Source organism: Haemorhous mexicanus, chromosome 2 (assembly GCF_027477595.1).
Source record: "Haemorhous mexicanus isolate bHaeMex1 chromosome 2, bHaeMex1.pri, whole genome shotgun sequence".
In the NCBI taxonomy this organism is placed as follows: Eukaryota; Metazoa; Chordata; class Aves; order Passeriformes; family Fringillidae; genus Haemorhous; species Haemorhous mexicanus.
The window spans coordinates 50,837,706-50,981,884 of record NC_082342.1 but is presented as its reverse complement, the minus strand read 5'-3'; the positions used below and the strand labels follow the sequence as shown (position 1 = coordinate 50,981,884).

Below are 144,179 nucleotides of genomic sequence, written 5' to 3'. Positions count from 1 at the left end.
CACCAAGAAATGTGGAATAGCAAGCTCCCTGTACTGAAGAGTTTGCTCCCTTTCTGATAGCTGGGTGTTTAAAAAGCTCTACCAACCAATCCTAAACAAATTGCCTGATCTATTAAAAAGTCACATTTTCTCCACATTCAGTTTTCCCATGAAGCCAGGGTGTTGGTGCCTGTACTATTAAGGGAAGACAGGTCTTGCCAGGAGCCTGTCTGATTACCTCCCAGAGTCACGAGAACACTGCCAGCTCTACTAGAAGCCTTTAAAAAGGTACAAAACATTGTGAAAACAGCTGTTGTGTAGGTAAAATCTGGTTTTTACGTGTGCCTGGTGATACTTAGAATAGATCTTTGCCATGCTAACAGAAGCTTTGAAAAGAATGAAAATATAATTTTCTTTCATATCTCATAACAGAAATTGTTAAAATTCATGGCCTTTACAGTCTCCAGCACTGCAAACAACACTTTTACACACCAGACCAGCTGGTAACCTGTGTGTCTTGTGAGATAATGCCTGTGACTGATACTCATAAAATCTGCAAGGGGAGGCTGTAGGTCCCAGGAGAGCCACAGACTGTCTATAGCTTTTACAAGTTCTACTGTAGCAGGAGGCCAAATTTGCAATTGCCAGGAGAGAAATATTTATGGGTCATGAACCTTCAGGCTGAGCCAGGAGAGTCTTCAGCTATTGTCAGGAGCATATATAAACCCTGCTTTTATGTTACTCAGTTGTCCAGACATGGGGAAATTGGATTCATGCCAGTACTGCCAATATCTGCTGAACTGCTTGTAATTTTTTTTTTTTTTTTTCATTTCTTTATGATGTACTGGGCAGAGTATGACAGATTTATTATTAAAGTCATATGGGAGGCAAAATGCTTTTGCTCACTTTTCCTAGGATCATCGAAGTCTTGCAAAATCTGGAAAGCTCCATGAACAAGTGAGAAAAAGAAGGGGCCAAGAAAGTGAAAAGTTGTGAGGCTAAGTGTATTTCTTACCAAACTAATTTATTTTTTAACTTCTTTGAAATTTGTGCTTGCAGAGTGAAGAGAAGGTGGGCTCTCTCTTTTCTCCTAAGCATTTAGGATTGCATCTTTCCCATTGCTGGGAAGGTAAGATGACACCCAATATTCATTAGTTCACTATTCATTAGTTCCTTGCAATAAACAAAGAAACAAAAAGTTTTGATATTCCTCATAATTTCAAGAACAGAAATTAAATAATTTAAAAGTGCTTTCTAAAATAAGTCACAAAAACAGGCTTCCTACATAAGACTTTTAAAACACCTTGTTCCTCCTGTAAATCTTTCAGTAATTTATGAAGCCTTTTGAGATAATTTGTATTATATTGCAATAAAAATGGAAGCTATTATGACAGCAGGTGTCATTTGGTGCAAAGGAACATGTATAATCAGTCATGAAACACTTTTCTACTGGAAGAAGTCAGTCCACAATTAAGGAGCAGGGTTAATCTCATTCCTGATTGTATTTATAAGCAACAACCATCACGACAAGTAATGGCACAATTCAAATAAATTTCCAGATGTCCTTGAAGGGAGCTCCTTCAAATTGTAAGAATATATTTATTAATAACTGAATCTTACAGCAGCAAAGTAGCTGTCAGAAAATCTTGGATATTTTTTCTAGTGATAGCTGTTTCTCTCTAATAAAAGTTATTACCTCTTGCTCCAAACTTCTGCATTTTTGAAATCATTCCTAGAACCCATATTACTTTTTTTTTTTTTTTTGTAGGGACCAGCAAACACACTGCAAACCTTCTCCCAGTTGTTTTTTGTGGGATTTTTTTGCTGTTTTTCTCAGGCACTGTAATTTGGCATTCAGCATCTGCTGTGTCGGATAAAACACCAGGATAAAATTCAAGCCTGCCTTGTCCACAGCCCCAGCCTGATGTGTATAAAACATTATTTTCCCTCCAGCAGCAACCTCTGCAGACCATTCCCTACCCCAGTGCCTTTCTGCAAAGCCATCTGTTAGTCTTGCAAAAAGATGGAGATCCTGACACTGCTGCAGGAGGGATTGGAGCCTGAATGCAATTATGTGCCATTGCCACAACAACCCTGTGCTTCAGCTGTTCCCACTGACAGAAAATACTCCAGAAACATGAAAAAGCATGTTTCATGTTTCACCTCATAGGGAACCAAGCAAATACCAAGGAGACACAAGAGGAAGTTACTCCATTCAATATGCACAGGCAGGGGAATTCTGCTGCCTCTTTGGTCTGCAGGTAGTCTGTGAGTCATACGGCAACTCCAGCACAGCAAGATGGAGAGGGGAGCAAGGGGCTCCCAGCAGTTTTCCTTTCCTGGTCTTGCTGCTGCTGAGGAGCCCTCCTGAGTTCTCCATCACAGAATCACAGAATAAGCTGAGATGAAAGGGACCCAAAAGGAAGGGAGGCAGGTCATGAGAGAGGTGATGAAGAGACTGCACTAACATGAAATCAGTGTCTCCTGAAGGAGTCAAATACACTTTTTTCTATGCCTTTGGTGATCCATGAACAGCACATTCTCAATTCTATCCAATCTGTCAACAGAATTAGCATGATGGAATGTGAAACTCCTGTTGTTGTTGTTGTTGTTATTTATTTTAAATAGAGGGTTTATGCCAAACATCAGAATCCCCCCATCCTTGTCCAAGGAAGTGTTTTAAGAGCCATCTCCTCTGCCTGCCATTTGCCTTATCCCTCCATGATGGGGCTTTCCCATGTGCTCCCTCTCCTTGCCCTCAGCAGCTCAGGCAGGAGATGCTCTGGCTGCTTCCCTCCCTTTCCAGGAGCTGCTTTTCACAATGTCCATTGCAGCTCTCTCTGAGCAGACCTCTTGTGCAGGAAGAGAGGTCCCCTGGCAAGTGTCAGTGCTGAGTCTTATTTGCATTGAATCCACCTGAAAAATCCCTCACGCTTCGTCCAGCAAGAACAGGGTTGCTTTAAGCACTTCAGAAAGCCCTCTCTTTGTAGGCATAATATTAAAAGCAAGCATGATAGTGGGCACTGTTCCAATCCAGCTTGTTCAGCTGCTGCTGATGGGGCTGACTCCTCACACACAAACCCTCCTGGCTGTGCCTCTCCATCATGTGGGACGGCACAGAGAGGGACAGCATAGCATGAACCGTGGGGACAGCACCCAGACAGCCTCAAATTACATTAAAAACTTGCAGTCCTGAAAAGATACAGATAAGCAACCCACCTCTCTCTCCTGCCAAGGTCTTTTTAAATATATATGTATTGTTGTATATGTGTGTAATTTTTTGTGGCAGGAAAATAAAGTGTTTTCAAATTCCACACCCTCTCCTGTGGAAATTATTTCTTTTGCCTTCTCTTATTCAGTATTAGTAGCAATAAAATACAGCCCACCTCATGAGCAACAGCTGAACAAGGCAGGTCTTCTTTGCTTCAGACCTGCCACTCACACATAATTCAAGCTGCAAGTTTCCAATCCAGGAATATAAAAAAGCTGTTTCCACCCACCATATCCACCTGCTGTGCAGAAAGTCACATGCAAAAAATTCACTTTAGATCTCTTAAGTATGTGGCCAACACCCAAGCTGTGAAAATAATCTTATTTTCCCTTATTCCAGGCTGCAGAAAAAAACCAAACGTCAGTCTGTATCAGTAATCACAAGTATTGGCAGAGACAAAAGCTAAAGGTGAGAAGTGAGAATTCTCTTGCCTGAAGCAGGGACAGGCAACACAGTGGGAAGAAGCCAAGGAAATCCCTGGTGGAGATCTGGGAGATGTGATCCTATAGCAGAGTCAACTTGGAATTGAAAACTAATATGCACAGAAACAACCAGGAAAGATAGAGAAGCATTCAGGACTGAGGATGTGCCAAGGAGTGCTTTGCAGAATGCCACTAGTCTGGGACAGAGGTGTCAGGGAGCAGAGGAAGGGAGGTGGCAGAGGGCTCTGCAGCCCTGGCAGGAGATGGCTGCAGTCACATGCCACACCAGGATATCATAAACCATTTGTGACATGGAATTCTCCGTATAGTGACCCCTCCAGGCTTATTATTGAGGCAAGTGCTAGACCAGTATTAGAAGGAGAAGCTGAGAAGCTCAGCCTCTGCAGTATTCCTTGAGAAGGTACAAACCCATAGTATATGTGAAACCAACATGACATAAAAGGAAATCCTAATTTTGTTACAAAGAAATTCCCACAAATAATCCCAAATTAGAACCTTGGTGTGAAGTTGAAGGTCAGGTGCTTCTCAGATAGGGCTGATGAACACAGCTTAGATGACAGCAATCAGTGCTGGGGGGGAGTTTGTACTTCAGCTTGCTGCCAAATTTTGCAGGGTAGCTGCTGAGTGAACATGGTCACTGCCTTCTCCTGTGACTAGTAATGTGACCAAAAAATGGGTTTTCTAGGGTCACATCTCATAACATGCCAAGAAAACCACATGCAGTAGAAAAGACAGTACTAGAAGCTTCCTTAATGGAAAATCCCCTATTTACCAGTGATTTAAATCAGATATCTGTGCAGGTACCTCCTGGTATTTCCTGTAAAGTGTATTTTTTTCAGTAATGTGACAGATAAAATTGAAAAGCACTGGGACTGTCAATTCACTCTGCTCCTTTTTCCCCAGCTTGGCTTTTCTGGGCTATTGCTCAACAGCGCAGTAATGAATGCAGTAAATCTGTTTAACTTGACAGGTAAGGTATAAATGAAAAAGTGCCACCCCCTCCAAACACACACATGATAATTTTCTAAACTGTGGAATCATTTAGGTTGATGGGGCTCGTGGAGGTCCTCTGACCCACCTCCTACTCGAGCATGGACTCAAATACTTCATCAATTTTCTGACTTTGCATCCTGATAGGAGAGAGAACTCTCTCATAACCCAAACCCCGGAGGGGTGAGGTTTAAAACATCTGTCAGTACTCAGCGGTTCCCCTGTTGTCTGACTTAGGCAAAGTCAACGCTTCCTAGCTCAGGCAGTCCCAGAAAGCTTACAGGGAGGATGTTTCCTAAACTATTCAGAAAAGGGGCTGAAATTTCCCAGTGATCTTTGGCGTAGTACATGGTGAAGGATAATAAAATGGAAGATGCAAATTGATGTAGATAGGCAGAAAGTAATGCACATGGGGAAAAAGTGCTGCTGCTTCAGACAGAGTGAAAAACTCTGAACTAGCTGTTCAGGAAAGGTCTTGGAGCAAGACAGTTTTTGAAAATGACAGCTCAGTGCTCAGGAGAGGTCAAATGGGAAATGCAGCTGGGAAAGGCACAGCAAGGGACATTGTGCGGGCTGTCAGCATACCATGCATGGTACAGCTCTCTTCATTTCAGAAATTAACAAGAACTGAGAAAGAGACAAAAATAAGGGAGAAGGATGGCCAAAGGCTTCTTTGCAAAGAGAGACTGAGCAGACCAGGACCCTTCAGTTGGGAGAAGGCATTGCTGAGAAAGCAGATGAGAGACCTCCTCAAAATCATGAAAGGTGATTTTATGTTCACTGCCTCCCTGATACAGAAATTACAAAACACCTAGTAAGTTTACCAGGTGGCAGACTCAAAACAATGGGGGGAGGTTCCTTCATGCAGTGCATGATCAGCTGTGGAGCTATTTGCTGCAGGACACTGCTGGTGACACCGTAAGTTTTAGCTCTTATATTTTTCTGATTCTGTGCTGCTTTAGTGTGTAGTTCTGAGCTTCATATTAAGCATTGGTAAGCTCTCTTGACAGAGTAGGTAGACAAAACAATTCGTCTTCTAGCTTGGGACCAAAGACAACTGATCCAAATCTCAGGCCCAAGAGCATAAACAATGGTGGACTGAAGAGAGAAAAACAAGAAGGATGGGATTTAATAATCTGAAGTTGTAATTGGACAATTAACTCCAATATGCAAATAGACCAAAACTTATAAAAGTGAGACCTTGTTACTGGTTGTCCATTTTTGTGATCATTTTGGGTTTCATCTTGGGTGTAGCCCTGGCCAGGCTTTTGTACTGCCCAAGGTGTATCCATTGAGGCCTTTTAATAGATATCTATTTTATTCCTTAACTCTGTCTAGCCTCTGTTCTAGGTCAGCCTTCACAAGGCATCACAGGCAGTGAGATTTTTCATAGCTCCAAGGAAGATCAAAGCCAAAGAGACATTTCTTCAAGGATTAGCAAATACAAAGGCATCACTCCTGGCAATGAGCTGGTCAATGCAGGTCTGACTTCCTGCTGTCCACATCACCACACCTCTGGTTTGGCCTGTGAATGCTGCAATTACATATTCATGGCTGTGCCTCAGAGCCCTAGGTTCCAAAGGAGATAAGAGATGCCAGAGAAGATGAGTTGCAGGGCCCAGCATCTGGTTCCACACTATCAGCCCTGACAGATAAGTAAATCTTCAGGCTGGCACAAAAGTGGTGGGTGCAAATTGACCAGTTCCAGACCTCTGAAGAAGCAGAGTGCTTCAGGGGAGCACCTGACACCATGATGACCTAGTTTTAGTCTGAGCTAGGATCACTCAAGCAGGATTTACTGTATCCTTGAACTACCGACTCAACTGTGCTGGTCAAACAAGATCTGTGAAGTCACCTGGCTGAACAAAACATGTGTAAAGTCAAAATTTCTTTCTGTCAAAAGAAACAAACAGTTTTATTAAAAATGCATCTTGTCATGTATCTTTCCAAGCCACAGAAGCCAAAAACAAGGCAACCAGCCCACCCTGGAGAGATGAAATTCCTCCAGGTGCAGGAGGCCCCTATCTGCCCTGCTGCCAAGGGATGTGTGATGAGGAACAGCCCCCTCCTTGCATTACAACTCCTTACTCCTTTCTGGTCTGCACTGCTGTATTTTCCACACTGCTTTCTAGATCCTTAATGCCCAGGAACGCATCTGCTGGTTTTGTTATTCAAAACCAGATCTGGGAAAAAAGCAAAAACCTCTTTTATTGAACTGCCTGCTATTTGATTGAGAAACATAACACCGCAGGATGAGATATTGGCTCTGCTGTCCCTCAGGAAATGTGTGCTCTTGGTGCCAGACTGAGTGTGCATTTGAGTGTGCATAGCACATTTGCACAGCTTTCTCAACACCTGGAGCCTGATTTTTTGCAGGTCCTCCAGCTTGCCTTCCACATGTGGTACAGATGCCCTCCAACTTCCTGCTCCCTACAGCCTGCAGAACACCAGAAAATGCAGTCTGACATGGTTTAAATTTTCATCTCTGTGGTTTGGATTTCTTAATTATGTAATGGATGGGTTTAAGAGCCCTGGTGCTGTGAATATGAAGCAAACCTTTGAGGCAGCCCCCACAGTTCGTGGCATAGCTGCTGTAACACCGTGTCAATCACTCCAGCTCTGAGCACAGAAGGCTGCAGTGGCACTGTTAGATTTCAAATAAAGATCATTCATGGGGGAACTGGGTAATTTCTCTGCATGGAGCTGTCTATTTCAGATGCCTGGAAGAGAAAATGGAACTAAATATCCTTCATTATGTTTAACTCATCTGATTTTTAAAAGAAGAAATTTGCTTCAAAATGGCTTTAAAGCTCTCACCTCTGGAGCTCTGGATATTTCAGTCACCTGAGGCTGAGAGGGAAGGGTGCACCATTTGCTTTCCTGTCTTCAATTTCAATTGCTAAATGGTGAAATGCAATTAAAACTGCCTCCATGTGAAGACACTGCCATAGCTGTGAACATGCCTGTGTCACACACAGGTTCAGCACAAATGAGCACAGACCATCTTGCCTCATCCAGGCAAGCTCTGTAGAAGCTCTCTGCTGAGCCAAGAAGATACCTTGTCTGCAAAGGCTGGATTTTCCCCTAAGAATCTGTCTCCTGGCATCACATTAAGTATTCAGGATTTTTCTGAAAGGTTTGGTTTACTATATATGCTGCATTTGTAATGACCTCCCTGGGAATTGTGTCTGATATCAGATAGATATCTCAAATACCTGGCTGTGCAATAATTTTGCAATAATGCAATTAATTACACCTTCCAAGGCAGGGAACCCAAGTGGCTATTGAGAACTTTAGGTTATATTAAATCAATAAAGTTAATTGTCTGTCCATAACAAATGAAAAAGAAATTCATACTTTGGAAGATGGCCACAGGTCTCCAGTTGATATTAATTGAATGTGTTTGTACACATTTCAGAGTAAAATTTTATTTTAGTACTTTATTGAGTATTCTAGGAATTCCTTGACAACATACCACTGAGAAATTGGGTTAACCACATGTTCCTACAGAAGGCACAGGAAGGCCAAGTTTAGAGTCAGAAGGGTGCACATCACCATCCCACAGCAAAGGCACTATTTACTTCTTGGGTTTATAAAAAATAACATAATATAGAAAAAAACCCATAAATCGTATTACATATTTAATTAGTAAGTAAGAATTACTAGTATAACTTTTATAACCCAGCTATGTGCAGAGAAAAATAGATACCAGTTTTTAATTCCCTACCATTCCTCACAGTACTGAGACTTTTTGCAGGGGAAAAAACCAAAATCCCGCTCAGCTGAGTATGAACTAGAAGGTCAGGTCAAATTAAAGTGTTACAAGGTAGTGGATCTCCTGTCACTTTCACTCACTAAAAAATGTTATCTCTGATTTTGTGTGGTTGCAGGAGAACAGCCTTACACTCAGGAAATGAACTTGTCCAAACCTTTTTTGGCTTGAGAGTATCATGAATCTTGGCTTTTGACCGGATTTTTACTACCCTTTGGGTTTAGCTTAAATTATTTAGCTGAAAATATTCTTAGAAAAGGAAATAATCTGAATCTCTGCAATCACAGACTCAAGCAAAGCCAGAGCATTCAGAGGGAGGTTGAGCCAAGATGAGAGAGCAGAGGGCTTTGATTTGAGTAAAAATGCATTTAACTCAAAAATGCATTTAACTCATATTCACATTTGAGAAAAAAATTAATTGTATTATAAAACAGCTTCACTACTTGGGAAGGTACACACACTCAGGTAGTACAAAACTGCATCACAGAACTTTTGTGACTGCGGAAGAGCACACATGGAAGCCATGAGGAAGGTGACGCGGGCTTGCACCCGTGTTTTTGGTAGAACCTGTCTTCTCTGTGTCACCTGGATGCTCAAGCTGTGAAAGCCTGCTTGAAGCAACTTATTAAATTCTGCCTTCAAATGAGCACACACAAAATAGAACAGCCAAAGACCAGGAAATATTCTGGGACTTGGAATCTGCTTTCCATCCCTGGGGAAGTGTTTTTCCTGCCCTTTGTTTCAGTGCTTCCTTTATGGAATATAAATCTTGCTCCTTCAACCAGTTAGTGAGTAAGCCCCCAGATATATGCATCCCATCCAACAGGACATGGCACATCTTTGCATGTGTCCACCTCCTCTCAGGATGAAGCACTGCAAGAATTAAGTCCTCAGAAGATCATGCTAATATGTAATTGAGTCATGGAGATAGATGAATCACACAAGCTGCATGCACAAAATGATCACTTCTCATCATGTGATCTCATAAAGGGGAGCTTGGTTGTAACAGAGGGAAAGAGTTATTCCTGATTCTGAATTGTGTTACCCCAGTCCAGCCTATTGAAATTGCATGGGTGAAAACAGAAGGAGGAAAGATTATCCAGCTGAAACCAATTCTCTCCATTCTGCAATGAACAGTCTCTGATTATAGCACTGGTGTCCATAATTAATTATAATCCACCAAGCTAGACCATTTCAATATTTCTAATTTTATCATTTGGCAATTAATCTACTTTTGGTGATAAAGTGTTTACTGTAAAAAAAAACACTACTGCCTGCTGTCAAGCCTTGCTAAATGGAGAAGGACCTCAAAAATAGATGAGAAAAAGTGCACTGTATATGTATTTTTCAGCAGCTGTGAACGCTGCAAAGAAGAACAGGTGTGCAGCACAAGTTAGTCTTCACAGTCACCTGAAATGTCTGGTTATTCATTTATAATAATGTCATTTATAATCAATGACACTCATAATCTCTGGAAGGTTTTGCATATCATGAATGGTTACTTAGGTTCTCTTTTGCACAGTACCTATCAAAGGGCTCCATTTATGGGTTTTTGAAGAAGAACTATTACACCAATAGAAATAATAGTAATTGTTATTAGTGGCAGAAGGAAGGGATGACACTCAGAGATTGGATAGCAGTGAAGCAAAAATGAGTTCATCCACCATGACAATCTCTCAGATACAAGACTGTCCCTAGAAGATTGTATCATCATCCCTTCAGAATCAGGGGCTCTAAGTCCATTCACTATGCCCACTGCAGTAGCTTCTCCCGAGCTTGCCAAAGATCACAGTTGTGGTTGCAGAGTGCACAGATGGTGTTGGTACTTGACAAAGAGGGTTTGATTATTCAACAATGTTCAACAATGTATGGAGAAGATGGGAAAGATGCAGTCTAGCCAAGACTGGGCAATACCGACTCCACCCCAGCTCACAATCCCAGCTCAGCCAAGCCTGACCCACACATCCCTGACAGGCATGTGGAGCTCAGTCCCAGTACTGGGAGTTGTGCATAGGAAGAAAACATCTCAATGGCTGTCCTGTAACTGGAATTCAGGCACAGAAAGGTTTTTCAACTCACCATTGTTCAACAATAACCTCAGAGATCTAAAGGTAAGGCTTTAAATGACTAGTTTTCTTCATGTCACAAGCAATCCCCATAGACAGTTTCCATATAACCATCCTGTTTTGGAGGCTAAAAGAATTTATTGGGATAATTTCCAAGTTGACTTAAGTTCCAGAGGACCATCTTCAACCTGTTTAATTTTGGAGCGTAGATGAAGCTAAAATGTCCTGCTGTATTCTCACTTCCAAAAACCATGGCCATACAAAGGAAAAAAATTTCTCTTTTTCAGTTCAACAGTTCTTTTATTACAATATATTTTAAATATACCTTTGAGCCAGCAGGTTTTCTAAGACTGTAATTTTTTTCTTTTTTCCTTCTGCTTTTAGATCTCGGATTCCTTTTCCATAGAAGCTATTAGCTTTGCACTGAGAAATAAAAGGGGGAATGTTTCAATGACAGCAAGACGCAGCACTAGGTGCAATGTTATATTCTGAGTAAATGATACCATTCAAAGGGCAAGTGGAGCATGAATAGCATTGATTTCCAGAAGAGCTATTTCAGTACTTAGCAAAGTTGGATAAGACTGCTCTCCTTCACTGCCTGAATTGTTAAGAGGCTGTGTCCCACACCAGCAGGCAGCAATATGGTCTGAGCTAAATGTAACTCATCATCTCCTGGGGGGTTGTCAGCATTAGATTATGCCTGGGCTCACCACCCCAGCCTCGTGGAAAACTCAAGAGCATCCCACATTACCACTGTGTGCTAAGGCAGGAGTGCCCAAACTGCACTTTGCACTCTGGAAAGGCTCACAAAGCAGCTTTGTATCATCAAAGCACTCAGTGACCTACTCCAAGGGTATCTGAAATCACCTGGCATCCAAGGGTGAAGGCCTGTCTGGTGGCTGAGAGCCCCCAAGGGTGAAGTTGAGCAGGAGGAGACCCTTTGGAGGCAGTCCAAGCCAATGCAATGCTCTTTCAAAACTTCAAAACCAAGAACAGCAGCATCACTTCAGAGAACCATTAGAGTCCCTAATGGGTTTCTTCTACCTCGAGGGGAGCTACAACTTGAGAGTGCTGCCTTCTTTGCTTTAAGTGGGATCTGGAAAACCAGCTCAAGTGCAAAAAAAGTACATCCACAGTTTTGAATACATTAAGCCATCTCCAAGCTAGGAGTTGCACTTTGCACAGCCATACAAATAGCTGTAATAAAACCAAAAGGTTTGCTGCCAAAATACATAAATTGATATAACTTTTCAGGGCAAGTTATATGAAATTGAAGTAAAAAAGTTCTGCAGATGATGTGAAAAGAGAAAATAACCCAACTTTTGTTCAAACAACCTAGTTGTTACTGCATAAGATCTATTTTTTACCAAATTTTGAAGAACCATATAGTATCTTACTTCTGCTAAAATACCACATTTTAAAACTACTTCTGGTTTTGAAAGCTTTCTGAAAATAACTTTCAGCTACTTTACAAGCATAAATGTGTCAATATGATGTTGTCTCGTTAGAATGCCCTTCAACCACTTGAATAACAGTAAACTTGAATAACTTGGCAGCAGTTCAGACCACACATCTTGGCAGGAAAACAACCTGGCTATATATCCAAAACTATCACTGAGCACACTTTCTGTGGCATGCCAACCTTGAGTACCTTGAAAGTGTACGAGCATTTTAAGGAGGTTAAAATGTTGTTGTCAGTTTGTCAATAATATAATTTCGCCAATTACCACAGCTTCAACAAATCCTTAGATGTCACAGGTCTCCTGAAGCTGCTTCCACATTAGAAAAGGGAGAGGGATAGATCAGCAGAGGCATTGAGGGAGTGAGAGTCCCTGTGCCACCATGTCTGGAGGCTAGAGGCTTGTTTACTTCAGTTTTAGCCTGTTTACTGAACATTGAACTGGGAATCTTCCTTGTTCCTGAGGAAATAAATAGAAATTGTTGTATTTTTGAAGTTCCAAATTCTTCATGCAGTGCTGTGGAAAGTGACATTGTGGGCAGGAGAGGATTATGATGGGATTCATCTTCCCAAAGATAAATTGGTTGAAAAGTCATGTTCCTAATCTTCTTGTTGCTCCTCCATCTCTCCTTCTTCATGGCCCACCTTATACACCCACAGCCCGCACTGTGGACCTGTCAGGTCCTGGGAAGGTGTTTACAATCACAGCAGTTACCAAAGCAGCTCTGCTATCAGGATCTGGCTCATGCCTCCCACCATTTCCAATCCATCCCCCCTTCTTCCATGCTCTCCCACTGTTCCTCTCAGCTAACCCTCAGACATGCACAAGGTCATTGCTCCAGAGCAGGATCCCCCCCACCCAGAGAAAACCTTTCCCTTACACATCACCCCTTCTGTTAGTGTTTCACCTGCATCTTTACTGTCCTGCTCACCGCCCAGCACTCCCCCTGCACTGCCCCTGGCTGTTCACCTCCTCCCTGCCTCTCTGATAACTGGGCAGCCAGCAAAAGCAGCAGCAGGCCAGTAGAGTTTATGTTGTCCAGTCAAATCTCAAATCATCTACTTCCAATCCCCGCTAGGTCCTTCAAGGAGAAACAAAACAAAACAAACTAGAACACAGAAGCATGAAAATGCCTTTGCAAAGTTTGAATGCTGATGTTTAGTTTCTTGACATGATGAATTTACCCAGAAAAGCTGTATCTCAAGCATGCAGGAATCTGTTAAGAAAAAGGCACTGCAAGTAGCAGCAAGACATTGTGTCAATGACCATTACCCTTCTCGGGTAATATCCTTGTCAAAGACAATAGGACTGTACTGCACACATTGGATGCAGAAGCAGCCACTGAGCAGGCGAATTCCAACTCATTTCACCAGCCATAAAATAAATCCTGAGTGCATCAGTGCTTGTGTAGAAATGAAAGCAGTTTTATGACCAAAGCATAAGAAGAAAGCCCTTCAAATGCCCACTTCAAAGTCTAAAGCTTTCTTACACTTCTGACACTTTCAATCCCTTTAGCTTTTTGCTAGGAGTGCAGTTTTAGCAACAACAGGAACAAGGAAATAACACCACCAAATTGGCTCAGCACCACGTGTGAATTCTTATTTACAAGCGACCAATAGCAGCATTTTTATCCCTGGCTCAGCTCTAGCTGCAGCAAGCGAGTCTGAAAGCAGCTGCACAGCTCAGGCTGACAGCAAGAAGGGCACTGCCCCAGCCCAAGCCCTGCTGCTCTCTCCTGAGGTCCCACGCCCCTGAGGTGATTGGGTATTGCCATCGAAGTGCCCCTGTGTCACTGAGGGATCAGGGACTCACTATGCACCAGTATGACCTACTGCTGCTCAGCCCCCTTCTTTTCTATTTCTGACCTTCTCATTTTCTCACCTCATAAAAAAGGGCTGCTCTTATTGAACTTCCCATTGTTTGGGGTTTTTTTTTCTGTTCCATGGGGTGGCAAAACATTCAATGGTGCCTGAAAGGAGAGCAGCCATTAATAAAGACTGAGCATGAGCCTGTGCCCAGGAGTCAAGGTACCCACACAGGAAGGAGTTAGACCTCCTAGTTCCCCCTCCTCAGAGCACATTGTTGCACCAAGAACAGGGGCAGGAGCTCTGGACTCATCTTTGCCCCTGTATTACTCACATCTCCTGGGCCTCTTTATCTATTGCATTTATACACAGCTGGTTATAAATATTGCCACATGAAATAAAGTGGTTTGGGGCTTTTTATCTAGCTGACATTCCTCATATTTTCCCACGTTTCTTATGGCATGAGGTAGGGGAGGACATCCCACAAAATCCATCAACCTTTTTCATGGATTTTCAGCAAGATATGCAGTGAGGCAATAATTAAGACCTCAAATCTACATTTTGGCAAGGTTTTCAGTGGATTAATTTGAAATACATAACAAGATAATGATATCTTAATGCTTTTTTCTGGTTATTATATAAATCACACCACTCTCTCCAGAATGATGGATGGTCCTATTTATTACTCCCTCTTCAGTTTCCATCACTCATTGTTGCCCCAAAACATTTAGAGCTGTTGTAATATCTCTTCCCAATGTGCTAAGATATAATTTGCCTATTGCAAGACACCAAAAACCAGATGAAGTTGGGTTTTTTGATGGAATCTAGGAAGGAAAGTTGCAGGAACACAACAGTGAGTTATAAATAACATCCATTCTGGTGCACCTGACAATTGCAAGCCATAAAAAACCAAAAAGGGCTATAACATGCTCCAACTAATTTAAGATCTTTCATCTAAAAGACTAAAGGCCTCAGATATGACAATGTGCATGCACATAAAAATAGTCAAACAAAAACCAAAAAACACCCCACCCAAAAACACAGAATAAATGAAAAAAAAATTTTTCCTCATGCTTCTGTAGGAAGAGAGAGTCTACTATGGAACAGAGCTGAGATGACCCTAAAAAGACTAAGCTGTAAAAAGAAAAATTGATGGTGCTTGCTAGTTTGACCAGAAGATAAACTCCTTCTTGGTCTTAAACGTCCTGACCTCCCGGATCCAGGGGGCTGTGTCTATCTCCATTTCAGCTCTGCTGCAGGATAGGATTTTTTAGCACAAGTATTTTGTTCATAATGTAAATCAGGCATGTAGCTCCATCTTACCCTAGGAAAGCTGCTCTCTATTTGCTTAAAATAAAGAAACTTGACAGTGTGGCTGAGACTCCCAAATATGTTTAATTTTACTGTGAGAGTCATTATTAGCATGCAGAAGTCCTGGACTAGCCTGTTAAAATTGGTACAGCCCCTGCCCTGTGATGCTCATGAGAGACAAAAGAGGTAGGTAAAGCTGGACAGAAGGAGAGAGCAGAGTGAAACAAACAGCACTGATTTATTTTAAATGCCTCAGCAGGGAAGATTTTACTGGGGAATCAGAATGCAAGCAGCGAGGGAACTTTGCCACTATTTATCTGGAGCTCCTCCACACACTTAGGGAGAAATTCAGCAAGTAAACTTCCATGGGTAAGTTCACAAGTTCTCTCACACCTTCTCTTAAGCCAGAGGAGAAAATGTAAAGTTATTTGCAGGAGTGGTTTATCCAAGCCGTCAGACATTCATAGAACAAAATCAAATTCAACTTTGGCAAGACCAAGGGATTTTTCAGAGTTGTATTTATTTCAAGAAACCTGGGAGAAGTCCAAGTAGGGTTGTTTTACTAAAAGCCAGAGAGAGAAAGACCTCATCTGACCTGCAAAATCTGAGTGCTGCTTGTGCATCATGAATGCTAAGACTGAAACAGCCTGTGGATGCCATGCCAGAGAGAACTCAGTTTTCAGCCCAGAATAGCCAGTACCCATTGTGGTTGATGCCAAGTTCCAGCTCTGCTTGTTGCTGAATCAGGGAAGCAGTGACACCTTTACATGTTGAATCCCAACAGAGCACCCTTGTCTTTGCACCTCTCATCATCCTTAGTGAATGTATTTTGAAAAGTTTGCAGCTTCATTTTGACACAAAATAAAAATAGATTTTGGAATTGCAACATCTCTTCATGGGATACAGTCCTTTTTTTCCAGCCCAACGGAGCTTTAAGATTTAGTTTTCAATGCCTAATGTAAATAATTTGAAATTGGAATACTGACAGGCCTGTATGCATTCTAAGCTCTAGTATTACAAATCAGTAAGCATAAAACATATTTTAAACTCACTCCTGTTTCATTAATCCAAACTTCTTAGTAAGTAAGGTAGAAATCTTCCTACAAATTCAAAAGCAAACCACTTTCCAATCTCCCTTCATCTGTTTAAATTATGCTGACTGCCACAGAAAGCATACCCTTTAGAAATAACAGATGATTAAACAGCCTGCCTCACCTGTAAATAAGCATGGAATTTGGTGTGTTAGAAATGTTATTTGCTTTGCACCTACTAGTCAAGCTCAAGTGCTGTGACTATTTATCTACCAGAGAGCCTCCAGGATTTTTTCATTTGAAATGAATGCCAAATGACAAATTGCTTTTGACTCCAGAGATTTGGAAACCGAAGCGCTGCCACACATGTAAGCTTATTGCTGGGGAGCCATCTGCAAGGCAAACACAAAACTCTAACATTATTATTCCAACCCAACATGAAATACTGCAAAATACAAACTCAGCCTCCAGCTTCACTTCTACTAATATGCACACAAATGTTCAGCTGTGAAAATTCATGTGTCATTCTTAGCTCCGTTGTGTTTAGAGGCTTAGTACACCTTTGGTTGCTTCTCATGCTCCAAACAGACAACAGAGAAAGACTTTTTTGTGCCCATCAGATACCAGCATCTGCAAGACAGAAAGAACACAGCAAAGGTACACAAAATGTAGGAAGAGGTTTGCTGGTGCTTGCTGCATTTCAAATGGATGTTTAAAAAATGTGAAAAGTTTTGCTGGTTGCAGGATATACTTTCAGGAACCATCAGATTTCTTATAGATTTCTTATGTGTGGTAGTCTAACTTGCACTGTCATATCTTCAGCCAAAATTGCAGCAAGGTGCCAGTGGGCTCCAGAAATCCCTGATGCTTCAGTTGTGTTTCTCCACCTATGGACATTGGGCAAATCATGCAGTTCTGTTACACAGTTTTCTCTGAAGACAAAGGAAAAATCTTTCTGAACCTCCTCAATAGAAAAAAGCACTCCCTAGAAAATCCAACATGCTTATGTTATTAATGGAAATTAAGAAGAAGCCATGCCTCTCACTTGCCTTTCAGACACTAAAGTAAACATTCATTATTATATCTCTGAGCATAACTTGACAAATTGCATAAGCCCTGCTGGAAAAGATGCGTAGTAATGAAATAAACTAGAGCAAATGTGATCTGAGCAGTAAAAATTAATTCTAAAAGCAATACATGATCGCCTTACTCAATAATTACACTACTGACAAAAATAATGGTTACAACAGCTCTGCTGTCACAACTATTTCTTAAGGCACTGCCATAAAACACTATGCATTAAAGATGTTGCAAAACAACAACTTTTGAAAAACTGAATGTACACTAAAATACAGAATCTGAATAAAGAGATGAATCAAGAGAGGAAAGTCTGTGTTTTAACAGCTGTGTTCTTTCCCTCTGATTTGGATGTAAATACTGTCCTGGAGGACACAAGTGCCAAGACACTGCCAGTAAACGTGTGTCTGATATAATTAAAGGAAGAAGTAGTGACATACAGAATTTCTCCCATGTCTGGCCATGAATCTTGTTCATAGTGACTAAGGTACTCTAAGCAAAGTGATAAAGATCAACATCAAGTGAGCATCCAGGACTAAAAATGCCTTTTATATTTCTCATTGTAAAGCATTATCTTCAGAAAAAAGTATGTGACCTTTTCGCAACTTCTGCAAATTTTTATCTTTTTTTTTTTTTTTTTGAATGTATAAACTGGGTGCAGCCTTTGAGTACTAATCCTATCAATGCTAAGTACAGAGTTTAGCTCCCTTTTGACTCAGCATATTTCAGCTATATATCATATGAGAATTTTTTGCTGTAGCACCAAAGTAGAATTTCATATTCAGGTACATGCTCACTGGGATTCTTAAGCTTTTATCAGCACCACTGTTTTCCTATGAAAAGCATCTTTTTGATTACACTTAAATAAAACTTCATGTAACAAGGCCAACTTATCCAGCACTCCAGACTTCTCTGTAGATCTGCCCTCTTATCTCTACAGGTCTTTCTACAGTCTTTGTGTGAGTTGCAAGTTTTTTTCTGGCTTCGAGTTCAGTACCAAAAACATTGAGTAGTGCTGGCATTTGTATGGAGCCTTGAAGACTTTCATGAGATACACTTTAATCTGGCAATGGTTTCCTATGACAAGCTTCTAGACTTATGTAAATTCAAGACAATTCCAGGTGTTCTTAGGAATATTGCTCCAAAAATATACCTTATATGCTACTCATGTCTTGCTTTCTATGAACAATCCAGGAGAGTCTGTCTTTAAGTATGGCTGTCACAAAACAAAAACGGACCCGGGTTTGAGATGTATCAAGATAAAGCGAGCAGAAGTGTGAACAGGGTGGGAGTGAGAGCTTTTACACATCCAGTGAGTGCCAATTAACAAACATCAGAAGTTTGTGTCAGCGTGAGGCAGGCACTCCCAGCCCCCCCACCCACTACAGGCTCTGCTCTGCAGGGGCTCTTTACAAATGTGAGCCAGAAGCAGTCGGGGCTGTGGGAGTGCCGGGAGACAAGGGAGTGCCAACCTGAGACTGTCAGGAATGGGAAAAGAGAGCAATTAGGATGATGGGATTGATTTGGGGTTCTGGTCTGTGGACATGGGTGAGAAAAGAGGATGGAGCTTCATATCCAAGTGTTTAAAGGATGGGTGATGTGGTAAGCTCACTGCTTTGAGGATGTGGCACAGCAGGGATGGGACCTCCTAGTATTCAAATCCAAAAGCTTTTCCTCATAAATATTTACAAGTCTTTCTTCCTTCCTTTTTTTTTTTTTTTTTGGATAAATATGATTCTTTTTTGCTTCCACCAATTAGCTGGATACTAATCTGTTAAATGTATACATTCTTGGTAATGTAAGGGTACCTTTGCAATCCAAACGTCAAGTGGCAGATACAAATGTCTCTCCAAATCTAAAGAAAATGCATGTGCTCTGTTCCTTTCATATGCAACATTTATAATCTCAGCAAAAATGAAAGCAGATTTGCCTGACGAGATGTAGCATGAAACACTGAAATCCCCCTTTGCCCTGGCTTGCCAGCCAAATAAATCACAGACCACTTCATTGAGTCCCTGCCTGAATACATAAACATGACAGGACAGCTTTGGGAACATCTAGTAAATCTCATTAAACACTTCCACTGATAGCATAATAACATGCTAAGCATATTCTAGCTGCCACACTGTACTGAGAATCAGAGTGCCTCTCTACTGCTTCTTGTAATGCTGAGCCTTGCTTCCATAAAAAGAAAGATACTATCACAGTTTTGTTTTTAAATACTGGCTCACCCTGCAGGTCGTATATTTTCAAAACTCAGCTTTTCTCACTCTCATTTTTGGGACACATCATTTGTTAACCTTGGACTGCTCTCTTGACAAGGTGAAAACTCATTAACCACCTCTGTATAATTTAAACACACAGCTTTGTTACTATGCTGGCACCAGCCCACAGGGACGGCTGGGTTCCTGTACCAATAGCTTGTTCTCATGGCAGGTACGTCCTCAATAGCTTTCTCTGGGACAGAAGATAATTATCTGCCCAGTAAAAGAATCACAGTGCCAGAAAATCCACAAAAAGGCTGTATGAACTTGTATAATGCCAGATCACCTCACCCAAGACTGTCATAGAGCAGGAAAAAATAATGCTGCTCCTGAGTTTCCCTTTTCATGTTATCTGAACAGTCCCCATGGGAACGATTCCTCTCCTTGTCTCTCCCAGTACCTGATGGTAGAAGAGAGAGAGGCACACACAAAAACTTTCAGCTCTCACATCAAACACTTTTCTTCCCTCAGCAGCCATTTCAACGGTAGACAGCTTTTCAAAAGTGATTGTTTTTAATAATAGCCCAGGAGAACAATTTCAGTGCTGGGTATCTCTAATACTTTATATCACTGTCCCCTGTAACAGGCAAATACTAACATTGCTGCAGGCACTTTAGGGAAGTGGCAAATGGATCCAAGCGGCAGGGAAATGGCCCCACCAGTTTGGAGCCACCTTCCTCAGCACCAACGCTACACCCAGATGATTTCTAGTTACATTCCTTAATGTGGGCTCCTTGTGGTTACCTGTCACCCCTCTGCCAACCTCCCAAGTGTTCATCAAAGCCTTATGGCACCGGGGATAAAGGCTCCTTCCTTGAGGATCACTGATTTACATTCACTTTACAGAACAGGTTTTTATGCTTGCTCATTGCTCCAGTGACTGGGTGCATTCAGCACCAGCAGACTTCCAAAGTCACCAGAGACCCACCAGGTTTCAAAAGCTTGTGGCAGCAATATCTGACAGCAAAATCAAGACTGCATCACTTAATTTACGATAGTGTGGGAGATGGAGGGGAAGCAGCTTAGCATGGTGGGCACTGGGTGAAGGCATTAGCAAGTGAAAGCCACTGGAAACCTTATGTCAGATTTCCCCACATACATTTATATCTAGGCTGAATGCTAAGAAGGATCTGTCTACTTTCCAATTTCAGTTTGAATGATGCCAAAATCTTTTGAGCACAACCCAAGGAAGTCAAAGTGGCAGATACTCATTTCACAAAAATAAAAATAGTCTAGGAAGCTCTCTAGAGTGCAATAAAAGCCCATGCACAGAGAGCCCTTAGATGTGGTTTGGCAGTCACATTGCAGAGGGCTTCTGCCATTTGGCAAGTCCCCCACACTGCCACTTCCCATGTCTCAGGTGCCACCTAGAGCCTCTTGCTATCCACTCTGAGGAACCTCATTTCTCACCACGTTTGCCTGTGTGTAAGGTTCTGGGTGGGAATAAATCCACAGTTCTGGCCCACACCTGGAGCACTGCACCAGCTCCAAGAGCAGTGCAGCAGCCAGCCTGTGGTCCATGCTGACAGGGAGATACCTGGGCCTGACACAAACCTCCACAGGTTAGTGGCAACACTCCCATTGACCCCGATGGAGTCTGGATCAGCACTACAGGGGGAAGATTACAGAGATAATCTAAGTGGAAGACTCCAAGTAAATGATTGCCAATGAATGAGGAGCTGATGAGCTGAAGGGAGAGATTCTGGCAGGAGGGAAAAATTTTAAAAGAAGGAGCAACCAGTCAACAGTGGTAAAGTAGAATAAACAAAATTCCTACAGGATGATACATAGATAACTTCTCATGGATTCCTCTCTGTAACCACCTCCTTGCAAATCTCTTTTATTCACAAATACTTTACATTGGCACTTATTTTACCTCCAAATCTTCACTAATAAAGTTCAGATCCATGCAGCAAGCACATTTCATAGCATAGACAATAGAAACAAAAGTCTCCTGTTCCCTCCCAGTTTCTTCCCATTTCATTTCTGTGGATCCTTCTCCCTCTTTGGGATAATAAAAGCTGACTCTGTAGCCACAGCAGCAACTTTGAAATGGATTCTTAAGGACATATTTAATGCTGTTTATTTGGCATCTATTTAGAAACTGCCCTTTTTTAGAAAGGTGACCAAATCCCTAGGCAGAAAATGCCAGTGAGGCCTTTTGCAGCAAATCAGTGCAAAGAAACTGCTGGTAGAACTACATGGAGGCTAATGCCAGACATGTATTCCCCAGATCCAGCTGTTGGCGCTTAAAGGAAGAGGCTGGAAACCTACAGTCCAAGAAGAAGGAAAGAGAACTCCAAAGGCATCCTAGACTTGGGTTGAGCCCTCTCACAAGGTACCTGCCTCCTTCCCTCACTGTGGAAGTCAAATTTTGCCTAATACAGACCTGTGTTTAGAGGAGACCTGGAAATGGATCTTGTGAAATGGACTGGCTGCTCAGGTAACACGAGACTGAGCCGATGAAACCACTGGGATCATTTTTCCTTTTAATCATCTAGTTCTGTGGTGTTGGAAATAGTTGATGTGGGCAGTTGCTCCTGCAGGAAAACAGGAAAAACTTTGGAGGGCAGCAGGGTCAACCAAACACCTAGGTTACTCAGCAGGTTTGTCATGATGGGGCAGGTCCTGCAGGAGAGGACCATGCTCCACAGAGGCACCCAGGGTCAGAACTGCCCTGGGATGGCCAAGGCTGTGGAGAGCTGGAGACCTGCACTGCTGCTGCATGGCCAGGGCAGGGGCTGGAATGGGGCTCTGGCCCATGGGCAGGATGGGGGGAGGTTCTAGAGGAGGTCAAGCACGGCCATCAGGGCCTGTTAGTGCACTGAGGACCCTGGCAGTAGCTTGGCTGTCGATGTTCAAGGACTCCAGCTTTATCAGATTTCATTAAAACTAATGGGATGAAATCATACCTATTCATAATGCGTCTTGCCCTCCTTTTTTAAAATTTAAAATTCTCCCACTGTAAGCAGAGCCTCGAGAACAGCTGCAAGAACGGCTTGTTATGAGGAACCCAACCTGCAGTGCTGTAGGCTACTGAAATTGCCTAAATCTTTACTACTGCTGCAAATTACTCCTGTTTGTCAATGCCCCATCCTGTCCAATCCAAGATATGTTGTTATTATTGCCTTTGGATTTGAATATTCCACAATGCTGCATTTATTGCAGAAGGAATCTATTATAAAACAACATGAAATTTAGAGAAGACTTTTGATTACAGATAGCCTGTGTAATACTGCATTAACACTCATCAGTCTTCACTAATTTATTCTTGCTCCCTTGTAATACGTGTGCAGACACTGCATAAACAAGAGCTCTATCAGAATGAATGATGCAGTTTCATTCCTCAAGCACAGTAGACAGATTCTCACTCCACAAATTGTTCAATTTGTAAATTATCCTATAGGTTAATAGATTTTAGAGGCCAAAGGGACTTCTGGCATCATCTAGCCTGTATTAACTCTTGCATAACCGCTGCATGTATTAGGTGTACCATTTTATCCAGTGACTCCTCACAAAGAAGAAATTCTTCTCCCAAACTTAGTGCAGTTGGGGATCTCTGAGGGGAAAACAGAATGAGATAAATAATCTTTTGCCCTTAAAAATTACTTCTAAAAGGATATTTTCTTGGTATATAAATCACCACTAGTTAAAGGCAGATTACATTTATCAAAGTGATTTCAGGCTTCACTCCACAAAGGCACTTAAGACTGAATAGCTTTAAAATTGTGAATTGCCTTGTAGGTGTCTGTGGGATCACTCCTGGGCTTCCAACAGAGCCTGTGGGTAAGAGCTTGCTAGAATAACTCTTGCAAAAGCTGACTGAATACATCTATAAAACAGCACCAGGTGAGCTTCAGTGTGAACTAAAACTCCAGACTCTAATAGCTGCACTGCAGCAAAATGTCTCCAAGGCAGGTCTGGAAACATTATGGTTTCAGCTGATTTCAACTTGTCTGTGAGCATGGAGTTATCCCATTTAAAAAATCAACCCTGGTACATGACACTCAGGCTTGAAAATCTTGAATTTTGCTATCAGTAATCACAAAATGATGCTCATTTCTGCAGCATATGACAAGAAATACTTGCTGTCTGTGGTACATACTGAACAAAGACTGGCTTTTAAATGGTGACTACAGCAGCTGTGGATGTTTGTTTATCTGAAGCCACTTTCATTTACCTGCCTTTCGAGAAGACAGTATTGTCACAACAGCTGTGCCTTGTCATAACCTCAAAACAACAATAATTGGAATCCATGGGAAGCACCTGATACTTTCAGGAAAACACAAAATTGTGTCAAAGCACATCAAAGCAAAGTAAGTTGTGCAGCAAGATGTCAAAGTAATATCAATATAGACAACTAAGAAGGTGAAAGATTAAATGCAAGAAACATTATTGCCAGCTTTTCAAAATTACTGCAGAATATCCAGGTGACTGAAAAAAATTAATTTGGACACTGGGAAAAGAACAATTTAGCTCACTATGTATGAGCAAGGGAACTAACTAAAACTAACAAGACTGAATAATACTGCTTCAAGGTGTACTTTATAGAATCTATACAACTGCAAGCGGATTTTAGGATATCTTCAGGTAGACCATTATCCAGTCTATATCTTAAAGAACATCCTTTATTTCCTTGATTTTTTCCACAGGTTTGTCCCCACCTCTGATGCTAAAGATTCTTTTATCATGAGCTCTGAATCAGCTACTTAAGCCTCTAAAGAGCTCCACTCAGAGCAGAGCCTGAAAAAAAACTATAGCACCTTAGCAGCACCAATGACAAAGCTCCTCCAAAACCAGTAGAGCTATTTGCATTTCCTCATCTCCTAAAGTGTCCGTGAATGGGATACTTGCACTAAAAATTATGAAGCAGAATTCTCAGTTAAGACTTTATCAGCTAAGGTACTTCCCTAAACCTTTGTTTTTTGTGGTTATAACTTGAAAAGAAATAATGTTCCAAACCTCTAGAAAGGCTTTTTAGTGGCTGTGAAGACAATAAAGTTATACCTACGGTTGGCATACTGAGGAGCAAAAGGAATGCCTTCACTGAGTGAAACAGCCCCATGCCACCTGCACAAGCCACCGACACCCCACAAGCAGCAGCAGTGCACAGGGTGCTCCTGAAGGGCATCTTTGATTTGTTAAATTTGAAGGGAATTCAATCTGTGTGCTCCAAGACCAATTTTTGATGTGAACCAAAGCATGCTAAGGGGGCAATTGCTGCTAATGCACACTCTTACTTTGCACTAAAATATCACTGGCATATTGCCTGCGGGCATCAGTCTGCTCTGCTGGGTTCAGAAGCTGAGCAGCAAGTTAATGCTTCTGGCAGGACTCGAAAACAGGTTTACTAAGGCTCTTTGGGATTTCTAATGTAAGTTCAATATTCAGAGGGAAAGATCAGGCCTTCAGGTGTTTTACTGTAGCAAGCTGCTGTTGAGTTCTGAGTGCCAAGGTAGTCACAGAAGACTTCAGCAATATCTTTGAAACTAGGAAAAGAAATCAATCCCTTCAAGTTTTTTACAGAGACTGAAAGTTTCATAAATTATCTGAGGTGAAAAATTGAAAAAAATGAGGCTGGAGACAAGAGTGCAAGATTGAAGTACATGGGCACAGAAAATATTAGGAAAACTGAGGAAACCACTGCAAGGGCTCACTTTCTCACTATAAAATGCAGCAGAATTTGGAGGACTGAAATCTTTGGCTGAAGGATACAAACACAGTGAAGACCAGAGGTGCAAAAAACCATGAGTGACCTGGTTTGAACTTTGAATCCCAAAAAGGAAATCAGCAATACAGAACAGAAACTTCTCCAGTAACAGTAGGTCCTACAATCTTCTTGGTCCCCATCTGTTTCCTGCTGTTTTTCTGTTTCTGTTTTGGCACTGAAGCATTCCAACTGCTCAAACAACTGTTTTGTGCAGGTACAATCTAGACACAAACAGGGTTATAAACATTTTGGGGTTTTGTCATTTGGTTGCTTCTAAGAATGATTTGCCTGGCTTTGCAAAGACTAGTCCATGTCCAAACAGGTGGCACACAGAGTAAAAAAACCAGAGCAAGTTACACACAGAGCAGTATCACATCAGTCCCTCTTGTCTGCCTTGTCCTTACAGTTTCCTGTACCAGGACCGATACCCCACATGCTCCCTGTGCAGCAGGATAAGAGCAGTACATTTATGCAGTTGGTTTCTAGCTGCAGTTCTCTGAGACACTGTTTTCAGGACATGTTTTCAGATACAAAGATCACTCTCCTACCATGGCTAACTTGAATGTACCTTAGCAACACGGCCAAAAAAGAGAAGCCTCAGGCATACAGACAAGCTACCAGGCAGTGACACGTTGCTGTGTGTCAGCTACCCTGCAGCAGCTATCTGCATTGATGCTGTTAAATGTCTGCAAGGAAAGACTTGTGGCTGTGATTTGCTTCTGCCACAGACTGTATGCACAGCTGCAGAACATCAGCTGATAGGAGGTCATTTCTTTCCCACTTTCATCCTGCCTGTGCTGCCTGTAGTATTTTGCTGGCTGATTTGACAGGCCTGTGCAGACACAGGCTGTGGATGGCTGGAAGCTTGTTTCTATAATTTCCCACTTCCCTCCTGTTTGAAGGACAACCTGGCAGTGTGTATACACAGGCGTGGGCCTGGCAGAGGGCCCAGGGAAGCAACCATGGAGTGGGAAGAAAACATTGGCTATGATTTAGCGGTTGGGCAGAGGTAGGAAAGAAGAGGGCATAGAGAGAAAAATTATGCAGATGTTTCTTCATGGAGCGAGGACAAAGAGGGTTCATAGAGGATGGGAGATAATAGCGGATAGTGTGATTGTGGCTCCGAGGGCATTGACTCAAAACAAAGGAAAAAGATGTCATTTCATGCAGGACCCTTGTCTCACTCCCTACAAAAGCATAAAGATATTGGGAAGAGAGAGAGAGAAACAAAACCTGTTGTTCTCTTTCTGTTTTCTTCTTTTTCTCTGAAGGCTGGTACAGAACAATAGGAAATTTAGAAGCTCACTGAAAAGAGATTTCAGCAAAGTGCCTTCTCTAAGAGCAACCTGTGAATTAACTTCAAGACTGAGGTTCAAAAATATTTTACTGCTATACCACTTTTTACACCAAAGGCATCCTACAACTACTGAGCATTTCAAATCAGCTTATTTCAAAGCTTACAGTATTACCTTGTTACAGTTCCCATTTGAGCCTAGTTAATGTTAGCAATAATAAGAAAATAAATTGTTTCAGCGAGAAAATAGCTACTGCAGATATTTGCTTGCATTGTAAAGATGATTGGGTCAAAGAACAACTTATCCAGAGGGAAAAAAATAAAGAGATCCAAATAAAACCCGAAACGTAAACAGAAACATGCATCACATCTCTATCCTGGCAACCAGCATGAGGGTTCAACAAATCTGCACCAAATGACATCCAGCTCAAGGTCCAGCACTTTACCTTTATTATTTAGCATTTTTGATTAAAGCTTTGGAGCTTTTTCACTGTCATGTTTTGAGTGATTGAGACATGCCTTTCACAAATTAAAATGTCCTTTTTTCTTAAAAATGCTGGGGTTTCATTGCTGGCAGGTCACATGTATTTCAACTGAAAAACTGGCACTCTTTTCTTACTCAAGTTGACTATATAAAACAGCATGGATCAAACCAAGCAAAGTGCCATGGGAACAATAGACAGGGAAACACACACACTCCAGAATTTGCTGGATTATTTATAAAATATGATGACTTTAAATAGGTAGTTTCTGTAGCAGCTCATGGATCCACTGTATACCTGAGATTCATGTTGTTTCCTTTTTTTTTTTTTTTTCCATTTTATCTCCTGGGTTTCTTAAAATATATATTGGATATTTCTGCTTGTTTGCATTCCCTCCCCAAACACCAACAAAATTTCTGGAATTGGCACTAGTACTCTGGATGCATAAAGAAACAACTTTTCAAATTAAACCATGCACAATTTAATTTCTCTTGGGGATTTAATAACCACAATATCTTTCAAACACAAGGTACAAAGCTTAATTTCAAAAAAAGAAGAAAAAAGCTGCAATTTGTACATGTCTGCCTTATTCCCCTACTAAAGACAAGATCTCAAATTCTCAAAGCAACTAAGGTAGAGGCAGCTATTTAGTCATCTGAATTTGTTCAACATCATTGTTTACCATTTATATCCCAGTGGCATTGTATTATACACAGTGCAGTATAGATCAAGACAGTCCCCTGCATCACACAGGTTACAGAAACAATGGAAGCTAATAAGAAAAAGGAAGAGCACGATGGTCTCAATCTCTCAGCCTTTGATGTTCATCATCTTTAAGAGTGGCATTTGTGCTCAGAGTTCTTGGTGATGTGTCTACCATGGAAAAAAGTGATAGTAAAATATTTAAGTAGCTAGACTTTTACAGACTTCAATGGAGGCATAATTTCAGCACTTCTAGCTTCCCTGTTGTATGTGGAAAACACAGTGCATTAGTTACAAATGTGGGCTGAATGTTTGTAGTAATCCTAAAGGCTGAAAGACAGAGGAAAAATAAGACAACCACAATTTATTACTAAATAAACTAGAAAGAACCTTGTATTATGAAGGCTGTTCCCACAAACTTTAGATGTACAAGTCATGCTTTCAAATATTTGAGGTTGCAGCCTTTGCCCCTGGATTTTTTTCTGCTGCCTGTAAGTAGAGCAGCAGTCTCATCATTAGCACATATTTATGTTATTCTGCAATATGTCAAGAGCTGCACTCTTAAAATCTGTAGATTTAAAAGTATGAATCAGCAAAATTCTCACCTTTTTCTTTTACTGTTAGAGAATGGCTAAACAAACTACAAGTGTAATCTGAAAAAACAGACTATAAACACTCAGTAGAACTGGTTGGTTTCTGGTTTACAGGCTCTTATATTTTCCTCCCACTGGCGGGAGGATCAGATATGGTATAGCTAAAAAATCTTATTTGCAAAAATAATTCACAATTCATTTATGGAGGGAATAGTTTGTTTCTTACCCCTCAGGAAGTGTCACTCGGTTGCTTAAACAAAAGAGGAACAATTCTTCTGAATATAGGAGAAGGATCTTATATTTTTTCATAAACCCCTTTTCTCATCACTTTTCCCCTTTTTACCTTTGCTATGTACCACTCTGTCTTGTAGGCTGCTATTTAGTTAAGAGATGGTAGATATATTTGCTGCAGAACACATTACTATGAGGAAAAGCCACATAAACACAAACTGTGCGGAAGAGAGGACTGAAGAAGAGCAACTCAGAGTCAAGCTGTGTAATGAATCTCCACGGGAAACATATGTAATTAATTAAACATTGAAAGAGAAGACTAAAAGCTGCCAGCTGGGTCATCAAGTAACAATAAAAAACCAATAAAACAATAAAAAAAGATCCAAGAGGCCAACTCATCAAGTCAGTGAGTGAGGGCAGCTTGTCTGTTCAGCTAAACCAGAGATAACTTTTACTGCTACCCTAATACATCTCAAGAATTTGCAGGATAAAATCTGCTCAAAAGGTAAATTCCCCCTCCTGTCAGAACTTTCTCAGATTCTGCCTTTCATATGTGAATTGGTTCCTCCCTTACCAAGCCACTGTGCCCTTAAATGCCTCCAGACTGAGCTCTATGATGTATTCTAGCTGAGCATACCTAGTAAACAGATACATGAGCCAAACTAATGATCAGGTTTATAAAAACCTGCGGCACTGTCATCTCCTCCCTTCTCACACATACCACCTGTTCTTCAGCTCATCGGGTTTGCAGTGTTTTTTCCCCCATCCATCTGTTATACCTTCCACTGTCTTCACTGGTAAGCCCTGTGCTGCATCATTGTATAGTAAGCAGCACAAAATCATACTTGCCAGCACCGAGCTATTAATTAAGTTAGCAGTAGTGGGATAATAATGGGATCCTGGCTCAGTACAATTTTCACCTGAACCACTGAACACATTTACCTAAAGGAAACAAAGGCTGCTATTCCAACATTTTATGTATTCACAATTTTTATTCATGGCACAATTAACCATTTCTACAATTACAGACAGTGCTGGACAGTTTTATTTGACCAGCAGTCTGTCTTTCGTGCACTGAGCAGTAAAGCATTAACCTCTTGGTAGGGAGCAGCAGACAGGCTTGCTTTTGCTCCGTAGTGGCAACAGCTCCCTGCAATGCTGTAATAAGCATGCTGTGACAACCAGTAATGACACCAGCCTGAAGACATCTGAAAAATACTTCAGTAATGTTGAAGTGAACAAAATATTTAACTCTGCAATTTCTTTACAGAGAACCTGGCATAGACCCAGATCAGCTTCTTGCTGAGAGCAGGACCCTGTGCAGCTGCACAGGGCTGGACTGGGACAGTGACCACTTGGGTGTGCAAAGAATTGTGTGTAAAGACTGGAGGTTTTGGTTCCTTCTAGAAAGCAGAAGACTGTCCCTTGCATGCCACACATGATCTATACTTGCACAGATATGTAATAAAGTATGTCTGCATAAAGTAACCTGCCTTACTCCATCTCTCCCAGTCAACAGAGATGGAGAATGTGTGCTCATCACACAGCCACGGTGCCAAGTAAGCAAGTGGAGTATTTGTAACCCTCCCCTTTTATCTAAAAATGCTTAAGTTATGCATATCTTCTTTGTTTTATACTTCCACGCTACATTTGCAGGGAGGAATTTCTCCTGCCCTGTGTCTGGACATCTTGATTTATGGAGGAACTAACCATTTTTCTTAACTTTGACCTTAATTCTAAAGCAATCTGACTGTTTGAACAGGGGTTGAAAAAGGCTAATGAGGAAAACACAGCAGCTTTCTAGAACTTGTGTCCATCCAAACATTTCACTCAGCACTGGCTGTTGTCACAGCCAAGTAAATCCCAGTTACCTACTCCCTTACCAGATCAAGAACGTACAATCAGGGAAATAACAAACTGCTATGTTTAATCTCCCCATCCATACACTTTGTATATACCTATCCAAGGCACTGAATCCCAACAACCTTAAAGCTGAAAACTATTTCTTGATTTCTGGGTTTGATGTCTCAGGCTTCTTCATCAGCAACCTGCTCAAAATTATATAAACAGAGGGAATAAAACAAAGGGCCTCCAGACTCCAAAGACTGGTTGAATCCTCCCTTACAGCAATTTTGTGATCCATGTTTACATTTTTCATACAGAGCTGCCGGCACTTTTGGAAGTTCAGTTTATATCTTGACAGCTCCAGCTGTCAGATCAGTGCTACAGACCAAGAGAATCTGAGAGGGTCAGGGCCTTCTCTCCAAGTCTTGGTTGTTTCAAGAAGTCTGTAGCCAGTTATACAGAAATAGAATGCTCCCTTCATGAAGTACTGCAGCACAGACCATTTCCTCTTAATTAATGAGGACATACAGACTTTTGACACTTTCTTTCTCACGTATTCCATCCCAACGTTTGTATCAGAGATTTCTGTTACTTTTCACAGGGCTCTCACTCAAGCTTTTCAGGCTTCTTTCACTCTCATTGTAAAGACAGAAGAGCAGATTGCTCTGTAGGAAAATGCACGAGAAATAAAATGTGCTTTCCCTGAAGCACACAGCCTGCTCCATGGGGAAAAAAGCTAAATGCCTCTGCACTGCCAATAGGTGCCTAATACAAAAGAGAAGTAACCTGCTCTACAACCTACTGGCACAGATGCAAGTATTGCTCTGTGCAGGTATCCAAAGTGCAACACTAGAGTCAAATACATATCTGCCTGCAGCTTAGCCAGAGTAACAAGAGCAATGCTTTTGTCTCCTCTGCTTTCTTTAATTAGTGTCACATCCATTACTGAGCTGCAGCAAAACTGATATTTCAGGAAACAATGTCTGGCTCTTGCTAATCAGAAGGAGAGCTGTAAATCTTGCACCGAGAGTGGTTTTAATTTGTGCCTATGGGATTCTGATATTGAAATACTGGCCTTAAATATCTGCTCCGTGGGGAGTTACTGCTGCACATTAATTCTGAACTTACCAGTTGTTGAGCTGCAATAAGAACAAAAAAAAAAAGACTGATGAGTGACATAACACTAAGTGACATAGCACCAGGAATGCTGTAGCAAATGCAGGAGTGCACTCACCCACGAAACACACCACACCAATATTCACCCCCTACACACTATCCACTTGGGGAAGGAACCAGCTTCAGACAGCCCAGCTTCACCAGAGATCCACTCCTACATACACAGAGTTACATGGAACAGCAACACAGCCCATCACAGAGACTGGGATGTCACCATACAATGGGCCACTTCATGCCTTATTTTCCTTCTTTGGTTATAATGACTCATACTTGGGCATTTCATTGAGTCATCTTCCATGCACCCTGTTACCAAAAAAACTAAAAAAAAGGTTAGATTAACTTAGGAAAGTTTTCTGAAGTGCCTCTCTCCAGCTTAAGACACTTTTTGATTATGCAGCTTCCTATTGTTTTTGTGAGGTGACATGAGATCATCATGATTCATTCAAGTAGTCCATGTTTCACTACATTTACTGCTGGAAATGGCACTCCAGAATGCAGATGACCTTCAAATTCCACAGTCAATGGAAAAACTTCTGCAACACATTTAGAAACTCTCAAATCCCTCTTTGCTGTGGCCCTTCACAGAGGAACTTCTCCCAGGAATGGCTGTAAAATGGATTGCTGCTTATTTTTTAAGGTGCAATAAGACAGTTTAAGGATCTGTCTATTCTTTAGAAGTCTTGGTAATATACATACCATTATATTTTTGCTTTTAAATAATCATGCAAAAATATGTAAAAATTCAGATTTCCCATATTTTATATGCAAAATCTTTCTAATACCAAATGGTAGCAAAAATATTTTTGGTAAATGCAAAACTACAAGGAGTGTCAATTGGATGGAGACAGAAGCTCTCTTTTTCATATTAGATAAATATTTATATTCATATAAGCTTCAATTATGACTCATAACTATCTCAGAATTATTAGCATCCTTGTTGCAGCTTCCTGAGGCATGGTAATGCTGCCATGCAGAGAGGAGGAGCTGAAACACTGAGGTTCATCTCATAGAACTTCTACTTCTTAATCTGAATTATTAACCTGAGTTCCTCTCATCACAAAGCAAAAGAGAAGCAACCACTTTCAGAGTGACTGGTCCAAGCCAATTGAAATTAGACTCAGACATTATCTCACCCTAAACTAGATACATGGAGAAACTGGAGGGCTAGAGGATACAAGACACTAATTTTGTTCCTGTGCATAGGGACTTTGTTAACAAAGAAATTACTCAGCAAACATTATTTTGACTTCATATTACTCAAAAGTCAAGCCCACATCTTAACTATTTAGTAACAAACAATAGCGGGCAAGACAATAAAATAAGCCTTTGCTAAAGTTCTTTATTGATGGATTTGATGCAATAAGGAAATTACAAGATTAGTTTAACCTATCAATAATTCTATAACACAGCTATTACAGATGCAGAAAAAAGTAGCTTGTTTGAAAATGCTTTATAGGTACAAAAAAATGTATGAAAAAATTATTACATATGAGAATGGTAAATCTAGTGACAGGGCTGAATACTACAAACAACTCAAAATTGCATGCAGCAAGTCATCAAACACATAATGGATCATGCAGTTGTTTTTTCTTTTGAATCCACTAGAACAGGAAATTAAGCAGAGAGGTCAAAAACCAGTCGGGATTTCTGGACTAAAAAGTACCAACTAATCAACTAAAAATGTGGATTTAAGGAACCATCTTGTTCATTTGTCGAACATAATTTTATTTGTTTTTCTTTACTTTGTTTCTATTTCCTTGAAACATTCCCCTGTCACAAATCTTTCCTGGAGCTTCAGCATTGAAATATGTCAGCTTTCAAGTAACACAAGGACAGGAGAAATGAGCTAGCATCCAAAGAGAAAGGAGAGAATGAAGCCACAAAAGCATAGTTGAGTTTTAAGTGTGTTACAGTCATCTTATAAAATTCTCATCAGTTTGGCTAGTTGCACTGTAGTTTTTCCCCAAGATTTCTTTTCCAGAAGAAATGAAGTGTGATACTGTGGGTTGTGTTCAAAGTCAACTGCTACCGCTGATTTCATGAGAGCTGTTCGGAGTGTAAAGCTAAGTGCAGAATTGTGGTCCATCTTGCACAGCTAAATGAAAACAGGTGTTTAGAGCAGACAGAAAAAGGGTGGCCAAACCATAGGTCTCTTCAAACTAGTATTAAATGTATTCCACATTTTGGAAGCTGAGTCACAGCCAAAGTGTTTTGGGTTTTACATAGTGAGTGATTCTATTTATTTCACTCTTACAATGATTTGACAATAACCAAGGTAATCAATTATGAATTTCAGGCAAAGTTCTGGTTTCTGCTGGACTTGTTTTTGTATGCTGTGGTACAGCTGAGAAACACAATGAGGAATACTCCTTTTTCTTTACCAAACCTGGCTGGTTTTCAACATTTGTATATATTCTGAAATCAATTCAGATTGATTCACTTCTAATGAGCCCACTCCTATGTCTACAATTTTAAGGAGGAACCAAAATTCTTTAAAATAAATGTAGTCCAAACCTTGCTTACTCTGCAAACCAGGGTTTACATAGTGCACAGGCAAGGAAATGTCAAAGCACTGAAATAAAAGACCAAAGAAGTCAGTCTGTAGAATGGATACACAACTACACCATAGCAGCTACAGAATCAAAAAAAAAAAGGAAAAAAAAAGGCATTGCAGAGTGTTCCTATGATTTAGACAAGTTGTTTCAGGCAGCTTGTCAATACACTGGCTGTAATATCTCTTGCGCTCTTTCTACTTGATGGAAAGGCACACATGAATATTTAGGTCAAAAAAATAGTACACATCTCATAAATAGAGCAAACCAGTGGGCGTGTCTTTGGAGGTTTCAGTTTAGTGGACAACATTTGTATCTTGAAAACGGATGCAAGTGTGCTTTGACCTTTTGCATCAAGATGTGCTGGTTTGGGCTGGGGTAGAGGTAATTTTCTTCTCAGTAGCTAGTGTGGGACTGTGTTTTGGATTTGTGCTGTAATGACATGGGGATGTTTTGGTTACTGCTAAGCAGGGCTTATACAGGGTCAAGGCCTTTTCTGCCTCTCACCCCACTCCACCAGCCAGTGGGCTGGGTGTGCGCATGGAGTTGGGAGGGGACACAGCAAGGCCAGCTGATCCCAGATGACCAACAGGATATCCCAGACCACGGGGTGTCATGCTCAGCATATAAACTAGAAGGAAAGTTGGCTGGAAAGGAGGCTGCTGCTCAGGGACTGGCCAGGCACTGGTCATTGTTTTTTATTTACATCACTTATCTCTCTAGGGTTTTATAATATCTTTTTTTAATTATCTTCTTTTTCATTACAAGCTATTAATATTAATATTATTATTTTATTTTATTTCAATTATTAAACCATTCTTATCTTAGTCCAGAAATTTTCTCACTTTTCCAATTCTCTTCCCCACCATCCTTCTGGCAAGGGTGGGGATTGAGGGACCAGCTGTGTGGTGCTTAGTTGCCAGCTGGGGTTAAGGAACAACACAAGAGCACTGGTAATTTATGGATTTCTATAATGGCCCTCTTTTTGGTTTTTTTTTCTTTTTCATATTCATATCCAGAAGGAGGCACTTAGCAAAACAAAGCAAAACCAAAACAAACAAAACAAACAAACAAAACAACAACAAAATAATCAAAACAAAACAAACAAAAAAAAAGGGAAAAAAGCAAACAGGAAAATAAAAATCAAGGAAACACATTCCAGGCATAAATGAAAATATACTGGGTCAGTTACTGGTTGCTAGATAGTTTTCTCTCAGAAATAGGTCTCTTACCTACTCTTGTCTAGCTACTGAGTGGTCCAGAATTTTCCTCTTTCACTTGCCACAGGCTTGAATTCTGAAATGTAGACTAAAATTAGGCCTATAAGATTAATCACTTATAGAAGGGTACAGAAAAGCATGGCAAATTAGAAATCAAAATGCAGACAGAGAGGTGAAACCCCCCCAGCAGTCCGAGACCAACAACTGTGCATGCCAGCTTCTATTATAATATGTATTTATTTTTTCTTTACATCATATCACATATTTTCCTATTCATTATCCACCAGCTACTATCAGGGATGACCATGTGCTCTCTAACTCACTGCTTTGCTTAATAATGCACTTGCTGTATCTTCTTGTCTCACTTACTACACTTGTCACATTTCCAAGCACCCATTTCAAGCAGCTAATTACAAGCATAATTGGGGCACTTTCAGACCAGCATATATGCCTCATGTTTGCCAGATGGTGGATCCAGATCTCCCTGTCTTGTGTGTACTCAGCAAACAGATATAACCTCAGCCCGATATTTTGGAAACCTGTTTCAGATCAATGTTGCATCAGTATGTCACTGAGAACTGACTTGGCCTACATCTATAGAAGGTAGTTCTGCTTAACGTATTTCATACTGAATTTCCCCAAGAGCTGCTCTGATATTAAAATACTTTAAACAAAATATTACAAAGATTCTAACCCTCAAAAGGTGTAATCTTCTGCAACTTGCCTATCTGAATTTTAAGAGTGCTATGACAATAGCACAATAAGGGCAATAACAACTTCAAGGTCCTGTCATTGGATGCACCACTCAGGATCTAACACATCTGCAGCTCAGAGTATCACAGCTTTTGTACTCGTAGCTTGTCCTGCTCAGCACACAAGTAATAATGTAATGACAAGCTAATATCAAGCTGACAACGAATAGCTGAAGAATTAATCAAAAACACCTAGGAAGAAGAAGAAATATTTAAGCTAGAATGCTTACCGTTCATGGCTTGGAGCCTTTCTGCCACAGGAACTTTCCAGTAGCAAGGATGTAAGCACAGGTATATTTTCTTTTTCCATACAATAGCCACCACACAGAGTTCAGAAACTTCTCATGTTCCAGTTGGTCAGCATTTTACTCCTTCATCTGGCCACTTAGCTACCTTCTGTCCTGTTCTGTGCACTATAAACCATCCCTGTGCCACAGGGCTTCAGGAAGAAAGATGGAAAGAAGAAATGTACCAGTCACTGCACCCATAAATGAGGACAGAGTTTTGTTATAGCTTCTGGTCAGGCCAGTTCTGCAGTGGTTATTGGCACGTACAGCAGTTCTCCTGGAAACATCTGAAACCTGAAGGATTACAGCAGCCTTTGTGGCAAGACTGTTAAAAACAGAGTTAACTAAGCAATAAAGATACAAAAAGCAAGGCTAGATTCTTCAGTGCTGAGAATGAGTTTGCTACAGTGTTAAGCTATGAGTATGCACTAATTTCACACAAAGGCACTGGAACAGCATTACTTTAGATTCAGAAGTGGTGCTTTCCTCAGGGAGGGCTCCCAGGAGAACCACTTCCAGTGATTTTTGTCCCACCCCCCTTTCCTCTCAACCCTGTGAAGAAGTGCTGTATTTCCACCCCTGCCAGAGAAAGAAAAATGAGAGAAAAATCATTCTACCAGGCTTGAAATCCCAAATGCTTTTAGTGGTTGTAATTTCCCCAGTGAGCAATTTTTAGCAGAATGAGCAGATAAAATTACACTGCAAACCATCAGACTGAAGGATAGAATCTTCATCATAATCAGGCATCATTCTAGCAGCCGTTTCATCTCAGGAATTCCTTGCATATTCATCTCTCTTAAAGGCAAGGGGACAGAGGTCTCTGAAAAGATGCTGTACTCAGGAGCTCCTCCTACATTTTATTGCAATAGAAACAGTGGCTGTATTTACAGGGCCTGTATTTGCTGTTCCATGAGGGTAATCCAAGGCAGCCCAGTGTTTTCCCAGTCTACAGCAGCTGTACAATTGCACTGTTGGCACCATCGCTGCACCAGCCCTGCATTTCTGACCAGGACTGTGGGATTATTAAATACCAGTCAGGCACTGAACACAAATATGTACAGGGGACATCAAGCAGTTACGGATTTACAATCATGTAAATGAAATCATGATGAACCACCAGCTCTGTCCATCACACCTTTCCTCCTGGTCCTCAATTTGTCTTTCAAGTACCTTTTTTTTTATTTCATATGACTGCTGTGAAAAATGATGGCTCTTATAAATCTTCACAGGTTCAGATACTTAATCACACACCTCCTGCATCTATGACTAGGGTAGCAGCCCTATAGACCTGGATTTATAAGGCCACATTTCAATTATCAGCTCTCTGGTCACGTATTTTACCATTCCTCTTTCCTCCACAGTTTCTAAACGTCAGATGTATAAAATATTTGACATTTAGGGAAATACCAGCATTATAACAAATATGACAATACACTAATTTTCAGACAATACATACTAGTAAGCATGTAATTTTCAAGGCTTAATTTCAACCCTAGAATGCATATTTTAAAATCACCAATTTTAAAATTAAATTAGAACAATTGCTAGTATAAAAAAATTAATTATAAGCATGATCACTGAACCAAAAATAGGAGTGAGCTATAATTAGCATGCCAGCATATAAATGCCATAGTAGGAACTGGTACTGGTTACAAATAATTGATTTGTGAATAGATATGTTCTCGGTGAACTTCAGAAATCTGTAACTCAGAATTATTCTCATTGCAGAAACTGGTCGTCTTAGGTGAAAATACTTCTATGGATGAATGATCCAAGAAAATCAATCACTTTTATGGCCACAGAAAGAGGTTGTTCTGGGTCACTGTCCAGATAGTAAAATATTAGAAGCCTGTGATCTAGTTTATAATTCATGATAGGCTATAGTTAGGCCTACAGATATTAAAAAACCCTTTCTTCTCCTGAAACAGAAATTGCTCTAGAGACCTCTGCAGCTTTCAGAGTTTAAACACCCAGTCCAATGATTTTGTTAATATATGTCTGTAAATTACAAAATTTTTGAAGAAATTGTTTATTCGTATTTGAGATGGGCATCCTAAAACAAAACAAAACTAACTCTTAAAATTTCAGTATTGCTGTATTGTCCAAAAAGTACAATAGTAACTTTATTCTATCACTATTTGTTTAACAGAAGAGTGGGAATAAATGTAAGATAAGTCAATAGGATACACAAGCTCTAATTTTTACCATAGCTTTGCCTTCGAAAGGGAATTCTGAAAGCAATCAAAAAGAAGCCCATGTGTTGATGTTTCATTATCTGTCACTGGGATCATGGTCTGCTGTCTAATGTCCAGTACCAGCAATAACAGTAATAGGTTTCTTCTGTGTATAAATTTGGTCTGCATTAGCCAAATGGGAAGATGCTGCTTAGACAGGTCAGTAGGAAAAGCAGTCAGAGGAGCAGGAGGATTCTGAAGAGGCTATTTCTTTAGATATCACATAGATTAATTGAAAAATACAGAAAAGGCTCATTAAATATCTCTATTTTATACAAAATAAGAACACTTTTAGAAACATGATACCCAGAAATAAAATGTAACAAGTATACCCAGCTACTTACATGATACAGAACACGCAGAGCACAAAGATCAAATTAAACTCAGAAATCATTGAGATTCTTAACATTGAGGACCAAAGTGTATATCTGAATCAACAAGTCTGACCCCTGTAAGAGCACATCTAATAATTCTTACATTTGAATTAATCAGTCAACAGCTTAAACAGTTATTTGAAAGGGGATAAGGAGGTGGTGACAAAGATGATTTACAGGACACACATGCCAAGTGTCAAAGGAAGTGATCAATAGGTAGCAGAGGATGGCTCCAGAAGCTCATTGCAGGTGGTGAACACATCTCAATACTAAATTTAATGTTTCTTGAAGGGTATTGGAAGTATATACTTGAATATACTTGAATATATATTTGAATATAACTTCATATTTAAAGTTTGAGAGGCCACAGTAAATGGAAGGCTGTTAAGAGAGGATTAAATTGTTAAAAGCACTGCTCTAGGTAAGTGACCTCTGCAAGCAGCATGGTGCTGGAGAAGGCTCCAATTGTTGAGGTTGGATAGAATCATGATGAGGGACTGGGCAAGACTTATCACCATGCAGGGGTTCAAGAAAGGCAGTGTCATAATCTAAAGGACATAGCTTGAGTCTGAATGCAAAGAGACAGGGCTGAGTTGGAGAATAACCCATGAAAAATAAGTAGGGTGGTGACCACTGACCAAGGCAGGAAATTACTTGGAAAGGCAGGTGAAGAGGTGAGACTAGCCATGCCACTCTAGGGAAATTTCATAACATGACTAAATGTGTTCCCTTTTAATAAAGTGGGGTGAAATAGCTTCTGCTTCTGTCTGGAATGCTTTCTTTCACTCGTGCATTCCCTACGGAGTACACACACACACACACACACACACACACACACACATACACACACGTATTTCCTTTTTCTGAAGATGGCTGGATGAAAAAAACCCAATTTTTAACTTGTCTTTGCTGTGATGTCTTGATAGAAAACTTAGAAGCGGTTCTGCTACTGCTGTTTTATAGACAAGGTCATATGTGGTACCCACTGTTAATATTTAGGATTTGAGAAGTCGGGCTAAGAAGTGTATAGTAACTAAAAGAATATTTCTTTCAAGTAAATACTAAAAGTGATGGTTTCCAGCTCCCCACTTTTCCACATCATTAACTATGATCACAGATAATGAAACTTTTGTCTGACCTGTCCTAAATTGCACTTGCATTATTATACACTTGGATTCTCCAGATGTCTGACACTGGTATTTACAAACAAACAGTTCAGAAAGGTGCTGTCATTCAGAGTAGAACTGCAAGCCTTTTTTTTTGGTGGATTTTTCCTAGGGGGGAAAAAAAAAAACCAACCTAACTTTTAATTAATTACACAGATTGGAGTGAAGCATCATGTCTATGGAGGTGATAATTTTGTGAAAGACATGTTGGATCCACAAAGAATTTCTGACATTTTCTGCTTCAACACAGAAGCGGAAGTCATACTCTTCCATTCAGTGGATTTTGCCACCAACCATGCTCACAGCTAAATCCCTCTCACTGAACAATCCATGTAATACAAAGCAATAATCAGACAATGAAGCTAATGTTTCTGCAGGAGAAGTGCATGTTGCTGGACATGTAGGGGTCCACATCCAGCCTCCTCACACAGCTAACATTTCTCATGTCATGCACAGTAACACATCTGACTTCAATAATTTTTAATGACATTTGTGTCTTGATAACATATCTTTAAACCTTATTACCACAATTTCCACCAAGGTGGAAGCAAGAGTATTCAAATATTCCTTTATATGTCTCAACAATATTGTCACTTACCCTTCAGAGAACTATCTATTATAACTGGACACGCTTTTCAGAATACTCCCAGAATTACTCTCCATGCTTTTAAGAGCCTGATGTCCATTATCTCCTTATAAAATAAGCAGAATAACCAACGTGCCTCAAATAATTTTCCATTTTGGGATACTACTTTGCTGGCCAACAGAGCAACCAAATATAGCTGCAAGTCAGCCTTTCTACTTAAGCATGGTCAATATAGGGGTTTTTAGCACTAACTTTTTCCAGGACAACATACACCTTTTAATTAATTTAATATGCTGCCTGGTTTTCTCTTCCCTGATGTCCTCTGTGGTCTTTTGAAGAATTCCAAGTACTTTGTGGGGCTCTAAAGAAGCTCACTGCTTCTCACTCATTCATCTCATGCTTTATGCCCAATGAGTAAATGAAGACTATAATGAAAACCATTTTTGTCCATGTAATAAAAAAATAGCAAAAAGCAGCTTATAAAAGTGCACTTTCTTCAGTTCCAGAATGATCTACCCAGGATAAATCACCATGCCTCCTCCCCCCAGAAAAAAAAAGAAACAGAGAAGGAAGTTATTTAAAGTACGTAAGAGAAGAAGAAAACCAGTTTGTTATGTTAATAAAGGGAGCAGGAAAGAGACACGAGATACCAAGAAAAACATGAGATATATTTGCAGGGAAACATGCCCCCAAGACAGACAATTTTTAGGACCGTAAATACTCAGCCATTTATCAGACATGGGCAAGGAGCCCATCAGGATAGGACAACTCCTCAGAGCAGCCCAGACTACTGAGAACCCAAGGGAAAAGGGTTTGTTTTCAAACATCTCAGACCATCAGAGTACTATGTTCTTTCATCTGAAGAGAACAAACGGCGAGTTATAAGAAATTTCTCTTTGCTATAATAGCCCACAAAAAGGAAAAAAATTAAATTACTACTAATTCACTCTCATTTCTCAGTACTTTTCAAAACACACTGGCTTGGACTGTACAAAATTTTCAAATATTGATTTCATCAGTTCTCTGTCCAGAAGAAATAATTATTTCCCTGCTTCTGATCATGATTCTCCTTTTGTCACAGCAGCCCTCTGTCACAGCTCTGCATAGGGAATTTATCTACAACCAGTTACTTCCCATTCACTGTCAATGCTGTCCCATACTTGGTACCCTACAATGTAGGAATGACAAAATCATTTTTTTCTCAGAAATACACTTATGTTTATAGCTGTATATATTTTTTTTTTAAATTGCCTGAACAAGCTGTGTGACAAAAGCTCCCCCCTCCCCCTGAATACTCTGTTCTCTTCTTTGTTTACCATGATGTCCACCTGTCTTTATAACATGTCCATTCTTGGCCTGTTCTGTGAGTTATGGAGCCTGTGCCTGCAAGTCTGGCACAGGCTCTCTTGGAAGCTGGTGTTTTAAGAGGTTGTAAGAAAACAGGTATTAATATCCTTCACAAGAATTTTAATCAAAATTGGCACTTCTGTTACAATGGCATATGATAAGACAAGTGCCTTTCAAAAATCTATTGCATCTGAGGAGGAACAAAATATGTCTTCCCATTGTAATAATATCTGTGTGACAAGACTTATTTTCTTCTAAATTGATATAAATTGGCAAGTATTCTTTTACGCTCCATTCTTTTTCTTTCCTTTGGAAATGGGCAAAGACTGATTTAGAATAAACCCAAAATATTCTCTATATAACCCCTACTTTAGTTATGCTCCTAATTGTTCCCAACTTGCCTAGCAATTTAGGAAAAATAAGTGAAGACTTCAACACTTGATTCACTTGGGAGGGAAAAAAAGACAAAGTTAGAATAAAAAACAAAGGTTAAATGGGCTGTGTGGTGCCCAGGGTATGCAGGTTCAAAGATTGTGAAAAATCAGTAATAATTGCACAGTTCTGTGCATGGGAAGAATTTGGTTCATTACATGGTCTGAGTGTCTAAATGACATTCATGTAATATCAAAGATTAAATCAACGTGAAGATGAAATCTCCTGAAAGAAAATTCTAACAAAAGCCATTTCTACAATGCACACAGGCTGTTGTCATATATTTAGAGTTTTCACACTTCTTTTGTACAGCAAACCATCACTATCTGCAAGTTGTTACCAGAATATAAACTTAATTTTCCTAATTTTATTTAAATTACTGTAAGACTACATATGGGGAAAAATAAAATCCAAAGGAAAAATAATTCCAGGTAATGAGGACTCACACTTCAGTAGGTGCTTCTTCAGGGTGGTTTTGATTATATGGATGAAAGACTAGGAGTCAAAACACAGAGATTAAGAATAGAGGGAGGGTGCTTAGGAAGGAGTAAGGGAGGCATGGGACCCTGTTGGATTTCCTAAAGGGAGGCCTGCTAGATGGTAGAGACCCAGATCAAAAATATGTCAGTGTGTTATTTCAAGCTGATATTTCTATTTGAATGGTACTGTTTGGTTTCTGTGGATAGCTCTATAATTTATTGGCTGGTAACTCAGGATGCATCCCAAAGCCTGATGCTCCTACTGTTCAGACCAGGAAGGCAATGGAGCAGATGGCATTTTTCATCCCTCAGCTGTATGAAGAGGCACCCCATCCATGGCACGTGGGTCCTGGAAGCAGACTTGCCCCTCAGGACATGGCAGGGGCCATGGAGAGGAGATTGCCGTGTATTGCCAGTTATAGATTCCTGAAGGAAAGAAGGGCATGTCCCTGAATTCACCCAAACCTCCTGGACACAGCAGGTCACTGCCTGCCTGAAGAGTGAGAAACTCCCAGACTACGATTGAGACAGATAAGACTCCACAGGTATATTATCCCACACAGGCATATATATTCCTCAGGATATGCCATTATTATGCAAAGTCATGTTGTGTTACCTGAGCTGGGCCAGAGTATCTTTGTACGTCACCATGGCAGTCACAGCGTCAGACACAGATCCCAAGATCCTGGGTCCAAAGGCAGCACAGCCCGACCTCTGCTTCCAGTTCCAGCACTAGGCTGTTCTGTGCTAGCTTGAGGGTCAGCAAACATCTCTATCAGCAGCTTCATGAGAGACAGAAATAAACAGCAAGGCAGTGGTACAAAAGCTCTTTAGCTATGACCTATCACTAATTTTTGCATCTGGTAATCTTCATATTGCCTAAAGAGAGATTTTCCTCTAAGTGACAAGTGTTCTGTTTCACTGGGTGAAATCCATGCCAATGCCACTTGCCCTAATGACGACAGTCCACCATCTCAGGAAAAAGTGACAAACTGGCAATATCCTGCAATACAGGATACAAACATGAGCTTGTTTGTAATGTGTTATAATTGGAATGGAAATCATTCACAAATTAAATAAGTGAATAAACACAGCTCTCCAAAGTCCTAAATTAAAATACTCAATTGAAACACTTGACTTTGCCATTTGTGAAACAAATGTTAAAGCATTTGAAGAAAAGCTTTTGCATTTTTATTGCAACTGCTCTAAATGGAAGAGTGACAGATGATGAAACACACCAAACATATTCAGTCCAGATCACAGGAAAGTATTTGTCACACTGTCACATAAGAAATCACTGCATAAAACTAGAAGACAATGATCAGCAGCAAGGTGATATCCATTTTTAGTCCTTGTTATAAAGCAGGAGGGGCACCAGAAATATGAATGAATCATCTTGAGTCATACAGCAAAGTTTCATAAGGCTTAGCACAGTGACTGAGGTTGATCTGAATGAAGGATGGCACCATGCAGTCTTGCTGAGTCCATAACTCAACAAGGGAGAAGGAAATCTTCCATCCAGATTCCAAACATTCCCCAGGGCCTGATTTTCCAGAGGGTTTCAGGTGTCTAGTGGTATAAATGAGGACAAAGTATGTTTTCCTAAAATTTCCCAGGCTTCTCTGTAGACCAACTTATCCCACTGTTTTGACATGCCCTGGAGGACACACCTCTCTCCACTGACTGTAGAGAGGTCCTCGGGAGACTATTTTCTGTGCAGAAACCATCCTTATCCGGCATTTAAAGCTGTTTGGCGTGGCTCCTCTGACCTAGTGGCCTATGTCCCAATTTAGTTCCAACTCACTCCCAAGTCCCACTGGCCTGCCTGCACTCCTCCATATCGAATATCTTTGTAAATATGCCCATGTATCCCTAATGTCACCATCCAAAGATGGCAGGCATCCCCATGCCTGCCCAGCAGGCTCCCTGTACAGGCAGAAGCTTCTGCTCTAGACCAGACAGCGGGCATCATTCTTTTAAATCCTTTAAACCATACTTTCATTTTCATGTAGTTGTAAACCTCAGAATCAAAGAATGGTTGAGGCTCCAGGGTGCCTCTGGGGGTGGTCTGGTCCAGCCCCACTTCTCAAAGTAGGGTCAGTTGAGGAGGTCATTCAGGACATATTGGAAAGGAGGTAATAGCCAGATGGGGGTTGGCCTCTTCTCCCAGGTGACTAGGATGAGAGGACATAGTCTTAACCTGTGCCAGGGGAGGCTTAGGTTGGACATAAAAGGAATTTCTTCATAGAAAGAGTGATTTAACGTTGGAATGGGCTGCCCAGGGAGGTGGTGGCGTCACCCGTCCCTAGAGCTGTTTAAAGAAAGACTTGCTGTGGCACTTGGTGCCATGGTCTGGTTGACATGGTAGTGTTCAGTCATGGGTTGAACTCAATTATCTCAGAGGCTTTTCCAACTTAATTGATTCTAGCATTCTATGATTCATTTTCATATGGTTGTAGACCAGAGGATCACAGCAAGGTTAGGCTCCAGGGTGCCTCTGGTGATGGCCTGCTCCAGCCCCACTTCTCAAAGCACTGCCAATTAGAACAGGTCATTCAGGGCCACAGAATCACAGAACTGTAAAATGGTTTGGTTGGAAGGAAATTTAAAGACCCTCTAGTTTCAAATGTCCTGTCGTGGGAAGGGATGCCACCCACTAGATCAGGTCACCCAGGACTCTACCCAGCCTGGAACACTACCAGGGACGGCGATGTCATCAGCTTTCGAGTTATCCCCAGAGGCAGGGACACCACAACCTCTCCGGGCAAACCCTTGCCGCCGGCACTTGACCAGCCCCACAGTACGGCGATAATTCTCATTTAAATCATTTCAGGCGGCTCTCGCTGCTAGGGAAAAGCAGCGGGCGGTCAGGGGCCGCAGGGCCGGGCGCGGCGGTCCCTCGGGGGCGGAGGAGGAGCGGGCCGGGGGCGTCCGCCCCCTTTTCCCCCCTCACCGCCTCCCACGCGCGCACCTGCGCAGGCGCGCGGGCACGAGGCGCGCCCCCGCCCCCTCACTCCCTCACTCGCACCCAGGCGCACGCACACGCCCTGCGCGCGCGCGCGCGGGGGGCGCGCACCTGCGCTGCGCCCTCAGCTTCCCCCCCACCCCCCCCCCACCCCCACCCCCCCCCCACCGCGCGCGCGGCGCCGGCCCCGCTGGCGCCTAGAAGGGACCGCGGCGACCCCTCCGTGCCTCCTCCTCCTCCTTCCTTCATCCATCCTTCCTCCGAGCCGCCGGGGGACAGCCCAGGTGATCCGCCGCTGGGGGTGCGTGGGGGATCTCTGTGTGTGTGTGTGTGTGTGTGTGGTGTCCGCGTCGAGTTTGTAAGTTCTCAGAGGATATCGCCCTACTCTCCCCCCAGCCCGGGCGGGGTTTCCTCACTGGGGGTCGGTGTAAGAGATTCCGCCTGCCCTCCTCCTTCCCCATCCTGTCCGCTCCCTCCGTGACCGAGAGAGCCCCGCGCCGCAATCATTAGCGGCTGCAGGCTCGCGGGGTGTACGCCGCCCCGCAGCCGGCCCCCACCCCAAATTGCGGCGCTTAGAGCGGGCTTTGGCTGCTCTCTGGGTTGACTCCCGCGCCCGTGCCTCCTTCCCTGTGCAGGTCACCCTAAGGAGCACTCAGCCTCCGTGCATCGGTCCCTTGGAGGATAATCTCGGGCAGTTTTAAATAGCCTCCCCCCTCCCCCGTTTTTTTGGTCTTTTTTGTTTGTTTGTTTTTGGTTTTGTTTTTATTTTCTATTGTCACATTTATGTAACAAGTGCCTGCCTGCACATCAGGCTGGTGTTGCTGTCTAGGGCGTTGCATGCTCCGGGGGGGCGATGTATCCACTGCTGTGGCTGAACATTAAAAACAATGTCTTTCTGTTGAAGAAGACAGGGGTTAAAATGAATGAAGATCTGAAGGTTAATTTGAGCTGGCTGCCTCAGGATCATGTAGAAGCCAGCTCTACAGAGAATGCCTCAGCTGCAGGCTCCTCCCTGGTTCCTGCCGTAGACCCTGAGCCAGAGCTTTTGGTAAACCCCTGGGACATTGTCTTGTGTACTTCAGGGACCCTTATCTCCTGCGAAAATGCCATTGTGGTTCTGATCATTTTCCATAATCCCAGTCTTCGCGCCCCCATGTTCCTCCTGATAGGCAGCCTGGCGCTGGCAGATCTCTTAGCAGGCATTGGATTGATCATCAATTTTGTTTTTGCCTACCTTCTGCAGTCAGAAGCTACGAAACTGGTTACGATTGGACTGATTGTTGCCTCTTTCTCAGCATCTGTTGGCAGCTTGCTGGCTATCACTGTCGATCGTTACCTCTCCCTGTATTATGCTCTGACTTACAATTCAGAGAGGACTGTCACTTTTACCTATGTCATGCTTATATTGCTCTGGGGAGCATCTATCTGTATTGGACTGCTGCCTGTAATGGGCTGGAACTGCCTCAGAGATGAATCCACCTGCAGTGTTATCAGACCACTCACTAAAAATAATGCAGCTGTCCTTTCGGTCTCTTTCTTGCTTATGTTTGCCCTCATGCTGCAGCTCTACATTCAGATCTGTAAAATCGTGATGCGCCATGCCCATCAGATTGCTTTGCAACACCATTTCCTGGCCACTTCCCACTATGTGACCACCCGAAAAGGAGTGTCTACTTTGGCCATTATTTTGGGGACCTTTGCTGCTTGCTGGATGCCTTTTACGCTCTATTCTTTAATAGCAGATTACACCTATCCTTCTATATACACCTATGCCACCCTCCTGCCAGCTACCTACAATTCCATCATCAATCCTGTAATATATGCTTTTAGAAACCAGGAGATACAGAAAGCACTTTGGCTCGTCTGTTGTGGCTGTATTCCTTCTAACCTGTCTCAGAGGGCAAGATCACCCAGTGATGTCTGATTGGCAGCCACGAGGACGCTCCTTAACATGTTACTTTCCAGACACTCTGTCTTTGGTTTAGATGCATTCATTAAATGGTGTGTGATGAGTTCACATAAAAGCCACAGGATGGACTGACCTTTTTGTAAACAGAAAACCCCAGCGAACGAAATCAATCGAGTGGTTTAAGGAAGATTTCCAAAATCAAAATAATCAGTGTTCTTAACAGATTTATAATGTTGCTCAGGGTCTTTTTGTCATATTACCCAGACTTTGCCATGTTTGCCATGATTTTACATTAAGTTTTCTAATTAAAATTAGATTGAAAGAGCATACTTCTTTAAAATTGTTTATGTGATTGAGTTTAGTCATACTGCATGTTACAATCTGTTGTTTGGATATTTTTTCCTCTTTAATTTTTTTTTCAACAGAAAAATAACCCCAAACCAAGTCCTGTTACCCCATCTGTATATCATCAGAACACTCTTCAAAATAATGGCCAATTGTACTGATTTATATGGAATTTATTGTAATTATATCAGTGCAACAAATTTGTTCGAAGTGAGAAAGTACTTGTGCAGCTTTTTATTTTACATCTCAGCATGAACTAGGTTGACAATTGTTTTCAAGTGTTACCTGTTCTCTCACGTGTTCTGGCTGGATGTTAAAGCAAGAGAAATGCGTTGCTTTCCTTTTCAAAAATCAGACATACTTTTCACTTGCATGTGGGACATTGGAGCTATGCTGTTGATTTTAAAACTGACGAGGGTCTCTTTGAAATTGATGAAACAATATGGCCTCTTTCAGCTATGCATTTGTAATAAATTGAAAACTAGGTTTCTCAGACAAGTTCATCTTTTCAGAACAGTATGAGAACTATTTCATAAAACAATCTATAGATTGCTCGCAGCACGTGTTTAGCACTACATCAAATGGTTCCCCTACATTTTTTACCAAGTCAATACTATTACCATTTGTTTTCGCTGTTCTCCGATGTAATTTTAAATACCGACATTCATAAATTCTCAAAGCATATCTGGTTCATAATTGTATGCAACCAGGACTGCAAGATGAAACAGTGTTTTCTCCTTTTCTGGCCGTTTCATTCTTTGCGCCGTACACATGTCAGTTCACTTCATTATAGTTCTGGTCTAGAAAGCAGAGCTTCCTCTTGTGAATGGTTAAATTTCAAACTGCTTCTAACCTTCCACTGAAGCCACATTAAAATGCACTAGAAATAAAGCATTGTTTTCTGATTTGAAGACTACTTGATTGTCAGAGAGAAAAATCTTCCTGGCACTTGTCTTCATGAAACTTACGGTGGTGTACCCTCATGTCAGTGCATGGGAGTTTAGAGTACAGCTTCCATTAGTGTTGATGGGAACTCAAAGTGTTCATGCCCTGGCATCAGCAGGAGGTTATGCTCCCTTGAATGTCAAAGTCAGCATATTGTATTGTTGCTTCAATACCTTCCATTAAAAAAAAAAAATCCAAAACTCAAGTGTAAAAATAGCAATATTTACAGTTCAATGAAAAAATATACCTGTGTAGTAGAGATAGTAGAGACAACTGCGCTGCTGGTCTGGATTTTTCCAAATGGAATCGGTCCTTTCCACGTGGACGTTTGGATGGCTGTAGCTTTTTGTGGCAAAGTTTCTGTGACGTTAAGAATCATATGCTATACACAAAGCTGAATCTCAAATGTGAGTTGTCTGTAAACAAGGCTCTGTAGAGATTTTTATGAGCAATAATTAATTTTAGTTGCAATGCTGGGTTTAAATTCCATTATTTATTTGGTTCAGCCTTCATGATATTTGGTTCTTACTTGGTAATCTGATTAGTTTAATAATAATTGCATGGCATGACCCAGTAGAGCTGTGAATTTGAAGCTCCCCTGGCTTCCCTGTGATTTACAGATGCTCAGCAAGTTAGACTATGACCTCTGCTCAGTGTAGGGTATCGGTGTTCTTTATGTACTTATGAATGTTACTGAAACTTTAGTCATTGATTTTTCTTACAATTTTTTGTATAAGAAATACCCATTTCATAAATATCCATGATACGTATGTGTGCAGTTTTGCAAGTATGCAAACTATTGGGAAATAATGGCAGGAAAAGTCATGAAATGAATAACGTAGAGAGGCTGAATAATGTAGGATGGCACTTTAAAAAAAAAAAAAAGTTCAAGTCATGCAAACTTTTCTCCCCTTGCTTTTTCCCTTGTTTGTTCTTCTGTATCAAATTGCTAAAAGTATGATGAAGATGAGCAGCTACAACTGTGACCAAAATTCAGTCCTGAGGGCAACTGTTGTTTTCCTTATGCAGATGTGTTCTCATCCTCTTGGATAACCTCATAAGCATTATTGCTTTTCTCTAGGCAACACCTGTGTGGTAGGGAAGCCAGAGAAAAACAGCACAGAGGGAGATAATGTCATTCCCTCTTCTCAGGCGGTTTCACCTCGTGTCCTTGTCATCTTCCTCACTCCACAGACTGCTCAATTCTGCAGAGGCTCTCCAGTGTGCCGGGGGAGCCGACCTCTTCCTTGTGCCAGAGCAGAGAGATTTGTAATTGGAAGCTTCTCTCCTGAGGAGCAGAGCAAGTCAAACGGAGGAAAGAAGGATTAATTATAGCAATCCCACAAAGCTGGCTCATAGGGATGTGATTTGCCCTTGTTTGAGGAGTTGTGCATGGTTACCTTCCACCACAAAAAGATGAGAAACATGATTCTGCCTCCAAAGATACTGCTGTGACCTCCAGTAAGGATTTTGCCTCTTCCAGAAATATGTTCCAAAACTGAGGCTGTGCAGCATAGGCCAGAAAATCCTACTGAGGTGTCAGGCTAAACTTTGCTATAGTCTGCAGCACCGGGATGGGTGCTACATAACACACCTCTGAATGAGCTCTGGGAAATAGGGGCAGAGCTGTGGGTGCAGAGCTGCCTACCGCGCTCACACAGAAGAATTGCTTGACAGCCAGCCGCCTTTCAGACCCTGCAGAACTCAGCAACTCTCTGCTGTCCCCTCAGAATGACAGTGGAGGCCCCTGTGCTGTGTGGTGAGGTGCCAGTATCCATCCAAGGTCCTCCTGAAACTGGCAGAAATCCAGCCAACTTGCAGTTTCTGATATTTTGTTGTCTTATCTAACAACAACGGTGCATAAGACCAGGGGGGTTAGGTTCACCATTCTGTGTACAGTGAAGTACCTTTCATATCTCCATTGCAATGACAAAAGGTGGTTTTTTCCTTAAGATGTAATTTAGTTTAAAGAATTGAAGTTCATGTTTATTTATTAACACACTTGACCCAAAGTTCGTAACAGGTTGTATCCTGATGGGAAAAATTTATTGTGGTCAGTTTTTTTCATACATTCATCCTCAAAGCTTAGGAGAGGATATTTTGTCTTCTTTTTTTTCTAACCATTTCCCCCAATAGTAGTATTTCAGCAATAAGGAGAAATATGTTTTTAGCACAAGAGCAATAAAATCCTCCATGACGTGGATACTATAAACTGCTGAGTAAACGCAGAGCAATAGAGAGGAAGCAATATATACTTTAGACAAAAAAAAGTAACTTACATAAGGACTTTTAGTAAGCATAAGTCTTCCTTTGTTAAGCAGATCCTATCAGACCTGTGTAAGACATTATTTCTGGTTGATTTGTTTTATAATCATTGAATTCCTGAATAGAATTACACAGCAATAACATTTAACCTAAATTCTTGGATCCTGAATTTGTGCTATTTGCTGGAAGAATTATGTACTGCATTGGGGAGTTTTATTCTTTTCATAGTTTGGCATTCAGTTGTACAGCATTCTGTGGATAAATAGTGTTCAAGATTTCCAGTTGATCCCAAGAATACCTGAATTGGTCATGCTTATCAGGGTGACTGATAAATGGTGCTAGCCTGTTCTGAAGGCAGCTTGATTATGATACCAGTGAAGAAAACCCCTGCCAATACCCAGGCTCTTTGGAAGCAAGCTCAAAGGACTGATATTGCTTCTGTATCTTCCTACCATGGACACTCAGTGACATAAGCATCCATCCTTTAGTGTTCAGGGACCAGCCTTGAGGCATCTTGGAGTCGCTAAAACACCTCCATGGACAGCAGTGAACTTTGGCATAGACCAGTGCTCATGCTGTCCCCAAAGAGCTATTATTCTCTTGCCTTGTTTTCTTAGGGATTTTTTAGCTTTTAAAAGTAAAACTAAATACATGTGACTTCATTTCCCCAAGGTGATAAGCAACCTTATAAGCAAGTGTGACTGGAAGTTGGGATAAAATAGCATTGCTACAAATCAAGCCCCTGAAGCATAACTACACATTCATAACTTAAAAAAAAAAAAAAAAAAAATAGAGAAAAAAGTGACTCTGTAACATTCAGAACAATGTTTCCAAAATGTTGGCTCTGACTTTTATGACAAGAAACTATGTAGGGTCTGTTTTTTTCTATGTACAATACATAAAAATAAGAATTGGACAGAGCAGTTGCTATTGAAAAACCCAGCAGCAATCCTGTCACTTTATCTAAGATACTGAGTGGTTTTAACTTGGCTTAGTGGTAGTCCAGAGATGTTCTGTGGAGAAAAAATAAGATCTCTCAATCTCTGCTTATAGAGAACTGAAAGGAAGGAACTATAAGGGAGTGGTATAATTTATATCTCATGAATAAGCAATAGGTCAGGAAAGATAAATTAGGCATACATATTTCCATCCTCTGTCAGTAAAAGAATGATGGTACTCCCAATAAACTTGAAAGGTCTTCTGACTGGAGATACTTTTTTGGTACAAGAGGAAATTACCCCTTAAAACTGGGTGCCACTGTCTTCTTCAGATCAAGAAAATGCAGTTCCTTATAATGGATCAGAAATCTGAATGAACTGCAAGGATATCTACTTTCATATTAAGTGGGTGATGAAAGATGAGAGATGGAAGTCTTTATAGCTTGGTGAATCAGCCACATTCAATCACTCGGCCCTTGAGCTAGGGCAGGATGCTTGAATAAGTGCACCCCCTGTAAGAAGGGTGTTTAGAACTGTTCTAAACTGTCCATTTGGAACCTTACCCCAGGTACACACAGTCCTGAGGAGGGCCCCAGGGGCTGCCCCTGTTCCGGGGTGTGGCGCAGCAGTGCCGTGTCACTGGGGCTGCCCCTTGTGAGTGGTGTTCAGAGAGCAGAGAGGAGGAGATATGATCAGAAGTGAGGTGTCCCTTCCTTGAAAACGTTGCCCCATATTTTATTCTGATTATTACTTGTCTTGTTAGCACAGTCTTGTGTGGCCCCACTTGAAATCAGAAGAAGGTTTTTGTGGAAAAATATTGAAAATTCAAAGTAGGACCACCAGAAGATTATTTTACAGTAAGTCATTATGCATTTCTGTTCCTTTTGAGGAGCAGCTAAGCCTGTAACTTTGTAGTAAATGTTTCTTTGAAAACAGCATGCCTTTGCTTTAAAAAAGTCCATGCTGTGGTTTATTCACAAAATTATTGTGATCTTATAAGCCCTACAAGAAGAAAGAGTTGCACATTTCACTGTTACACAAACTTCTTATACAAAGAAGGGAAAAATCCCAACTTGAATGTAGGTTAGATGAAACCATATTGCAGTTAATTAGTGTGTCACTGCTGTGATGCAGACTAATTCAGTGCCCCTTGGAAAGGATGGGGGAGATTTTTTTTTTTATACTATTATTTTAAGTGATAGCCATAGGATTACAGGTTGGGTTATATTTCTTTTTCTCCTTCACCTCCCCACCACACCAGCCCCCAGCAGTAAGACGTCTGGTACTGTGCTTTTTGTTTCAAGGCAAACATTCATTTGCAGTTGGACTCAATGATCCTAAAGGTTTTTTTCAACCTAAATGATTCTGTGATTCTAAGTACCTGCCTCTCATAAGTACAGTGGTGCATTCCTAGGCAAAAGCTGATTTCCAAAGTTTTTAATAGTTTGTTATAACCCTTTCAAACATATCAGCAGCCCTTTTTCATTGAACCACTTCAGCGAGCATTTCCCTTACATAGGAAATGTCTGATTCACCTGTGGGGAGGGAAAGCAAGTCTACTACTACTGTTTTCTTTACACTGGTAATATTCTTTTTCCTCTAACCACTTGATCCCAGCCATAGGATCTACCATGATGCCCGAGCACAGGCCTAGTCCTGGTTTCTCAAGGAAAAAATAAGCCAATACCAACTGAACATGCTGAAGATTGCATCCTGCAATGATTTTCTGTAGAAAATGGAGAGGGCTTTCCCTTTTAAGAAATAGATGCCAACAAAATGGGGTTTTTCTTATTTTTTCTTTTAAGGGTAAACTCATTCCTAAAAGGAAATACCTATGTGGCAGTTTAACATACTAGTTATATTACATGCTGAATAGAGAAACAGTTTCTTAAGAGCATTTTAGTGTGCCATTAACTTGATTAAGTATGATGAGCTATCACTTTTAAATAGCATAATTACAAATTTAAATTATATATATATATATATATATATATATATATACACACACACATAATTATTACAATTATTTTATTTCGTTTTTATATGTTTGACATGCTCTATACCTTCCTTTTGGATGTGGTTAAAGTGTAACTTCTTTGCTTGGCAGTTTCTTATGATCAAAGAAAAATATTGCCCAACTTGTATGAGTCTTGCAAATACTGAAAGATTCAGCAGTAATTGGTATTTCAGCAAACAAAGACAGGCAAGAGGTTTTGGAAGGGAAGCAAATTCTTATGTCTTTAATTTGGACAAACCCCACTGCCATCTTTGAGATTACAGAAGTGTTTTCCGTGACCACAGACGGTACAGAATGCAGGAAGGGTACTTGCATGGGCCTGTGGCACTCACAAGCACGGGCCTATAAAGCAGTTATAACTTTTTCCACACACTGTTCCCTTTTCTCTCTTGCTCTTTTTCTGTTATCCATAGGTGTATTGGTAACAGGACTGCACAGAGCATGATTCCACACAGTCATGGGACACAGGTGGACATTTTGCACTGGCTGATGCTAAGCTGGGGAATGTTAGAGTAACTAAAAAAAATTATGCATTCATTTTTAAAGGGCACATAAAATACATATATGCTTCAGAGGTTTTCTGGAAAAAAGGCCTAGGACCTCTAAGATTTAGAGCCAAGGTATAGAGTTCTAATGCATTGATTACTTATGGTCACCACAGAATTTTCCTCTTACTTCAGTGTTCACTAAGATTAAACCCATCAAAATAATGCAGAATTTGGCTTCCCCTGCTTTCAGGGGAGAGATATTTTATAGTGTGCAAATAAAAGCAGCATGACGTGGCCCTTCAAAAATTGAAATATCCAAATCCAGAAAAGGACAAAAGGATTGTGTCCCCCTGGAGTGTGGGCAGTTGTGCCCCATCCATGGGTTTTGTTGCCACTCTTTGGTTGCCCTCTGACAATGTAGTCCCTCAATATATGATCAACACTCAGTCCACCTTGTGGTGCCTCTGCCCCAGAGGGCTCAGGAGAAAAGAGCACAGAGGTGAGGTTTTCTGATGGGTTTGGAAGGGAGCTCTGCTCTCAGCACAGAGCTTTCTGCAGACGTGATAGAAAACAGGGAGCCTTCTTCAATCACATTCCAGCCAAATCTTTTCTTTTGTATAGCCCTCTCAGTGTAAGCAGAGACTTTCCCTAGTCCAGGAGGAGGAGGGTGAGTGGTTGCTGGGAGTTAGCACGCTCCAGGACACAGCTTATTACACGGCAGGTCTTCCAGAGCTGAGCAGCTGAAGGTACAGTAATCTGGTGCTGAACTCAGGCTGGTCCCTCTAGGAAGAAAATGCACTTTTCCAGAATGCAGGAACGGTGTGTGTGATTTGTGCCAAAAGTGTGGAATGAGTATTGCAGCTGAAGAGGCAGGTAAATTGCCTGGATTACACATACAGCAAAATAGTCAGGCAGTCTCTAGGGTTACTTGCATGTGCTCAAATATATTTTTTGTTGAAGCTGATAGCAGTCCCATATATGTATGGAGAAGGAGAAGAATATGGACTTTCCTGTTGGGCCTCAGCCAGAGGCAACCAAAGGAAATGGGGGTTCTTGGTTTTGTCATTGTTTCTGGAGAGAGACACATTACACCTCCATCCATTTTGATGTCTATAGCTTTTTACTCTCTGGGGCTAAAGCCCTCCTTTGTTTGGTCTGAGCTTTACTGTCACAGCCAAAATCTACAAAAGTTGATTGTAAATGTGTTTACAAATGGAATTTCATAGGATAAGTGCTATAAGTGTGCCTCTGAAGTAAAGCTATAAACTCTGTCTTTAATTTCAGGCCGTGAAATTTGGAATTCTTGGGCTAGTAGAACCACTTGGAATTTTCTAGATTTAGTGAGTAGACCGCCACATCTTGTGTTGTCAAATGCAATTAAAAATAACCTGTAGTTTACCATGTTCATGTTATCAAATCCTCAGAGAGAACTTTTCCTAGGAAACATTGTACATTTCAGGTATGATACTGCTGACTGCAGTGTAGTTCCATGCTGAATTCTAAAAGCTTTAGCACAAGCATCTGCATGGAGGATAGTTCTCATGCTGGACATCTCACTAGGAGCCAGGTGGATTGAAATCCTGCATGTTGTGCTTTTCATATGAGAACCAGTTTCTGGTTTCGTACATAAAGGCCTGTGGTTATTTTTTATACTAATTTAGGTTTTTGGTCTGGTTTTTGTTTTCTTTTTTTTTTAATTTAACTGTGGTTGAAGTTTGAACCATGGCTTGACAGTGTATGAAGTGATTTTTAAAGGAAGTGAAACATCTTTGCCTCAGTTTCCCTTAAGCTTAAAGCTTTGAATTGCAACTACAGAGCTTCTTGTTGTATACAAGATAGTAATTTAATGCACTTTATTTAAAAAGGCACAAATTATTTTCTTTATAAAAATGTTACAATTGCACTATGCTGTAAGAATTGGTTATTAAATATAAACTGTACAGTTTTGTAGTCAACATTGTGTTTAGTCATAAATGATCGAAACAATTACATGTTTCAGTTAAATGTTAATTTTATATGTGGTGTGTGTAGCCATAAATAAATTTTCCTTTTTAAAAAAAGAATGGTTGTTTGTTTCATTTATTTGAATTCCCCATTCTGTTTCAAATAACAAAATTATGTCCTTCTACAAATATGAGATTTAAGTGTGTTCCATTGCAAAGAGATGACGGATGACACTGACTAAACTTGGGGGATTAAATTCAGATGTGCAAACTTAAGTTGAATTTCTGTAGATCCCCTGCATTTACAACACTGCAGAAGGAAATACCAGGCACTACAGACAAAAACTCAGAAAGAAGGGCTGACAGGAGTTCTTGAATATAGAGTTTCAAGAAGTCAGAGTAACCTTCCATGTCTACCTTTCTTATTCAGGTTATCTATACTGCACTCCCTTCTGACATGCTGCCTTTTATTATCATTGTATACACTCAGTTATGGAGAGCAAAATGCAGTATGGATTATAAGAGGGTCTGCATTTGGTCATGCTAAATGAATCTAAATACTTAATATTTGTGTTAGTAGTCCATGTTAACTGGAGAGGAGAGGTAAAAGTTACTATGGAAGTAAGAAACTGTGTTAACCTAGATTTTTTTTTTTTAGAAGTTTGGTCCTAATCCTTGAATTAAGCAACTGAAAAATCAGATGCATGATCACAGTTCTGTATTTCCAATTTGACTGTTTTAGACAGGCTAAAAGAAAATGGTGGACTGTCTCCTTTTCCAAATTAAATTTTTTTATAAAATGTACAACTTAATTCCTCTGAATGGTTTTCTTGCCCACCCATCTTATTTCCCAGGCACATAAATTGATGGAATGAGTTAATCTCTAACCACAGGACTGTCATGCACCATAGCCATTGAAATGTGGCTTTTCAAAGAAATGGGACAGCGACTGACAGATACCCAGGTAAATGATCAAGAGTGAGGCTGCTTCCTTTCTGCTATGTAGGACTGCAGTCCTGCATATCAGATGGATCCTGAAGGAGTGGTGACCAGGATGTATTTGATAAAGGTAACATAATTATGAATAATGGGTATGCAACTTATGTGGCCAATAATAAATGGCCACTGTACTTATAAGGATGAAACAGTTTAAAGCTGTCAGGACATGAAATAATTTCCATGCTACAGTAAGCAAAACAAAGTTTTGTTGTATGAGGCCCAAAAGTGGAAAATAAAAAATGTAGTTTCAGTGTCCTTTAGTTGAAGGATGCTTGACTGCATCGTTCCAGGTGTGCATGCCTGTTCTCAGGCTCATTTAAGTGTCTGTAAGTCACACCAGAGATGAGCTGCTGAGTTGGACGGACTTTTGGACATGGTGCAGCACATCTTACCCTCTTACTGAATTCTTATGAATTGTCTTAGTTACAGCAGGATGTCAGAGAGTGTCTACTACCTTACCACTGTCCTATACCATGAATCTCTGATGTCCATGCAAAGTGTGAGGCCAGTGCAGTTAATGGAGATTTTACATTCATTGCTGAAAACGTTATAGGAGAAATAATCAGTCTGGCATGTATGACAAAGACAACTCCATTTGCAGATATTTTAAAAATCCTCCATTTTAAAGTTATTTTGAAACTATCAATAATCATACACATCCAAGTTTTTTTTTTCTCTAAAATTGCTATTAAAATTAGCAGCTCAAATCTAATTTTTTCTTTTTTTTCTTTTTTTTATTTTTAATTGAAATGTCATCCTCATAATAAAAATGCTCCATGGGGTTAGTACTACTTTGCATTCCTCTAATGTGGATGTGAGCTGAGCAACCCCACTGCTGTACAGCACGTTACAGCCATCACTTGGTTGCTGCATGCAGATCAGCTCTTACCTGAGAACATTCTGCTTGTGAATTTTATTGGCATTTTCTTTCATATCTGCAAAAGCCTTCCATCTCTGTATTTTACACTAATTGTGAAGCTGGTGGCCCTTCAATGCAGACATTCTTTATCTGACAACAAAAGATACTTTAATGTAACCAGGACACTGCCTTCCCACCAGTGGCCTAGCAGAGTTGTTTTCACCTTCATTTTTATCATGATGTATGGCATTTAAATGGTGCTTGACTGAAAGCCTATATAAACACATTTTCTAAGATACATTGAGTTTGCCATCATCATCATTTTGAGCTGTCAAGCTCCAAACCACACGATTTCCAGAACAAGGATCAACACATTCCAAATCATTCAGCTTACAAGGGGAATACAGAGGATATGGCAAACTAAAGTGGGAGAGAGCCCTCACCACACCAGTTTCAGGCATTAGACAGGTCTAAATGGCAGCAGAAGATTCCAAAATATCAAACTGACCTCAAGATTTCCTTCACTCCCCTGGCTATTCTTACTCTTTCACCTTTGCATGAGGGGTAACAAAGAGGGGGCTGGTTCTTGTTCCCACCCCCCCACACACACATGGCATCAGTTGCTGCAGCTTCCAGCTCCACTTTTGTTTTTTCCAAGAGATGGAATTCCTCAGCAGTGCCACTGGTGATGCAGTGTGAGGGTGTACATGGAAATTACTGTTAACATGGCAAACCATGAATCTGCAAGGCCATGAGGCTGGAGAAGGAAGTATTCGCTATTTGTCAGTTTAGCCCAACTGAAAAAACACTCCCTGACATCCAAGCAGGTCGGATAGCCCCACTGCTTTCAGTGCTTTTCCCACTGGCCCTGGCCTAGAGGCAGGGACTGTTGGGGTGGAGGGGCTGGCCCCTGCCCAGCCTGCAGACACTCCCTTTGCTCTATAACTCTGCAGATAGGGCTGAGTTCTCTGCCTGGCAAGGTAGGGTATGTTACAGTGAGCCAGGGCCACATAGCAGCAGTTCATCTCTCCCTTGATACTTTGGATCCTTCTGCAGCTTTGTTTCTTGCTCAGATGGGCTCCAGGATTTATTGTCAATGCTGGATTCCCAATCCCTCCACAGCTTTTTGTGGGAACTAATAAAAGAGATCAGGGTTGTGTTGTTTAATTAACCAGCCTTTATTAGTGTCCCTGGAGCTCTCTGTGCTGAGGTTGGTTTTGTCTGGGTTTTTACCCTCTCCTAGGTAGACGTCACAGAAAAATGGTGTGGTTTCTTAATGTTCAGTCCGTTTCATTCATCACGCATTTTCTGGAAAGTGTTTGTTTGCCTTCCACCCAGCCACAGCTTGTGCACAGCCTTTACAAACAACAGTCAGCCTTGCCAATAGATGAGTGTGGTGTTGGATCTGCAGACCCCTTGTCTGCCATCACAGGGTCGTTGAGGCTGGCTTCCATTCAGCAGCTGTGTGTCAGCTCTGGAATCACGCTCAGAAGCCGTCCCCCTTCCCCAGGAGCAGCAGCAGCAGCCCACCTGCCTTTGCTAAAATCAGGTGTTTCTGCTGGCAGGAGGGGCAGCCAAGGGAGTGTTCCTTGGTGTGCTGTTTGCTGCTGCTGTGGTCACCACATCCCTGGGGTCTGGGGAGGTGGGTGTGAGGGACAGAGAGCAACAGGCAGTGCTTAGGGAGGCTGATTTCCTTCCCTTGTGATCCCAGGTTGTGAGCAGGTGTAGGAACAGATATTTACCTGCCCAGGATATGTTTGCTGCTCAGCCATCCATGGTGCATCTTCTCTCTAAGATTCACCTGGCTGGCTGGGTGCTGACAGACACCAGCCTTGCCCTGTGGACATGCACTGAGGCTGTGCTGTAGGAGCGTGTGCACTGCAGACCCACAAGAGCTTGTTGGCTTCCAGCTCATACCAGTTCAATGTATTTCCCTGCCTTACCATGGAATGTTGTATTCTTCTTCAGAGATGAGATAACACATTCCTCGGAGCTCAGTAGTTTCCCTTCAGTGTTCCTTCAGTGTTCTTCTGCTTCTCCTTGATTCTATTAGAGGCTGTTTTAGTGAGCAGTCGTTGATCACAGACATCTGTCTCCAGAGATCTAAACAGCAGAATCTCCATAATTTCCTCTGCTTCACAAAATGATACAGTGTTTCATTAAAGACAAGTTAAAAACAGAACAAAATGCTGCTCTATGTCCCTTTCAATCACCTCACCTTCAGCAGTCATTTGCAAAAGACTGTTCCTTTTTCCTCTGCTTAGAAGTTATTTTTTATATCATTTAAATGACAGCTTAATCATATGATAAAAGGACTTCCCTGAGCACAGGTCTTCCCCTTGTGTCAAAATATCAGTGGATTCCGTATTTAACATCAGACACAGCTGCATTGCAGCCGTAGGTAAAGTTTCCCCTGTGAATAGCTTGCATGATATTACATTGCTGTGGAGAGTGCTTCCTGTTGGAAAGCTGTTCAGAGACAAAAGTCAGCAGGGTTCCAGCCCCCATAGTGGAAATCAGCAGCAAAAATCCTGAGGAGCAGCTAAGTACCGTGTAAAGATGTCAGTATTCCTGGAAAGGTGTGGCCATGTATAGAATAATTCAGACCTTATATGATAAATTAGCAATATTGTTTTGAAAGCTACAGAAGGCTTGACAAACACCCATAAAGTGCTTCACAACAGATGGCAACTTGAGCACAAAGAGGTCATATCAAGCATGTGGCAAACACAAATATATGCTGCTCTTCCTTCTTGCTTCCCTAAGTGTTTGCTGTGAGAATGTGGCAGATAAGACTAGTGCTCTCTGTCACTGTGCATTTGTGGGATTAATGTCTAAAAGAATTATTACAGTGAATTTAACATTTATTTAAAAGTTCTGAACAATTTCCACTCCTTAACTAGGCTACATCACATTACATCACCTGTATGTCTCCCTCTCAGTAGTTTATATCATCTGGAAGAGTGCACCACCACACAACAGTTGTAAAGCTTAACATAATATTGCCTTGTTTTAATCTTAGAGTGTAAAACAGGCTGGCATCAGCCTTCTGCTGATGCAGAAGCAAATAGCAGTGTAAAAAAAGAGATGGCAATTTGAAAGGCTTCCAGTAATGGGGCAGGGGAGAGATAGGGATACTTCACAGATTCTGTAGAGCTTTGGGCACTGTGCCTCCCCTTGCGTGCTGCAGACATATCTCCAGTCTGAGCCAGGGAAAACCCAAGGGGAGAGACAGCAACTGAGAGTTTCTGGGCAGTACCTCAGGTTAGAACCTATGAGGCCTAAGGTTTATTTGACCCATTAAAAGTTATTAAAAGCCTCACTTCCAAGAGGGTTTTACCAGATGCTTTTCTTTCCTGGTGAAGCTGGAGCCCTAGAGATACTTTGCAACCAGCATCCACTGGTTCAACTGCAGCAGAGGTACAATTTCCTGCAGAAAGGTCACAGGCCATTTGCAGCTTTTCGAGTCAAAAGCAGTCCTTAAAACTCCATCTAAAAACCACCTGGCAGCAGTTGTCAAGAGCTGTAATTGCCCCTGTGTTGTAGCAGCTGACTGTGAGAACCAGAACTCGAAACAAAATCCTGCCCAGGAGAGATTATGGGTTTGTTACTGATGGTAAAAGCAGAGCAAATGTGTAAGTGGAAGAGCAGGATGTTGCTGTTGAGTGCACAGCATCACAGCTGGGATACGGTGTTCCAGAAATAAGTGGGGTAATGAGCTGGTATTATGTGAGAGCTCATCTTATCTACAGTGAGCATTGTAAAAGAATTCAGGAAGCAATGCAGAAACTTTTTGATTGCTCTGCTTTCCCTCTGTTTCAGCATCAGGAGAAGGAGAGGTCTGGGTAGCTGGTGAGGTATAGAGATGGTATTTCAGATCACTGCGAGACAAAGAAAGGTTGGAAGCCAGCAGGGTTTGGACAAGCCTGGAGGAAAAGATTTTAATGTTGATGCCTAAGTTTTGATATAAAATCAAATTTAGCAGATGAAATCACTAGAGAGGACCTGATGGGAAGCTCTGACATTTATGTAAAACATACAGACATCTGTCCTTTAACCTACAAAGGCTTTATAACACCTAAATTGTCATCAAGGTAACAGAGGTCAGACTGCTCAACAAATCGACTTCTGCCCAACAAATTGATTGCTCAACAAATCATCCTGTCCTGCATTTGGGTGTTAAGAGGTTTGTTTTATAAACAGACACCCCTACAGGTAAGTCAGAGGTTGCACAACAGCCTGTGAGGAGATGCTGGGGGAGCTTAGCTCGTTCAGCCTGGAGAATATCTGGCTTCACAAGTACCCAACAAAGCTTGTGGGGTGTTATCAAGGCAACGGATCCAGGATCTTCACATGGTGCATGCTGAGAGCCTGCAGGCCCAAGTGAAACAGTGAGGAGGAGACTGGATATAAGGAGAAACTATTTCCCCATCCCAAGAGGAAGCAGTGGCACAGGTTGGCCAGAGAGGTGGTGCAATCTCTCTTAGAGGTTTTCAAGGCTCCGCTGGATAAAACCTTGTGCAACCTGGTCTGACCCTGCTTTGAGACAGAGGTTGGACCAGAGACCTCCTGAGGTTCCTGCCAACCTGAACTATCCTGTGGTTCTCATGGACAGTGAGTATTCATACCATGATCTGGAAGGCTTGGACCTTGACAGAGCATGATCATAGAATCGCAGAATGTTAAGGGTTGGAATGGACCTTAAAGATGATCCAGTCCCAACTCCCTGCCATGGGTAGAGAGACACCTCCCACACAGCCAGGCTGCTCAAGGCCTTATCCAACCTGGCCTTGAACAATGCCAGGGTTGGGACATTCACAGCTTCTCTGGGCAACAAACAAACACTGTTCCAGTGTCTCACCACTCTGACAGTGAAAAATTTCTCCCTAATATCTAACTTAAATTTCCCATATTTTCATTTGTACCTGTTACTTCTTGTCTTATTTTTAGGTCATAACAAGGAGGTAGATAGAGATCAAGCCTTGGAAGATACTCCCTAGGAAATGGGGCGTCTCCATCTCCTGACATGCAGATCAGCTACTGAAATGGCTTGAGCCAAGCACAAACTACTGGATTTAGTATAAGAATAAATGACTGACAAATTAAAAGAGCTACGAAATACTGGTGGTCTGGCTCAAAGATCTAGTTGACATTTCTGGAGTTAAACAATAGGAATCAATGACCATGGTCACAACAGAGGCATTGGCACAGCCTCCACAAGTTACATATTGGATCTTCCTCCTATACCTTTTGGTATCTGCTGCCTTGAACAATAACAAACATCTTTGGTTCCTTCCAAAGGGGATAGGCAGAGAAAAAATGGGGCCCAGCCATTTTTTTTCCATTTTTCACACTATGCCGTTCATAATTTTAAGGATTTCTCCTATTATTCATAACATTGGGTGCTCACAGCAGGTAACCCATTTTAAAATTTCAGACATTACAAAAAGATCTGCCTTGGAGCATGAGCATTGGAAATAAAATTAATTAAAATTATACCAAGATCTTCATTGGCCCACAGTGGATTGATGTCATATCAGTGGTAGTATTTAAAAGAAAAAGTTAACACTTGTGTGTCAGTCTACTCAACAGATAAACCAGAACAACATAAAGATCAAGTTACAGCAGGAGGCAGCATTAGCATTTGGATTCTGAGTGGGAAAAATTTCCTTATACCATTAAACTTGTTCTTTGTCAAACCAAACAGCTCACAGTCACTCAACTCCAGCCCAAGTTGTAGGCACAATACAAGAGTTAAAGCAGAACCTTGTGTCTGTAGAGTACCTGGCACAACATACCTTGGTCCTCACCTTAGAATCGTGGATAACCTCTGTTTAATGCAAATTAAAAAATATGACTATCAATCACAGTTATGAGTTCACGATGATTTATTTATCTACTTGATATAATTTGAGAGTATCAGTGAAATTGGTGGTGACTGATCTGTTATTCCTTTGATGTTTGACTCTTATTTACAGACTGGAAAAGGACTAAGAGCACAAAAGTAACTTAAAGACATCCTGTCCTCCATAGGACTGAGGTACAAGGAAAAGCTTGTACAATTTCTGGATGGAGTGAGCCTTCCAGTCACCAGGACTACCAATGCTGAAGTCACAAGGGGAAAAAAAAGGAAGGAAAAAAATCCTGCCTCTGCCAGCATTACTAATCAAGTACTAATGGTTATGACATGAACATTTTCTATGGCAGCTGGTGCATTGCTAAATTTATATATATTCCTTAATACTATTTTCCATATGATTATGTCTGGCAATATCTCTCTAGATATAATCCAATTTTGCTGCTATAACAGAATAAAGTACTACACATCCACAGTTTTTAGAAATGCCTGTTTCCTGCTCTGTCTTTACAGTGGACCAAACCACCTGAGGAAGTGAAGTAACAGCTCATTTGCCAGTGTCCCAGCCACTTGTAAAAAACCCTTGCTAGGAATCCTGGTCAAGCTGTTTTTAGGCTTTGGTCCTGTTGAAAAGATTCACTGAAACTCTTGAACCTGCAACAGGAACTTTTTCCTGGCTTATATTTCACAAATGTTTAAGAAACGTTCACACTCAAAAAGTATCTGATGGAAGTCTCCATATCAGCCATGTGGACCAATTACAATGGGCCCACCACCATCATGCCCAGCCAAAACCTGCTCACCTGGCAGCTTCCATCTCCATCAGCCAGAGAGAGAAACATGTCCCCAGTTCATTTGCAGCTAGTCACTAAAAGCACCGAGTACTAACTCCTGAGTGACATTCAGGGAGCCCACCCTGAAACAGAGCAGAAGGTGCCCTACAAATCCTCAGCAGCACAGCCTTGGAGTGTCTGAGGTTGCCAGGGAGAGTCGTCACTTAGCCTGAGGATGAGGGAGGATAGGCTTGTCTTTAGGAGAATGTGGGTTATAAATTGTGCCAGGTTTCACCTTAAAAGAAAAGCATTATTTCCTAATTTTTCATATAAGGGGGGAAAAAACACACCCACACAGAACAGGGTAAAAAAAAAAATGTTCCTCCTTACCATATAAACCTGGGCTCTCTGACCTGGGTTACTCTACTGACCACCAAAGGCCACCAAACCTCTTAGCTTTGGGTAGGAGGGAAGTTCTCAGGAAGGTGTAGAAGAAAGTGAGACCTGGGGGACACGTGCTCACATCATTCCCCGAACACTTGTGGAAATGAAGGTGTGTGGAGAATCCCTTCCTCATGGACTGTATTCCACAATGGAGACTAACAAAAGAGAGATTATGAAGCTCCAGATGTACCAAAAATAATAGTGTCACACATTTACACCCATCCATAAGGTAAGGCCGGTCCATCACCATTCTGCTCCCTGACAGGAGAAGGAGCAGCTGAGGAGAGCTCCTGAGGGAACCTGCTTGGCTTTGGTGTTTTCCCAAGTGGTGTCTGAGCAACAAAATGAAGTGGAGCTTACACAGCCCAGCAGAGCTGCACACCAGCTGTGCAGGGTACCTGCCCCTCACCTCTGCTACAGCACAAAATCGTGCATGAGCCCTGCCAAGAAGGTGATCTGAGGTGCACTAGAGCACATTCTCACTTGAAAGACAAAGAAACTGAAATAAACGAAGGAAGGAGTTTTGTCTTTATGAGCACAACTCCCAGGGCAGCAGGGCTTTCCCTCAGCTCTATATAAGCAATAAAATGGAATTACAGAAACCACATTACTAAAATTTTCTTAGGCCCATGCATATTCCTGCAAGCATTAGGAACAGGTTAAAACCAGAGCAGCTAGTAACAGTGCTATCTCATCCAAAAGATTTGCCTACCAATGAGAGGCTGCTTGTATAACACTCTGCCGAGGAGAAGCCAAGCCCCAGGAGCTGAAGGATCCCTGCTGCAAGGCAGCCCTGGTGTGAGCAGTGGGGCAGAGGAGCCCTGACTGAAGCCCAGGGGGATGTGCAGGATGAGCTGCAGTGCCACCTCCCTTTTTGTCCTGTTATTTTTTCCCTGCCCCATTCTAGCAGGTATTTTCCCCTTCTGCTTCCTCTCTGCCTCCTGCCAAAGTAGTTCAGGAATTAGCAGGGGATGCTCTTTGGCCTCCTTGCCATTACATTTAATTAGAAGGCACCCTCATTTGCTTGGCTTTTGCTCTCCTACCTGGCAGAGTAATTTGCATTTCACAGGCCATTCTTGAGTCTTGTTCTTCCTCTGCCTGAAGTGAGCAGCATAGAGGGTCACACTAGGAGGCTTAGCAGCAGCAGCTGTGGCACAGCCAGAGTCGACAGCTGAAAGAACACCTGGGAAGCCTACAGGACTGGTTAAAAATTAATGAAAAGGAGAAAATGCTGAACATGCAGTAGGCCTGGGCTGTCTAAGGTCAGTGCAGACACAGAGAGCATCACAACTAGGTGGCACACGGAGAGCAAATTGAACCCTAAGCACCTCTCCAACACAGAGTGATAAGAAATTCATAGCAGTTGTATGATCTATGCCCTCTGCGTGTGCCTGGAATATCTGGACAGCAAACAGAGCTCTGGAATGCCCATCTCCTCTTCGAATGGCACCACAGGGAGGCAGCAGTTCTGTTTCCAGGTCCCTTTGTTGTCAAGCTGTGCCAGAGCTGCTACCAAGAGCAGTAACTCATACCAGATCCAGTGCTGAGTCACTTTTTTGGCTTCATTGCATAATGTGCATCAGCACTATCATAACAACCATCTGCTTTCAGAGACCAGACATCTTTGCAACACCATGCCCCATACCATAAGTTAGTAATACAGCAACTCTCACGGGTGCCCAGATGAAGATAATCACAAACACTTCCATAATGTATGAAATAAATCCAGTCTTTCAGGAACAGTCACCTTCTCAGTGGATGCTAAGAGCTTTTCAGATCTCTGCTATAAACAGTACAGATTACATTGAACCTTTGCAGATTGCTCTTGACTTTGCTTTCGTCCCAGCTATGCTTCCATGGCTGAAGCTTCCAGCCTTCAATCCTTCCAAGTGAAATTTGAAATTTTGGATGTGCGTAAGCTTTACCTCAGGTCCACTCTTAAACGGGCCTGGAATTATTAAAAATACTAGTGGGCCAGGAAAAAAATGTATGTTGCTACATGGAATCCTAAAAGAGATTCACTGCTGAGGAGGCAATCTAGGAACAGAATGATGAGAAGAATCCTGTCTGCTCTATTTCTTGCCACCTGTTCACATGAGGCTTTTTTAGTCTGGTTCACTTAAAGAAACAGCAGTCATCTGGCAGAGCTGAAATGCAAACACAAATCAAAATGCCAGCCCTGGAATTCATTTTGGCTAGAGAGCTACAGAGATAGGAAAATAATTAATTGTGTACAATTCAGAAACTCTAGGCATTTCAATAGAATTATCTATAAGCCACATTAATTACCTTGAAAGAAATAACTCAGAATCTGTTCTCTTTCCTAGAAAACATCAATATGTTTAATAAAATTTGCAGTATCTAAAGTTTTCTTCCATATTTTTTTGCCTAGATAGGGCACAACCAAAGAACTCAAATTAACCCCTCATGACAGCATGGGAAATAAGGAATGCATAGTAGACACAAGCTTTAAACGCTGTAGTAGAGACACAGTTTTACAGAAAAAAAAAATTGTCTGAACCTGGTTTTGCTGCACACAAAAGCAGCTGCATTACAGAAGGCTATTAATCAAATAGGCTCAGCACTTTAATTTCTAATCCCCAAGAAATTCTGAGAAAACCTCAGTCTAAAAAAGTCACAGTTTTGAGTAAACTACTTGGAAGTCATTACATGTTCTCTGGAAAAGGTAATTTTTCACACTATTAAATCAGCCCATCTGAAAAGCCACCTATTTTCCTCCCACTCCCACAATTTTGTCATCCTCCTCCCCCAAATTCAGTCCTTATGCACCTGCTCGTTCTTCTTGCACCTTTGTAAGCACAGAAAAATTAACACAGACCTAACTTGGTTGTGCAAGCTGATTAAAACCAGAGGAGAAGAGGTGATGTAAAGAACTTGAATAAAATTAAGCTTGGACTAATGTCTGTATTCATCATACAGAAGAAGAGAGAGCATTTGCAGGGGGGGGTGAAAGAAAAATAGCACAACTTGGAGAAGCTGCAGAGAAACAGCCAGGGAGTATCAATAGTCCAGCACATCATGTTCACTGTGCTCTGCTACTGTGAATCACAGCGCAAGGTTTTATGTACCAACCATGGCCATTCAGTCAATTTAAATTGTATTTCCTGTTGTGACATGCCTTTGAAAAGAGACATTGTTCTGGCTGAAATGTTTTCTTTCACTCTCACTTCTCCCATCTATTCAGAGTCAAAGCAAATTATAGCAAAATGGAGCCTTCAGAATGGCTGAAGCAGATTGTTATATGGCTCCAGTCAGCTCAAAGGAAAGAACAAAAAAATATCAAGTGGCAGCAATGCCTTTCTAAGACACAGCAGAGATGGATGCTGGACTGGGAATCACACCATTGCTGTAGGAATGCACTGGCAACAGGTTCTTTGCAGAGAAGGCTGGGTTTAATGTGAATCCACTCCCTGCTTGGTATCAGTATAGCGTTAAATTGAGTACAGCTTGGTCCATAGCAAAAGGGCAGGCTTTGAATCAGGAAAAAGTCAAGGTTGCTGTTCAGATAATGTGGCTGCCCACCAACTACCCCTCAAATTCAGATTAGACTGCAGGGACCACCTTTTCTTTTTGTGTTTATACACCACCTGCATTGCAAGCTTCTGCCCATAACCTCAAAAAGTAATAAAATGACGAAGCCTGCAACACATTTCTCATTCTGAAAGAACAAAAAAACCCATCTGGAAACAGCAGATATATCAAATTTATTAAGAGAGGATAAAATGATAAAACCTTTTATACTATTAGTACTATTGACTTGTAATCTCTTGATGCAGTTTAGATATTATGGAATTTCAGACTTAATAGTCTACCCAGCGGATGATATAAAAGCCATTATTGATTTCCACTCCCTATAAGCATACTTCATCTCTATGTAAATTAAAGATTGTATAATATACTTTACAATATAGATTAGTTGTCATTCAAGTATTGATCAATTCTCATACCAACAGGCAAGTTCCAGGCAATAGCCAGTGAACACCCAGTTCTTTCTTCTTTCTAACACCCAGTGAAATCTGGTAAGGCCTTTGCCCATTAACACTCACACCTACAGGCACATCATCAAACACTATAAGGAAATTTGGGATGTATTTCCTGTGAGAAGAGTGGTGTACACAGCGGTGCTGCAAAAAGCATCACTTATTTGTCCTGGGGGAATAATTACTCTCTTTCTATTCACCTGAGGAGGACAGGGGAAGACAACCAAGTCTTCCAACTACCAACTACTCAAATCCTTCAGATATTTGGAGAACGTCCAGAAGAGGGAAAATAATAAAGCAGCAGCATCTGCATGGTAAGGTCTCCCACACAGCCTCCCAGCCAGCTTCTCCCCTAACACACACATGGGGAGCAGGGAACATGGGCACTGCCAACAGCTCTCCCCGTACCACAGCAAGGTGTTTCCTATATGTTTGTCCCTTAGTGACCAGGAAGCATTTCTTTTCTCCCCCTCAGAGCAATTGAGACTGTGGTCTCAATCATTTGGCAGGGGAAAGCTTAATCCCACCATGAATGTCCTTGTCACACACTGGGAGGAAAAAAAACAAATGTTACTGTAGGCATCAGGGGCCACATCAAGCATGGAGCAGACTGGTTTGACCCTGTTGCAAGCAGGACGCTGCACAGGAGAGCTCCTGAGGCATCCTCCTGCCTGACCTACCCTGGGATCCTATGAAAGAGCAGTGGAAAGGCTTTCTACTAAGAGTGGCTTCCACCGCCCAAAGGAGCAGCACTGGAGTCTAAGGAAACAGCATTAGCTCTTGTTGCTGAACACACTTCCCTTCCTGACTAGGAGATGGGTTTCAAATCACCTCCCCATCCAAACCTGCGCTTGCACATAACAGAATGTGGGGAAACTGAAGTTTGCCAAAACCCCATTCTGACCCTCCAGTCCTTTTCTAAAAGGCAGCCACAAAACTCTCACCTCCTTGAAAAGCAACCTTACCACAAAACTCTCACTTCCTTGAAAAACAAACTAGCAAGACCCTCAGACTATTTCTCATTAGGCTGCTGATAGGCTTTAGAAAGCCTCACTGTGTAGTGAAATTCAAAGCACTTTACCCAAGCAAGGCTAGAGAATAATCAAGGTTTTCTAGTTTCGTATTAGGCTCAGCTCCAGCCATTGGAAGTCTGATGATAAAACTTGCTGTGCAACTAACTTTTTCTTTAGTGATTTCTATTACCTTGCCACTCAGAAGCTGAACAGCAACATCCATTTCTAATCACACACCATTTTTCCTGTAAAAAGAGAGACTCACGATTTTTAACACAAGCATTGCATTTACAGCAACATAGTTATTTTGCATTGATGGGCAGCATCTGTAGAGCTCAAGCACACAGCTGAAAGCAATGGGCACCAAATGACACACAAGAGGTTCCCTCTGAACATCAGGAAATGCTCTTTCACTGTGACTCTGACTGGGCACTAGCACACGTTACCCAGAGATGCTGTGGAGTCTCATTCCTTGGAGATAATCAAAAGCCATCTGGCCATGGTCCTGGGCAAACAGCTCTAGGTCATCCTCCTTCACCAGGGCTCTGGAGCACATGACCTCCAGAGATTCCTTCTCACCTCAAGCCCCCTGTGATTCTGGGAATGAAAAGTTTAAAACATCCAACATTAAGCAATTCATATCCCTCTCCCAACTTCCTTGGAAGCCTCCTCTTTGTCACCTCACAACCAGGGCAGGCTCAGGTGACTTGTGAGGACATTTAGAGGTGGGAGCTCGGCCAAGTGCAGTAAGTTCCTCAGCTGTCAGACCTTGTCGCTTCAGTGCTTTTAGCTTCACGGCAGTTTTACATTTCAGAGCACTTTGTTCCAAGTTTGTCAAGGACCGAGACTCTGAGTCTCCAGCAGTCAGCACAGTTGCACATGCACAGAGATTTTTCTGTACATCCACTTTTAACACACCACCACTCAATAACTGGGAGAGGAACATCTCTCTCTCTCTCTCTCTAACTTGAACTTCATCTTCTCTCTGTCTTCACACAGCTAAATTTTAATTAGAACAAGCTCTTATGATTGCCCCGTTTGTCCACTGGAGGTCAGTCTCTTGCTACGGAAAGACGGGCCCTCTTACCTGGTGGGTCTGCAGGGCACAGAAATCTTTCAGCAGCACTTCATTTTCCTGTCACTGGATTTTAAGGCTTTGGGTACAAGATGAGGAGAGAAACCTAGTGCAGTCCATAATGGAAGGTTGCTCCTGGCATGGCCTTTCCCAGTCAAAGTGACACAAAGAATTGCAGGAAGCTCAAACGTAGTGTTTTCCCAGCTATTGAGTAGGTTCAATCCAAAAGCTGCAAGTGCCCTCCTGCAGCTCCCCCACTGCCACTGCAGCATTGCAGAAGCCAAGTGCCAGACTCCTCCCTTGGGTAAAAAGGCATCTCGTTGGGCAGGGAATTTGTAACTGATGAATGAGCATTTTGAAACATTTTCACGCTTTCTGCATTACCTGGCTTTGTATGTAAATCAAACACTAAAGTGTAATTACCAACCAACAGATTTTTACTATCTAGTAAATCCTACTTGGCTCGTGTGCCAGGATGAGCTCCAGAGAAGGCGGCTGTTTCGGCTGCTGCTCAGGCTGCGTGGGAGAGGTGCTGCACCACGCTGCTTTCAGCAACACCCGCTCATTAGCAAGGCTTCCTCAGCTACTGCCAACACTTTGCCAGACATTCAGCACAAAGAGAGGGGTGTTTGCCTCTCCAAGGCTGAGCAACAGATGATGTTGAAGGATGGCAACAGCAGTGACTAGGAGCCAGGGAGCGTGGCAAGGAAGGGTGAACAGCCACGAGAACGGGGCTGTTTGGCAGTCACACACACAGCACAGGCACTGGACTCCATACCAGTACTTTAGCTTGGATCAGAAGCACTTTGGAAGCAAATCTGCTCACTCCATCTCTCCATGCTGTAATTCCCACCATGGAACAGCATGTGAATTCAATTCCTGCCAGATGCAGGCACAAGACCGGCTCTCACTACAGCTCCAGGCATTTAGTTTGCATGAAGCAGAACTGAAGCCCAGCGCCAGCCGTGCCCTGGTCTATAGACTGGCTCCCTTTGAGCCCCACTTCTGAGTCACCTGGACAGGATCTCACTGGCCAGCTGACACCAGGGCTGTTTAGGCTGCAGCATCAGGCATTAAGACTGATGAGGTGAGACAGTCCCCGTGCAAGACCTGGAACTTTTAAGCTCTACTTTATCTTTAATACCATGCTAAGAAATAATAGTGCCTGCTGTATCTTCAGTTCTGTCCTGCCAAGATCACTGATGTTCTCAGAGGGAAATTTTGTTCCTCCCATCCCACCAGCTCTTCATTTCATTCCATATATGCTTCCTAAGGCAACAACATTTTTCTGCATCCTTTTACAGCACTGATACCCCTTTTAGCATTCAAGCAGTTGGGTGAGAATAAATGGTTGCAGTCCAAACCCTGAAAGAAGCAATACCTGTAGCGAGCTGGTAATTGCAGCAATTGTGCAAAGCTCACATCTGGAAGCCTTAAAACAGAGCAGCACTTTAGAGCTGTGCTTTATCCACACATTCTTTTAATATATCCTACCACCCTGAGTATAGTATGTTTTGCTTTCTGAGCAGAACACATTACCAGTTCACTAGACTACTTAAGCAATTTTTATATTCATGAATTTTAAAAAATATCTATTTAGTATTTAAAATGTCAGCTTAAGTCTATTCATCCTAATCAGTCACCGAGGCCAGCAGTGCTGCCAGTGCCATTTGCACCCTCATGTCTCATCTGATCAGTGAAGGAAATAAAAGCTGAGGCAGGCAGATGGCTGAATCAAAGAGAAAGGTCATTGCATACTGCAGCTGATAAGGTGAAGAGAATGAAATAGGGAAGGTGATCTTCAGGGAAAAGGTTAAAACGTAGCCTCACCATTTGGAGGCTTCTGTATGGAGATAAAACAAACACAAAGAGAAGTATCATCAATTTCACCGAAGCACTTTCTCCTATTCTTTAGAATAGAAAAAAAACCTGGACCTTTTTCTTCTTCCCCATCTCTGTTGTAAAAATCTTTATTTTTCTACGTCCCATTTAAGAGACAGAAGAATGCCACAGATCTGTGCTGTTATTCTCCCCATATAAGTGAGGCATCCATGCTTAAATGCTTTTACTTGGCTAAACAGTAAATAAGCAGCAATGTTATAGACAACTCCCACATCTCCTCTCAAGTAATTCTAGCTGTTGGCAGCTGCCTCACCATTTGGTGTATTTTAACTAGGTTTGAAAATCCCTAAAGTAAGGATTTATTATACTTTCAGTAAAGTACGAAGTAAATCTATCAAGCCATATAAATTATTCACATAAATTCTAGAAACATAGCAATTAATATAGGACAGGAAGGGCATTGCAGGAGAGGGATGGAGCATCTTTACTTAAAAGCCTGTGGCAGACCTAAATTCAGTTTTCTAAGCAGACCATGTCAACTTATAGAATAAAGATGGCTTTTAAAAATTTTCAAAGCATGCGTTGTCATGATAGTCACTGGGGGGTTTGAAGAGAGTACAGAAAATGATCAAAAATGGGATACTCTTTTAGGTAAGCACTTGGCTAATGGCAGTCAGTTGGGTGTTGCCTTAAGTTTTAGCCTTCGTATTTTTTAGATTCTGTACTGCCTTACTGTGTGATTCTGAATTTCATATAATGTATTAGCAAGTTCTCACAGTTTAGTTAGACAAAACAATCCTTTTCCAGTCCAAGAACCAAGGACACCGTTGCAGCTTCAGGCCCAAAAGTATAAACAGCAGCAAATGGAGGAGAGCAATCTGGGAGGATGGGACTTCATAATCTGAAGCTGTAACTGGACAATGAACCCCAGTATGTGAATGGACCAAAACTTATAAAAGTGTGAAAACATGTGACCCATTGTCCATCTTGGGTGTAGCCCTGCCAAGTGTGCCCTTGAAGTGCCCAAGGTGTATCCTTTGAAGGCCTTTTAATAAATACCTACTTTATTCCTTTAACTCTGTCTAGCCTCTGTTCTAGGTAGCCTCTCAAGGCATCAGTACAAGGCAGCAATCTTGCTTATCTTTCTGTAAACATTTGTGAAATGTCACAGTGGTGCCTTGCATCACTTATGCCAAATCAGTGACTGGTACTGGGAGGAGCAGTGAGCCAGCAGGATCCAGGTATTTTAAGGTAAACCCCAAATGCCCCAAGGAACTGCAGACATTTATAACTAATCAAGTTCACATTGCAGCACAGTACTGCACACCTTATACATCTTAACAGTCTCAACAGAGTCATTAAATATTCTGATGAACCTATACAAAAGTTCTTCACAGCAATACAAAAACTTTACCACCTGCTGTAACCAAAGCTTCTAAACCTTTGTTACAGCAAAATGCGCCATAAATACAAATTATGTACAAATAAATTTGTGGGGAAACTTTAACAGCCATTCTTGAAAGCATTACTTTGCTTGTCATTATGAGCATATGAAGCAAACAAAAATCCTTCTTCCTCAAAGACAAAAATAATGATTACAAAATAATGGCAACCATAAGCAGTGTACCCAGCTGTGTGAAGGCAACCTAAGGAGAGTTTTAGGAAGCATATTAAATTTGGAATGAAACACAGAACAGAAAAACAAGCCACTGCAGGTAATGCCTTGTGAAGGCTGACCTAGAACTGAGGCTAGATGGAGCTAAAGCATAAAGCAGATACCTATTAAAAGGCCTCAATGCATACACCATGGGCAGTACAAGAGCCCAGCCAAGGTTACAACCAAAATCAACCCAAAACGGTCACAAAATGGATTACCGGTCACAAGATCTCTCGCTTTTGGAAGTTCTGCTCCATTAGAAAATTGTCCAATTAGGTTATGAAGTCCCACCCTTCCTGTTTTTCTTTCTTCAGTCCACATTGTTTACACTTTCAGGCCTGAGATTTGGCTCAGTTGTCCTTGATCCCAAGCTAGGAAAGCAAATTGTTTTGTCTATCTACTCAGTGAAGAGAGTTTATCATCCCCTAATATGAATCTCATAGCTACACGCTAAAGCAGTACAGAATCTGAAAAATGTAAAAGCTAAAACCTAAGGCATCACAGGTATAGCTGAAAACACCTCAAAACCAGACCAGAGAAAATGAATACAAACAAGAATGAAAGAGTGTCTCAAGTGAGGCTAAGGTGAGGCCTCACGTGGTTGGGATAAGCAGCGACTTTAGAAAGGCTTAGCTTAGTGATAAAGTGTGACTCTATGATGAACAATGCTACTACCATCATCCTCCCCCGTGGAGAGGAAAAGTTTGTGCCCTGAAGCAGCACCCCTTTTAACACCCACTGATACCAGCACACTCACAGAACAAAGATCTACCCAAGGGAAAGACACCACAGCCAACCACCAAACCCCAGGTCCTGCTGAAACAGGGAAGGGGAATATCCTTGGCTGGTAATGTGCAAACCGTCTACTGAAATGCAGGAGACTCAGGAGAAGAGGAGGCAGAGGGACAGGCTGCAGGTGACAGCCCGTGCTGGGCTGTGGAGTTCAGGAGAGCAAGGGCACTACCACCATGGCTGGTGACTGCATCCAGTTTGTGAAGGGTAACAGGCCATGGGCCGTTCAGAAAGTAGAGAAGGTGACTGGTAAGAGACTAAAAAGTTAAACTCAGTAGAGAAATCTAACATTAACAGCAGGATGACTCAGGAAAACTTGACTAAAAATTTCATCAGCATTGGCAGATACCAAGAGAGCACCTGATTTCCAGGAAGAGAGGAAAGAGATGAGTTCTGCCATCCCCCTCAGTGTAGTTGTTTACAGTTGCTGCTCCAGACAGAGAGGACAGGCTGTCCAGTGTTAACTGGCATTAGGGTAACTCAGGCAGATTCCCAGGCCCCTCTCCCCTCCTCTACCCAAGACTTTACTGGCAACAAGTGACTGCTGAACAGAGCAGTTTTCACGTGGTGCCACAGCACAGAGTGATTGAAATGCCAAGTGACTCAGAAAGGCATCAGCTTAAGACAAGCTGCTGAGACATCTCAGAACAGTGGCCCTCAGCTCTAATCTCCAAATCACTCTGCACATAACCCCTTGACAGGAGAAAAGCACAGAACCCCACCCTACTCTGGCTAATCAGATAAGAAGTTCTCTATTTATCTGCAGCAGTAAGAATAATCTCCAAGAGACTACTATATTTAGCTAAGATTCTTAGGGGCAACTTGTCTTCTTATGTAGCTGAAAAGCTCAGCCCAGCACAAACCTGAGAGTACTTTCCTCTTGTAGGAGTGCATATCTATGTCACCCACAGATGAGAACACATTGCTCCAGAGAAACCTACACAGACCTGACAGCACATAAAAAGAGATCCTTTGCCTATTAGTAGAGAAGGCAAGATATGAAATTCCATCTCCCTGCTTTATACTGAAAGGACTTCTTTTTCTCAGGGTTCTTTCTCTTCATCTTTTTAAAAACAGATGGGCAATTGGGAACCCACAATCTTTCTGGAGTAACCTAACTTCTTTTAAAGTTCAAGGAAACTGGGAAGGGTGACCAGTGATAAGCTCAAATCTCTCACAACTGTTCTGCAGCAGACACCAGGGCCTGAGGGATTCTAGCAGGGATCATAATTTATTTTTATTCCCTATGTATCACCCTCAGTGTTGTAGTACCTGAATGCAGATCTGCCTCAATATGCTAAAAATCCTTGGACTTGAGTTCATGTATGTATGGACTCACTCTTAGCAGGAATGCTTCAGACTCAGAAGCAAAAATCCACATCCCCACAGGGCAAGCACTTTTCCCCAAAGCAGACTACAGCAGGCTGAATTTCTGTGTGGTTTTTCAGAAGGAAAAAATGTGTAATATCACCTTAAAGAAAATTCACTGTAAAAAACAGTCTCTAGATAAGCTGTTCTAATATTTATTTTACTTCTTGGCTAGGAACTAATACCTCAGCTCAAAATTTAATCTGTACAACTTCAGCTTCCAGCCACAGGATTCTAATGAAGTCTTCATTATTATCAGGTTTACACTCAGTTCAGTTCACAGTGAGATTTTAAACATCTTTAGAAATCACATCTTTGCTGTACCCTAAGGTATGTTGTTTTAGGGGGAAAAGAACACCTCTTCATTATTAAAATAGTGCCCAGCACAGGAGAGAGAACATAGCTGAAAAATACATCAAGCACCAATGTTCCAAGGAGACATTTCCCTTCCTCCAAACTCCATCTGCATACTGCAAATGAGCTCAGTTTGGAGCTTGTTCTCATCACCATGCACCCCCTATTACAATAAAGGTGTTTTTCTTCTCCATTCATCTTGGTAAAGAGAAATCTCAAATACCCCAAAATCCAGTTCAGTTTAATTCCATGAAAATTCAAAGGGCAACCACAAAAGCTGTAGAAGCAGCATGCTGAGTGACCATCAGTCCCAACTCCAACTGAGCTGCAACAAGCAGTTATAAGTGCTTTACTAAGAGAACCTTTCAACCAAAAAATCTCAAGCTTGCATATTCAGTTTCAATATAGAATTGGCATCTAAGAATTCTGGTCTAAATTATTTGAATTAAGTTCAAATCAAACAGTGGGAAATTTGAGAGAAGTAAGAACTGAGAGCCAGAGGGATTGGGGTTTTCAGTTGAACAGAATAAAGATTAATTTATTTTCCCAAGAAACAACCGTGTCTAAGATGCATAAACAAATCTGTTTAATTTACAATTAACCTACTAAATTACACAATTGGTTTATGTAAATTCTTCCCAGTCGGATGAAAAGCCTCTCCTGGCTTTAATCTGATTACAATTAAAAGATTTAAATTTAAAGTATTTTTCTAGTAGGCCTACATGGGTTTGTATTTTAAAGTATTGTGCTGGGTGTCACAAACCTGCAAAGACAACTTATTAAAAAAGTGGGCAAGAAGATTTGCTGATGTAACTTGTATTTTCTGCCTTGTTCCTTCTGGAAGCAAAGCTGGCATTTAACACATTTCACTGGAAAAAAATCCCTAAAGCTACCTGTAGGGAAATTCATACCTGCTTAGACCAGCCAGGAACTTGGAGCTTGAATCAAGGCTGCAAAAGAACCAAGTATGGATGTTAGCTGGAGCAGCAGTACCTCAAGGGAATCTGGTTTTGTAGACTCCATCCTTCACCCCAGGAACATCATGCCTTGGGATCAGAGACAGCATTTGGAAGTCTTATGTTTTCCCTTCTGTTTTTGGTAAGTTAAAATAAAGATTAACAGCAAAATCTTACTAATCTAAGGAAAGAAACACAGGCTTAAAAGTGAGATTTTATTCATATTTGTTACTTATGCACAACCCGAAGTATGATAAAACTGATAAAAACAGCCTAGAATAGTGTTTACATCACTAAATTCAATTCACATTTCATCCATAAAATACCAAAAGGAAAACTGACAACATTGCAGGTTCAAAAAAACAGGTTGGCTACTATGACTGAAAAATCTACACTATCTCTACTGGTCACAACTGATTGCTTGTTTAATGCTTATTATTTAAAATAAGCACAAATTACAAAATTTCAGACACACCCAACTTCTGTGCTCATAAAATATATCTTCTATCATATCAAATTTCAATAGATTGGAAAGAATTTTCTGCTGAGACATTTCATTTCAGCATGTATCAAAAGAACATTGAGAGTGCTCTCACCACGTATCCAGTGATGTAACACTGAGGTCCCAGTTGCACCTTCAGCTACCTCTCCAAAGAATCATTTTGCAGGCCACTGTGCAAGCACACTGTGATGGTAAGGACAAGCCATGTCCCACACGGCGATGAAAGCCACCATCAGGCTACAGCCTAAATTCTGTCCTCCCTGGTGGACACACAGACCTCAGACTCCAGGACACAAAGCATACTCCAGCTCTGCATTTTAAGGCAAAGACAAAACCAGCTCAAACTGGGACAGAGATCAGCAAGTACCTTCAGCTGCCCCTGTTTACCAAGAGCTGTGGGTGCTCACCACTATGCAGAGATTGGTCATACTTTGTGTGATAAATTTTAACACCAGCCCTGAGGCAGCATGTTATCCCTCTACCATAAAGGCAGCCACCATGGATTGCAAAATCATATGCAGATTAAACAGCAATGCAGTAGCCAACAGTTTGCATGCAAACATCGTGTTAGACTGTTACATTCTCAGGACTAAAACTGTTAATGGTGTAAACACAGGTTAGATAATCACCTTCCATTTCTCTTTTTATTTTACATACTTCTTTGAAGAACAGATGGGGGTGCCTCACAGAACAAAGGAGGTTTACCAAATGTTAGACCTGGAATTACAGAGACTTCTGTTACAAAGATTAAAACTGTAATCTGGTAAGGAAAGAAATCTTCCCCTGCTATGAATAAAATTTAAAAGCCTCATTAGGCAGAGCAGCAGCCTGACTCTTGGTCCAGAAAAAAAAAAAAACCAAAACAAAACAAACCATTTTAATACCATACGGCTTATAAAAAAATGGAAAACAAGGAAAACAGAGACAGTCAAAGCAGGCTTTATGGCAGCAACTGTGCCTAGGAAAGAACCAAGAAAGTGAGTGTATATGTATATATGGCATAGTACCTCAACAGCCATCAAAACTGCTCTAACTGCCCTTGTTTTATCCATGGGATGTACTGGGAAAGAAATACATTCAAAGTAAGAGTTCTGAGTCAATGTGCTACACGACTACACATGTACAAATCAACAACAAAAGAACTTATTTACACACATTTATACCTACAGGCATAAAGACCAAGTTTAATACTTGTGAAAGTATCTGATTGCTAGATCCAGACTCTTCCAATCTTTAGCAATAGCAGCAGCATTTCTGCACTGCAACAGCCACAGGGTTTCCATCAGGTTTACCCTGCATCCAGTTGATCTTACTGTAAGACTGAAAAGCTCTACAGGTATTTTCATTTCCATTTATAACAGACATGCATCTGCTACCCAGTAGAGACCCTTCCAACACTTCCCAACAAGCAGCCAGCAACTTAGAGCTGGTACTGTTACAGACATATCTGTCTACTCACCAAATGTTCTTTTTGGATCATGTGAGGTCATTCTTTAGAGTATATATTTCATCATCTGCTACATTTTTAAGATAAAAAGGAAGATAGTATAAAATCAATTCTGTATGCATAAAAACTTAAGCCCAGAAGTGGTTAAAAATAGACTAAGGTGGGCATAATTAGTACCTAATAAAAAAGCTAAAAGTCACATTTATGGAACTCAACACTTCACTCAGCCGTACAGTTAGCTGCCCCCAAAGACTAACAACCAGACCAATTCACAAGTATCTAAATTGCTTACATAATTAAAAGAATAAGATGTAAAGTCAAAAAAATATATTTTATCCCTTCAAGAACAGGAAAGTAAAATAAAATGCTGGTTCTGTAACAGTGCAACAACTGCATCATATTTTGCACGCAGCACAAGAGTTGCTACATTTAGTGGCACTTAAGTATTACGCAGTAAATACTGAAAGTAAGACAAGTTTCTGATCTGCATAAGCATAATCACATCATTATTACCAGAGTTGCTAAGCTACAGCATTCTGAATAATACCAATTCAATTTTAGCACTTCCCTCACTAGCCTTAATACATGTCAACGTCCTGCTTTACATCTTGCTAACAAAGCAATCACTGAAGCCAAGTATTTAATGCAGCTGCCAGCAGGCTTGGACAACGCTCAATCTGACCAGTCGTTCTCGTCAAACTCGGAGTCGTCGTCGGAATCGCTGTACTCCACGGCGATGCGCCTCGACAGGATGGTAGCCACGTCATTGCCAACGGGCTCGCGCTTCGCCTCCTGCTCACGCTGCTCCTGCACCTTTTTCAGCTGAATTCCTGCAGAGACAATCACTCTCAGGCAAAGCTTTCCAGGCAAGAGATTTTGTATTTGACACTGTTATTGGTGTTATTTGTTGCATTCTTAGAAAATACTCAGGAAGAAGGGGGGAAAAAAGGAAGCAAGCATTGAGAGAGGAGAGCCTCCCTGAGCAAAGAAGAGGGAAAGACAAAAAAAACAGATTGGAAATAATTCTAAGAGACTGAATGCTTATGGACTTCTAAAACTGTCAACAATATGTTGAAGCTAAATATTTAAGACTGTACAGGTCATTTTGATCTGAAGATGGAAGTTTTCAAAACCGTATTTGGAAATATTGTTAGACTTAGAGCTCCATATTGTAAGGGAGGTCAGGAAGAGCTGCAAGTCACTGGTTAAAAAAAATCAGTGGGCTGAAGCCTGGTGTTGGGTAGTTCAGTTCTTCTGAACAGAAGCAAAAATCCATGTCCATGTACTGGCACTTTGCATAATGAACACAAGTGCTGTGTTCATTAGATTACATCCACACAAACACTAGAACACGCTTGACAAAGCTGTGCAGCTGTAGGAGCTAGAAAATGATCCAACCTCATGGCTGACAAATGTTGGAACAGGTGTGTGGTACCTGTGGTTAATAAAATCTTCCCAGCTGGGAAAAGAAGCCATAAACTCATTTCAGTGGAAAATACTGTACTCTCACTGAAAAAAGGAATACCTAAAACTCAGTGTGCACTTACCCATCCTGATGGCAGCCAGCAGATCGCTCCGTGCATCGCTCATCGGTGCCTGCTTCACCTCCGACGCTGGAGGAGCGTGCATGGGGGAGGAAGAGAGGGATGCACCTGCAGCAGGAGGGCCTGGAGGGGGAGGAGGTGGGCCAGGAGGAGGAGGAGCAGTGACAACAAGCCCACCAGAAGGAGGAGGATGAGTAGCTGCATATGTAGAGCCAGTCACCAGTCCAGAATGGGAGGCTGGCACAGGAAGCTGAAGAGGACTAACAAATGCAGTTTGTGCTGAAGGAATCATAGGAGGGGGAGGAGGAGGGGGAGGACCTGTAGGATTGTAATAATCCACCATCTGAGCTGGGAGCATCCTATATAAAACAGAACAAAAACATTTAATGCAGTCAAAGTTAGAACTTCCAAAATTATCGCCCCTTAAACTGCACTTATCCAACCTCAGGTAAAACAAAAATCAAAAGCAATTTAAACTGGTGACTTAATTATGCAAGTGATTATACATGTAAGAATTGTCAAATATTGCTGATATATTGAGATTTAAGACAAATATTGAAGTTAAAAGCAAAGTCCTTTCAGCACTCTATAAAGTGAGCTTCTTTATCTTAATCCTCCTGCCCAGTAAAGTATGAAGCTGCATTTCTCATTAAACATCTACTCTATGGGACTGCAAAGAGCAAAGTCTTTGAAGAAGAAGGGACCAAGAAAACTGCAGACTACACCCTTCAATTCCATAGACGGTCAAGAGGTAACAGAGGACACAGACATGGAGAACAATGGAAAGTATGAAAGGAAATATTTACCCAAAGGTAAATGTATCTCATGTGCTTCTTCAGTCAAATTTATCAGTTTAAATACCATTTAATTAAATTGATACATTTGATCGATTCTTTAAATAGGAGGCAAAGGGAAGAGCTCATTTCTTTGTTAAAATGTCTTTGAAAGAAATCTTAAACAAGAAAAAAAAAGATTTTATGAGAGTTACGAAGTAGGTAAAGAACTAGATAGAGGAGACAGGAGTTGAAGCAAAGTGACTGATGACATTGACACATGCCAGTGCATGACAACTGCAACACCCCAACAATGGTCATGGACCTGAGGATTAAGTGATGTCTTACACACTGGAAACAACAGAGAAAGGGCAGGCTGGAGCAGTCCCTCCTAACTGAGTCATCTGCAGCACGATAGCCATGAATCAGGCAAGGGCTATCCCAGGATGCATCAAGCAAGGATGACAAACCTTGGCTTGCATAGTAAAAAACAGCACAGGCAAGAATGACTACAACTTTCCTGGGGCTAAAACTTGAAAGCTTAAGCTATTTACACAAAAGAACAGACACAGACTTATTAGAAAACAGATGTTTTCTTGCTACAGGAGAACCAGAACTCTGGAGCAGGCCTTCCTTCAGAATGCATTCAGGCAAAATATCTACACAGGCATTTGATAAATCTCTGTCTTGAATTAAAAAGTGGCATTCCTCCTGTGGCAGTATGGAACTTGTGTCTGAGGAGGCCCCATCCAGTTCCGTCACAAGCTTCTCCAAAAAGGCCTTTCAAGGATTTCAGGGATGCAACAAACACTGCCAGATTAATCATAATCAACAATACTCTTTCTGCACATTTCCTGAAGTTTAAAATCTTATCCAAATTATCCTGTAACTACTTACCACTTTAGAGGAAAATTATCCCTTCTTCAATATTGTATTAGGCACCCTTAATATTTTACAATCATACTGACTTCACCAATACACACTTCATTTAATACAAGCTTGGTTATTTCTGCTTTCACTATTTCTTCACTTAAATTCAGTCCATACATAGGAATAATACCAATTTTCTTCTGTCCTCCCCAAGGAGGTAACTAATGTATTTGGGGTCTTTTTTTTTGACACATTACACGTTACGATGGTTACAGAAAACATGCATTCCTCCAGTTTTGCCAAGAATCCACCAGACTAAATCAGACTTACCCATACTCTGCTGGTACCACAGGTACTGAGCTGTGCTGGCCATCTGAAGGCTGGGGTGGAGGTGGAGGTGGTTGCTGAGGTCTGTTTAAAGTGGCGTGTCGTACAGTGGTGGAGGGTGGTCGGTATTCATGCTCGTGGCTTTGGGATGCTGCCATGTACTGTGGACCATCTCCTGCTCCATAGGAAGGCATTGCTATCTGCTGATGGAGGGAATGATTCGGAGTAGCAGGATAAGAATAATCTGTAACATCGGATGCATGGGACCTAAAATTAAAGTAAATTGATGCAGAAGAACAGATTATGTGAGTGTAACAGGGCATTACCTAAATACCTGACAAAACAAGCAAAAAAGAATACAATCAGCATTATTTGTCTTGCAAGAGGATTCCCCGATTTATCAGTTATCACTCCCTTTTAAGTACACAGAAAGCACAAGAATTTTAGTAGCCATAATGAAGCTTATGGTTTTTGTCAATGATTTTGACAGCCCATTGTTTGAAATGGCAATACTTACCAGTCTGCCTCAAGTTAACAGTGGCAGCAGAAAAAGAAAAGCAATACTACAAGCGCTTGCAATTATGCAGAAGAACATATTTTACCAATGCAGAGAAAACCAATTTTGAAAGTTAGAAAATGCTTTTTGTTTTGTGTGCACAATTAATTTTGTTGGAAAGGCTTAAAGAAACTGGGGAATGTAAGTATTAGTTGAGCAGAGAGTTCATAAAGATACAAAGTCTAGGATGTTCTGTCAAATAAGCCCAAGAGAGGGAGCAAAAGGATCTTTTCATCCCATTACGGTGAAGACTTGTTTTAGTAATGAACAATGGTGCAGCCTGGCTTTTAGTGAACACAGTGAACTGATGCACTTATCTGTGAGACTGGAAGCAAGGTAAGCAACAAAAAGCCAGGGCTTTGAGCAAAACAAAATAACAAACCCTTTGGGCATTTTGTCCTCTTTCATGCTTCCTGCCTGTTCCATTTTCTTTGCGTCACTCATGAACTCAATGCCCATTTTCCTTCTCTCCCACTCTTCTTTTCTTGTTCTTACTTTTCTCACATTAATTTGCTGGTTTCTGTTTGGATTCAGCTTGTGTTTCTCTCTCTAAAGTACAATAAGTATAACAAATACATTGTAAATTGCCACAGTCCAAACACCAGGATGTCAACATTTAATTCTTAAAGTCTTACAAGTAGCGAACGAGAAGATATATGACCTTTGTTTTTTTAATTTAGCAGTAGGAAAAAAAATAGTACAACCAAATACACTTATTTGGGATCTGACCTAAGAACACTGCTCATGCAGTAGCTGGCAGCATGAAAATGTCTCTCAAACCAGTACATATTTCTATATGTATGGGTTTCTTATAGCTTAAGACTACTCCAAGGTGAAAAAATAGAAAGCCCTCTTTCCACCTCACTACCATTCTCAGAATTAATGCTTCAGGGACATAAAACAGATTTCAGGATTCTATCTGAGATATTTGATTCACTGAAATGTAAAATACTCCATAATTTATAACATACAAAAGGCATATGTAAGTACAAGGTATCTGTCACACAAACAACACCAAAATCCAACACAGATGCATCCTACAATTTCTGCTTAAAAAAATCCCACAGATTGCAAACAGCCAAATACATGTTGACATTGCTGGGAGATAAAAACAAATCACTTCAATATGATAATTTGAACTCAGGAATCCTGGAAGCAAGGTGTTAAATCTGAAAAAAAAAAAAACCTCAAAAAGTGTGAAATAGAACTCCTGATGAAAAAATCTACAGCTTTTGCTAGATCAACCGAAGTAAAGCTTTGTCAGTCTGCAATGTTTGATTAAGACTAACAGGAGTCAAAGTTTTGCATTAGAAACTGTAAAATAAAACCAAACAAACAACAGTTTTTAGACAGTGAGGGAGTCTGAATACATTACTGAAAGACGAATAGCAATACCAAATCCTATGTCTCATGTAAAAGTTCATTACTTTTCACAAAGACCACAACATTGCAAAGTTCTGAGCAGATTTTTATCTTTTAATCTCCACTGTACAGTGCACTAAAGCTTTCATTCCACACTCTTGCAGTGGTAGCTGTTTCCTCAACCTAGCTGTTCAACAATTTAAACACTTTCTCCAGTGGACCCTATTTATTTCTATGCCTATTGCTAGTACTTAATCACAATAGACAAAGGAAATAAAATAAGTGGAAAAATCCTCTGGTGAGACCAGCTTAGTGCAAAAACTAAGACTTCAATGCACATCAGGTAGCTCCCACTGAGCTCAAAGGGAATCTCAGTCAATGAAGGAATTCTGCTGCATATCTCTAAGCAGAGATTTTTTTGTTATTTCAAGCAGTAACAACTAATCTGGTTTTGTAGCTTGGTTTTTAGACTAATATAACATCAAAAAGCTGAACTCTTCTCCCACCAAAATATTCCTTACAGGCGAAAGTATTCTCGACTGAGTAGATCATAGAAAAATATTTATTAAGCTACCAGCAGGGCACCAAACAACAGACTAGACACTAAGGAAGAGCTACTGACATTATCTAGTAGAGGCTTAAATGCTTTGTAACTACAGCTACTGAAGATGAAATACAAAGCCTGCAGCAAACACTTCATTCTCTGCAATACATAACATTAAGATGACAAAATGCTCAGGTGAAGCTGAGGAAGAAAAAAAATCATTACAGAATCTATTATGTCATTTACTTTTAAAAATAAATTTGAAAAGAATGTTTTAAACATGCATTGTATGTTTTGTCTAACTATCCCCATCCTGTAAAAACACCTAATTCTACTCAGTACTGCTGAACATACAACTGTGGTATAACAAACAGCTTTGCTGTAAACAGACCTAGTATCTGGGGACAGTGATCCCTCGGAAGATGCTCCATGGTACACACTTTGAGACAACCTGTTGTCAGGTCTAAGCTCTTTGTCATATGCCATCATATTCCACTCCTGGCGTCTGTTCCTGGCTTTTCTAACCTTTTTCACCTCACGGGTGGTGCCATCTATACGCTTTTGCTCCTAATGTCCAAACAAAAGAAATAAAGCATGCAAAGAGAGAGAAAAAAAGGAAAGGAAAAAAGCTGGTTAAAATGCAGTTAGAGTGCATGAAAATAAGACCAGATTTACAGATGAAGCCAAGTCTTCATAAAATTCCTCTGCACTAAAATAAGAATATCTCTGTATGCTATGAACCTCAGTAGTAGCAGGACTTTTATCTGCCTTTCTTCTGTAAGGATGCATGTGCTACTGTGATGCTAATCTCCTGGTTTTCCTAATACAGAAATGGGACCAATTTTAAAAGCCAGAAAGTTTAACTTCTTCTGACATCATGTCTTTTATTTAACACCACCCTGAAGCACTTGTAATTTTCATCTCCTGAAAATCAAACTTCTGAGAATGTAAAATAAGCTCAGAGCTATTCTGGTTATTCATTATGGTCACAATCAACCGGGCCAGGGGAAGTATGGAGAAATTGGACACATTTTCCTATTCCATAGTCTATGTGAAATTATTTTTGTTTGTTTTAACTTCCTCTCCCTTCTTAGATCTAATTACCTACTGAAATTCCTCCTAGTTTCTCCTCACCACTGATATAAAAATGAATTACACTAATTCTCTCTGCAGCGAGTCAGCAATACTCAGGCCAGCATTATATTACAGCTTGATAGGTTCATGACAAACTTGGCTGCTTTTATCCTTCAACAAATATAACATCAGACTCAACCAATGTCAGTGTTTATCATACCTATTTATCTTTACTCCACTGATAGCAAGATTTCCTAACATTGGGACCCAAAGCTTTCACACCTTGGAAATGTTGTACTCACCTACTTCTGACTATGCAGTACGAATATAACACTCATACCGGTGCTTCTGCACAAAAAATGAACAAGATTGCTCAATTCAGACTGAGAAGGGTCTGCTACTCCTTTTCTCAGTATTCATGAGCGCATAGGGGTTTTTTCAATCAGCTCTTGATCCTACACCTTAGAATACATGACTGATCTATTAGTAGGCTGTTGTTAGGCTTTTGGCTGCTACAAAAATAATTTCTCAGAAAATAATTATATTGCAATTCTGAGAATGCAGTCTGTGAATTGTACTGAGAGAAGAGCTTGGTCAAATTCTGGTTGGCAAGCCTTTTACTGGGGAATCTAGACCCATAAAATGGGGGATAATAGTTGGAAAGCCAGCTCAACAAAAAGTTCATCACAGATGAACACAGGTTTTTTTACTCCAACTGTCAAACAGCACTGAGTAAATAATTCTGAAATAATGTGTTTGGCGTTACATATCTTACAAAAACCAACAAATGGCTTCCTTGTCCTTGTTTTGGATCTCTTGCTCGTTCATGCATATTTGCATGAGGGACCTGCTGACCCTCCCAACATTTAGAATGTCAGAAAAGACTTCTTGAAGTTCAACACTCAAATGTTTTGACAACTCTTGCTCATTTCTTCAGTAAACAGATTTTTGGTCTGATTTATGTTTAATAACAATGATCATCTTGGTTCTTAATCAGTTCTCCCAAAATATTTTTCCTTCACAACCCTTTTTATGTCTGATAGTCACTTTTCCACATCAAATTCTGCCAAAAGTGGATTTGGAGCAGAAAGGACACAGATTTAGTCACACTTTATTTTAAATATATATAGTTTTGCTAATTGCCATGGTTGAATATATGCTGTTTAAAAGCTTTTCATGTGTCATTTTCAATTATTTGCTGCACATATTTTGGGGTTTTTTTTTAATTTTTGAATTTATCCTCATTCCTGAGTCATGTTATATTTCAGAAGAAAGCTCAAGTAAGCATTTCCACTGAAAACACTTCGTTTTTTCTTCTTTCAGCACAACAATTTTGTCATCTGGGGGTCACAACTATATATTTCTTGCAAGATTATAAGTAAAATAAATATTAACCTTTTGACCAAAATATGATGCTACTGGGAAGACAATCATTTTGATACAATTCCTGTACAAATATGAGTGCTTGCATGACTGCTTACAGTTACTGCTTATTATTTAGAAGTTTAGTTTTAAAGACATCAGCTTTTTTTTCAATGAAAAAAAAAAAAGTTTATAAACAGTTTTTAAAAGTTTAAAAAGTTTAAAAAAATGTTTATACATGTGGATGCATAAACAACAAAAAATAAGCACAAAGCTTAGCTGGTTTTGATTGGATCAGATTTCAGCTGGACAGGTTGTTCCAGATCAGCATCTGTAAGCATGCTAATGAATAAATACACTTGAATCCTTTTTACTCAAGCAGTAGTAAAGCCTACTGGTAGCGGTATTTTGATTAACTATTTTATCAATACATCTCTAAAACATTAAATGTCTTCCAAAACAGTGGGGCAGCCCTATTACTAGCAGCTGACAAAGCCACATGTACCTCTAAGAGTAGCTTTAAGTTGTTTCAGTAGCAGTTTCATTGCCTTGACAATGGTGACAGCTCTAGCATTATGACCCAGCGCAAAGAGACAGAGTTGTAGGGGAGCTGAAGCCTTTCTAGCTAACTACAGCTGGAAATATTTCTCAGAAAATTAAAGCAATATTAAGAGGAGTTACTTTTTTTTAACTAGCTGTAATAGAAGCTGTGGCAGACAAGTGGGTGCTGTAGATTAAGCCAGAAAACAAGTCATTCATGTTGGCAGGAAATTATTTCAGTGAACACAAAACATATTAGAGCCTTCAAACAGGATTGAGTTAATTGTAAGTTTGATATTTGCATCAAGAATTAGAAAACGATATTTCAAGCATCTTAATAAAGAATTAAGAGCTAGTAATAAAAGCAGCTTCAGCAAGTATTTACAATACTTTCATAAAACTGGAAGCAGAAGCCTAGCGTATTTTCCTGACCACAAATTTATAAAATCCTATCAAAACACAAGTCATCAAGAATGATTTCTGAAATATAAGCTTTCCAATATTAGAATTATTACTTGTTTGAATAGCTAATTTTTCTTAGATAAAAAGCCAGTACAACAAAGAGCAAATTAGAACAGTTTATCCTTTGTTTAATCACAACTGCCCTACCTACAGCCATTCAATTTAGAATACTACTGGCACGTACCAAGTCAAAACTACACTGAACTCTCAGACACTGATCTACAGAAAGTAAAAAAATAGACTACATAGATTTTAAACTTAAAGAATTAAAATTACATTTTTCTTCAGAAAAAAGTTTGCCTGAAAGAACCAAATCAGAGGAAATCTGTCAGATATTTTCAATTAAACTGTATACAGAAACAAAAAGCATGATATTGCAGAAAATTCAACAGCTCATAAACCTCCTGCTGCAACAGCGTGAGCACTTAGAGCAAATTATCAAAAGAATACTGAAAAACAGATTCTCTGGTGCAGGGACTACTCTCAGATTTCACCAAGCACCTAAAAACTTGAGGCTAAAAACTAGCTGTATATGGTCAGCTGAGTAGGATGGCATTTGGATGTCTAGCTTGTACTTTGTTAAACAACACACATTTATTTCACCTGCACAGCTTCTCAACAACTATCAAGTTTTGTGCTTCTGTAGGCCACATATTGAGTAAAGAATTCTCATTTAATAGATTGAAAATTTAAGTGCAGCTATCAAATTATCAATAAATGCTCTAGATTCATTCCTGGTTACTGCTGCCATAAGGACAAGAATAAAAGAAAAAGGACATTTGGTTCAGCAACCTGTGGAACAAAGTGTGCCTGGGACACATCTCACCCAAACCATCCTGGTCTCCAAAGGACACAGAACATGAGATGCTTGAAAACCATCTTCTGGAAAGCTAAACCTGTGATTTCTTCCCATCACAAAGTGAACTTTATCCACACAGACTCAATTCTGTGCTGCTTTCTTCTTAGTTGGACTTGGCATATATTTAATCACATCAAATAGTACTTCAGCTAGAATTTATCAAGGGGTATTTCTGTGATGTATGGCTATAATACTACATGATCAGAATTGAGCATATTTGCATTTCTAGATTGTAATAAGACAATTAAAATCTACAGAAAATATACCATGGATGGAAATAAGCAGGATGTGTTGCCTAAGTTGAAGTCTAAAAGTAACTTTTATATATATATATATATATATATATATATATATATATATATATATAAGTAGTTTTGTAGAAATTGTTCTATAGGAATAAAGAAATGCTCAAGTGATTTTTTTAAATTCTTATAAAGGCATTTGTATTTTTTCCTTTAAAATCAGAATGGAAAGAATGGGACACTGGAATGGAAAAAACTCTAATTCCAATTCCTTTCCTCTGCCATTACAGTGTCTTTTTCTGGAGCATAACAGGGCCATTTTTCAGGGTACCAGTAAACAGATATTGGCAAAGGATTCAAAACAGCATCTTGGAAGATAACCACAGCACTCCTAAAATTCAATTTGCTGCCTTCTTAAAATAGACAGGATAAGCTATAAAAATGGAATGTTCTGTAAGCCACACTAGAGGAACAGTCTTTCCATGCACACAAACTAAGTATGACCAGGAAATTTTTATGCCTGGACAACTGCACATAAAATCGTAACGCACAAATGTGCTATTATGTTTCTGCTTTTACCTTCTGTCTCCTCTTTTCTTTTCGCTTATCTTCAGTATCCTGTAACATTTTTTCTTTCCAAAGATCAAAAAAATAGGAAGGATTGGTATAGAACTTCAATCCATCTTTCTTATCATCCCTGGAAAAGCAGCAGAAGAAAAGATAAAAACACATGAACTAGTATCTTTTAAATCCAGAAAACTTACCTTTGATGATCATCCAGGCCTGAAGCTGACCAATAACAACCTTACTAGCTGGAGGTCCATAAACAAATACCACCACTGTCTGTAGCAGCAGCAAAACACATCCCTTGGTCATAAATCCTAGATTTACCTTCCAGTTAAAAATTCTCATTCTTAAAAATAAAATATACTGCAAATGCTGTGCTATACCATTCTTAAAAAAGAAATAAATTATTTACTGCAGACTGAGTTTTATCAATCTTGAAAAATCAAATCTCAATAATCAATATAGCTTTTTCCCTCTTCTATAATTATTAGGAAATACAATTAGGAAATAAAGGGTAAAGTACAAGAAGGTAAACAATCAACATTTCCTTACCTGTAAGGTGAAAGAATATTCAGAGGTGGTGGTTTGTCACTTTGATTATAAATATCAGCCACTGGGTTCGGAATGCTGTTCTTTGAAACTACCTGCTGGTCTTGAACTGTTGAGCTCTTGAATGCCTTTTTCATGTTGATGTCCTGTAAGGATACTGTTAGAAACAGAAATACATTTACCATACGATTGAAAGGAATTAAAGTGGATACACACACACAACATCCTTTCTTCACTAATTATTTCAAATATTTTAAGCAAGTTAACACAAAGACAGGTTTTCCCTTAATGGATAATCCTGATAACCAGGTGCAAAGACATGTAAGAATTCCCATAATAAAACAGATTTAAGTCTCATTTGGTCCAGAACATCACTTAAAAAATAGGACCATGGACTGTATCTTGGAAAATGATGCAAGAATGCTGTCACATGCAGATGTCCAACCATTTCCCCTTTCTATAAGGTTTATTCTGGAGTTTTAACAGCAGAAAGACTGGCTTCCAGACTGAAACACAAGGCCTCGTATTCCTCTGACACAGTGTGTTTTATAATTGTACATGCTATTGATACACATATTCCAGCCCTTTCTAAGTATAATTAAATTACAGCTGTAACAATCTCCTGTGAGAGACAGAGTTCCTCTTATTTTCCTCTTTTTCAACTCCTGTGTCTTCCCATATAACTAAACACTCCTTGCTCTTATGCTTTGCTTATGTCTCTACAGAGAGAAATACTTGCACTCTCGTACTTTCATTTTGTCTTTTCACATATACAGCTCTGGGGAAAATGATACCAGGCTTTTCATTCTTTCTTTTCAAATGAAAGGCTGAAGTTGGTTTTAATTGTTCCTGTCACTTTTATCAAGGCTTTCTTTCACTCTTAATACAAGTTTTCATGAAATGCAGCAATCATTGTTAAAGAAGATCCAGTTAAAGGCCAATCACAATTTAAAAATGACAGTAAGCTCTTGATATCATCTTCCACTCCTAAGCACCTTGAAATACAGATTTTAGACTGCAGTGGAAGAGGATGTTGAAGTCTTCACTAGGTTGTCTACAATGACACTGACCACTTCTGGATTCAATCCAAGTGTTTTACAAGAGGGTAAGCTGTGTGACTTGTGCAAACAAAATGCACCAGGGCTTAGTCTGCTTTTATTCCCATCGATATTTCATCTAATACTTCTTGCCCATTCATCCAATTTATTGAGTCTTAAGGACAAACTGTGAGAAAATTCACAAGGCAAATGAAAATAATGGCCAAAAAATGTAGTATACTGATGACCTGGAAAAAGACAAAGGGATGAAATTTTACACTGTTATTGTTTGTCATGATGGACACCAAGTCCCACTCAGACTTCTCTGCCCAACTATTTTTGTTATCTGTGCTGAGGTCTTGCTTCTCACTCCAAGAATTACTTAGTCACTTCTGTAACTTCTACAATAGCAAAAAATTAAAAATTTCTACAAAGCAAATGTACAGCATTTGCAAATAGCAAAAAATTAAAAATAGAATACTTAATGTCTAATACTCGTTCCCCCATTCACATCATCTGAAGTATCAAAACATCATTTCTAAAAGTGCTTTCTATTTAAATCTGCCTGTAAGTAAAAGGTATTTCAGACAGATTTTTTAGATGTATATATCTGAATTGCTTCATTCTTGTTTGATGAGAGACATTCAAAAGAATCAAAAAAACCCCACCATTTTTCTGGAGATTTTTAGAATAAGTTATTTATATATTTTTTAAAACTTTACCACAATTATTTTTAAATGGTTTTTCAACTGTAGTTTTTTATATTAAAAATTTTTATATACACTGTATTAGTTATAGCTAAGAATATAAGATATCACTGATGAAATCAAATCTGAAGGGCTTTTTAGAACAACCTTGCAATTGACATTTTGCTTAAATGCCAAAGCTATCCAGAAACATACTATTTCTGATAGTACAATGAATTATTATAAAGACTTCAACTCCTACAGTGAAACAGCTAATAAAACTTACTACCGACTTTAAGGTGACAGCAGTTTGTATATACAGCTTATTAATATGAAGCATGATTAGCAATGCAAGAGTAACAACTGCTGTCAATTTAAAATAAACACTGATTAAATTCTCAGTCCATATACTAGTTTCCCCTTCCAGAAGATTGCTTTTAATTATCCTCCAAACTCTGAAAACTAGCTGGGTGCTACTGCATAACACTAATGAGACATTAATGAGGCATTGAAAAAAAAGGGGGGGGGAACCAAAACCAGCAAAACCGAGATGAGAACTGCCATTTTCAAAAGTACAATATATTAACATAATCTAGTTTGCTCATAGTACCAACACAATATGCCTCAAAAACTAAGCTGAATAGTGATCCCATAGGAGGTTAGTTTATGTTCTCATATAGCTCTTGACTCCTAAGACAGAAAAATGCAGGTGCTTGTACTAAAAAAAATCAGAGTGGTTTGGTTTGGAGGGGATCTTAGAGATTATCTTGTTCCAAACCCCCTACCATGGACAAGGACACCTTTCACTCAACCAGGTCTGTCTCTTTGGCATAGGGCATCTACAGCTTCTCTGGCCAACTGTGATAGTCTAATAGTTCATATGATCCGAAACCACAAAACAACAACACGTAATAATTTCCAGACAGTAACCAGCTAAAAAAGGAAGGCTAAATATTACACCATTACACTATTAAATATCAACACTAAAATTTAATATTGGCACTAATAATTGGCACTATAAATATATAAACTACAAAAATTTGAATGGCACGTGAAATATATAAGCCATATAAATAGCACTATTAAATATATCATAAGTAGTATTAACTACTACTGAGTCAATATTACACTACAGTACTGATATAAAAAGCTTTTACATTTTAGTAAATGTCAGGAATCATCTAAACAGGAAGTACAGGTATTAGCTGGCTCAGACACGTGGCATGGAGGCCAAGATGCATGTTAACAGCTTTTAAAGCTAGACAGAGAAATGCTTTATCTACCCAAATAAGGGCTTTCAAACAATATAATGATGTTACTTAAATCCTTTGTTTTTACTGTGTATTTATGAAGTGAATGACCAAGCTCATAAGAGGGAAATATTTTTAAAGGAAATACAGTTTCTAGTGAGTAGAACCCCTTAAAGAATTTCACCTAGTTGATCCAAACACAGTGCCTTGCTTAGATACAGAGTATTATAAGATCTTTGATGACCACAGAACAGACTAATGCACTAATGTAGTTTGTGATTCACCTACTCTGAAATTGATAGGGACACCCAGTCCAAACTTTTTCCAATATTCTGACTTACTCCCAGTGAGGTCTATATTTATTCATTTATGATTTATTACACTCACAAACTCAAAGTTTTCCTTGTAAAAAAGGCAGCTTAATGGCTGTATTACTACAGGGGCTTCTTGACTCAAGAATACTTTCACTTGCTCTGCTAACGTGATTATTCCCAGCTTGCCTTACTGAGACAACAAGATGAAATATCGTTAGAGGATTACTTTGAAAAGACAGAGGTTATTGTGCAATTAAATACTGTGCTCTTGTCAACATCACTTCTGGCTCAATGCTTTCATGCAATTACCTACCCTCTTCCACTGTTGAATCCAGCTGGGTGACTTTGACAGCAAGGCGATCAATTCTGTCTTGGAGGGAATTGGCTCTGATGTAGAAGCTGTTGGCCTCATTAAACAATTCACCAAATATGTCTTCAGCATGTTTGCCTGTGTAAGAAAATAGACAAGGAAATCCCTTTGCTAGTGGCTTACAAAACACAAGACAAATGGCTTCAATATCATGAAGAAGAATAAAACACAGTAGCTGTAGGATTAAAATAGTGCAGTTTGTCATTCAGCAAAATTCAGGGTAACAGATTTGTACAAAAAAGTCAAAATATACCATAAATTCTGCCTGAAGTCTATTCTTCTGGACATCCTGGTTAGCAGTCTTTTTAAAAACACAGGGAGACTTACAAATTCTAATCCTTATGTAGCTGAGCTAGCGCCAACTGACAGACAACTGAGCATTAAAACCTGCCTCTGTAATGAAAAGGCCTGAAGTTAGTGCAGTCAATAAAAGCTTCTGAAGTAAATTTTGAAATTAAAATCTTGCAATTCATAGTAGCACAGGCCAACATTAAAATTCAAACAGCGTTAAACAGACAAAAACAGCAGCCCACTTACCTCTACAAATGCCGACTGCAAACGCTGCTGTCCCTGGAGTAATTTGAGAGAGGGTCAGAGGCCACTGACCACATTTACCCACGGCCACACTGGACTTGGTGCACAACCTTTTCAGCCTCCCTTTCACCTGCTCTATGTTCTCAATCACTATGACAGTAGACAATGCAGTGCAGATCACCAAATCACTGAATCAATTAGGTTGGAAAAGAGCTCTGACATCACTGAGTCCAACCTATGTTCAAACACTATCACGTCAACTAGACCATGACACCAAATGCAACATCTGGTCTTTCCTTAAACACCTCCAAGGGATGGTGACTCCATAATCTCCTGGGCAGCCCATTCCAATTTCTAATCACACCTTCTGTGAAGAAATTCCTCCTCATGTCCAACCTAAACTTCTCCTGAAGCAGCTTAAGATTTTGTCCTCTCATCCTGTCACTTGTCACCTGGGAGAGGCAGCCAACCCCCACCTGCCTACACCCTCCCTTCAGGCACTTGTAGAGAAAAATAAGATCCCCCCGAGCCTCTTTTTTTTCAGGCAAAACACCCCCAGCTCCCTCAGCTGCTCCTCAGATTTGTGCTCCAGACCCTTAACCAGCTTTGTTGTTCTTCCCTGAATCCACTCCAGCACCTCAATGTCCTTCCTGAACTGAAGGGCCCCAAACTGGACACCATACACAAAGTGTGGCTTCACCAGTGCCTAGTACAGATTTGCAGCCTCAGGCCCTTCCCTGAAAGTGCTACAGTAGACAGAAGGTACCACATGATAAACCAAATCCCTCTCTGATGCACAGATCATTGTGCATGGCCATTCCTCTCCCAGCCCTCCCACAGGACTAGGCATTGTCATCCACAGTTTGACTTTCTTTGTGCCCCACTCCACAACTCTCATCCACCCCAGATCAGTGGTTCCGGATCCCCAGTTTAATAGCACATCTGCCCCAGAACTCCCCTTACAAATTTCAGATTCCACCCAAACTCATTGCTCTCACTCACTGAACTGATGGTCCCACCTACCCAGATACTGATTTTCATTTGTCTCCCTCTACAATTTCTGCAGCCCAATCCCCTCAAGAAATCCTTGTAGAAAGAAAAGTCCTGCCTCCTGCACTTAACCATGCATTTTAAACAAAAAAGAACTTTAAAACCCTACTTCTGAATTAAGCTCATCTTGTCACAACCTGTATCAAGAAGAGTCTGAAGAGCAAAAATGGAAAGGGTGGGGGAAGGGGGTAAAGTAAAACTATCTTATTAGTTGGAAGAATATGGAATATGCATTAACTACCTAAATTACAGGGACTTCCAAAGAAGCCATTATTGACATTTTAAGTTGGTCCAATAACCAACCTTAATACCTCACAAAGAAAAGTAAAAATACAATGAAAATTTCCATTAAGATCCCATTCTGCGAACATCTGGAAATAATAACTCAGTGTCAAAAAATGGCCACACTTAGGAAGTCAACAGGACAATCTGGCCTTTTCTTGGTTACTTACCTGGGGGGGAGGAAACAACAAGTAGACTAAAACAGTATCTGAAAACACTGTGAATCACAAGGAAAAAAGTGATTGCCACTGAATGAAGGACTTTACTAGTAATAGTTTTCATTACTACGTGTAAGATCAGCCAATAACTAAAACATAAAATGTTAAGATATATCAGTGTATGCAAGCTCTGCTTAATACATATATATGTGGAAGGTGGATAAGAAAGGTATGCTATCTACCTCCTCCTAATCTCCTCCCCCTCCAAAACAGAAGTCACACACAACCACAGAATAGCTGAAGTTCAAAATCATCTGGTCCAATTCCCAGCTCAGAGCACAAAGAGACAGGACTCTGACCAGCTGGGTTTTGAACACTTGCAAGGATGGAGGCTCCACAACTCCTCTGGGCTACCCGTACCTGCACACTAAAAGTGTTCTCTAAGTGTTCCCAGCAGCTAGTTGAAATTTACTTATAAGCCCCACTAGATTTAGCTGCTCCAAATGAAGATGTTATTCCAAGCCATGGAAAAAATAAGCGTTTCAACTCTTCAGCAAAATAAAGCAGTTATTACATTCTTCAGCCACCCATATTCAGCACTCAATCAATTTTAATAAATGTTAGTTTATGTTAATATATTGAAATCAGCCTGCTGAGAGAAGACTGCCACATCCTAGGATTAAACATATTACCCCTAGAGAAGTCAAAGAGATGGATGTTTGTCAGTTATCTTTCAGAAGGCAAAGTGGGAGCATACTTCTTTTAATACTTGATTTTTTTCAACACTTGCTAGCCCAGAACATGTCAAAGACAGATTTTCAATCTCCTGTCTGTGAAAACAGTGACATGGCAAAGCAGTATTGGACATGCTGTTGTGATTAACATGATGCAGTAAGTTTTAGAAATAAAATAATACTTCAAGTGTTTTCTATGTTGCCATGGTTTAAATTAGATCTTTTAAAAAAACAGTAACAAAAAAACATGTGTCTTTCCATTTGAGAGCTGAGTTGGTACTGTAAGACAATAATTTAAAAACAATAGCTGTTGCCCAACATGTGGCCAACCTATACATTAATTTAAAAACCCATCTAAGAAATTATGCAGTCTTTCCTAAAGTTCCCTCCAACTACAGAAGACAGTGAATCCACCCACCCATTTGTAACTGCATTAACTAGAAACATTAGAATCATACTTTACCCTCCTTTTTTTTTTTAAAGATGTAAAAGTGGTAGGCTATTACTGACTAGGTCTTGATTCCCATCTCCTTTCTCACCGTACCTCTAGCATGATACTTAATGGCAAAAAAGCAACCTTTCCAACCCAGCCTGGATCAGCAGTACTACAGAGGAAAGTGACATAGAGATATAGTGAGCTCAGGCCTGCACAAAAACTAGTGAAACTGAGCCAGAGGCCAATCTACCCAAGAAAATACTAGGAGGTGAGCTGGTGAGTGCTGTTCTCTGCATGAAAAAAAAAGTCTTCCAAGTCTCCACAGATTACACTTCCTCCATGCTACTTAGAGGTACAGGCTGCAAGCGCTCCCTGTCCTTCCCATCCAGAAGATTCTCTCCTCCCAAGTGGCACTGAATCCCCTGTGCCTTACATAAAAGTGCACAGTTTCATAGAGAATGCTGCTCACCCTGCCTGTGCTCTGAGCCAGCTGGCTGGAAATGAGCCCAAATCTGAAAACATAATACAGAAAAAGCTCTCCTGAGAGCACATTCCCTTTGGATAGGAACTTTTTCACGTCTCCCAAAAAGAGCGGAGGCAGAAGCAAGCCAAGTTTGTATGCAATAGTACAGACCTGCCAGTTTTTAAAATCCACACTGAACTCACAGTGCAACATTAAAAAACCAGTGTGACTGCAAGATAGACCTGAACTTGCTTGCTCTGTGCCTCAAGCTGTGGGAACACCAACCAGCTCTGATGCAGTCAGCAGGACATACAACCTCAGCACCAGCACAGCATTTTTCTGTGATCATTTCCTTGCTCCCAGTTGGCTCAAAAGACAGGCAAAGCAAATGCTGTCTGCAGAAAAAACCCTCTGCAAACATGACATATTTCGGACTGTGAATGAGAATGGTGGTACATTTCACTTGTTAAATACCATGTATTCATCTGTTAAGACTAAGGACACATCATTTATTTGCATAAATCTTTAACTTGACACTAACAGAACTTTAGGGGCTGCTACAAAGACTTCAGACGGCCCTAGAAATCCACTCAGGGAAAACTGCCGGATATGAATATAAGTAGTCAGTTCCTCAGCAACAATCATAAGAGGATCTAAATACACTGTATAACTGATTAGCCCCAAGACCAAATCTGGATAAATGAAAGCTCTACACATTCCTAGCAAGTCAGACAAGTAAAAAAGTGTATTTTCCACACTTGGACAATCACAGCACAACACCAAAATGAGGTCTTATCATTCAAAATGAGGTCTCCTTCAGTGTAATTAGAACATTAGCCATTCTCACTTTTCTGAAATTTAAGGATGGCATGACTAAGCAACTGTCTGAGAAAACAAGATGAAACTCAATGACAATGCAAACACAAAGTAACTCTAAATAACATTAGACATGAAATCATCAGCTGTTCAATAAAGATCAGAGGATCACTTGCAAGATTATCTGAAAATAATAATTCAATGCTTAGCAACAATCAGAATTCTACAAATTCCTGGGGCAACAATGATAAAGTAGGAGTCTGTTTTGAATACGATCTGAAGTCCTCAACACTCCACCTTAAAAAATCCACAACATACCCTAACTTACATATCCTAAGCAGAAATAACAGCGATCAGAAATACAAAATGGTTTCTATTCAAAAAGATCACTTACAGATCAGGACACTTTAACCTGGAAAACATATCACCAGGAGAACAGGATAATGACTTACCAAAATCACAAATTATTATGGAAATGCACAAGATGAAAGCACCTTTCATTATTTTTCATCACACTAGAATGAGAAGGTATCAAAAGGAGGAAACAGGTCAACTTCCATTGTGGGACATTCTGCCAAAGGTCATTGGTCAAGAAGAAGGTGTAATCCTTATTTCAACAGATCTAATCAATACCACAGATGATAGTTTTACAAATGCTCATTACACAGGATGATTCAGATGGACCTCCAGCTCAGAAAAATCCCTGACTACTGCAAAGAGGAAATGCCGTGTCTCTTGTCCTCTTTCTCTAAGCAAAGGCTTTTTCCTATCATGATGAACTGAACACCAGTGGGCCCCATAGTCTGAGCTCCATACAGACTCTCAGTTTTAAAACCACGTCCATTTATAAAGAGAAGCAAGTGATGAAGCAGTAATTTCTTTTCTAGGAGCAGCGTTATCAGCACAAACAACAGCTGCTGATTGTTAAAGACTGTCTGAAAAACATCTCTTATCCCTTTCATCAAAAATATTGTTCATCTTGCAAACACTCCAGTCATGCTTCTAGAATTGCTAGTGGGGGTGTCACCTGACAGGTGTGGTGTGTAGGCTACTCTGTACAGAGCTGATGCTAGCCTGCCTCAACAGTAGCCTGCTCAGCAAATGGCATCCTTTCAATGTGTTTAATTTCATTCATATGAATTGAGAACACATATATATATAAGAGAAGGCTTAAGAAATACTAGCACACTACAAAAAACTAAAATTTCAGTCAAATGTGTCATTTGATGCCAAGAGGCAGAAGAGTTTGCTGGCTCAATCCTGTAGAATCCAAGTGCTGGTCTTGTTTCTTGGGGGTGGGGAGAAGATTGGGTTTTTAATAAACCTCAAAATATAGAAGAGCATAAAGGCAATTATTATTATAGTATTTTATTTCAATACATAAATGGTAATGTTCCATACCATACTTTTGCTATTTAAAACAATCCATCTCAAAGCTTTTCAGCATGAATCAAATACTTGCAGGAAGTTAGAGATACTTACTTAAGCTGCTTAGCTGGCGTATGATGGCAGCAAGGGTGCTATTTGTTACACATTCCAGTTCACTTGTAATTCCTTCTGGCAGAGCTCCTCGGCAAAGATGCCGTGGTTCAATGTTCCTTTTCACCAAAGGCATGGCTCACAATCTGGAATTTGCAAACAAATACATATGACACTTACAAAAATTAAATTAAGACCTCTGAATCAGTGTTGCACACATTCAGGCTGTTTTTCTCAAAAAGTACTTCACCTTTCTTCTTTTAAAGCCTTGCTTCAGCCTTCCCACTTTAAGATACTGTACAATTCCTACCAGGGCACTGGAGCTGTGCACTCATGCCAGAATAAGTAAAGGCAATATAGGTAATGTAGGCTTTTTGCCTTAGATTTGGTGTAAGATTTACTGTATGCACAGACTTGTGCTGCAGTTCCACAATCACTGGACTTCAGTGCACATTTGCATTTAGAAAAAACTGGCAGTCCCCACAGGAGTGGCAGGAAAGGTCACTGTCTGGAGCAGGCTGGCATCCTGCCTTGGCAAGCTGGCCACCAACAAACCAACCAAGCACTACAGCCCCCAATTACGTCAGACACCGACCTACCCCAGCTCTGACAGTTTTCAGTAAAAATGATAAATTCATCTGACACATAAGGGCAAGTGCCTCTCAGAATTAGGCTGCATGAGGAAGAAGATGGTTTTCCATAGGTGGAGCTGTATGGCATTCTGAATGGGATAAGGGCATTCACTGAACAGCTTTTGGGAACATGCCAGATGCAGGAAGACATTTATCTGAGAAAACTAAAGTTGTCAGAACTGGTTTTGGAAAAAATAAATAAATGAGGATGGTGTCTTGGTTCCAGCCCAGACCAAGGGGAGAGGCCAAGACATTGTGTCATTTGATACCATCTCACATCATTGCCAGGGGCAGGGAAAAGGAATTCCTCTCTCATTTCCAAGAAGCAGTGCATTCTTCTACAGTCAGGAACAACCTGGCTTCTGTCAAGTCAGGCTCTGCATTTTTTGAGCATTTTTGCACGTGAATAATTCTCTCTTTTTATATGCTTATTGATATTGTTGCTGCTACTGTTTGTTTTCGTATCTCACTGCTGTTTCCAGTAAATTGTTCTTAGCTCAAGCTGTGATCTTTGCCTTTTGTGCATCCAGTTCTCCTCTCTGGCCACCCCGGGGGCTGGGGGGCAGAAGAGGGGGAGAAGGGGAGCAAGGAAGTGAGTGTGGTTTGGAAAGTCTCAAGGGGAGAACTAAAGTGTGGAGTACCATTCTTAACCACAACAGATGGGGAAAACAAACACAAAAAGAGATCTCAAAGCATAACAAAAGGGCACAATGGCATAGAAAACACTGTCCTGCAGAGAGCAGCTTTGAGAGCAAAGATGCCCAAGTGAGACAGAATTCTCCCAAGAGGGAAGCGATATAAAACAAAAACATCTAAAGCAGTTTTCTTTAAAACTATGGTCAATTCAATGTCCATGTACTACTCATGAATAATATTCTGTTTAAAACCATGTGGCATGGAAATTTTCTGGAACAAGAAGTTACATTATTACCAAGGACACAGTTCATTTGGGAAAGACTTAGCTGAAAAATTCTTTTTTTACTGTACTAAAGCAGTTAAAGTAGCCTTTCAATTTCTCTAATTAAAATCACATTAGTAAATTAAAAAAATCCTTTTGCCTTTCAAATGTTGTACAGTATTTTTGTAATGACTTCCGCCTGAAAATTTAAAATATTTTATTCTCAAGAGCATTTCTAAAAGCTTAACAGCCTTAATGAACAAAAAGAAACTATTTAACTGTAAGACTATTTCATAACAGGTCAGGAAGGAACAAACTCATGACTTCTAAGCATTATATTGTACATCTTTCTTAATATGGGAAAATTTGAATATGTCAGAATTTAAGGTTAGCTGAGTTTGCTAAATTTTACACAGCACATCAGAGGTAACAGAGGAACAATTTCTGCATTTGATTAAAAAACCTTTCTGTTTCTGTTCTATGTTTTTGTATTTCTCTACAAACATATATATTTCAAAATACTACTTCATATCCACTGCAGACACTTTTCTGAACTTGGATCAAAAATTAGTCAAAACTGGAAATTCACTATAACTGAAGAGCAACATCTAGCACCAACACTCTGCCAACAAGCCAGTGCACTGGAGCTACGAAATAGGAATCATTATGAGGAATTCTTCCACCCTAATGTAAATGTTACAGTGAAAATGCATTTCATATAAAGATAATTTGTAAGAAATAAATTAAAAGGAGCACAAATTAGTGCTAAATTAATTATATGACAAGGCCTGCTTTTCCCATGGCTTTCTGTCTAGCTCTCTCTGAGCTGCCCCCTGCCCTTACCTTCTGCAGTTCACCCAGCTCCCTCACTAGCCCACACAGCACTGGGCCCAGCTGGAAGCTGGCAGCGCACTGCCCAGCTAATCACCTCTACATCTTGAAACACCTACCATGCTGAGTACAATCAGAATGCCTTCCACCAGGAGCTCTTATAATGTTAAACGTCTCCACATAATGTTCTTTTTTGCCTGTAAAAACTAATTTGAAGAAAACATACAACTGCAGTTTGAGCTTTTTGTTTTCTTGTCATTTACTGACAAAATGGTCCAGTATGTTCAAGAGCTACCAGGGGCGTGACAGACCAACACAAGAAATCCCATTTCTCTAAAGAGCAGGCTAAAGCACACACCAGGGCTGAGGGTAGGGGAAAATAAACAACTTTCATATTTGAATGCATGATTTAAATTATTATGTAGCAACCTCATTTCAGTTTGAAGTTTAGTTCCAAAAGGGAAACTGAACACCAATGCGTAAATATATGCAATAAATTAAGCAATCCACCTGCTCCTAATCAGAGGAAAAGAAAAAAAGAACTCTGAAACTGCAATAAGTTTCTTCTAATTTAAACCCTTTACCTAACTGAATTAAACACTACAGACCTATTTAAATATTAACCTATTACTAAGTAAAAAGCTTGTGTCCTTACTACCAAAGCACAACCACCTTTTTCTTCACCATACATAACTCAGACGAACTTAATCCTTTTAAAAGAAAATGCATGAGAAGTGAGGCTAAATTCATTTCAAAATCTATGTAGCAAGAAGTTAGATGAGGAATCAAGACAAAACAGGCCTCTGAATTACAGGGTCTTCATGAAACACAACCAGACTGAAGGGAATGTGTTACCAGGAGCAGAAACCAAGAATTTGCAATGGCAGTTCCACTGCCTTCCACATTCATCTTCCACCTGCTTTGAGTCACACTCCGTCCCAGTTTCTTTCAAGACAAGAAATACACTGTGATGTCACTATCTTAAATACACTGGCATTTAGAAATCACATTCAATTTTGCAGTACAGGGGTTTAATAACTTCTCTTCCCTTCTGCCATGGTTTAACCCCAGCCAAGAGCCAAGCCCCCCAAGAGTTCCTCTCTCTGCCCCCCACCAGCTGGATTAGGGAGAGAATCAAGAGAGTAAAAGATATAAAACTTATAGGTTGAGACAAAAACAGTTTAAGAGGGAAAGCAAAAGCTGCCCATGCAAGAAAAGCACACCAAGGAATTAATTCACTGCTTCCCACAGGCAGGCAGGTGTTCAGCCATCTCCAGAAGAGTAGGGTTCCATCACACATAATGGTGACTTGGGAAGTCAAAATACTGCACCATCACTCTGAACATCCCTCCTTCTTCCTCCCTCTTCTCCTCATTTTATACAATGAGCATGATGTCACATGGTCTGGAATACCCCACGGTCATTTTGGGTCACCTGTCCCAGCTGTGTCTCTTCCCAAATCTCCCAAGCACCCCAGTATTCCTTGACAATGTCAAAGTACAATAAGCAGAAAAGGCTGTGGCACTTTGTAAGCCCAGCTCAGCAATAGCACCTCTCATTTAACAATCCTGGGTTCAGCACAAATCTGAAACACAGCTCCCTAGTAGCCCCTGTGAAAAAAAATAACTCTACTCCAGCCAAAACCAGAACACCTTCCATCCAGAAATAATTGAAACCTAATGCAAATAAATTATTATTTTCAAAAATTATGTCAGTGCAGTAGATTGGCCCCAATCCTAAATTGGCTTTTTTTTTTACTCATTTTACCCCAGCTAAGTACACAATGAAACCAAAGACTTAGGATGATAAAGGGGTTCATCTCCACTGTGAGGCTACCTATGCTTGACAGCTGCCTTTAAACCATCAGCTGCATCAAACACAAGAGAGGAAGACTCTAGAAAGATGCTATATTGCACATATACAACTGGCTGAAGTGGAAATGTATGACACCTTAGTGTCAGACCAGGAAAATCAGAGGAGTCAAAAGGGGAGAGAAGAAAACTAAGAGGGTGAGATGTCGCTTAACATCTCAGTAAACCCATGAGTGCCTCACTGGAAATGGATCAGATTCGACATCTGGCTGGACTGAACTCTGACTGGAGTACAAACGGACACAGCTCTCCAAACCCTCCAGGCATCAGCAACTCGATTTCCATACACATTCTGAAAGGACAGGACATCAAAAGCTTGAATTAGCTTAGATCAACCCTTTAAAATTCAGATTTTGCATGCTTCCTCAGTATTCTCACCTCCCTTTCTCTTCTCTCTTCCCCTCCCATAAAAACATGCACAACTCCAAACCAACTTGCCTTTTGTCTTAAAACTAGAAGGCACTTATCCCAGTACTCACTGCTGTAGAAGTAAGTGTGCTATGGAAAGACTTAATCAAAGCATTTTTGCTTTTCTTTGTATGCTTCCCCCACAGCCACAGAAGTGGCCACTCCAGGTCAACTCAGACTGCCTTCCCCTGGACAGCAGCTGTTAAACTGCTCACAAGGAGTTTGACACTGCCTTGGCAAGCCAGATTCTTAAAAAATCATGTAGAGAGCAGATGTGCAGTAACAAACTTGAAAGATGACAAACACCATGTGCAATCTTTCCAAACAACAGCAGAGCACAGCTATTACAAGAGACAAGATGAATTTTTCAAATATTTGAGCTAGTGGCAAAAACTTGAAGTACCAGCTGTTCCCCAAACCTGTCTTTTCTCCTTTCACATCCCCAAAAAGGCACTGCAATTTACATGAGTGCTAAGAATAATGTACCTGAATTCCATAGTTCTTTATTTTAAGTTCTTTACATATTCACTAATGCCACAAAACAAATTCCAATTCATTAAACTGCCTCCCTACTTGTGAATGTTTACTTATTACATTTTCTCAAAGACACTGTTCAATCCCTTTCTTAAACTCTTCAAAGATTTCTTCTTATATCCTCTAGTAAAATACTACAAAGCTGAACATTTTACCATGAAAAAGAGCTTACTATACATCAATTCTCAATTCTCTCTGAATATAGTCTATTCTTTTCAGAGAGCTTTGGAGCTTTCCATTGATCAATCTCCCAGCTCTCTATAAAAAGAGAACATACCATAATGCTCTTTCTATGGAGAAGAAAAATGAGACAGACTGAATACACAGCTTGCCATGAGTAATGTACCAGATGGGATTCCATTCAGAATTAAGCACCTAAATTTGTATGACTACATATATATGAGCTCAGCAGAAGCACAGAGAGCAACCAAATCCTGCATCTCTTGACAGATACAAGAATGACACGGTGTGCTCAAACACCTCGTGTAAACTCTCATAGGCACTCACCTAAATTTCAGTGTCTGAATCTACAACTGCATTTCACCTCATCAAAACCAGAGAAATACTGTTGGATTGCTCACATCAAGCCACACAATCAAGTTACACTACCTCCTAATCACAGTCTCCATGCCTAGGGCATTTCAACACTTAAAACCTTTACAGTTAAGTTTTCCCATATCTGATGTCCTAACAGTCAATTCAACACACAATTTCCATCTCGGAATAGCACCCAGTTTGGTAATACTGCCCATTTTCCTGTTCAAGTTTGTAATTCTAGATAGCCTGCCATCACCCACCTTCAAGATTCATGTATGTGCTAAACTGGAATAGAAGAGAAAGCAGAAAGTTGAAAGACCCCAAGCACCAGTTTCCAAGATGCTCTCCCATCCGCATTTTTTTCCCCCCATGGAGGTGCCATTACCACAGATCTCCATGTCCTCCGAAGGCTCTTCATCCTTCTACGAGATGAAAGAAAAGGGCTACATGGAGAATAAATACTGCTATCCCTCCTATCCCAATGGAAGGAAAGGAATAAATATGCATTTAACACATGCTCCTTTCTGGTTTTTTCCTTATCCTAAGCGACCGAGAACCTGATGTTTGTAAACATTTCCAACTTATCATCTCTGAATGTCATCTACCGCCTGATCAGTAATGACAAGTTAAAAACAAGCCATAACTAGCATATATTCTGGAAATTATTGAATTCAAGATTCATCTAATGTCATTCTTCTGTACTTCTAAAAGTTCTGTGCTTTTTTTCTTTTTTTTTTTTTAACTGGCTTCATTCTAACAAGAATCTGAATCCACATTTTGTACACTGCAAAACAATACAGAATATTTAGCCACCAGTTATTGTCTCACAGTGCTCTCTAATACCACAGAATTATTTTTTTTTAAAAGGCAGCCAAACAAGACTAATTTTTAATAGACTCTTCTAGCTATTCGAATTCTATCAAGTATGCAATTCCTCTCTCCACCACATTACTGTGTAATTAGTATCAAAACAAAATATTGTTTTACTAAACCACAATCATGCTTTAAGTACCAAGTACTTTACTTTTATTAGGGCTAACCCAATATAATGGACATTGTATTTTTAGTTAATATACACATTTTTTCACATTTCACATAATTTTTAATGCAACTCTCTTGATTTTAACAGGAGTTTGGTGATACAAGGGCAGACATGATATAACTATGCACAAAATCTAATAGAATTCTATTTCCTAAGGATAATTAAAAATCAGGAACATTTCTTATCCTCAACAAACCTCATCTTTCAACAACAAAGTGAAATGCCTAGAACATGTTCTCCTCACTGAAAGTTAATATATAGCCCATTCTATCACCATTGTTTCCACAGATCTTCCTCCTGATTGTCAGGTCTGTGTGAAAGGGATGAGAGTCAAGGCCGGAATGAAAGCAGGTTCTTTCCTCTCAGTATCAGACCACCACATCTCAACTTCCTCTCACATCATACCAATCTAAGTACTAGCAATGATGAAAAGGGCACAGGAATTCCTAAAGCTATTTTGTTTCTTTAATAGAGCTCTTCAATGTCTGTTGCAATGAGCTGCTTCTGAAGGCTCACCAACTTGGACGGTTGTTTTGTTTTCTTTTCTTTATTTGGCAGAGTTTTTGTCTGTGCTGAGATCTTCAGGGCAGATTTTATGGTCCAGTGATATTATGAAGGAAATCAAGGCATTAAGTAATGACAAGAGAAAGGACAACAGGAGAAGGGATGGTAATTAGTTTTGCTTATCTGCAATCTAAAATTGTATGGATGTACATTTTCCTAGTCATCCCTTTATATCTCCAAAAGACTTGCAAGAAGCAGAACAATAGCTACCTCTATTAACAGAGTGGGCCTGCAACACAAAAGTTTGCAGAACCTTTAAAAGGCGAATGCATTAATTCAGGAATTTCCATTAATTAAAAAGTTGGGAGAGAAAAAAGTAAACAGATCTTCACAGTAGTGCACATTTACAGGTACTTTACATTTAGTTCTCAGTATTTCAGATTAACTATAACATGCATAGAAAAGATAACATTCACAAACGCAGGAAAAGAGGCCCTGAGGATGATTCAACCTAAAATTAAGTAGCTATTCTTTCTTTGACACCGCAGACTATAATACAAAACAACAACTATGATGTCAGAAATTGACTTATTTTCTCGACAGCTTCCAGGATGAGTATTCTGGGGTCTTCTCACCCTTTGTTATACAGCCCCATGTTTGCATTACCTACCCACTGTAGCTCAAGATAATCTCTGGGCACCTGCCATCCTTTGATAGTGTCAAAAGTCTCATCAACTTCTGATTAAATACTTGGGTCTACAGTTTTCTGCCAAGTAAGAGTCCCCCAGTGAAGAAAAGAAGACTGAAGGACCACTTCAAAGTTATTGCATTAACTTTTTCCTCTCAATAGAACTGTAACATTTCAAAGCCACAATCCCAATAATAATTTTTCCCATTCACAATACTTTTCACAGCAGTTTCTAAGAAAATAAAAAGTTTACCATCAGGAAGCACAGACAGATTATGATGAAGTTTCATCTCCTGCTCCAAAATATGGGATCATGTACATCTCACCCAATGAAATGGCTTCATCATTGTTCAAGGAAGAAATAAAGGTATTTCTCACTCTCTGCTAATGAAGCCACTTAACTAAAGGTTAACACTGGTTTATCTCAATTTCCAAGTAGGCAACTTTTCAAGACCAACTGCAACATACCTATGGAATACAGAATATATCTCCTGTATTAAGTTTTCACTGTTCAAATTAAGGACTTTGTCATTTATATTCACAGCATCTTTTCCTCTGCCCAATATGCAAAAATCTTTGCCAGTAAATTGCATTGGATTTTTTAACCCCTGTTACTTAAATCTTTATACTTTTTAAACATGTCTTATCATTTTCATAAAAATACAGGAAAAGTATATACACAGTATATTTGTTGTGCTGAAGTATTTTTTTTAAACACTAATATTTACTTAATTCCATCACTCCATTTCTTCACAGAATAAGCTTTCCCCAGAACATCTATGCATATCCCTTAACTAGTTTTACCCTCTCTTATTTTTCTCATGCTTATCTTTACTCTGAAAATGGAGATCTGAAATCTGATATCTTCGATTGTGTCACTTTCTTCTGATTATTTTCTCCCTTAGAACAGCTTACGGCACTGCAGTAGTAGTTTCAGACTTTAAGCACCTCATTTTCAAATAACCTTCCTGAATCTGATTTCAAATTTCCATTCCTTAAAATTCTCTTCTTTGAAGGAAACACAAAACAATGCAAGAAATACACTGTGGTACCACTGGCCCACAGTGTGTTAAGCCTTGAAATCCAATTTCTCCTTTACTAACACATTTTAGTCTTCCTTGACACCCAGGGTTACTCAGATATCTATTCAGAAACAGATTTGCTTACCTGAAATCTAACAGAAGTTCAAAGAGTGCACAAAACAATAGCTTGCTGCACTGAATCCAATCACTCTGCCAGCACTAGATCCACCCACCCTTTTCTACTCATTCTGTTTCAGAATACAGATGATCCAGGGCACCTTCACACATGACTAAAGTCCCTCACTTCTAAACCACAAGCTGTCCTTTCTCCAACCAAAATTTTGTTCATTAAGCCAGAACACTTACGCTTTATCTCAAAAGATGTAAGGCTAAAGGGTACTAAAGAAATTCAGCTGAGTAAACTGAAAGACATCCACAAATGGCATACTTGTTTCTGTAAAAAAGAAAAATTCAGGGTAAAAAAAATAACACTCATCAAGAGCATGAGCTGAAAAAACATGTACAGAAGTTTCTCCCCAAATAAGTGAATTAGAATCTATTTTAACAGAATGCTATTCCCTGACACGGTGCTTAATGGTAAAAGGTGGCCAGTCACATCAATACAGCTGAATGGGGGAAAAGTTGGTTTCTGCCTGTATGGGTCTAAGTCCAGCCTGACTACCATTAAATTTATTAATTGTTCTATATAAACCACATTTTCTCTTCTGCCTTCTTTCCATAGCCACGTGAATGATCTTAGCACACAGGGAGTCATGAGAAAGACGTCCCATTGTTTCCTTCCGCTGAACAAACAGTGACCAGTTTAAAGTATCAACAAAAGATGCCGACACGTTAATCTTCTTCTTAGCATGATGGCTGCTCATCCTGCTCCTAGTCCCTTCCAGATGGCTCGGTGTGAAAGAGATGGTGGGATAGGGAACAACGAATATTCCATGCTGTTCTGAACATCTGTTCCACTGCATTCATACATTTAAAAAAACAATAAGAACCTTACCGCCACTATCAATTTTACAATTTCAACCTAACACTGCTAGACTAACACCAAACACAGTGTAAATGTTATGCATGCACTTGAGAAAGGAAAAAACCTCTCTTCAAATCATGTAAGAGCATTTGTTTCGTTTTTGCTATCTTAAGAACGGACTTGTTTCAATCACGAAGTACTTATGCTGCACTGGAAACACGGTTTTCTTTCATATGACCTTTCTGTATTATACCCCAAGAATTTATTATCATCCCTTCTCCTACTCAAGCAAACAGAATTGAACTGAGTCACCATTTGTTTGCCTTTGGATTTATTATTTGTCTTTACAGCAAAGATGCACACTATGCATTTGTTGGAGCTTGTTTAAATTTCATTTGTCCAGTTTGGTACAGCAACAAAAAAATACTTTGCTTGTGCATATAAAGAAATAGTGGTAGCCTTTTGTTTTTTAAGCAGGGTTGAAAGAAATGAAAATATAAATACCTTACTACACTATACTGTCTACCTCTCAAGTGGCATTTATCCTTTAAAAATACCACCTCTTTCTTGAAAAGAAGCACCCAGGCAGAGCTAGGAGAAACTCAGAACAGAAAGAGGAGGAAGCAGTGCTTTGTCCTACAGCACAGGAAAGAAGACTTAGATTGATCATCCCCCCTTTTGTATCATCTTGACATGTGCGAGCCATACGGCTGCTGAATTATTCAGCTCTTTGTACTTGGAATACCTAATGATTACATGTATGAAAATTTAGAAGTACTGAAACACTGACTGGAAGAGCAGCAGATTGTAAAATCTAATTTTGTTTTAACCTTTAGTACCCTACATGGTAACATTCAGTGAGAAGTGTAAACCAGATGAAGTCAAAACGAACAAAATCACAAAGCAGCAGAGAGCTAGTTATACCACCCAGCTAATTAGGTCAGGAACAGCCCTCCACTAGAAGGTCGAAATGCTTCCAGATGTCATCTGGAAACAGGCTTGGATCTTAATCAGATGTGAGCAGAGTTTGCTATGCAGACAGAGCCACACAGTTCTCACTTTCCACGGCAAAACTCAGCAGCCCAGACAGCTGAGAAAATGTCCACAGGCCACTATCTCAAAACTCAGAAGTATTCCCATGAACTGGCTAAGATTAATTAAGCCTTAAATGTAAATCATGGTTCAAGTAACTTGCTGTGTACTGCAACACTAGTCATTCCCACCTGTTTAGTACCTGTTAATTCTTCTAGCATAGCAATACCACAAAGCAACGATAATCATTTTTAAAAAAATAAAATATGACAAAACAAGAGAACTGCTATTGAATAAACATTAGTACTTAAATAACAATTAAGCATACCAGGATATTTCCCACCTGAAGGAAATTTCTTTGCTCCCTACCCACCTACTGCAGTCCAAAAAGCATCATTACAAGTACATTCCTTCTTCAGCTACCTGACAATTAAAATATGAGAAAACACAGCTTATCATGTCCCAATTTAGGATACACCACTGAGAAGCTACTGTAAGTATGACTCTTTCAATAGTCTCTTGAATGATGGCATTAAACACCTTGCAGTGCTTACTTTAAGTCTGTTTTAGTTATCTGATGCACATTCTTTTAAGAGTTTAGTTATATACAGTCAAATTCTATCTACAATACAGAAATGGAAAAATTCTGTGACAAGAACCATTATCCTATAATTTCTTTACACTGCTTCAGACAATTTGATGCTGGAAGAACTCGTAATAAAATATTGAAACAGCTGTAAACAAGCCTTTTCTTAGTGTTTCAGACTACAATAATATACAAATAACTCCTGCAGACCATATAAAGTACATTTGTCCCAGCCTTCCTCCTTCACAAATAGCAGGGGTTATCAGAAGCAAATGCCTTGATTATATAAAGAAAACCTAAGTTGCAGCTAGGCTTGCTGACTTACACTGATCCCATTTAACAGAGCCTTACTGGATTTAAAGTGCTCGAAATAACTGTCTGGGTCACAGTCCATGTGATAAAGGCCACCTGGTGAGGCCTCAGGAGCCCTCCTGCAGGGACAACATGCCATTCAGATCCTCCAATGACCTCAAGCTAAACCAGAAGCAAATTCAGTAATTTGTTTCTCAGAACTCCAATTAACCTTAAATTGGAAGGGAAAGTAAAAAAAGGGATGAAGGATTGAATTTTTTGTCAAATAATATCCATTTTATGGTAATACACAGTGCTGCCCACTTCCCATATCTAATATTCACCATGAAAAACCTTTTAAGACAGGATTTTTCCAGGGGAAAAAAAAAAAATCTGTTCTTAAACTGTTTTTACTCCCAGCAGTTGAACTGAAATGTTGCATGGAAGTGCTACATTTTAGCATAATTCAGTTAATCCAAAATTTTAAATGTCGCTGAGAAGTGTTAAGTTTTCTTATAGTTCTTTTCTGTACAAGAAACCCTCTGGATGTCATATATGTATATATATACACAAGTACATTTTGTTTACATTTATGTTCTATATATACACACGCAGTTTATACACATTTATTATACATATGACACACAGAGATTATGGAAGAGACCAATAATGTAGGTCAAACAGCAAAAGAAAAAGCACTTAAGGTTAATGTTGAATTGCCATGATACTTTCTCCATCTCTACTCCCAACAAACCTCCTCCACTCCCAGTCCTCACCAGGCAGGAAAGAGACTTTACCACTGGGAAACACCTGCAATGATGCTTTTTCTATGGCATCACACTATGATCTACCACACTACGTAACACAATCTTAAAATACTTTGCAGTCAAAGCAACTTCAATATCCATCTGAACAGCCACACAACAGCAACAGAAATTTCCTGGTGTGTGTAAGGAAACACATGGACAGCCCAAGAAGATTTAAATTATTACAAAATAAAGCCACATCCCTGGAGTTCCTCCAAGTGAAGCTTTACATCCACACCACAAATTTTCCTGATTTTGACACTCCTACCAACACTTGACTTTACCTATATACCAGAAACCTGGAAATGGCAGCTAACCTATGTGAGGGAAAACCAGATTTATTTTGGGTGTTTTCATGGAAAAACTGAACTAAATATTTTGTGTCTGGATCCAACAGCTGAGTCTAAGTGAACTGAAAATTCCCAACTATTTTTATCCTGAGCCAAGTGTGCCATCTGTTCCCACAAAGTCCATCTTCTGGTAGCTATGTACTACAGCGTTATCACAAAGTACCATGTGATCAAGGACTGGTGTATAAATTAAGAAAGATACTATGAGTGACAGAAAGCAACACTCAAGACACTTGTAAAAAGTAAAAACCAAAGAAAAACAACACAAAAAAAACCCAACCCACCACCCCCCAAAAAATCACCACAAAGCTCAAGCAGCCTTATCAAGCTCCCCTGTTAATACAGCTTTTTGCGTTGTGGTTATTTCACTCTGCTGCCTAAAGAAGGCTGAGCTCTGGTCAGAGACTTTCCCATGGTGGGGACACATTTTATGTCTTTCTTATATGATCCTTCCTATGTGATCTGCCTGTGCACAGTAACCTGAGCACTAAGGATGCTATTTCCCTCTCCCAGCTAATCTTCCTCACTCTCCTCCACACAGTTAACATCTTCAAGTTAATCACAGAAACCATTCCTGCTTGACACATGAGAAATAAGCAATGTGTAATTTTTCAGTTCATAAAATGAAACACTAACAGTTACAGATGACAGCAGAACATCCAGTTATCAGAAGTACAGGAGCTCCCTGTACCCCAACAACTGAATCACAAGTGAGTAACACAGGGTCCAGCAGAAATCAAGACAGATCGTACTCCTTTTTCCGGCCCTTATCAATACTGAAGACATTTTTCAAACCTAATTTACATGGACAGATATCACTTGTACCTCTCACCAGAAACAGAATACTGAGAGAAATAAAACCACAGTAAAAAACTTGAATCTAAACACGGTTGATATATTTGTTATTGATATATAAGGCACATTTGATATGTAAGGCACACTGAGATTGTAAGCAGGTACAAAACATCACATCCTCTCTTGGTGTTTCTGGCTCTTTTGTGACAGATCCTCTCTCCTGCTAGGATCACAAATTTAGATGTCAAGGTTCTGCCCACCGTTACCTTCTTAATAATTCAACGTATAATGCTGGCCTCAGATTTTTCTTTTTCTACTGTTTTGAGGTTTTAGAAGCATTTTGTATTGGAGTTTTGTGGGGTTTTGGCTTTGTTTTTTTTTTTGCTGGAGTTTTCTTGGGGGGGTGTTAAAGCTAAAATCAGTGTCAGGCAGTACTACCAGTACTACCAGTAACATGCTTTGATACAGTAACACTGACAAACAAAACCTCATTTTCAGCATTAAAGAGATTTCCTCCTTCCACATACAGTAACTCCCATTGTGAGACAAACAAGCTACTGCAAAACCATAGTGAGTCTCAGACAGAATTCAGCAGTTAGTCTTCTGTAAAAATCCCCTTTCAACACTTGAAGGCTGGAAAGAAAGTTGTGTTCCATGAAATCTGGCATTGTATCAACACATCTCCATGGAGCTGGCAGGATAGAAGTGCTCCAGAAACCAGCTTCAATGAAAAAAGCATTCTTACCACGTACAAATAATCACTAAGAAGAAGCTTAAGCAACTTTTTCTCCTAGCTAAAAATCATCAAATCACAGCTAAGATTACTGGGGATGCAGAAGTCCTCAATGACAACACTAATTTTTTTTACATCTGCTTTATTCCTGTATTTCAAATCAGTGCATTAAAATACCCCTTGTGGAACCTTTTGTCTGTCTTTCTTCAAGACAGATATATATATATATATATATATATATATATATATATATGACTTGAAAATGTAAACTTAGCTTTATAAGGAACTGTGAAATTTCAGAACCTAACACTGAGTACTTGAAAGCATCACAGTGATTTATAGCTATGTCTGTAATTCTCTTCTTTTAGTTAATGCCAAGTGTGGGTGACTGCTGAGTGTGAGCTTGGAGGAAAACAGTCTTACCTAGAATAATAAAAGCACAAACCATCAAATTACATGGAGTCCACAATAAAGAAAAGCATGAGCCATCAAGTTTTTCACCTGTGAGCCTCTGGGGATGTTCAAAGACTTCAGAGGCTGCATTAGCAAGTTGTGTGGTACAACAGGAGCATAAGCACCTTCAGAGCAGAATAGCTGCCGGTGATGATCCTGAGTCCATCCTGCATACACTCTTTTTTGTAAGGAAACAGGAATAGTTGTGCCAAGCTAGTGCTCTCCCAGTCCTTGGACCATCAGATGCTGACACTGTCACATATGCCCCTACAGACAATGCTTTGGTTTTACACTCATCTGAAAGAATTCATATACTTCACATCTGGGGAATTTGCATCATAAATATAATCCTGGATCCAAACCAAACCTACAGCATAATACATCCTACCGTGTTGTTTCAGCATGCTTTAATTTGCTATATAAAGGCTGAAAAAGAGTAGTTTTATTATGTTTTAATTTTGTCAGGACAAGATGTAAGAAGAGAGGCAAATACAGGTTAAAAAAAAGACGAATCATCTTAGGGCTGAAAATATGTCACAGTATTTTCTAATTATGCTTCCCTCCAATACTTACAAATTATTGTTCCATGGAAAAGGGAGGAATAAAACAAAAATATGTACAGGAGTCAGCATTACCTTGATCCTCTCCCTCCCTATAATGCACTCAGCCTCCCAATCCTTTGGGAAGGACCTCATCTTCCTTACTAACTGTCAGTCAAACACACAACAAAATCCTGGCAATAGAGCCAATTCAGACCCACTGAAAGAGGAACAGACTGCCTAAACCTAGCAAGGCTGCAACTGCCAAGAAGCATCCCCAAGCCTATTACAGTAAGGTTACCAAATACCTGCACTCCTACAGTATCTGTACACCCTGACATTAAACTTACTCTCCAAACATAAGAAAGGCAAGAAGCAGCATCTCATTCATACTGCTGAGAGGCACCAGAGCCACTTGTGTGCTGGTCAGCATCATCAAGGCCTGTAGAAGGATCAGAAATTGGACCTAGATCACATCAATACTTAGCAACAAATGTTTCAACCAGAAGATGAGTTATGTTTCCTTCTCAGAAGAAAAACCCAGTCATTGCCTTAAGATCCATTCCACTTAAAGTTGTGCTTTTTAAGACGGCTGTAAGCCAACCGCTCCTTGATTTAATTAAATGGATTCCCTTTCCCACTCCTGTTTCAACATTTGTGCTATTACAGCTGCTGCTCCTGGCTGAGCTGCTTCTCCTGCTGGAATCAGACTGGAAGTCAGCAAACATCTAATCCAGGGGAAAGAAGTCAAAGCAGTTTATGGAATTACTACCCTTATATCTGAGAGCATGGAAGTGACAGTGAAAGCACTCAATCTGCTTCTGGACAAAAGAAAAAAAAAGGAAACCAAATAACAAAGCAGTTCAAGCTGAACTCCCATTTCATACCCAGTTACAGTGTTTAGTTGTGTAGGTGAACAGTAAGCTAAGCCCAAGTGACTAGATAACAAGACTGAAAGACTAGCAACTGCTTCCTACAAGAAATGGCACCAACATTGTCACATTAAAAGAATTTTACTTGAGTCATAGAATATGCTGAGTCGGAAAGGACCTGTGAGGATAGTCCAGTCCAGCTCCTGACCATACAGGGCAACCCCAAAGTTAATCCAGGTACTTAAAGTTTTGTCCAAATGCTTCCTGAACTCTTGACAGGTTTGAGGTCACAACCACTTTCCTGCAGAGCTGGTTCCAGTGCTTGACCACAACTCTCAGTGAACAATTTTTCCCTAACATCCAGTCTAAACTTTTCTGATGCAGCTTTATGTCATTCCCTTGCATCTTGTCACTGGACACCTGACACAGGCTGGTTAAGCATCTCCCTTCCCCCCCCACAAGGAAGTTGTAGACATAATAAGGTACCCTCTTCCTGAAGATTACACATAGTATCCTCACCTGCTCCTCAGAAGTTGTTCTCTCTAGTCCCAGTCCATCTTGTTAGTAGGAACAAAAACCAGTGACATTAAAGAGCTCAGAACTCTTGCAATTTTCAGGAACTTTCTGCTGACACATTTCCCAAAAATCACACAGGCATCCCAGCAAACTCTGAGTAGGTCAACAAAAAATTTACTGAACAGAAGAAAAACAGATATCCCATGTGTGCATTACAAATTGTGCTTATGTGGCTTACTTAGCCACATAAGTCATTTATGTCTGTCTTTCCATCTCTTTCTAAAAAACATGCTTTTAGTGAATGCTAACCTGGTATACACTGATTTCTGTGGTTTGTTTATAAAAAGAAACAAGCAGCATATACTTATAAATATTTAAGACCAAATTTATTTTTAAAGAATGAAATATTAAAAATGTAATTTTTTTAATAAATACACAGTACTCTGAAACAGAAGCGTGGATAACAATTCCAGACAAAAATTAGTATCCTCTTCTCAGGAACAAAAAGTCACTTATCTGATGAAAGGTACCATCACATCTCAAGAAAAGTAGTTGCCCTTAGCTCCTGGTAAATTGTGAAGGTCCCTTTTTTCTTTCCAAGAGACTAAGGTAGAATCAAGGACAAACCATTACAAAAAATTAAGGAACCATTCCCTCTATGTTTTCAATCTAAAATCCAAATTTAATCCAAATTGATCTTGTAATTCACAGAGAACAGAATATTTCTTTAGCCGTTTACCATTAATCACTAGTCATAAAATGCAAACAGGCAGACTGCATGTTGAAATGTTCCCATTCATATTTCACAATTGCATCTATCAGCATCCCACAGCCAAACACCTGAAGCCACTCAGTTTTATACAGATTATAGGATGCCCTGCCCATATTTTAAGAGCCACAGTCCAACCTTCTCCTCCTTTACACAAGTCCTACTACTAGTGCTTTATCTCCTCCTTCAGATCCAGCACCGCTGCTTTGCATATTCACCACTCCAGCAGCCGACACAGCAACCAAGATATGTGTCCTTCACAGGCCCTACAGCTGCTTTCCTCTACTCACCTGGACTCTGCTCTCCACACCTCACTTCTGCAATGCCATGTCTCACTGCTGCTTTGGAAGTTGCCAGCTGGTCCAACAAGAGTTGGAGGTATTGGTAGCTAAGAGGAGAGAGATAAACTAATTCTTTTGATTACCCTTTCACTCCTGCAGTTTTACAATCCAGTGTTTGTCCTATTTGGTACAAAACTTTTTTTTTTTTTTAAATTATTGAAAGTGTTTACTATTCAGAGACAGATTTTAAAGACTGTTTCTTACTCTCAGAAGAAAGAGTCCAGTAACTAAAAGAATGAGATGGGGTAGCTGCTCCTCCCCCTTTCCTATCCACTCCCCAGAAACATTCCAAACTCCCTCCCACTGTCAGTCCTATTCAAAGGCTGTTCTTATTTGAACATGAAATCTCTTCCAACACACCCCAAAACTTGTCAACCCTTTCCACAAACCCTCAGAAGTAAATGCTGCTTCTACCAACACAATAAGGAAAATGCACCTAGCTTACTAAATGCTGACAGATTACAGACCAGGTGGCTATCTGCAAAGACTCAGCACTCTATTTTTGAAGTATAAGGAGCCATTAATGCCTCATTTTAAACTGTTCTAATGCATAGCTGAGGCTACCTCGTAGTTGCAACCAGATAATTTCAGGGCAGTCTGTTTTATCTTGAAGGCTCTTCTCAGTGGCGCCAAACAGCACGACAAGAGGCAACGGACAGAAACCGATCCACAGGAAGTTTCACCAGAACATGAGGAAGGACTTCTTCAGTGTGCAGTGATTGCACACTGGAACAGGCTGCCCAGAGAGGGTGTGGAGTGTCGCTCACTGGAGATGTTCAAGAACATCTCCAGTGAGGGACACTCCACACCCTCTCTGGGCAGCCATGTGGACATGCCCTGTGCCATGTGGTCTGGGAAGACTTTGCTTGAGCAAGGGATATTGGACCAGATGATGACTGTGGTCCCATCCAACCTGACCCATTCCGTGAAATACACAAACCAAATAACAAATGAGGAAGCTTTAAATGTTAAATGTATTATTTACAAGTAAAAGTATAACACTGCAATGAGTATTGATGAAATATGCTTTAACTTTATTCCTGAATTTAAAAAAGAAAGGGCAGCCATCTAGATCCTCATGATCAAGCAGTCGCTTGTAAACTTAAAGAAAGCAGCTGGAAATCAATTAGGGCACCTATTTCCAAAGAAAGAAAAACCCAGCTGATGTTTTTCACCCCTCCAGTTCCACAATGGTTAGTAGTGAACTTTGCCATGAGTTTGCCTCAAAATATTTTGCATACTGGATCAAAACACTTTCAGTATTTCCTATCATTAAATTGCTTTGAACAAAAAGATTTCCTAGATGTTCATTCTTAACACTAGAAAGTAGATTTTGAACCTAACCATGTTGAAGTGAAAACAATGGGGGGGAGGGGGAATTAAATCCTGGCATGTTAATATTCAAGAAGTTTTTATTTTTCTTTAAATATACTACAGAAACAAAGAAATATGCTGAATTCTGAAGTGAACCTACTCTAAACTTGCCTCCCTCGCAGCAGTGCTGTTGCTGTTATATTGGTGATAGAATCTTCTCCTGTGAAATGCAATTATTAGTTTAAAACCCATTGAGCTGATGAGATCCCCCAATCCAAGAGGAATAGATTTCTTAACTACAGCTGTGACCAGCTGGCTGCTAAACAGAAAAAGGCCTGCTATTGCCATCTCTGTGATGAGGCTCCAGGGGCAATGCTGTGGTTGTTGGCACCCTTCCTGAGGTTGAGAATCACATCAAAGCAAGCAAAACCCATTGTGACTGGAGACCAGTTTGTTTTTATGGACTGACAGGGTGACTGTAGGCACAAACACATTGACTCCAACTCTCAAAGACTGTAATTTAAAGTTATCTGTGATTACATGGATCTTCCATACACCCCACCAAATTATGTAACAAATCTATCAATACTTACGTTGCTCTTAACTACACTTTAAAATAATCAGTATAATCTACATAGACTACAAGCACATATGGAAAAAATCAAGCCATTAGAGACTAATCTACACACAGTTCAAGAAGTAATTTAACTACATCAGTTAAATTTAGAAGCTGATTTATTTAATCATTGCACAGGCAACCAAGATTTAAACCTCATCTTCAAGCAGATCCCTGTGCACTAGCTGCATAATTCAGAGGGAAGTTATTATGATGCCAATCACAGAAAAGTTCAGAGAAGAGGCCAATGACTGCATTTATTTGCAGAAATGAAAATTTCCCAGTCTCAGACAGTGATAACAAAGATTACTTCTATATGTGATGAGCATGCTAAGGCTCTCACAGTGCAGACACCAGTTTTAATACACAAAGAGAAGAAATTTGCTAACATCAAACCCATTTTGCCAGGCTGCAATTTAATTCAACTCCACGCAGTCAAGTCCAAAATGTAAATAAGTACATACTGAAAACAGTTTAACCCCAGACAGGCAAGAGCTAAGCTGAAATATTCAGCCTCTCCTAACATCAAAATCAGATAGAAAACAAGAAACGGCTCATCAAAAATGCATGGAGATGGAAATCTGTGATCATTTCTCTAACACGTTTTAAGTTAGTCTCTCCCAAAACCAGTTCCACCTCATTTTGGCTTTACCATTTGCAATGCAAGAATTCCACAGACTTTCACCTTTCTCACAGGTCTTTTTCCCCCCTGGGAGACCACTAGCTAAACACTGTCCTGCTACTCCCCCCATCCACCGCTACACAATTAGCGATCCAGTTTTTGGCTGGTCAAGTAGTCCAAAAACCCTCCACCATTCTCCAGAGACTATTTCTCTCCTGCCCAACCTACTTTTCACACTCAGTCTGCCCCAATCTAAAAAGCTGCTTTCTTTCAGGGGACTATTTTTAACAGTTTGTTTTAAATCAAACATGTAAGTTACTGAATAACTATAATTAAGCAGCCATGAAGGTTAAAGGATACAGATTACACAACTGAAAGTCAGACAGTACAGGCAAAAGTCTTGGCATATAAATTTGGTTTAACCCTGAATGAAAATATCCAAGCTGCTTTCCCAATAAAAGTATTTCTAAAAACTAGAGTATTATCCACACAGCAATCACAAACATAATTTTAATATCTTTTTTTCAAAACATGTAACTGAATACACAGTATTTTTACCTGCCAAAATAAGTGTAAAGGTGTATTTCTTAGAATATTTGTATGTGATGACAAAAGAGTAGTCTACTGAATTGACAGCTGGGGCTAGTAAGCATCAGAGGCTGTTTTCAAGCCCTGCATCTGGTATTTCATTCCTCACTGCATGCTCTCTAACTTTCTCTGTGGAAGATACTTTTGTACTGTAGTGTTTCGCGTTTAATGTAATTTTTAATATTTGACAACAATATCTGACAACTTTTTGGGGGCATTTATATTAGCAAAACATAGTAGGAAGTCCAGAGAAGCAAGACAAGGCACAACTATAATCCAAGTGACAAAATGAGCGACTTAATTTCAAGTCAAATGCCTTACTACACATGCAGGTGAATTAGTTGTTTAATTAATTGTTTAAATTTTTTATTGACTTGTAAGTGAAATTGTTTGAATAGAAATTTAAAACAAAAATATATTACATTTCTGTAGAAATCAATTATTTTTTTTAAATACAAGTTTCTCATTTTATTGATCAGGTAGTTTCCAAATTGTACGTCCAATCCAAATGTTTGTGATCCATGAATGATCAATGTTAATGAAAAATTAGAATTTGTTCACTAGAATTAGGTTTTAATATTTTTTAAAAAACCTTAAAGGCTGATATTTTCAAGTATGTTCAGCATTGTCTTTATACACCCATCAGTTACATTAAACCAGACTAGTTAAACACTTGACACTTCAATTAAACTCTACATGAAAGCTGAGCTTAAACTGCACAAAGAAACAGAAAATACTTGATAAAATTACACTGAGAATGAACAGCAAATAACTCAAAATAATTTTCGAAGCTTTATTAATAAATATAACCTAGGTAAAATATTCAAAAACCAAGGTTCTTATTCCTGTAGTAACTGATTTCTATAGCTTCCCGCGAATAAAAGCAAGGATGTTTCCATGCAGCATGAAACACAACTGAAATGTAACAGTGCTGTAACATTCACTGCTTCATTAAATAATAAGCAATATGCTAATCTAATAATCTAGTAATGAAGCATATTTTCAATTTTGGATATGCCCATTTGGTTTACCCCTTTTTTTTTTTTACAGACCACTTACTTTCCCTGACACACTTCCTCCACTTTTGACATTTACAGCAAGAGATCTTTTTTCCAAACAATTTCAGTTTATAACCATTGATTTACCTTTCCATTTAATGGGCAATACAAGAGGGGCAAAGGGGGAAAGAGTGGGTTTTCTTTAACCCTTCTCCTTCAAAAGCTGTTACCATAACTCTCCACTCCAGTGTGCACCATATTGCTTCCTTATTCTACTTCATTCCTCAAAACAGTTTCCTACTTGAAATTGTGAACGCACACATTTTCCAGAAGTCTTCCTTTTCCCAACTTAAAGTATAATCTCTTTGAGAACATATATACTGAAAAGCATCTTGAGTATCATCAAGCATATCCTCAGAACTCAAAACTGAAATGAAGCATAAATGAATTTCAGCTGAGGGGGAAAGTGTGGCAAAGGATCATAGGCAGGGTTATAGACAGAGTCATCTCTAGGACACGGGAGAACAGTATCCTAAACAGCCTCCTAAAGCACTGCTGCATACTTTACTGTTCTCAGAGACCTTGAAGCAAGGCTGGCCGTGGTTTCTGCCAAAGGCAGCACTGCAGTGTGCAATGCAGGAAGAAAACAGTCTCTCCTACAGGTAGCTAATACTACTTTTAACCTCATCCTCTCAGAAGGAAGAACAACAAATCTGCTTTTCAGCTTCTCCCCCTGTTCAAAAACTTTCTCTCTCCCACTGCAGATGCCAACAAGCTGCAGCTCCCTGTAAATACATACATCCACACACCTATCAGCTTTACTTACTGTAACAAAATTGTCTGCACATTGCCAGCAGTCCTTCATTAGCACCCATCCTCAGGTGTGTCCCACCTCTTATGTCACACAGTGAGGGAAGTGCTACTCTGCCAGCAACACTAACAGATAATCCTTATCTAAGGGTCCCTGGTGATGAGTGTGGCAGTGAGACAGACTGGAGGCAGGGAAATATTTCCCCACACAGCTAGTTTAATATCAATAAGTACAAATCTTTTATTATCCGTTGTACTTTGATGCCAACAAACATTCAACTTCAGCAGATTTAGTTTAAATCTCTTAGACAATACATCAACAAAGTACAGATTATACAGGGTAAAAGTAATTAACAGATGCAAATTTATAAATCCAGCAGCTCATGAACAACCATGAATAAAGTAAATTTATTTCGGTTTCTACACAATAAGATTAGTATTTAAACGCTACCAGTCACCTGGGTGAGGGATGCTTTTGACATTTGTTTCAGGGCCTAATACAGCACATCTTCAATATCACAAAAATATAAACCTCCTTCCCAAGGCTAACTCAACACCTTCCAGAAAAGTTTCTAAAATTCATCACTGGTCTTCAGTTTGAGGGACTTCTCACAGTCGTCCAAGCTGTTTGTAAGAGATTCACACAAACACAATGTAGGTGACAAGGAACGTTCAGCAAGAGCTCTCTTGAACAACTTACCATTTAAAAAGGAGCGTGGAATATCCGTCCTGTTTATGCCTTTGAGAAGACAGCTGTTCTCTGACTTCCTGGAACACTCAGGTGGCTTTTTCTGCAAACAAAGACAAATCTAACTTAGTCTTTCAGTAACAGAATAATTAAAAATATGCATTAAGACAGGGGCTCTGTTCAGTAATCAGCTAAAAAAAAAAAACCTTAGTCAAATATGCATGAGTAGAATCCAGACAGTTTTAACCATTTTGTGCTAAATATTTCATGATACAGCTTAATTTTTTTCAAGGTAACGAAACAGCTTGTGTTATTTTATAATCAATTTTTAAATCTCAGTATCAGCAGAGAAAGTAACATTTACCCACTTGAAGACTGCAGGGATGGAAAAATGATGTAACAGCCTACAGTAATGCACAATAAAACAGCAGTCTTAGATCCCTCTGAGATTCTTCACAGCAAATGAAATATTACTGAACAGAAACACATTAAAATGGACTAAAAAAAGCAAAGAGAATCTCTCGCAAAAATTAAATAGTGAGATGTTTCCATGAAAATATTACAGTTCCTAGCATCAAGAGAACACTGTGACTTATAGATTAGCACTTAGTCATACACTAAATTTTTAGAAATTAAGGTTTTTTGCAGTTAAGATATAAATGCCCTTTCTGCTAGAACTATATAAAAATGATCTCTAAAACAGATCACTTGCTTAGAGAAGGCTGATGCTACTGACAGAATTTTAAAGAAGTGCTTCTATGCATTTTATTTGCCTAAATATTTTAGACAATTAAAATTTGCAAGAGGAAAAAAACTTCTTTATCTCAAGGACACAACTATAAACCGTGATGTATAAGAAAGACAAAGCATCTAGAAGAGCACGATACTGTTCAAGTCACCACATAGATTTCTCAAAGGCAAGACAGCAGGGTCCTGCTTGGTCACTGTCACCACCTGCCTTGCTCACATTCCTTCATTCTCCCTCCGAATACCACAGCTTTAAGGTGCCCAGATCTTGATTCCACTGGTGCAGTAACCACCTATTCCAAATAAAATACTGTCCTCTAGTTAACCTGCTTGCAAAATCTACCAGTTGGCCAAGGTCTTGGTCCTCACTTAAGTGTTTATGTGCTTAGAGAAAAATTAAAGAGACACATTATAAAGGCTCACATACATACAATTCATTCATGTCCTCATTACCAGGACAGATGTACTATACAGGGAAAGTTAACATAAGATGGGCGTGGGATTAACATTAACAACACTACGGAACAGACATTATAGAGCACTTGCAGTACAACATGACTGGAACTTCATTTAGATCTTAAACCCTCTAGTACTACGAGGGTGTCTGAGAATGTATTTACACATTACGTTATCCTCAGCAGCAAAGGCACTTCAGGAAGTTCTCAGTTCCCCACATGAGTGACACGTTTTTGCCCACATGCTGCAGTTTACTTCCATCATTTACATTAACACACTGTCTGCAGTGCTGCACTACATAAATAGGATCCCTGAATCAATTTTGTGATGAAAGAACTCACTCAGATCAACAATATAGAACCTATAAAGGGATAGAAAAGCTGAGAACTACCACACCGTAAAGACAAATCTCAGCTTTCACAGTGAAAATCAAATCAACTATCTTAACGTGTATTTCAGTATAAATCCTTATGTGGCTAAATAAAAACATCAAGACGTAGTCAATGCCAAGCAGTTTTAGATATTTTTTTTTTGCAATCAGATTTTTGATTCTTTTTTTTTTTTAAAGTAGAATATTGAAAAAGGCCCAGGATAAGCCAGAGACAAAGTGTTGGACTCTCTATGTGTTCCACATTTAAGATACATAACTATAATGAAAACACAAGATACAGGAAGGAAAATATGTTTTGGTACACCACTAACAGTCCAGCAATACCTATCTATTGCCCAACTGTGAAAACACACACATTCCCTTTTGAATGGATTCTTTCTTTCCCATGAAATCCCCAAGAGGGGAAAAAAAAAAAAACCAAACCAACAAAAGCATTATAAAAAGATTCTTACTCATTATCAAGAACATCACTGACTCCTCTGCCAAGTGCCCCATTTGATGCATTCGCTGACTAAATTACAGAAAGTACTAAACAGTTTCAATAGGATAAGAATTTAGACATGCAGAATGTGTAACACTGACTTCTGGTAAGAAATTTATATCCAACTGAATTTTGTTTAAAATAGTTGTTTTAAAGCTTTCTAAACAAAACTCTAGAAATGAGAATATTATAGGCAAGCAATTTGAAGAACAAGCTATATGGCACACAGAGGATTACTTCAGAAATCCACAGGAAAGAAACATAAAGGATTTAATGCAAGACATAACTTTTACACAGATTGAGGATTAAAAGTATCCAAATGGCAGGTCATCATGAAAATGGTGAAAAAAGGATTTTATTTTTAAGTCTGCTTTCTGGGGTAGGGGGAGGGTTTTTAAAATATGTTTTCATATATGGAGACCCAAAGCTTACCACTGTAGTTTGACTTCAAGTAACTGCATTACCAATGCATACACACAAAAAAACAAAGTGGTTTAAAACTTCAGTACTGGTTTGCCTTGTTAAATTTGTGCATGTATTCAATCTTAAAAGTATGAAATTCAATCTTAGAAACTACTGTAACTGCAACACACATTTGGAAAACCCAGACAGGTTCTGAAGTCTTCAACGAATAGAACCACACATCAATTAGCAGTTAGGTCCCCCTTGATCTTATGTACTTCTACAGAAGGACAGGGGCTTTTCTATAATAGAGCCATACAATCAGTTACTTAAAACTGAGGGGCCTCTCAGGAGCACATCTTAAGCAGCTTTCATAAGATTCATCAAGACAACTCAAAAGTTTATTCTCTTTAAACTAGACTATCTTTAAATTTCTAAACTAGATTGCTCCATATCCCAGTCTTAAATTCAAGCACAGAACAGGAGCAGCATAAAGACATGGCAACTCATGTTTTCCAGGTGGTCTTTAATTAAAGATTCACTCACTGTTGGCTAATCCATGAGCCTCTGCAGCATCCAGAAATGCAAAATTACTTGGGGTAAACACTGTACTTGGAGTGCAGAGAGCAACCTGCGTAGAGAGCAACCTTTGACAAGCCCTCAAGGGATACTTTCCCACTCTTCATCTTCTTGAGAACCACTCTGACAGTCAGACTTAGTCACCACACCCAGTGTGTCCTTTGTCACCAATTCCTTCCAAGGAACAAAGAAGTTCAAGTTCTAGAAATTTTTCTTCAGCGCACAGGCAGATAAAGTAAAAAAATCCAACCTGTGTGGCGTTCCTGGTGTCTCTTTTATTCCATTTCACTTGCAGGATTATGGTACAAATATTCACTACTTGACTGAGTATAGCAGTCCTTCAGTACTGGACAGAGGAAACCCATCTAAACAGCAGGCTTGCAAAATCCTAAACATCCTGTGGAATTTATCTGAGGTTAAACACTTGATCGTCAGAGATTCTGCAATCTACAAAAGCCAGCCCATCAAGCCTACAAGCCAGCCAGTAACAGCTGTGGCTTGTCAGATGTCAGATGGTCTTCACTGGTAAGAAGCAGAACCATTCCCACCTCTATCACTTCTTTGGTGTCTCAACAAGAGGCCTGCCCAGGACTACACTCTCTTCTATGGTCAGCACTGACTCTTTACTGCAAATGAAACCAAACAAAGATTATACCACAAATGACTAGTACCAATCACAAGAGACAGGAAGTAGCTCTCCTGTCTTTGATCCAAAAAGAGAGGGTTCTTCCATCACCAGCAAAGACAAAAGGCCAATACCTCTGAAAAGGAACAGATTTCAGATGGGATATCAATATCAAAATGTTTTCAAACATTTGAAAAGGTTTGCTGGCAGCATTCACCATCCCAAAATTCTTCACAGATAACAACCATAATATCACAGTACAAGTCTTCTGTACTATCAGCCTACTCCTTCTACCAATACAGCCCTGCACTCCTTTCCAGAAGGTCAGAGCACACATCTTTACAGAAGAGCAAAGAGCTCCCTCCTAGCTCCACTCCTAACTTGTAGAGACGTATCCCTAATGTTTCACAAAAGGAATGCTGATGCCTTTACTCAAGTGGATCCCTACTTTCATGTAACAACACTAAAAGTGGCTCATCCTCAGCAGACAGTATCTCTAATTTCAGTTGTTACCCACCCAGCACTACATAGCACAGTTTTTCAGTTACTAATATTTAAGAATATGTTTCTTGAAATAGAAAAGTCCCTTAAATTGCACTTTCTGGAGCATTGAAACTCACTTCTTGTTGATAGCAGGCACTGCTAAAAAGCATGAATATCTAGACAAATGCTTTGTGTAAGTACTCCAGACAGAAAACCTGTGGGTTCATTAAGGGGATTAGTCCAAGGCTATGTGATGTGACTTTCAAGTTAAATGCTTCATTAAAGCACCTGAATTTGGTGACAAAAATCAATCAAAAAATATTGTCAGGTCATAAACAGCCAACATTCAAATCAAATAACAGATTTCACCTTGTGCTGAACAAAACTTAATATTTTCTTCACTCACACATTTCCAGAAATAGTAGAGGGTCATGCATGTTGTACTCTACAGTTTCACTGTGTTAGAGAGAAGTGGCAGAGTAAGGAAAGCATGAATCAGCACAGGCCACAGAACTCAGCTGAAAAGCATTAGCCAAAAAACTATATATACACACACACACACAAACCACAAATTAGACACCTCAAGATTGAGAAAATGAAATCTAGTAGGTTTCATAATGTCCAGGAAAAAAAGAGAAATTAAACAGAACTGATGTGGTTTTTAAAAAGAGGAAAAAACAGCACACCAATAAAGAAGTGCAACAGGGAAGGAGGCAGCACCAAGGACCTACTAAACAACTTAGTACTGCTATAGCTGACAGCCAGCTTCCATTCCATGGAATCAGAATTATGCAGATGGTCACAGCCTGGATCAAGCAAGCAGCTGCCCTCTCTAGCACACCCCATTCAGGGCCAAGACATATTTTTACATCTGGATCTAGCTGAAAGCAACAACTCACATCACTCCATGGCTAATTTCCCCACAGCTTGGTGGTGAAAGAGAAATAAAAAAACGTAAGAGCACTCGGATTTAATGTTTGTAGAATAGAAGGCACATCCTTCACCCTAGCAGACAGAATAATGCTTTGTGATCTAGAGCCGGGTAGATATATGGAAAAAAATTCACTTTCCCTGTTATTACATCCTCCTAAGAGGCCACATCCTTTGTTAAAAAAAACGCAACTGAGATATGAAGCTTGCTTCCATTGGGAACTGCTTTAATATCCCTTAAAATGGCTTTTTAAAGTATATAAATAGCAAGAGGTCTAAAAGAAAACATTGGACTTGTGGGAGATGATTAAGTGACTGCTAGGGGTGAATTAAAAACAATGGCCATCAGTGGTTTTTCTCCATTACAGAATGGCTTAGGTTGGAAGTGACTTTAATGATCATCTTGTTCCAAACCCTCTGCCATGGGCAGAGACACCTTCCACTATCCCAGGCTGCTCAGAGCCACCTGACCTTGAACACTTCCAGGGATGGGGAATCCACAACTTGTTCCAGTGCCTCACCACCCTCTGAGTAAAAAACTTCTTATCTACTCTCCTTCAGTATAAAGCCATTACCTCTTGTCCTGTCACAAAAAGCCTTCTCCTCCCCAGGCTGAACAGCCCCAGCTCCCTGAGCCTGTGTTCACAGGAGATGTGGTACAGCCCTCTGATTAGTTTCACGGCCTTCCTCTGGACTTGCTCCAACACGTCCTTCTTAGGTTGGGCCTCAGAGCTGGATGCAGCACTGCAGGTGGGATCTCACAAGAGTGAAGCAGAAGTTGAAAATCACCTCCCTCAATCTGCTGGTCAGGTTGCTTCAGTCACAATACTGATGGACCTGGGGCTGCCCACTCCCAAGATGGAAGACCATGAGTGTGGGAACACTGAGTTTCCATTTATGGACAGTGAAATTCTAAAGGATCAGCTGAATATTTTTAATCAATTGAGTATTTTCAATTCCATGGGGAATGATGGGATTCATCCCAGAGTTCTGAAGGAACCAGTGGACGCTTCACAAGCACCCCTGTCCATCATCTACCAAAAGTCTTCAGAGTCGAGAGGGGTCCCTGCTGATCCGGATCTAGTTTTACTCCAATTTACAAGGAAGGCATGAAGGAAGATCCAAGAAACTACAGACCTATTAATGTAGCCTCAGCTCTTGGAAAAATTATGGAAGAAAAGACTATACTGGGTAATACTGAAAGGCATTTAAAGAATAATGCAATTATCACGCACAGTCAATATGGGTTCACAAAAGGAAAGTCGTAACTAATAAGCTAATTTGGTAACCTTTTCCGAAGAGGTTACAGATCTAACAAAGGGAAGGCAGTAGATGCCTTTTCCTGGATTTTTAGAAAAGCTTTTGATACTGTCACAGCATCTTTCTGGACAAGTTGTCCAGCTGCAGGACAAGTAGGTTCAGTAGTGTGCTGGGTGAAGGACCGGCAGAAGGGCAGAGCTCAGAGGGTTGTTAAGTGAAGGGGGCCACATCCAGCTGGTGACTGGTCCCCAGCAGTGCCCCTCAGGGGTCAGTTCCAGGGCCAGTCCTGTTCCTGTACTTCCCAATGAACTCTGGATGCAGGAGTGCATTGCACCTTTACTGAGTTTGCTGCAGATACCAAACTGGGAGGTGCTTCTGGCTTTCATGAGAAACAGGGAGCTTTGTGGAGGGGGATCTACATAGCCTGGAACACTGGACTATGATTTATAGCATGAAATTTAACAAGTCCAAATGCCAGACTACTTTGTCCCAGGTGCACAATGTCAGACGCAAGTATAAACTGGAAGAGAGAGGGATCTGGAGTACATGGTGAGCAGAAGCTCAGTCCGAGTCAGCAGTGAGTCCTGGCAGACAAGAGGGCAAACCCCAAACCAGCATCACCAGCCAGGCAAAAGAAGAGATTGTCCTGCTGCATTCAGTGTTGCAGTAGCCTCACCTCAAGGACTGTCTGCTGTTCTCAGCTGCACAATTTATGAAGGCTGTGAAGGTGCTTGAATGTGTCTAGAGAGGCTCAACAAAGCTGGAGAAGGGCTTGTGAGGAAAAGTCCTGTAATGAGTGGCTGAGGAGTTGGAGTTTGTCTAGTTTGGACAAAGAGAGGCTGAGTGGTGACCTTACTGCTCTCCACAGCTTCCCAAGGGATGTGAAAAGAGAACTATTGAGCTCTGCTTCTTGGGACCCAGGATGCATGGGAATGGTTCAAAGCTGCTCCAGGGGAGGTTCAGGCTGGACAGTAGGAAGTGTTTCACCACCAAGGGAGGGGTCACACACTCAAACAGGCTTTCTAGAGAGGTGGTTTTTGCCTCAACCCCTGACAGTGTTTAAGAGGCATTTGAACAATATCCCTAAGGACATACTTTAACTTTTGGTCAGCCCTGAAGCTAATGCTGTAGTTATTTCATTTATAAAGCCTTGTGTACACAGATACAGATCTCTCTATATACATAAAACCAGTATGTTTTATCACTACAAAGGTATTTGTGAAATGTGTGGGGTTTCCCCCCAGTTTTAAAATCTCAAAAACCATATAAATTATTTTCAAACAGACAGAGGTTTCATACAGATTAATCATTAAAGAGCCACCATTTATAACATTAAAACTCGATGCAATTCAACAGTTAATGACTCCTTACAGCTGACCTGTGGGGTTCAATCAAGGACATTATTATGTAAAGAAATGAGGCGGGTGAGAAGGGAGGGACAGAAATGAAAGCTTTTAAACAGGTGAAATTTATGTATTGAATTATTCCTTATTTCATCCCAGCTGGAAAGCTGTTCTTGAAAGAGACTGGCATACTTTAGCATTAGCTACATGGTTCAGGTCTACCCCAGTTTCTCTTGGGTTTTTTTCCCTCCCCCCTCCTGTTTTTAAAGGGCCAGATTCAACAGACAGTTTTGTTTGTTTCTTCTGGGTCTTTTTTGTTATAAACATTTTTATTTATAAGCCAGTTAAACTAAAGCAGTTTTGCATGGATCTGTGACCTCAAATCTCACTCAATGTAGAGAAGCTTAGCAGTTTAGGAAGATCAAACAAATCACCAGAAATCCAGAAGTATGTGAAATAAAGTCCACTTTTTCTTTTGAAAAGAAGGCTGAAGTGGCTTAAAACAATCATTCCTGCTGTTACCATGGGATTTTTATGGTTTTAATTAAGACCTGTTTTCATAAAAAGGAATTTTAAAATACTTTTTTTTTAATATGGGTGATGAAAAATATCAACTTGATTACCCTAATCACATAACCCATCCAGGTCACCTACTGCCTTACCAACAGATTCAACACCACACAGTTGATACTAATTAAAGAGACTAATTTTACCTGTTCCCACTACATATTCCCATAAAGTTAATAAATCTTATCCTTCAGATTACTTCACTATGACATTCACAGCCATGTTTAGTATTTTCTACTGCGGGGAGGAAGAAGAGGCAGTCAACTGCCACAAATGCAGCATCTTACAAAGTAACTTCCATTAAGATATTTAGAAACAATAACTAAGAGATGATGTGACCACAAAGAAAACCTAAATTACTTAATACATACAATATATACACCTCAGAGGTCTCCACAATAATGTGATTGCTGGTAAATTATCCTATTCTGGATTGGTTTCTTGTCTGCCTCCCTTCCTCAGTCTTCCAACAACCAGAAAATACCCATTTCAATTTTGCCTTCCTCTATTAACATTTTGAAAACTATAAATAATTTAGATTTTCAATAATTAAATACAGATTTACATCATGTAAGATGCAAAATATCTTGACTTTTGGGAAAAAAAAATAAACATTTAATGTGGCAACTGGTTGCTGAAAGACATGGGCTGCCAATAAACGTGCAAGATTTTTTTTTCATTTGAAGAGCAGATATTCTGTTTAACCCTATGTAGGCAGGAGTGGAGGCAGAGGATGTGCCACAGGAAAGAATGGATGCCATGTCCCAGGGCAATGGCATGCCTGCCCAGGCAGCAGCTGACAGCTCCAGAGCAATGTGTGGCTTACATTCAGAAACGGAAGCAACGATATTCTGGATATTACTGACCACTTCATTCTGGGATGGAAAGAGAGAAAACACAGCAGGAAACCCAGCAGAGCTTCAAATCCACCTCTTCCCACCTCCATATAAAATGCAGAAACCACACAATGCTTTGAAGAGTAACAACTCCACTTCCCAGAAGGCAGGACCAGAGCTGCACAGCTGTGACACATGGCTTCCTTTTTCCCCTCTTTATTTAACAGCTGCTTGGTGCTGGCCAGAGAGCAGTAGAGGAATAAAATACAGCTAAACAGGGAAGCTCAATTAAAACTACTGATATGCTGTGCATTAAGCTTTTGTTCAAAGAGCACCAGCACATGCACTGCAGATGGGTGGAAGGCTGCAAGTAGAGAAACAGCAGAGGCAGAACTTGATGCCTTTACTCTTCCACCACACCTGACCTCGGTGCTCACGCAGCTCTTCAGACATGACCTCTATGACCAACAAGTGCTGAGGAGGTGTAAGCATCACGATCATTTGAGCTGACTATTCATGTTATTACAGGTTATGAAACCTCCGGCAAATTCTGCATCAACTACAATGAACTAAAACATATCATCCAAGAAGACGTGGAACCTTGTTTGTTTGGAGGTTTTTGTTGATGTTTGGGGTTTGCTGGTTTTTTTTCAAAGCCTCCTTTATGAAGTACCACTTAAAACTATCATCTGATCCCAAATGATATAGTGTTTCCTTCTGCACAGTGCAGATGAATACTGGCTTTGTTATTTTGGAAAGCCTTGCTGCAGATTATCATGGGAATCACACTCTTTTTTTAAGAGGTAAGTTCCCCCAACACTTTGAAGATCCAATGTTTTTACAACTACCTCATTTTCAAGTATAACAATATATTTTGCCCTTGAGAAAGGCATTTATTTAGGAGTAGCCTATTACCAAGTTAATATGTAAGTAAGTCTGTTCTGCAACAAAACTACTTCTTATGGGCCAGCTGTTCCATAGGACACATTCTCTTATATGCAGAATCACCAAAAGTTGTTTCCAGCATACAAAAAAAACCATACTGCTTAAGGTTCCCACTTTGGCCAAGTTTATTCTTCTTTTAATACCCAATAAGAATCTGATTTAAATCATCAAGTCCTATATGCTTTGAACAAGAAAAGAGCATGAACACTTCGTTATACACCTGCAGAAATGAGCAAAAAAAGTATGGAAAGCATATTTCAGAGAACACTACTAATATAATGCAAATTAACTAATCCACAGTGGAATTCAATTATTTCTAAGTCTTATCTTCCTACAGTTACATTTATTTTAGTATTTTGTTCAAAGTGGATTTAGAAGCCCCAAAAATACACTTCTGACAAAAGAACACTTGTCCTTCAAGCTTTGTATCTCAGACAAGCTTTTGTTTGAAGGTCTCTCTATATTTTAGCTCTAAAATATCAGGTTAAACATCTCAAAGAGATTATAACAACTCTCAGTAACCCTCAGTTAAATTCACTGGTTTTATTCCTCTAGATTCAACACCCATACTTTAACCCTAACAGTTCAGTCTCCCTGATGTTTCCCACCCAGTGCTAAAACACATCATTTTTCTCATTTCTTAGCCTATCCCTATAACTGAATGAGCCTACACAAACTTAGTTGAGTAACCTGGACTGCTCTATGCTGTGTTTATTGTCCTGTGATGAGGCATGAAGAAAGTTATCTTTCTTTGACCAACAAATCAAAGCTCTTCACTATTTAGACCGTCATCCCTTCGGTTCACAAAACCTAATTCAGTATACTTTTTAATGCTTCATATTCAAAAGCATTAACAGCAATAATTCCACCAAGATGAATAATAGTGGGGATACTCAAACTACAGATTCACAGTCATGGGTCTTACAGTTAACATCACCATTACCAAAAGTATAAAATAAGTCTGCATTTTTTATGACTGAACCTCAACATTTAAGTTTGCTTTAAAAAACTTGATTATTACAGGCTGCCTATGTGCTTCTCTAACTTCCTCAGCTCACTTGGCTGAGAAAAATACTTGCCAAGCTTGGATTAGCATTTAGCAGCTTCGGGGCTAACTGTGCTTGTTGTTTCAACCTTGACAACCAACTGTATGGACACACTATTATATTTAAGCTTCCAGAAGCATTTAACATTTGATTCTGCTGAAAATACAATTCTACTATATGTTTTCAAAATAAAATCACTTTTTCCTCTTTTAGAAGTCTACAATGATGCCAAACATATGCTTGTTTTCCAAACAACAACTGTTTAAAAGAAAGAAAACTCTTTCTGATGTTCCTGCCAAAACCAACATTCTGTGGCTTAAAGAAATTTGATAGTAAGCAGTTCACTCAGCTAAGGGAAAAAGGATTTACATTTGGCAAGGATTTACACTTCATGTCTTGCATCTACTTCCCTCCATTTTATATTTCTTTGGGGATGCACGTGGCAACTGGGAAGGGTGTTTTTTGTGGTTTTTGCTGGGGTTTGGTTTTTTTACATCTCCAAGTATTTCACTCTCTAAAAATAAGGCATCAGTGGGTTTTACTAGAAATGACACAAAGCAGAAGTTCATCATAATGTTTGTCTTTTTTTATGGGGAATACTGGGATGTAGGAGCGACTTTCGAAGGGAAGTAAAAGACTTCAGAAAAAATGCATCAGCGAGAGTTTGCAGCAAGAGGAAGTGGAACAGAAAATGCAAATGAGGAAGTGGCACACAAAGCATTTAACAGCTTCATTTTAAAGCATGAAACGGGGAGAGAAGGCAACGAATTTGGGGTTTCAGAAGTCATTGTCACAGACAGCAGTAATACAGACTACATATCCAGTAAAGGTTGTTATTTCACTGCTGCCTCAATAGTTTCAGATTAAGGGACAAAATGGTTAACAGAAACATGCAGATTGGACTATATACTATATAAGATTTATTTCTGTACATTTCAGAAAGCCAGAGATTTAAGATGAGGGCGCAGTCTGCCACAATATTTGACTCTGTCCTTCATTAATAATGCACAGAAATAGTAATAGACCAATTTACTAAATAATGTAAAATATTTAGTCCATTCCAAGCAGCTAAGACAACAGAAGTTCTGAAATTTTTCCCAACTGTGGAGTATCATCTCCTTCTCCCCAGTTTTTGCAAACAGAATTCCAAATCCCATTGAACAGAATCTTGCCACCACCCTCCAAGACAGAGAAATTACAGAAGATTGCTAAACCTGCTCCAGCACCAAGCCAACTAGTCAGACAGTGCTTCAGCCAGCTGTGTGACCAAGCATGGCAGCAAGCTGCAGATCCAAGGCTCTCAGAATTGTTAGCACAGCAACCAGAACAACACTTCTCAAAGCACACACCTTCACCAGTAAGATGGCACGTATTCTAGAAAAAAATTAGAATCCCAATCATGTTACATTAGTATTTCAGATGCAGCTATTTTGGGATGATAAAAATCCTTAAGGCTAAAAACCTTACCACTTATTAGTTCACCATCATGGAAGATTCTCTTGTCATTACCAGTGCAAATCCAGTACAGAAATTCAGCAACTGGACATGAAGGTCTGTCTTTACAGCATGAATAGCTTGAGCTATAACTAGGTGGAGCTCCTAATGTTCACTATGTGCTTGTGTGGAGCTACCCACCCTGAATCAAAGGACAACTGAAATTCCAGCATAGTCTACAAGAGCATGAGCAGTGCTTGATGACTGCTACAGTGAACATGTACAAGACCTGTAGGATGGAAGGGAAAGCTTCAAGAGAAGCAAGCTGGCTGAGCAGGAGACAAGTTCTCCTCCATCTAGGGGAAAAAAAAAAAAAGGAGCTGCTGAAATGCTAGTTCCTGGTTCTTTCTGCCAAAAGAAGAATGGATGGAAAGCACATGGCTTGCACATCTGCTTGTCTAGCAATGCAAATACACTTCTCCTACTATTCAGTTAAATAATCTGATACTGTAACCAAACCACTAGTATAACTGTACCAAGACATCCTCTTTAAATATGATTTAAGATTAACAGATTTAACTGCAGCTCCACTCCAGCTCAAGCTGACATGCAGAGGTGAGAAGAAACTTCAGTATCCCACGTGCAAAAAACATTGATACAAGAGTGTCTTCAAATTCAGCATGAAATCAAAGGCTTCACTTGAAGTGATATATTCTTGTCCATGTTAGCAGCTGTTTAAGCATTCAAAGCAGCAGCCAAGCTTTATAAAGAAAAACACTACTTTCCCAGGAAATAACTCTGCAGTAAATCTGTGCTGATATAAGTTCCAGAGAATTTCAACATTCTATAGAAAACTGATCAGCAAGACCTAACTGCTGCAGAAAAACAAACTAAAAAGCCACTTTGCCATTAAAGCCCCCCTTCTAATTCACAAGTTCAAACTTCATTTATCCATTCACATGTAATGAGGCAGAAGAACTTCTCAAAGTAGTGTTTCCAAAGGCTGTTTGAAGTCTCAAAATAAAACAAGCTTTGCAGGCCTTGTCTTCTAGCACATTAGTCTCCACAGCTGCCTGTTGCTCTGCTACAACACCACCACATCCATAGTAAATGAATGGTTTTCCTCAGCATCACTTGATACTGACCTTTTCAACCACAGGATTTCAAATCCAACATCAAGAAATCAATTCCAACGTTCACTGGATACTGCTAACATGTTTTGATGCATTATGCATCACCCATTACATACACAAGCTCTCCAACTATTACTTGTTATGAGCAAAGTAGTTTGCCACTGTGAATATGCCCAAGAAATCTGGGATCCGTCAGCTGAAGTACTGAATAACAATTTCAATCTCTCTGCTTCTAAAACATACACTTGAAAATGTAAGAGTAAATCAGTTCAAGCACGCAAGTGACACAAGTTTAACAAATACTCAAAACCAATATATTTAATAAATGTGGCATACTATGCTTTACACTCAGTAGAAGCACATGCTCTCCCCTATCACTGAATTTGGCTGCCAAATCTCTGTTGGAATAAAGAGATTATATTTGTTAGATAGGAAGAGGATCCAGAATCTTGAAGGATTAACTAAAATTCTGCTGAATTGAGAGGTCCACAAAAAAAAAAAAAATCCCCATACATTCTGGGTTATTTCTAGACGCACAAAACACCATCAGTTCAACAGGAGAATATTTCAATATGTGAAAGGAAAAACTAATTCACAACATGTTGAAATTCCAGACACCTATAAATCCTCAACACAAATAAAAACCAGCAAATCCACCAAATATTTACCATACTCAGAAGCCTTCAAAATAATTCTCCAGCTACCTCCCCTGCCAAAAATGAAGAAATCAAAGATAAGCTCTAAGTTTGCAGCTTAACTCAGCACAAAGGCTGCAATTTTGATCTCCAGCTGTTTGTACAAATTTCTTAATTTCTTCCCAAGCATTTTGATTCTTCTTGTGGCAGAAGAAATTACATCCATCAGTAGCTAAAAATATTTCAATTATTTGAATTTTGTTCAGAAGAGGGCTGAAAAACAACTGTGCTTTACCAATTAAGAAAAGAACCCAATGCAACATTTCATCAACTTTTATCAAAGGTTGGCTTGGATCTAAACAATAGTTAAATGTGAAGGAAAACATTTGGTTAAACTGTAACAAATAATTCTAGTGTAACTTGAGATTATTGTCTTTTTACCTCTACAGGCAGACCAAGTTCTCAGGAGAGAATGTAAGTGCTACGGCAGCTCTGCTACAGAGCTAAGGCTTGAGATGCTTTAATTTAGTTCTCGGTCAAGACACTAATTTTTCTTAGATTACAGGTATTCTGTATGTCAGCCTCCCATATGGAGAAGTTAATAGTCACCCTCTACCTCCACCTTTCCTTTTAAGAGAATAAGCAGTGACAGCCTGCGATTCATCATTGCGCAGGGAAGCTTCCAAAGGCACAGTACAGTTATAGCCTACACTGGAAGACATTTGTAATCTGATCCTATCAATGATCTCCACATACTGCATGCCATTAAGATTAGAGAACTAAGAAATTAGCCTGACAAGACCAATTGCTCCCCATCAGTACAAAACTTAGTATCATAACCCGCTGGGCACACACAGCCTGGCCAGTAACTTACACCAGCAGTGTAATTCATGTGAAACACTGCCTGTGGCTCAGGATCCTATGCAAGCAAAAATAAAATAAAAACAAGTCAAAAGTAATGACCACAACTTGTCTAATAATTTTAACTGGAGTCACACATGAACCAGGAAGTCATAACACATCCCATTCTAATTGAAAAGTCCAAGAAGAGTCATATTATACAAGATTCCAGTACAGTTACAAAACAACATTAAGTACACATCAGCTAAAGACAGGCCTGTAAGAGCAGACTGAATTTACCTGCAGCAGTATTTTTTGCTTCTTCCTCACAGAAAGCAGTCAAGAGAACTCTGGAAGACAGTGCTCTGAGACTGCTCAAAAGAACAAAGAGTACACTAATATGCGACTGTTCATGCAGGAAGTTTAATTAAAAAACAAAGACTTGCAAAGGCATGAAAGCTAATTCATGTCCAGGTGACACTGATACAGTGATGGAAACACTCAGTCACCATCAGCATTCTGGAATTCTTCACCAATGTGCTCTGGTTTGGTTAGCTTTCCAGAAACCCTGTCCTTCTCATCACTGTATAAGACACTTCAAAACACTATCATCTGTCAGATGATGGCTTTTCTCTTTCCTCCATACAGCAATACTGCCCACAGACAGTGCTATTCTTGTTTCAGAAAAGTAAATGGCATGTACCTTCTCACTGAAGAATAAAGTAAATAAACCTGAGCTAAAGTAGGGACACTAAAGAGTAGCTGACATACAAGGACTTAATATTGCTACTCCTGAAATCGTGATCCCTTGAGGCACGTTTTACAGATAAAGCATATACTGAAAAACAAAACAGGTTTATGCTGTTATTAACTATGAAATGTTACATGTGTTATACCATATAAATCAAACATGAAGCCACAGTAACTTATTCCCATAATGAAAATACTTTTTTAAAGCCCAAGCAATTCTATTTCTGGTATGTAAAGTAATTTTTAATACTTCCATGGACAAATAGGAAGATTAACAAAGACTATTCAATTTCTGTAACTATGGAGTATAATCAAGACTATTGTTTCAGTATCTGATTAAAAAAATGTTTTCTATTTTCTCTTTATTTGAGGAAAACAGCCATGGAAAACGAGAAGAGGACTGGCTCAATTATACATTATTTCATGTACAACAAAACCTCTGTGTTCACTGCCTAATAACTCCATTCATACTGCTGCTAGCTATATAAACACAGAACTAATCTTCCAGCAAGGGACAGAAAAAGTTTGCTTTGCACAGCTCATCCCCAGATTTCAGCTGGAAACAAATCAAGTTTCCACATCACTTAAGGGAAACATAGTATGGTCCTAGTCTCAAATGAATAGCTACAGATAAAACATCCTAATTCTTACTAAGAATGACTTGGGGCCTGTGGGCAGATAACTGTCCTTCCATCTTAGCATATTTTCTTCTGATGAGAACTTAAAAAGCAAAAAGCTATAGCATAACAACTGACAAAGCTCAGTTCCACAGCTCAAACAGAGAGTTTAATCTTCAATCACTGAAGTTTGCAAGCCCTGTAACCAGCAACTTTCACAGATTTCCAGCCTGAGCACTAGTGCAGCATAATTATTTTGATCACGTCAGCCTCTATATATTAGAGGCCACATAACTTCGCATCTGAACTACAGAGCGCTGTCGTGTGGGACAGCCTACTGGAGGATAAGAACTGCGGTGTTATTCCATTACTTCATTCCTCTCCTCAAGTACACTCGCTGTTAGTTTATGGAAAATACTGTATCAGCCAAAGTCAAAACAACAGTCTGTCTCCTCTAAATGTAATATTTTTTGATTCCCTATGTCAAGTTTTAAAAAGAAGGCCAGTCTTGAATCATAGGCAAGAAAAAACAACCTTCTCATCCCCAGATTTAGTTTCTTGAAGTTCCTGGCTGCTTTCATAATTTGCCCCATCTTTCTCTAATAGGAATACTGTCCCCTCATTCGCTGCAGTTTACAAAAGAGGCACAAAGAAGTACAGCTTTTTCCTATTCCTGCACAAACTTCACACACACTACACCATTTGTGCTTTGAAGTGCTTTTCTATCAAGGAATCTCACAACTGTATCCAATCACTCAAGTACTGGCCCTACTTCACAGATTACTGCTCAACCTAAAACTACCAGCCCTTCTCCTGTTATCTGCAGCGAATACTGAACTATATCAGAAAGAAAGAGAATAAACAAAGCATTTTTTAACCGCTTTTAGGTCAGTGTTACACATTGAGCAGTTGAGATAAATCCCTGTCTTGACACGCCCGCACTCACTCAGACTCCAAGCTTCTTCTCAGCGACACATTTACTTAAGAGCCAAGTAAGAGGAAAAGAAAATTAACAAAAAAAAAAAAAAAAAAAAAAACCAAACGTGGTGGAGCAGGGAAGGGTTTAAAAGTTCCCGAGCTGTCAAGGACTCCCAGCGCCCTTCAAAGCCAAAGACGATTATTTCTTAAATGCTTGAAGAGCGCTGGACATCAGAAAGCCTCGGCGGTGCCGCGGGGGCCGCTCTCGGGGGGCGAACACGAGCGGGGAAAGAGCCCCCGGGCGGGCGGCTCCCGGGAATGGGCGCCGCGTTCCCGATGCCCGAACGGAGCGCCGCGGGGAACAGGGAAGAGTTCGGGGGCCCGTGCCCGACCCCGCGCACGGAGGGCTCCGGAGCCTCCCTCCGAGAGCGCGGGGGGAAGCGGAACGCGCCCCGCGGCTCTGGGGACCGGCGAGGGGCCGAGGCCGGCGAAGGACTCGGAACAAAGCTGAGGCGAGAGGGCCCGAGGACGGACAGCTCAGCCCGGGCCAGCGGAGCATAGCCAGCAGCTCCCGAGCGACCCACCGGCGCCCCCGCCGCGGCCGGGAGGAGAAAGGGGGCTCCCGCAGGGCAGCGCCGGGATTATCCCCACGGGCTGGAGACCGCTAAAAAGCGGCTGCTCCCCCTCCGCGCTCCTCGCAGGCGGAGAAAGGACCCTCTGAGGGCGGCCACCCGCCCTCCTGCCCTCCCAGCACCGTGGCTACGAGGGGCTGGAGCTGAGCCCCGCACCCACCTGGCGCCCCGTTCCGTCCCATCCCGCTCCAGCCGCCGCCGTTCCAGCGCTCCAGCCGCCGCCGCCTTCGCGGGCTAAGCCGCCGCCACCCCGCCCCCTCAGCCGCAGGCCCCGCCCCCTCACCGCCGTTATGATTCCTGCGCGAGGGGCGGGGCGAAGCCCGCCAATGGGAAGCAGGTCCCGGCGGCGCTAGCGCTGATCGGCGTGGGGAGTGACCAATGAGAGAGTCGGGGGGCGGTGCCAGCTGTCAATCAGCGGCCCCTACCTGGGGCTGGCGAGCGACCGGGCGCGGGGGATGGCGATTCCGTCCCTCCTTCCTCATTCCCTCATCCCTCCCTCCCTTCCTTCATCCTTTCATCTCTCTCCCGCCCGG

General features: G+C 40.3%; 2 protein-coding genes across 3 annotated transcripts; one reads left to right on the top strand and one right to left on the bottom strand.

The window, feature by feature from the left end:
• The first annotated feature begins 46,815 nt into the window (after positions 1-46,815).
• GPR12 (G protein-coupled receptor 12) lies at positions 46,816-47,951 on the top strand. The gene has a single exon (XM_059840369.1). It carries the CDS (start codon positions 46,816-46,818, stop codon positions 47,818-47,820), a length of 1,005 nt encoding a protein of 334 aa, XP_059696352.1. The 3' UTR covers positions 47,821-47,951.
• A 30,986-nt stretch (positions 47,952-78,937) lies between these two features.
• Positions 78,938-143,901, bottom strand: WASF3 (WASP family member 3). 2 transcript variants are annotated; one of them, XM_059838786.1, is made up of 10 exons: positions 143,807-143,901; positions 125,609-125,699; positions 101,929-102,071; positions 95,917-96,051; positions 92,320-92,473; positions 91,780-91,897; positions 87,053-87,228; positions 84,203-84,466; positions 82,233-82,588; positions 78,938-81,515 (listed from the first exon to the last, which is right to left on the bottom strand). In XM_059838786.1, exons 3-10 carry the CDS (start codon positions 102,059-102,061, stop codon positions 81,358-81,360), a joined length of 1,494 nt encoding a protein of 497 aa, XP_059694769.1. In that variant the 5' UTR covers positions 102,062-102,071; positions 125,609-125,699; positions 143,807-143,901; the 3' UTR covers positions 78,938-81,357. The 2 variants fall into 2 exon arrangements, with proteins under 2 accessions (XP_059694769.1, XP_059694771.1); XM_059838788.1 differs by lacking the exon at positions 87,053-87,228 and adding an exon at positions 85,138-85,304.
• Between the last annotated feature and the right edge of the window lie 278 nt (positions 143,902-144,179).

Excerpts from the sequence above, each read along its gene's own strand:
- WASF3 (XM_059838786.1), bottom strand. The coding sequence starts at position 102,061 with ATGCCTTTGGTGAAAAGGAACATTGAACCACGGCATCTTTGCCGAGGA. Across the intron at positions 96,052-101,928 it reads ACGCCAGCTAAGCAGCTTAA|GCAAACATGCTGAAGACATA; the intron begins GTAAGTATCTCT and ends TTTCTTACACAG. Across the intron at positions 82,589-84,202 it reads GTGGTACCAGCAGAGTATGG|GATGCTCCCAGCTCAGATGG; the intron begins GTAAGTCTGATT and ends TGTTTTATATAG.
- GPR12 (XM_059840369.1), top strand. The coding sequence starts at position 46,816 with ATGAATGAAGATCTGAAGGTTAATTTGAGCTGGCTGCCTCAGGATCAT.